At 38.4% G+C, this 120,176-nt stretch overlaps 1 protein-coding gene and 1 long non-coding RNA gene across 5 annotated transcripts; one reads left to right on the top strand and one right to left on the bottom strand.

Moving 5' to 3' along the window:
• Window positions 1-4,833: 4,833 nt before the first annotated feature.
• Window positions 4,834-40,799, bottom strand: LOC122472581. The gene is made up of 3 exons (XR_006294472.1): window positions 40,669-40,799; window positions 31,469-31,573; window positions 4,834-5,098 (listed from the first exon to the last, which is right to left on the bottom strand). It is a non-coding gene; the product is annotated as an uncharacterized LOC122472581 (long non-coding RNA).
• Window positions 38,769-114,712, top strand: NR1H4 (nuclear receptor subfamily 1 group H member 4). Of its 4 annotated transcripts, none has more exons than XM_043562302.1 (10): window positions 38,769-39,143; window positions 56,213-56,344; window positions 72,774-73,139; window positions 87,800-87,952; window positions 90,062-90,195; window positions 92,265-92,363; window positions 92,675-92,774; window positions 96,691-96,837; window positions 111,996-112,109; window positions 113,538-114,712. In XM_043562302.1, the coding sequence occupies exons 2-10, from the start codon at window positions 56,266-56,268 to the stop codon at window positions 113,774-113,776; spliced, it is 1,431 nt and encodes a 476-aa protein (XP_043418237.1). In that variant the 5' UTR covers window positions 38,769-39,143; window positions 56,213-56,265; the 3' UTR covers window positions 113,777-114,712. The 4 variants fall into 4 exon arrangements, with proteins under 4 accessions (XP_043418237.1, XP_043418238.1, XP_043418235.1 ...); XM_043562303.1 differs by having other exon boundaries at window positions 87,800-87,940; XM_043562300.1 differs by lacking the exons at window positions 38,769-39,143; window positions 56,213-56,344 and adding an exon at window positions 65,476-65,589.
• The last annotated feature ends 5,464 nt before the right edge of the window (window positions 114,713-120,176 follow it).

Here is a 120,176-nt window from a genome sequence, read left to right on the forward strand (position 1 = left end):
TTCTAGAGATATTTTGAAGGAAGATGGAACATTTACTGAGAGAGAGAAGACTGAAGAGGATCAGGATTGGTGAGGAAGGGATCAGGAAGCTGGACATGTTTGATTTTGGAATTTTACTTACCTATTGATATGTATGTGGCAATATCAGATGGGCAGTGGAAACACATTCTGAAATTCAGGGCAGAGGTCAGATCTGAGGTTGTATATTTGTGAATCATCATCACATCAAACAGTGGTAGTTTAAGCCACAAGACCAGATAAGATAATCAAGATTTGAACATGACTGAGCCCTGGGGATGCTTCAACACAGACCCATCAGGAAGATGAAAAGGAATCAGCAGGAGAGATGGGTACATGGGGGATAGGAGGGTTTTGGGGGGTGGGCAGAGGAACTTAGTGGCCAAGTGAAGAAAGTATGGCTCAGAGATGGTTTTAGGGTTATGATGTGATCAGTTGTGTCAAAGGAAGATCAAGGAAGATGAGGACTGAAATGGATGATTGAATTTAGCAACATGAAGATCATCGGTGACCTTGACTAGAGCAATTTCAATGTCATGGTAATGACAGAATCTTAGATGTATAGGTTTAATAAAGGGTGGGCTTTTTATTTTCTATGTAGACATTAGAATAAATCAATGTAAAAGGGAAGAAAAAATATTGCACGCATGGCACAAAAATAGAATTCTATTTTTTAAAGAGGAAGAAATATCCAGAGAAGCAGATTGGGCTAGATAGACTCTTGAGTCTGGGACATCAGTTAGGAGTCTGTTATAATAATTTAGAAATGAGGGCAGAGCCAGGATCGGAGCAATGGAAATGGGGAGGAGAGGGTAGTTACAGAATGCTTAGAAAACCTTTTTTTCCCCTAAAATATGTAATATATGCTCCTTGTAGAAACATTTCAAAATATAGAAAAATGTATTGAGGGGAATAAAAATTACCCTAGTATTATAGCAGATTTAATTATTCTCGCCATTTAGCACACATGCCTCCAGTCTTTCCTCTACACATAATGTATTTTTGAATAATTTGGTATCATACTAGAGTAAATGGTTTTATGTCCTGCTCTTTACACTTAACCTGGTATAATAAATTCCCATGTCTTTAAATATTCCTTGAGAACATGATTTAAATATTTTTTAAATTTATTTTTGATAGAAAGAGAGACAGAGCACAAATGGGGGAGGGGCAGAGAGAGAAGGAGACACAGAATCCAAAGCAGGGCCCAGGCTCTGAGCTGTCAGCACAGAGCCCGATGTGGGGCTCGAACTTGTGAACTACGAGATCATGACCTGAGCCAAAGTCGGATGCTCAACCGACTGAGCCACCCAGGCGCCCTGAGAACATGATTTTAAAATGATTTACAGATATAATGTACATAGAGTAAAAAGCACAAATCTCAGGTTTATACATGAACTGATTTTTACTTATGCATACATAACACCTGCATACCACCCCTACTGGTAATCACTATTCTGATTTCTATTATTGTGGACTAAATTTGCCTATTTTTGAGCATCAGATGGAATCAACTCTACCAAATCCTACCATTTTTCTCTTAGTACACTATTTTAAAAATTGATATATGTTACTGTGTTTATCAGCAGTTCCTTTTTTTATAGGTGTATAATACTGTATTGTGTGGATATAACAAGATTTGTTTATTCATTCTCCTATTGAAGACCATTTGGATTGTTTCCAGTTGTGGGGGAGGAGGTGATTGTGAATAAGGCTGCTATAAATATTCTTGTCTTTTTGTGGACATGTTTTTATTTCTCTAGAAGTGGGGCTGCTGGGTCATAGCATAGGTATGTAAGCTTGTAAGAAGCTGCTCAACATTTTGCTACACTGGTTATGTCAGTTTACTTTCCCATTATCTATGAATAGGAGTTCCCATTGCTCCACATCCTTGCAGATGAAACCATGATTTTTAAAGTGGCCAATTGGTATTATTATTTCATCTTATGTGCCTAGGCCAGTTGTTAGATGTTATAGGCAATTTCTAAACTTTCACTATTTAAATAGTTCTTGATTATAAATCCTTGACCTCACCTGTGAGAGATATTTTCAAGGGAAAATTAACCTGACTTTCCATTTCTATATTATTCATCATTCAATAAGTGACCAGATAAACTTATTAGCAGTGACAACAGAACAGACGATGCAAAATGTGGCTGCCTGAAAAACAGTTTCAAGGTGGCTTTGAAATGCATTTATTTATTAGTTACACTTGAAGAGAATAGCTAACTAAAATTCCAGGGCCTGAAAATACTTCAAACAGGAATAGCACAAAGTAATAGCATTTTTCTCTCATCTCTCCCTTCCCTTCCCCTTTTGTCTTTCTATCCTGTCAAATGACAAAATGAAACAATTTACTTTTATTTTTAATTTTTTAAAAATTAAAACAATTTAGTAATGAGTTTCATGTCCTTTATCCCAGGGAAAACAGCCCATGGAGGCAGTACAGTGCCTCACAAGCCATGGAACACTGTTCCCGAAGGATTTGGGGCAAGCGGGAGTTTTATAGAGCATTAGAGGTGGCAATATGGAAACAGGGCATGATTGGCTAGGAGGTCGGGGATTTTCCTAGAAGTTGAGCAGGTTGTACTTTCCAGGGTAAGGTAAGCTAGCTAAAGCTGAGGTGCAGGACTGTGATTAGTGTATTTTAGGTTTCCTTGACAGGTGTTTTTTCTCTATGTGCAGGCTGACTTAGGTTTAGATTTGGGGTGTGGGTTGGGCCACTCTGGCTGCCTTCATTCTGTGGGTCCTGATATATGAATTAACTTTATCACTCCACATACACATCTCCACTCCTAATGTCTGGATTGTGAAATAAAGTTTGAATTAAGTCAGATAATTAAGACATACCACCAACTTAAGAGACTTTCAGCTCTTTCAGCCATATTTGTAGTATTTGCAGATTGGCTTAGCAGTTGTTGCCAGGTGAATCTATTTCCTTTCTTCCTTAAATTTCTCAAACGAGGGTGGATAGCACCACCTTTCAGTCATGGCTTGTGGCAGAGTAGAAGTAGCCTCCTTTACTCCTGGGGGAGGAGACCAAGTTTTTCTAGCAAAGCACTCACCTTGCCACAAATTTCATGTGGAGAGAGTATCACAGGGAAAGAGGAGCAATTATGGTTGGATCCTGAAGCCAGGTAAAACCACTGCGGTTCCAGGTAATGTTGGTGTGGGGGTAGTTACCCAAGTGCCTTGATATGAGACTTGGAAACTTTTCAATTACGGATAGAACACCAAATTTTATAGAACACCCCCCAGAAAATGTGAAGTAAAAGGTAAGTGTATATGTTCACTTCTGCCTGGAGAGAGGATCTATCTACATTTTATAGCTGTCATCATATTCTCAAAGTTGTCCATGATCCAAAAGAGGCTAAGATTTGCCAGAATGAGCTACAGGTGTGAAATTGAAGGAACCCTAATAGTTACACAACAGCTGGGTAGTCACTGCTTGACATGCTGTTTGTGAAAGCCTAATTCTCTTGCTCAAGGATCTGGCCTTCTCATCTCCCCTTTTTTCCTCATCTAATTTCCTTTCTTTATTTTTTATCATATTTCCCCTTACTTCACTTGGATTCTCCTTTCTCCTTTCTTGTCTGTTTCTACCCTTCTTTTCTTTCTCTGCTGTCCTACACTGAGTGGGCAAACTTGGCTTGGAATGGTGGGGCAAGAACTTCTCTAAATTATTTCTCTTCCATGTTTTCCCACCCTTGCTATAAGATATTGAAATATAAGATGATTATAAGACATTGCAATTAAATAAACTCATTTTGAAAGTATTATGCATAGTTTTCTGTCAAGCCATATACCATCTGACCAAAATATGTGATCAAACATGATGATGAACACCCCAGGAAGATAATGTTAACATCCTTGAGAAATTAATGGAAAGTGCTATGAGGTACTATGAATAAATAGCCATAAAGCCTGGTTAAATATTATCACTTAAAGAACCATTTAAAAAATAATGCTATTTATATAACAAAAGTGAATCTCATTTCTCTGCAGATCAAATAATTATGCACAGCAAGAGCAAACATCTTGGCTTTCACTAATTACAGAATTTTTTCACAAAATAGCTTTTTATATTTTAACAGTGCTGGTTGTTTTCAAGTTGTTTCCAAGAGTGTATGTTCAAAGATCATCTTTCAGTCTTTCACATTTTTAAGAATGATGTAATGGTTCCTTGATTATTTCAGCATAACACAGAATCTAAACGCCACAGTTTAGGACTCACAGATACTTCCTTTTTAATCTTCTTTAGAAACACATTTCATAATGAATTCTGGTCTAAAATGCTATCTTGGTTTTCATCAGAATTTTTCTCATACTATTCTTAGCTGAAATAGGGTAAAGAGTCAAATGACTTTTGGCTCTTTTTTTTGTCTAGTGTTTGTGGTTTCACATGGTTTTAATATGCTTGAGGCTAAGATTTCATTTTGAAGAGAAGGGACTAAGACCCCTGTGACCCAGCATAGACTTGTAAGCTGCACTGTCTCTAATGAAGGCTATAATATTTTTATCTTTTTTAGAAAGCTTGAAGACCATGTTTTTTAAAAAATTTTTTATAATTTTGAGAGAGAGAAAGACAGAGTATGAGCTAGGGAGGGGCAGAGAGAGGGAGGGAGACAGAATCTGAAGCAGGCTGCAAGCTTCGAGCTGTCAGCACAGAGCCCAACATGGGGGCTCGAACCCACGAACCATGAGACTATGACCTAAGCCAAAGTCAGACGCTTAACTGACTGAGCCACCCAGGCACCCCTGAAGACCATGGTTTTTATGGATGGATTCATCAGTATATTTGGGATTAAACCAGTCTTTAAACGATAAAAATTTTATTTCACACCTTGTTTGAAACTCCAAAGATTTCTGTAGTACTTATCTATCACTGCAGAGAAAACCATCACTTTTGGTTTTTTATGGTTTTGAAACACAAAACTATGAAATGGCCCACAGTTCTACAGGTCAGCAATTTGGGTTGGGATCAGGCAGGTGGTTCTTCTGCTGGTCGCTCCTGGGGTCTCGCATGTGACTTCAATTCACTGCTTTCACAAAATTGACTTCACTTAGTGCTGCATGTTACCTGAGGGGAGGACAGTGGGGCAGAGAGCAGAGAGAGTCATTTTCTTGGAACTGGTTTCCAAAAAGCGAAATCCTTTGTTTGAAAAGATTGAGATTGATTCACATACCATAAAATTCCCTCCTTTAAAATGTGAAGCTAAAGGAGCTTTTAGCATATTAATAAAGTTGTGCGACCAACGTCCCTATGTAATCCAGAGTGTTTTTATCACCCCCAAGGAACCCAGTGCCCATTAGCAGTTACTCCTCACTCCAGCTTTCCTCATCTCTTGGCAACCACTAATCTACTTTATCTGTCTCTGTGAATTTGCCCATTGTGAACATTTCGTATAGATAGGATCGTATATTAGCCTTAAGTGACTGGCTTCTTTCATTTAGCATAATGCTTTCAAGGTTCATCCGTGTTGTGGCATGTGTTAGCACTTCATTCCTTTTTATGGCCAAATAATATCCCATTATATGAATATACCACATTTTGTTTATCTGTTCATCAATTAATGGACATTTGTGCTGTTACCACTTTTTGGCTATTATTAATGCTTAAGCTCTGCATTTACTACTTTCATGAGCCCTTTTTATTTTTATTAAAATTTTTATTTAATGTTTATTAAACAAGTTTTTTTAATGTTTATTTTTGAGAGAGAGACACAGAGTGTGAGTGGGGGAGGGACAGAGAGAGAGAGAGAGAGGGAGATGTTTATTTATTTTGAGAGACAGAGAGATAGAAATCAAGCAGGGGCAGGGCAGAGAGAGAGGGGGGGACAGAATCCCAAGCAGGTTTTGCACCATCAGTGTGGAGTCTGATGTGGGGCTCGAACCCACGAACCATGAGATCATGAGCCCAAATCAAGAGTCAGGCACTTAACTGACTGAGCCACCTAGGTGCCCTACTTATTTTTTTTAACAAAGCAATTTTGGAATTTTGGAAAAAGATATTGTTTTTAAGTAATCTCTACTCTCAACATGGGGCTCAAACTCACAATCCCAAGATCAAGAGTCACACATTCCACTTACTGAGCCAGTCAGGCGCCCCTTAGGAGCCCTTTTAAATATTTCAAGGGTACTACTGGAAACATCCCATTGCCTCACACAACTGTTAGAATGGTGTCATTAAATAGAAGTCCAAGCCATTGCTTTTCTCAAAACCCTCCAAATGGCTCCCTTCTCACAAATAGTAAAAACTGATCCTGAGCAAAAACTCTGAGTTTCTTTAGATCTATTCTCCTCTGCCTCCTGCTTCTCAGCTGTCCTTTCAGTTACTCCCCAAAGACACTGGGCATGCTTCCTCCTCAGGCCTGTTCCTTTTCTCCCAGATGCCTCAAGGGATCACTCTGTCACATCCTCCAGATCTTTGCTCAAATGTCACCTTCTCACCATTAAAAAGAACAACCTCACCATTAAAGAGAAAAACCCTGTACCCTTATCATGTTTTGAGCATCCCACCTTCCTTCCTGCTTTCCCTTAGAATTTATGCTATCTGTAGATTTTATTTATTTTTCTTCTTATTGTCTATCTTCATTAGAACACAAAATCCATGGGGGTAGGAATTTTTGTGTATTTTGTTCACTGCTATATTTATTGCAGAACCTAGAAGAGTGTCTGGCAGATAACAGGTATTCATTAAATATATGTTGAACAGATGAATAGACTTCAAATTAGGCTGCTCAGGCTGTGTAAAATATCACCATTTCTTTGTGGCTTGAAGGATAACCATGCAGCTTGAAAATATGTCTACCTCATGAACATAAGTCTTTGACCATACTATTAGTTCAACTAATGGAAAAAATACAGGAATTATCACTCAATACATCTACATCAGTTTATTTGGTAGAAAGAACTTTGGAGACCTGGGCTTATATGGGGGAGGTTGTGGGAAAACAGGGGATGTCCAGTGGTGAGAAGTCTGGGAACAACTAGTCTAAACAGCTGTCTAGAAGGGTCTTGGTTAATGCAGTTGGCTAATTCTGAGAAATTTCAGTGGAAAACTGCATTCTAAACAAGTTTATCAGCATGTGCCATTTGACTGGTCTCCTGTTCAAAGGTTCCTGTTGCAATTCCTTTTGGCATCTCACTTGCATAGAACTGAGGCAGCAGTAAGTGACAAAGGTTTTATTTATCTCTTGTTATTATCTGTTGACTTTTAAAGGGCTGGGTAATGAACAGAGGTAGATTAGCTAACTCATTGGAAGAGGTGAAGCAATGTCTTGTGAGGCCCAAGGTTCCCACTGGTCCCCGTGGAAGTCTCCAAGCTGGTAGTGGTCATGGGCTACGAGAACATCTCAACGAACCCTTTCATTATATAGCTGTATGGACTGAAAGGGGAAGGACTGTGTTCAAAGCCATGCTGTTAAGAATCTGGCCAAAGTAAAACAAAATTGCTACTTGAGTAGCAGTGTGGGAGGGCCAATATTAATTGTGTTCTGATTGCACCAAAAACTTTTTCTTTAAGTTTATTTATTCATTTTGAGAGAGAGAAAACATGAGTTGGGGGAGGAGCAGAGAGTGGTAGAAAGGGAGAATCCCAAGCAGACTCCATGTAGATACTTTCTCTATATTACATCATTTCATAATCCTGCAACTTTGTGAGGTAAGTAATAGTTTTCCTATTTTTGCATTCGAGAGACTTGAAAGTCACAGACACTGAGTACCTGGCTCAAGGCTCCAAGTAAATGGCAGAGCTAGGATTCAAATCTAATTATCTTTGACTATGAAAAATTCTCATCTTCTTCCCTGAAGTCTGGTGTCTTAATTCCTGCTACTTGACATTCACAAATAATAGTAATAATAATGATTATGCATGCTTGGTGTTTAAATATGCCAGGCATTAATCTAGTTTCTGGGATTACATAAATAAATAAAAGGAAGAGAGATTCCCAACTTTGTGGAAGCAGAAAGACAATGAACATAATATAGAAACAATCCATATGGTTTTTTGGAAGGTGGTAAATGTGACAAGGGAAATAAATAGAGCAAGATAAGGGAGTTTGGGAGATTTCAGAAGTATCTGAGAGTGTAACAAGTTCGAATAGAGTGCTCAGGGCAGGCTATCCCTAAGAAGATAATACTTGAGCAAAGACTTGAAGATGAAGATATCTGGGGTGAAACTCTGAGGCAGAGAGAAGAGCTAGTGCAAAGGGCCTGAGGTGGAAACAGGCGCTGTGGGTTTGAGAAACAGTGGGAAAGTCAGTGTGACTAGACAGCAAGAGTCAAAGAGGAGAATGAAGGAGATGAGGTCAGGTGAAAATAGGGGCCAGACTGTGTAGGGCCTTGTGGGCCACTGTAAGGATGCTGGCTGACTTGAATTCTCAGTGAAATGGAGGAGTCTTTTTAGGGTTTTGGTCAGAGAAGTGACAAGATCCAACTTCCATGTTAAAAGCATCCTTCTGGCTATTGTGGTGAGGAAAGTAAAGAGGAACAAGGACAGTAGACACCTTGACAAGAGATCAAGATGGCTTAGGCCAGAGTGCAGCAATGGAGGTAAAGGGAAGCGACTGGGTTCTGGATAAGATTGTTTGAGAGATTTGAGAGAAAGAAAGGAATCAAGGATGCCTACAGCTTTCCCACCAAGGATCTCCCCATTGAATCCTCTAAGCAACACTGCCACAAGGGATTAGAGGGTTCTACCTTCACACTATGTGTGTGACACATGGTAAAATATTCCTCAGTCTGAGGAGAAACAAAAATACTGTAAACTATTTTATCTTTATATAAGGAGATATAAGCTCCCATGTTTTAAATTCTAAGTAGCAAGAATTAGAATCTAGCGTCATTATCTCTGATCATAAGCAGAGTCTCTTAAACTCTTTGAGCCATAACTTCTTTTTCTGTGAAGTGGGGATTACTGCTCTGCTGTCTCAGTTGTGAGGTCATGTGAACTCCACGGAGCAGTGACAGAGTTCTCATTACTTCTGTACCCAGGCACTTAGAATGGTGCCTTGTGCAAGGTAGAGGCCCAGTAAATACTTATTGAATGACTAAACGAAAGAGAATTAACTCGAAGACCCTTGGGAAAAATTTACAAATCTGTTAGGTTTGTTATTAGTGAACTAAGACAACTGCCGAGACCAGCAGCTTTTGGGGAGGCCTGAATTAACAGCATAATTACTTTGCTTTGACTTAGCCTGTCAATTCTAGTTGTTCATATAATGGAATAATGAGGACATCCCCTCAGCATTTCTAACCTCTGGTGCTCGTACGCATTTTCATAAGCCAACAGCACCTGGACAACTTATGTAAGAACAGCTCTGATGAGCATCATCTTTTTTAATTAAGGACATCTGCTTTTTAAAATCAGTCTCATTAGAGAGTTTCTTTGCACCATGAATCTGATCATTGGTGACACTAATAATGAAAATATACAAGGTACAGAAAGCCAGGGGGAACTGAATTCTAATTTTTAGTCAATGAGTTAGTACATGAAAGCACTTAGAATAGCACCTGATATAGTAAATTCTCCAGAAGCACTAGTCATTTTTATTGTTATCTGTAAATTCATCCATTCCTTCTTCCTTCCTCCATCTGTCCCTCCCTTCCCTCTTTCTTACCTCCCTTTCTTCCTTCTTCCCTCTCTTGTTTGTTCCTTTCTCCCTTACTTCCTTCCCTCCCTTCCTTCTTCCTTCCTAATTTGCTGATCCACTAATTTTATGACTTTCTGAAACCAGTTTTGTGGCAGGTCTTGTGATAGGTGTCAGGCATATAAAGATTAATGAGGCACTGCCTCTGCTCATGAGATATTCACATAAGCCAATTAGAAAGCAATGCAGAGGGGTGGCTGGGTGGCTCAGTCAGTAAGTGTTTGACTTTGTCTCAGGTCAAGATTTCATGATTTTGGGAGATTGAGCCCTGCATTGGGCTCTGTGCTGACAGTGCTGAGCCTGCCTGGGATTCTCTCCCCCTCTCTGCCTCTCATACACTTGCATGCTCTCTCTCTCTCTCAATAAACAAACAAACTTAAAAAAAAGAAAGCAATGTGGAAATGACATCTGTCCAAACCATTGTTTCCCTGATATTGTGTTAATGTAACATAATTGCCTGAGTGGATGTACTTAAGTTCTCCAGAATTTGAGGTCCCTTTTCTCTTCTTGTGGGAGTTAAATGGCTCAATTCTTCCTCACACCTACTGTGGGAAATTCCATGCTCTACTTCAGTGCTTTTGGAAGATTCCTGTCAGTCACTTCTTTCTCCAGTTCTTTCCTGCTCTTCATTTGTCATCTTTCTTGTTTCCTACTTTCTCAATATGGAGACGAGATTTTCATTGTGTGTTTTCAGTTGATAATGGGAGATGGGTGTGCAATTTAAGAACAGAACAGGAACATAACTTCATAGGCAATGTCAAACTCTAGTATTCCTTGAAATGTATCAGCCTTTCCTGGAATTCCCCCATTAGAAATGCTCCTCTTTAGACTTTGGCTTGTTCAGTAAACGGGACCCTGTTTTACTCCCCATAATTTTCTCTTAAAACCCCTCTTCTAACGCTTCTAAAGATGGAGGATAGGAGTGGAGAGTAAGTGTGGAATCAAAACACCAGAAAGAAGGCTGTGGCAGAAATTCAGGTGCCAGATGAGAGTAATTTGGACCATCAAAAGGGGAGATAAGTGAGTGAACAGATTCAGTACTGCTTTCAAGGTAGAGTTGACAGGTTTGCTGATGGATTCGATATGGGATCTTAGAGAAAAAGGATTGAGATAGCTCCAAGATTATTGGCTTGAGCAATAGGAAAAACGGTTACCAAAATTAACTCATGTTTACTGCAGGATATTTGGAACGCATCTAAAATAGAAGTAAGAAAACAATAGTTACCCAAAGTTCCTATTACTTAAAGATAAACATTGTTAAAATTTTGATGTTTCCATCTAGTCATTTTTTCCCCTTCCTTATTAATTGTTCTAGGCTCTTTTTCTGTGTGTGTGTATGCATAAAATAAAAATATATAAATACATATGTAAAGCAGTATATATACACACACACACATATTTATCCTACTTAAAAAAACTTAACATAATGAAAATACCTCTGAGCTATTGATATCCAGAATTTTTCTGTTTGCAGGCAGCATTATGAAGGCAAGCTTCCCTGTAGCATTGTTTTCTAATATTCTGAGAATTTCCATTTCATTAGATGTTTTTGGAAAACATTTTTTTTATTATTTTTTGGAAAACATTTTAAATAGATGCATAATATAACACAGTATAGCTGTAACATAATGTCCTTAGCTGTTTCTCTGCTGTTGGACATCTAGGTACCATCCATTATTGTGCTATGAAAAATAATGCTGCAGTCTTTGTACATAAACACTTGCATGTGTCTGATGATTTTCTCATGAGAAATTGTTGAGCATGAAATCAGCAGGTCAATATTTTTAAAGGTAAAAAAAATGACTTCTTGATTATTGATTATCTCTCAGTATTATACCTAACACATCTTGATAAGCTGAGAGTTCAGGTCCTCAGCAGTGAATCATTTAAGCACTCACATATTCAATGTCTCACCAGGCTTTTAAAACCTGTGCCTACTTCTCTTCCAATTTTGATTAAACTGAAAAGGCTAACTATAATTAATCTTTGTTAATCAGCATGAAGAACATTCTAAAATCATGTAGAAACTGATGATTATGAAATCTTTTCATCCACCATAGTGCTCTTTATTTCACAAAAGAAGAATTTTCTTTTCCACAAACCCTATGCCAACCAATCTCTTTCTCTACCCCTTATTTGGCAGAGAATGGTCTTGATCCCAATAGCAGATATTTCTAAAACTAAGAGCCAAATCTAGGGTCACCTGGGTGGTTCAGTCAGTTGAGCATCTGACTCTTCATTTCAGCTCAGGTCATGATTTCAGGGTCATGGGATTGAGCCCTGTGTTTGGCTCCACACTGAGTGTGGAGCCTGGTTAAGATTCATTCTCTCTCTTTCTCTCGCTCTCTCTCACTCTCCCGCTCTCCCTCTCTTCCTCCCTTCCCCCTGACATCCTCCTACCCCAAATTTTCTAAAATGGAAAAAAAGAGCCAAATCTAAACATTAATGAACATTTTCCTAAGCCTATGGCTTCCTTCAGATGTTAACTAAGGATGTCACTTAGGGTGATGACAAATAGCTGAACATCAGTAAAACAGTCGGAGGACTCCAGACATACAGGCATTGGAAAAACATAACAAAATTAGGTATGAGTCTACTATGAGGCAGTCTAAGGCTGGTACAGTGCATCCTGGCTGTCTGGTTTGGACTCTGATTTGACTTTGCAGAGATGCAGCAAGTGTGACTCTATTATTCACTTGTATGATGGTTCGGTTCACTTGTTACTGTTTGCATCCCATTTTGGGTCCTCCCCTTCCCTTCCTCTGTGCATACACTCATCTTAGTTGGTGGTGATGGATTGTTTGTCTTTTGGCATATGAAACATACCATGATTCTAAGAGTCAAGTCTACTCAAATTGTATATTCAGAGAAGTGTCATTACCCTTCTCACCCCATCACCCCATTCCTCTTCCCCTATTCTTTCCATCTCTCACCCATGCCTCACAGGTGACAATCGCATTAGTTTCTGGTTAATTCTTCTTATCAAATGAGCAGAAATATATTTTCTTATACACTTTTCTTTCTTACAGGAAGGAGAGCATACTATTTACATTCTTCATACTTTGTTTTTTCATTTGGCAATATCCTGGAAATTACTCTCTATTATCTCATAGTCTTCCTCATTCTTTTCTATAGTGGCATTATATTCTCTTATGTGGATGTATCATAGTTTAACTAACTAGTCCCCTATATATGTGCATTTAGATCATTTAATATTTTTGCAGTTGTAAACAATGATGCGATGAATATATATAATTGAAGGTGTATCTTCAAGGTAGATTTCTAGAAGTGAGATTGCTGGTTCAAAAGGTAAGTACACATGTACTTTTGTAATATATTGCCTGGTATATTTCCTGAAGAGTTTTAACTGGTTTACATTCCCACCAGCATGTATGAGGGCCTCTGTGCCTGTTTTCCCACAGTCTTGCCAACAGAAAGTGAGATCATACTTTTTAATTTTTGGCTATCTGAGAGCTAAGCAATGGTAGTTCCCTGAACTACCCAACTTAACAAGATTGCCAAGTTATTTCTGTTTCACAGCATCCTCCCTGCATTATGGCCTTGAAACTGCCTCCCCAAAGTAAGCTGGGCCAATCATAACAACCACCTAATTTGTTTCACTTTTCTTAGAGATGATAGTCCTAAATTCTATTATCCAATGTCTAACATCCATTGTTTCATATATTTTGTCCAGTTTTCTAATAATTTAAAGCAAGAGCATAAATTCTATCCCTATTACCCTATCATGGGCAGGAATGGAAGCTGGTCCAACATTCATCTGATAAGATTTCCAGAGAAGGCAAATAATAAAAAAAATCAAAACAACAGAAAAAAAATTCTAGAAGTGAATAGACATGTTACATGGAAATAGACACATTTTTACAGAGAATTACAAGCAGAAAATTTTTTGCAACAAAATCAATCTGGTGAAAATTCTTCACTCTGAAAGAATAAAGAAAAAAATTAGGAAACTTTTATAGAGGGAGAAAGAAGGAAAGAAAAAGGGAAGCTTTCTCTACAAAAGGGAGAAGAGCTAAGTGGTAACAGACTTCTCATTGGCAGAATGCTAAAAGACAGTGGACCAAATGTTCAAAAGCCTGAAAGAATTTGATTTTGAATCTAATATTCTATAACCAGGCAAATTAAAATGAGTGGTAACTGAATTTTAAGAAAATACTCTGAATACCTTAATAGGAACACATTTGAAAATTAAGTTGAAATGGATGCTTTTCTTGGAAAATCTAGATTCCCAAAATTGACTCAAGAAGAAATAGAAAAATTGAATAGAATTATATAGAAGAAATTAAAAATTAGTTTCAATATATAGCTCTTAAAAGGCACTAGGCCCAGAAGTATCTATAGGAGAGTTTCATTAAACTTCATGGAACAGATGAAAAAATAAGGAAAGCTTTCCAACTCATTCAAAGAGGCTAGCAGACCCTACCAAAAGCCAGATAGGGTAGCGGATAAGTGACGGTCTAGTCAGGAGACCAAAACCTTGCCAATTATTGAAAAAATGATAAAATAATGGAAAGAATTGATAACTAGATGTAAAATTGTTACCCAGGTAATTGAAAGAATAGAAAGCGAACTCTAAGGTACCAGAATTGTAGCAACTGAAAAAAACAGGTTCCACCCCAGGGCATGAAGAAATAAAGGGAAGAACTTAAATTTATTAAAATATAGGAGTTTGGAAGAGGTCCCCCTGAACTGAAACTCAGATCTCTCAAGAGAGGCTGCTGTCCCACTGGTGCTGGTGTCTAGGATGTGGTGGAGTAGGGGTGTGGAACATGCTGAGGCTGGTTCTGCAAGTATTGAATAAAACTACAGTCTGGATTCAGCTGTTGCCATGGGAAGGCACCGCTGCTGCCTGGGTGAAGAAGTGGTGCGGTTGCCAGGAAACCACACACAGGAAATGGAGCAAACAGGAATATCACAGCAAGCTGTCAGGAAGGAGTAAATCCCCTCTTCCTCTTCTAGCCCTGCAGTCTCCTTTGTTAGTCGGAACCTAATAAAAAGCCAGCTGACAGAGCAGAAATATGGTTTGCAGAGTTCTAGCCTCACAAATCAAAGTATAGAAGGGTGGGCTTGGAGCTGAGAGACAGTAACTCAACAACTATCACAGAGAGCACACACAAAGGAAAATTTATGTTCACCCACTGACACATGAATGGGAAAAAACAAAACATCAGTATAGTAAATCAAGCAATGTAGAAACAAAATTCACAAAAAGGTAGGGTTTATCCCAGGAATACAAGGATGCTTCAACATTCGAAAAGCTATTTGCTAACAGATGCAAGTAGATAGACACTGGTGTTTGATGACCCTCAGTGCCTCTACCTCATCAAATCTCTCAGCAAATGTAGAATCTGAAAAAATTATGCCTGATGGTGAAACATCAGAAAAATTCTTACTGCTGTCAGAAACAAGACAAAGAGGCCAATTATCACCACTATATTCAACATTATACTGGAGAGCTTAAAACATACAATATAATGAGAAAAAGAAGAAAGTATAAATATTTGATTGGAAGAGATAAAATTGTCACACTTTGTAAAAATCTGATGTTCTGTTTTTAAAGATTCAAGAAAACCAGTGGAAGAACTAGTAAGACTAATATAAAGATTCAGAAGAGCACACACCTGATCACACAAGAAGCTAGAAACCATAGCTTTCCCATGTATAGCAGTGATGACCAATTAGAAAGTGTAAAAAAAACCCCTCCTGTTATCTTAGCAACAAAACTATAAAATGGGGATCAAAAACCTAACAAGAATTGTTCTTATAATTTAAAAACTATAAAATATGTCTATGAATACACCTAACAAGAAATGTGCAGGTGTTATGCCCAGAATTCGTGATCCCCAAAGACCACTAGGGAGCCGAGTCCGATGCAAAAGCAAAGAGCCTTTATTCGAGCTAGCTCGAGCTCAATCCCCTACCTGTACCGACCCAGCGGTGAGATACCAGGGAAAGAGATCGAGTTTCAAAAGGACAAAGTTTTTATTGGGGCCTGGGGGCAGTTGGTGAGGTAATGGCTAGGGCCTCAGCCGATTGGCTGGGGAGGGGTCCTGGGGAAGGGTCCGGCAGGTGAGGGAGGGTTTACTCAAGGGGAGGAGGTGTGGTCAAGGTGAAGGACACAGAACAAGATGGAGTCGGCTGGCGTAGGCCCGCCCTTTCACAGGAACCTCTTTTAAAGGCTACAAAAGACATTTTGAATAGATCTGGATGGGAAGACTGAATTTCATAAACATATCAATTCAATCCAATCCCAATAATGTTTACAGCTGGATTTTTTTTTGGGTGGGAAAGAAAACCAATAAATTGATTCTTAAATTCATCTGATTAAAAAAATTGTGCTAGAATAAAAAATATTTTGAGAAAAAAGAATAATGAGGATCTTGCCTTACCAGATACTAGAGCATACTATAAGGCGGTATTAATGGAAACAATGTAGTACTTATGTGGAAATAGATACATTGATGAATGAAACAGATGACAAAGTTTAGAAACGGAGGTATACATTTACAGAATTGAATCTATGGTAAAGTTGTCATTTCAATAGAAGAGAGAGATTACTGGATATTGATTTTGAAAAAAAAATTAGGTCATAATCTAACACAAAATCTCTGATTATTGCAATATGTAACTACTCAAGTATTAGGACAAAATAAGGGGCAACATATTAAAATCTGGAAAATAAGAATGGTTTTCTAAGCAAGACATAAAGACAGAAGCCATAAAGAGAAAAAAGTGGACAGACACAACGACATAAACGTGGAAATTTTTTGCCCAAAGAAAAACACTATATACAAGTTAAGAAATTTAAGGCTGCTTGGGAGAATGTTTTTGCAATGTAGTTAATAGATATTTAACCTCAATAATCTCTTAAAAACAATCTGTAAATGTTTTGATTTAGGAGTTTTAGTTATTCATTAAAATGTACTATAAGCCAGGCACTGTGCTAGCTCTTTTCAGACACGATTTAGTCTTCAGAACAACCCTATGGAGTTGATATTATCTCCATCTGGCAGAGCAAAAACTGAGATTCAGAGAGTCCAAGCAACTTGCTTAATTTCTCACAGTTTCCAAGTGACAGGGCTGAAATTCAACAGCAGCTCTGACTCCAGAGTTCTTTCCCAGGCCCTTTCTTCTTCCTAGTGCTAAATTAGTTTACCTTAAAAATTTCTAAAATTACACTATTATCTCCCACGAAGTATTTCCCAATCTCATCTTTTATGCTTTGGTCTAGCAGAGTATTTATCCTTAAACCACCATTAACACAATGACAGAATAAATGCATTATATGGGCAGGGTAATGTCAGTGAGTCTACAAATATTTATTCTAAGTGAAGGGACAGGGATAACCTTATCACGTCCATTCACAATTAAAAACTTGGCAGAAACAGTAGCTAGTTGAGAAATTTGAAGTTGGCCAGTTCACTAATTTGGTGTGTGATATTGTCAGAATTACTCATCAGCCTGGCTTCATAATGACAGGCAATTATTTCTCCAGGGCTGAGTGAATTTCATGACCCAAACCCATAGGAAACTCTTAAGCAAGGAATTTGAAGATATTCACTTTATCTATCAGTGAATGACTCCATTCTAATTCTTGATGGGGATAATGGGATGGGGAAAAAAAGGATAAAATTACCATAATTAAAACAACACAACAACAACAACAACAACATTTATTTAGATAAAAACCTGTGGTTCCTGTTTTCCACCTTATCTTGGCCAAATATTTAAACAGATTTGCAATTAAAGAGCTAAATTGTGAGTTTTCAGTTACATTTCTTCCCTGTGGTGCTGCTAGATTATGAGTACTCTTGCCTTTGTTATTCGGGATTATTAACATCTGAGCTAGTCCTTCTAACACTCCTTGGTGGATTCTGTTCTCTCTTGTCTGTCCTTTTAACATTGGCATTTTTTGGAGTCCTACCCAAGGCCTTCTCTGCTGGTCTCATCCACTCCTATTGCTCCAATTATTGTGTGCAGATGATATCTGCATTGTTTAGGGAGACTTTGGCTGCAAACATCACAATACCCAATAATGGCTTAAGAGTGATGATATTTATAGAACCATCTTATAGAACAAGAAGTCGGGAGATAGTCTGTTCCAGGGTTAGTTCAGGGATTCAGAGATGTTATCAGGTACCAATACTCTTTCTACCTTTCAGCTCTGCCATTCCCAAGGCTGTCTCACAGTTTCAAGATGGCCGCTAAAGCTCGAAACATCAGGTTTCCACATAACACATTTAAAGTGGGAAGGAAGAGGGTTTTGAAGGCAGATGAGAGCTTTATTCTTATGTGGCTCTCTGTTTTATTGAGGGGAAAAAAATGTCTCCTAGAGGTTCTCCAGTAGACTTCCTGGCCTTAGAAATGGGTCATATATGCAAACCAAAACTGCTTACTAGTTTTAATAAAAATTATAAATTTTAGTTACCGATGGATAATACAGGTTTGCAAATTTTAGGCAAGCTCTCTTAGTGTGGAAAAGAAAGTATGAAGCAAAACTTTCATGCCAGTGCTTATTGGAGAATAGGATGCAATCCTAAGAATGCAAGAGGGAGGGAAAAATGGGAATAAGGCAGAGAACGAGGGAAAGCAATACAAGTTGGTATGTTGCCAAGCTTAGGCACACCTTCTCAAGAAAACATTGCTAGCTAATGTGGGACATCTCCTGAGTGGTCACATGGATTCATTGCTTCTTAGAACAGTCCACTGTGGAAGAAGAATAAGGGCATGACATTTATCTGCAAACCTATTTCCATCTTCTGCTCCTTGGGAAAAGCCTGCCCGACAGGGCACTGAGTTTCTCACTTTGGGCAAACACTTGCTGGGAAAAGCAGGTTGGGGCTGCACCCTGGACCTGCTGCAGTTCCCTTACAGCTGGCGCAGAGGAATCTGTGCTTAAGCCCAGTCTTCATCTCTAGGGAGGATGAGAAAATTGGAGATGTGGGATCATAACCTAATATGAGGTGATGGTGGCAGCAGCTGGGATGTGAGCCATCTCTGGGATTGCTCCAGCCTGGGAAGAAGGGCAAGTGGCCAAGGCTGCAGGATATGTGAGGATGAGCAGATCTGGAGTGGGGCATAAAATGAGCTCGATACATAAGCTGAGGGTTATATGTTGCATGAGAAATGGATGAAAGGATCCAGGGAGTACTTTAAAATTACATAAAAAGAAACAATACATATGACAGAATTCTTTCAGCTACTTCTGATCTTTTTTGTGGATACTTTGGGTGTCATTTCTACTTTTTCACAATTTTTTTCTTTTGCCAATTTTTAAATTGTCAAAAAAGGTATAATTTTGTATTCCCAGTATTAAACATTTTTAATTCAAATTTATATTATTTCTCCATGGATTAAAGACCTGTATTTGAAAAAAATAACTTAAAAATTTTTAGAATAAAATATTGAAGGATATTTGTATGGTTAATCAGGACAAAAGCACAATACACAGCAAAACTGAATCAACATTACAGTGTTCAAATTCTGTGCATCAAAGTTAAAAGACAGCCCATAAGGAGAACATATTTGTAATGCATGTAACCAGAAAAATTGAAGATTCCAAATATGTAAAGTTTTAGCTACAAATCAATGAAAAATCCAAACAACCCAATAATAAAATGGGCAAAGAATATTAAGAGGCAAGTCACAGAATAGCTAAACTGAATGTCAAAGAAGTTTAACTAGTAATCAAAGAAATGAAAATCAAAATGAGATACCATTTGGTACTCATCATATTGGCAGTAAAACAGCTGACAATATCATATGTCAGTGAAGATGTAGAGAAATGAAATTATAATTGGTAGAGCAAGTTTGGAGAGCAATTCAGTAAAGTCTATTAATGTTGAAAGTGTGCATACACTATAGTGCTACCATCTCAGTTCCAGGGACATATCCTAGAAAACATCTGAACCTGTGACCCCGGGATTAAGATGTAAGAATGTAAGAATGTTCATTTTGGCATTGATCAGAATAGTGAAAAATTGAAAGCAACCTTAATGTTCATCAATGGGAGGATGGCTACATTGCAGAATAATTATAAAAGAGAATGTAAATGAATGAAATAGAGCCTGCTGTTGAATGGAAAAGCAAGTCACAGAGTAATATACATAAAGTTTAAATGAAACAAGTACGACAAAGCCTTAAAATTTCTTGAATATGATTGATTAGTGATTTCTTGGAGTTTAAAAAATATTTTCTCTGCATAGCTGAAGATTTCATTCTAAAACATTTATAGAAGGACACAATCTGAAAGAAAAGTTTTAAGCTTATTGAAATTTAAATAGAAAATTTAAATAGAAAATTTAAATTTAAGTTAAATGTAAACTAATGCTAAATTCAGAAGCATGCAGTGTTAATTGGAAATGTTTGAAAAAATTCCATTTCATATAAAATGCTAAGCTTTTTACTTATAACCAAAACAATAGAGATCTGTCAACTTGATAAGAGTTGGCAGAATGAGTCTACATAAAAAGGAAAACAAAAAAAAAAGCAATAGGAAATGAGCAGGGCTTACTCCAATGGATAATCTGATTAGAATGCCTGTCACAGTATTTACTGATGTTGCTTATGTTTGCCAATATCTGTGTAAAGAGGTATATTAGGCGGGATACAGTTTTTTTTTTAAATTTTTTTTTTTTTTTCAACGTTTATTTATTTTTGGGACAGAGAGAGACAGAGCATGAACGGGGGAGGGGCAGAGAGAGAGGGAGACACAGAATCGGAAACAGGCTCCAGGCTCTGAGCCATCAGCCCAGAGCCTGACGCGGGGCTCGAACTCCCGGACCGCGAGATCGTGACCTGGCTGAAGTCGGACGCTTAACCGACTGCGCCACCCAGGCGCCCCAAGGCGGGATACAGTTTTAATGGCTGCCATGAAGAACCAAAATAAAAGTAGCTTAAACAAGGGAAAAATCTATTTGTCCCTCACACAATAGTCTGAGTTTAAGTAGTTCAGGACTAAAATAGCAGCTCTGCATTGGCAGGGACCCAGACTCCTTTGATCTTGTTGCCTTGTCATTCTCAACATACAACCTCCTCATATGGTCCAAGATGAACCTCCTCATATGGTCCAAGATGGCCGCTCCAGCATTCACCATCATGTCCACATTTCATCCAATAGGAAACAGATATAAAGAAAGTGGAGGACACGCTCCTTCCTTGTAAGGAATACTAGTAAGTTTCTCATGTTAGTTCTGCTTATGTTCCATGATTATACCTGGCACATAGGGAGGCTGAGAAAGTCTTTGTTCTGGGTGTCCATGTGCCCAGTTAAAATTCAAGAGTTCTAGTTTTAAGCTTATGAAAGGAGAATGGATATTGGGAAATAATTAGGAATCTCTGCCCAAGTGGTGAAAATCATTCTTTAACAGCTGGTACAAGATTCTTCTTATAATGGGAAGTGTATTGTTTAGGGAAATGTATTTATGAGTTAGTTGGGTATAAAAATAAAAGCATCAGGGCAAAGTCTAGGAAGAGAAGGTAGGATAAAAAGAGTTTGGATATTTCTCTGCATGGGTAAATGAAGGTATCAGGAAGAGGAGAAAGGGAGGGGTACCAAGTTACTTGACAAAGAATCTAGACTCTCCAAATTTTTATCAGGTCTGCCATTTAAAGAAAGCCTCTGTGAGGTTGGGTTTTATGTATGGGTTAGAATCTAGGAAGGGGTTAAGTTTCATGTGCAAGTCAATAATGTGCATGATAAAGAACAGTGAAACAGTTCATGAATGTAGGCACTCAGAATCACCCTCCAGGGGCTTGGTGTCCTTGAACCCAATTTTGGAGAGTAATTTCTCTATAGTTTCCTGGGTGTTCATAGTGACAGTCCTCTTTCACATCTTCTAGATATGAAAAGTAGACCGGAGTTCTAGGAAGAACACAACCCAGGCTCCAGCTGCAGACCTTACTAAACTCAGTCTGATCTTGGGAGAGTCCATTCACCCCTCTCTATCCAAGCATCCCCTATCACTAAGAGAAAAAGTACAACACCAAGACTCCACACCAGAACACTGTGAGAACTTCTTCACAAGGTTTGTTTGAGAATTTTGATGAAAATAGTCACAAAGAAATCCAAACTTAAATGCTGGTCGTGGCTTCGAAAATTCTCCAAAAATTGATTCTGGGATTTTAAAAAGTTATTATTTCGTGGCTTAAGCTAAAAAATATATATTTAAATGATTATTATTTAAAAATTTCTTTGTATCTCAAGTGGGCTCAGCTAAATGATCATTTATTCATTCACAATGATAGGTGCTATGGGAAGATAACACAATGTATTAGATATGGTCCTTGGCTTAACGTAGCTTTTTATTAACTGGTTAAGTCATTCATTGATTCAGAACATATTTACTGAGCACCTACTATATGCCTGCCACTGGGCTGGGAACTGGGGATGAATGGGGAATGGGAAATACTGCCCACCCTCAAGACGTTTCCTATGGGTGAGGCAGACATGGACATAAACAAGAAAGTGTGATTCATGTTATCAAAGAGGAAAGTATAAGGTACTGTGCTTATTGATAGCAAATACACAAAATTTAAAGCCAGACTCATTTGTGGGATCTTTAAGATAAAAAAAACCCAAAAACTTCAGACTGGGAGGGCCCTCCCAGTTTTCAAAGCATCTGTGATTTTTCTGGTATTGTTTATAGAACAGAGCCTGAGAAAATCTTTTCTGCTAACAAGCCAGAATTTGGTTTATAATTAGACAAGAGGGCTCAACAACCAGGGGTGATGGAACATTGCCGAGAATCTTGGAGAGGACCAAAGGGAAGCAGTTTAAAATTAATTTAAATTTTGAGGTTTTAAAAATGTCCACTTATTTTCCATGGAAACCAAGCTCAACCTACCTCAGAGACTGGGTATTTATGGGTAGAATTATTTGTTGTGTATTTATGTGCTTTAATCACAAGTAGTGACTAATAAACACTATGTGCCATGCAGTGCTAGATGCTTTATATACATTATCCTATTTAGTTTTTAGAAACATCTTGTGTGGGAATGCTTAGTCCCATTTTATGAAACAGAGGCTCAGAAAATGTATTTTGTCTCAGTTTACACTGTGAGTGGGGCAGAACTAAGATTTGAACCCGGAGGCTATAAGATCCTAAGCCTTGTGCTCTCAGTCACAGCTACTACAGTGTATCCCAGATTCTATCATTTTTACAGTAAAATCATTTTAGCTGTCAGTCATTTACATTTTATATGCTCTCTCCTACTCCCCAAAACACAAGTAATAAAATACATTATAATAAACATATAATAGAAAAGCAATTACAATAAAGATAAAAAGGAAATCAAAAGCCTTTGAGGCAGGGACAAGATAATCACACTAAAGTAATCATTTTCCATAAATGTTTGTTGAGTGAACAAATGAGTGAATTAAAGTAAAATCAGACATTTTAAGCTTAGAAGTTCCTAGAAGCTAGAGCAAAAAGGGAACCATGATGAGTTATATATCTAATGTAAGAAAGCATGGAAGCTGGGCAAAACAAGTTATTGTGTGGTCTTTAATAATAGAGGTAAGGTAAATGATGGTATCTTCAACTGCAGTATTTTAGAAGAAACAGAAGTGATCTATATATAACAGTTATTTTTCTAATAGATGATCTAATATCATCTCTAAAAGAGATGATAAATCCTTATGAAGCATTTCTATGAAGAGTTAAGCTAATATGCTCTAGGTAGGCCTCTTTCTGTTATTCTAATATGATGAGTCTGGTTTTTCAGTTGCAGGAAAAGCCCTCTGCCCAGAGAAGACATCCCTGTACAGGGAAAGAGTGTGGCACTAGAATGTTGTGGGTCTTGTGGCTACCTTCTAGCCCTTGGCTTTAAGCAAGTCCCTTAGCCCGCTTCAGCATCCTCAGCTGTAAAGAAGGTAACAGGATCTACTTTAAAAAGTTTTTTAAGTACTAGGGTAATTATATGTAAAATGGCAGGTCAGGACATAATGAGTATGATGATGATTGTCTAGTTTTCTTTGATTCCTATTTGCAGCCAGGGAGGTCTAAGTTTGTTTCAGTTGCTTTTGTTTTTACACATTTTTTTCATGGTGTTTGTTTATATAAAGTAGATTTGGAGTTTACTAGATAATATGCTTCATTAAGATAGGAAATGTATTAGTTTTGTGCTCTGTTGTATCCCCAATGACTGGCTCAGACCAAGGGCTCAATAAATATGTATTGAATGAATGATTGAATGAATAAATGAATGAATGAATTAAGGTGAAGTGGGGAGTGCTTGTGCCCATAACTGTACTCATCCTCATTACACCATGCATCAAGTTTTCTGATTTGGAAATATTTCTAATATCACATTGCCCCTGAAGATGAGGGGTCCAGTCTTCCAATACCCTCATTGGTCTGAATGATAATTCACACATTCCCCTTTCTACTATTGCTGAAGATCTGTTTGATTTGATTTTCATAATTACCTTCTCCATCTTATTTCCTTTTACCTTTCGGAGGGAGAAGAGGAACTCCAGCTCTGATTATAACTTTAGATTTCATATGTGATTGTTATAGACACATTCTGCTCATTTTATCTTGTAGATAGTAGCTTTGCTTTTTCAATATAGCACGTTTAGCAATTGAGCCCAGGGAAGCCCACGTTTGTGGATAGATGCTTTAATATTATGCTATAAGAATAACACTTTAATAAACTATCCACTAATGAAAAAGCCCATGATTGGTTGTATTAACCATTGGCTATAGATTCACAGAGAAGATATTACCAAAGTGATTTATAGAGACTTATGCTTAGCACTGAATTTTAAAAATCAATTAAGAAAAAATGTTAATAAACCAAGTATTTAATATTCATAAGATATGGAATCATAAATCAGAAAGGATGGAAGAAACTTCCAAGGAGATCTTTTAGGAGAAAAAAAATGAAAGGAGGTGGCATTGACAAAATGAAACCTAGTAATTAAAATCCAGGGAGTAATGATCTACTTTCTTTATAAAATGATACTGGGCCTCATTCTGATGACAATCTGATTCTCTTTGATAAGTATAGTAGCAGGGAGGGACAATATTTTGAAAATGGGCTTTGTTAAAAGAACAAAGCTTTCACTCTTTTCAGCCTCATCTGTGATATCTGCTCCCCAAATCTGGTACAGACACATTCCCTTCCTCTGCCTACCAATAGGAAAGGGGGGGATGGGCTGAGAGCGTCTTATGTCTGAAACAGTTTTTCATTTTCTAGTGAGATGTGTCTCCCTAAAGTGTCACCTTGCCTTATATCCTTTCGATATAACAGATGATGATGTATTATTGTAGTAGGAGTATGAGTTCGTTTCTGAAATGTAAAACCCAAGAGATAGGTATAGGTATTCAGCTCATCTTTTGCCTATTGCTCAAGTCTTGCTTGTAAGACACCAACCTGACAACTTATGCCCAGGGTATAAAGTCTAATTAGCTGAGCTGGACCAGGGGAGAAAATTGCCTGACATTGGTAGAAGTGTTCTCAAAGGCCATAGGCTCCATGGTCCAGGAAGAAAGATTTCAGCCACATCTGCAGAGGTATCACTAAGATGTCAGGTCCAGCAGTGAGCAAGTTTAAATTGCTGGCGAGAAACTCAAGTGTGTGAAAAATAGTCCTATTTTCCATTCTTCCAAGCTGTCACGATAATCAGTCTTGGTCATTATTGGGATTCTACTCTAGTGTTGTGTCAAGCTCTTACACATAGTACAACTTCATCAATTATGGGACACCATCCACAGTGTTCACCACGGGGCTACCCATTGTCCCAGGCTGCAGGGGCCTTCTCTGCAGCTCACTGGTTTCTGCACCACACGCAGGGTGCCTGAATCTTTGGCAAGGCTTGGAACCCCTGGGCCTCAAGCCCAGACTTTCTAGAAACCCCTTGGAGTCATTTCTTGGAAGTCCCCTCACTACACATGGCAGAGTGAGAGTTCTTACTAATCTTCTGCTTTCCAATCTTGAGAATATCTTTCCTCTAAAGCACTAAGTGTTAAATAAACCCAAGAGTTGAATAGTCAATTAGAGTATTAGCAATGCAGGGGCTTGGGTGCACACACACACATGCACACATACACACACACACACACTTTTAGAAGAATTGATATTACAAAAAATCATTTTATTGATCAAAAGAAATCTAAATGTAATTGGATTTCTTTTTTTTAATGTTTATTTATTTTTGAGAGACAGAGAGAGACAGAGCATGAGCTGGGGAGGGGCAGAGAGAGGGAGACACAGAATCTGAAACGGGCTCCAGGCTCTGAGCTGTCAGCACAGAGCCCCGCACAGGACTCGAACTCCCGAACTGTGAGATCATGATCTGAGCCAAAGTCATATGCTTTACCGACTGAGCCACCCAGGCACCCTTAATTGGATTTCTTTTTATTGATGTTACGGGTTAATATTTTTTCTATTTTGATTTATGTTTGGAGGATGGTAATGTTGGCACCATATTCCTCTCAGTCAGGATCTCTAAAATTCTAAATCTTGCCCACAAGTCACTTCTCTTCTCTCTCTCCTCTCAGGTTACCATTAAAATATTTTTGAAGAGGTCTTTCAGGGGTTTTCTACTTTTTCCCCAGTTGGATATATGGGACCATGGGGGTGGGTAGGCAAAGAAAAGGAAATGCACAAGATCTATCTACTTGCGTAGAGTGGTGGCTTTTCTGGAGGGACTGGAGAATAGAGGGACAACACACATATATCCCATTAATATCCTGCTTCACAGCTCATAATAAGAAGTTATAAACATGATAGAAACAAAATTTGAAAACTGTTTGTATTTAGTTTTTTGGGGTTCAAAGCAAGGAATCATAACTACCGGGTAAAAGGGGACTGTGTTTATGGGTGAAATGCCCATTCTTTCTTTCTGACAATTTATTTCGAATGGCACTGATAGTTCTTGCATTTGTCGTAGTTGAAGGAAGAGCTTTTTCCAGTAATTTTTTCAACACCCAAGATGGATTTTTTTAAAGTTTATTTATTTATTTTGGGGAGGGGGAAGGCAGAGAGAGGGAGAGACAGAATCCCAAGCAGGATCTACTCTGTCAGTGCAGAGCCCGACATGGGGCTTGAACCCACAAACTGGGAGATCATTATCTGAGCTGAGATCAAGAGTCAGACACTTAACTGACCAAGCCACCAGGTGCCCCAGCATGGATTCTTCAAGAAACAAAATATTTAGTTATTTTTTGTATTTTTGCCTCTTGGAACAGATTTTTGCCCTCTAAAATACATTCTGTTCTACCCTGCCTTTTACATGAAAGAAGAGGACACAATTCACCTCTCTCTGCAGCTCCCCAACACTCACTCTCTTCTGGGTTTTCATATTAAACAGAGTCCTCTCATATTTTGGGGAAAACTTTGGTCTCCTGCTTGTGGCCACCTCTCACCTTGTTCTAGATTCTTTTCTCGTTTGCTGATGAGCATTTGTTATCAGAGAGGAAACCAAGCACCTTGACTTGGGAGGATACCTACCAAATAACAGCAAATGGGCTCTGGGCCAGGACCCAAGCCTGGCTTTGATGCAGAGCCTTCGTGGGAGCCATTTTAATGACATTATCAACTTTAATTGAGGAGGGTCTATTAAATAAGAGTGAAGTCCAGTGTATTTGATGTTCTAAATTAAACTTCATAAGACACCAAGATATAGATACTTTAATCTTCTTTTTATAGTTGTTCTAGTAGATCCCAGAACAGTTCAGAAACTTGCCCAATGCTCTTAGACTTGACACAAGTTTTTCAAACTATGGGTCACAATCCATTGGCAGGTCATGAAATCAATCTAGTGGGTCAAGATCAGTGTTTTAAAAATTAGAATAAAATAAAATAGAAAATATCAGAATAGATGACACATAGAAGCCTAAGCATTTTTGTTTATGAACTTTTATTTCAGTCACACATATATGAATGTGTGCATGTGTGTGTGTGTGTGCATTTGTGGTTTGTGTTGTGGTATGAAATTTATTTACTATTTGGGTCCCAATTCAAAATATTTGAACAACTGTGGTCTGCACTTCCCCAGAGAGTGAGGTTGTTTAAATGTGACTTCTGGGAATATGGTTGACATCAGAACTCTTTACAACCAAAGCAGATGAGATGAATGGTCTACTATTTATTCAAGAAAAGTTAGAATTTCCTTATAAAGCTGTGGACATAAAACCATTGAAGCACTGGGATATTTGCTTGAATTCAAAAGACCACCAGGGACCATCCCAAGTGACCATCTAAATCACTGAAGAGTTTCATGGTTAGTAGACACTGAACGATAGCAGGTATTGTCCTTCAGGGTCCTTCAGGGTCACACAGGCTCTCTTTTAACCTTTTTAACAACTTTATGAGGTTGGTGTTGCTGCCCACAGCTTAAGATGAAGACACTGGATACACAAATGATGACTGAGTCAGGTGCAGCTTGGCTTGTACACTATTAGGTCTAATTTAGAGGGAGGGATAGTGATACCATATCTTCTCTTGGAGTCTGTTCCCTCAGTGTTTAACAACTTAATTTTTTCCTGATGAAAGATTTTCTCTGAATCTAATTTAGATTGCTCATGCTACAGTTGAAACCCTTTTCCTCTTTGTCTCCTTTGTGGTGACAGAGAACAGCTGGTCACCCTCCCAATGACAATGATGTGTCGTCAAGAAGGGGACAGTAATTGTCTTCCTTCAGAACCAACAATATCAGCTCCTTGGACCATTTTTCCTCAGCCCTATTTTCCACCAACCCTTCAATTACTTCTTTGTTTCTTGTCCAGTCCTTTGAGAATGGCTCCACAGCTTAACTCCTTACCAGCCCTGGATGTGAGACAAGACAAAGTTTGGGCACTTCTAGTTTATGTTCCCCTGAACTTCCCTAGAATGGGCAACAAAAGGCTGATTTCTAATCTGCATTCAACCTCAGGGGCTCCTCCCAGACCCTTCATACCCAGATCTTGGCTTCCTATGCATGTACTCACATCCAGAGAGGACACACAGTCTTCACTGTGTGCTAAAGTTCATCACAGGCCCCTTACCTGCCCCACAGCAGGCTGCCCTCCCCCACTCCCCGAATATCCTCACAACTTTCCCTTCTTTAAAGGCTCAGCTCTGCCTGATGACCAGAAGGGTGTAATCTCATTCACCTCTGACCACCTGGACACCCTTCCTATTTCTCTCTAAGCCCTTTTGACTTTCTGACTCAGAATCTTTGTGTACATATCATTCATTTAAAACACTAATTTGCAGTTTAATTTTTAAAACAGGCAGTATGTGCATATAGTATACAATCCAAAAGGTATAAAAAGTACACACAGCAAACATTTTTCCTAATACCTTGTCCCCCAGAAGCAGGCAACCAGTGTTACCAGTTTCTTATATATCATTTCAGACACATCCTACGTATCCAATTTGTGATTTTATGTGTGTGCATATATGTGTGTGTGTATATGTGTGTGTGTGTGTGTATGTGTGTGTGTATATACACACATATATGTATACATACATATATATGTCTATGTATCTAAATACATATACACACATGTGTGTATCCACAAATTGGATAAGTACTACACACATTTTTCTGTACTTTCTTTACAATGAGTAGTTTAGCTTGAATGCTATATCAATTATGAGTTCATAAAGCGCTTCCCTGGGGCACCTGGGTGGCTCAGTTGGTTAAGTGACCAACTTTGGCTTGGATCATAAACTCACAGTTTGTGAGTCCAAGCCCTGCATCAGTGTCTCTGCCTTTAGTGCAGAGCCCTTTTGGGAAACTCTGTCCTCCTCTCTCTCTCTGCCCCTCCCCAGCTTACACACTCTCTCTCTCAAAAATAAATACACATTACAAAAAAAAGAGCTTCCCCATCTTCTCTGTGGCTGTATAAGTTTCTATTCCATGGGTATACCCTAATTAATGTCACCAGTCTCTACTGAAACACATTTTGTTTTAAGAACATAGGCCTTGGAATCAGACTACCCTGACAGAGTTCTGGTTCATCACTGATTAGTATATGATGTTGGCTATATGTTAACTTACTTAACTTCTCTGTGCCTCCTTTTCTCATCTATAAAATGGGAATTATAACAGTACCTCCTTCCTAGGCCTGTTGTGAGGACTAAATATGAGAATCAATGTAAAGTGCTTTGAGCAGTGAGTGGCACATAGTAAGCTCTCAATAAATGTTAGCTTTTGATCAGGTTGTTTCCCAAATTTTGCTATTGCATCCTATGCTTCAGGGAACAGCCTTGGACATAGGAGTGCTATCCAAATATGTAACAACCCTTACAGCACAAGCACCAATCAATCAGAATGAGGCTGGCCACAGTGTTGAAGCATGGTCCTGGAGGCCCCTGCAGTATCAGGTGTTACTTCTTTTTTTTTTTTTAATGTAAATTTTAGTTAGCCAACATACTGTGCAATGTTGATTTGAGGAGTGGAATTCAATTCGGTGATTCATCATTTACATACAACAGCCAGGGCTCATCACCAAGTGCCCTCCTTAATAGCCATCACTCATCTAGCCCATCCTGTACCCACCTCCTCCATCCACCCTCAGTTTGTTCTTTTGAAATGCCTGGTTGCAGCAAGGTCTGGGGTTTGGGGAAGGGGCTGGATGGGCAGGGCAGGAGTAGGCAGCTGGGTGGGCTCAGGACAGCTATGTTTCCCAACAAATAAGAATTTTAATATTTTAATCATCAGTACAGTACATCTGGAGCATACTAGGTGAATTTAGCACTGTGTTCAAGTATCACTTCACACATCTGAGTGAGTATCTTTTAGGATAGACTCTGGGAAGGGGAATTACTGGGTAAAAGGTTGTATACACTTGCAATTTGTTCTCCTTGGAGATTGTACCAATATACATCCCCACCAGCAATATGTGAAAGTACTTGTTTCTTCATCCTCACTGGCACGATATGTTAGCAAACTTCTTTTTTATCTTTGCCCATCTGATGGGTGAAAAATGATATCTCAGTATAGCTTGAATTTCTCTTATTATGATTGAATATGAATGTCTTTTATGTGTTATCAGCCATTTATATATCCTTTGTTGTCTTTTATTATGGTTCTTATTATGATTGAGTTTAAATGTCTTTTTTATATGTTGGAAAAAAAGAGAGGGAAGCAAACCATAAGAGACTCTTAACAATAGAGAACAAACTGAGAGTTGCTAGAGGGAGGTGGGGGGGGGGATGAGCTAAATGGGCAATGGGGATTAAGGAGGGACTTGTGATGAGCACTGGATGTTATACGTAAGTGACGAATCATTCAATTCTACTCCTGAAACCAATACTACACTATAGGTTAACTAACTAGAACTTTAAAATTTGAAGAAAAAAAGTCTTTTCATATGTTTAACGGTCATTTGTGCAACCTCTTGTATGTATCATCTTTGCATGCACTTTACCCATTTTTCTTTTGTGTTGTTGATCTTTTTCTTATTGATTTGTAAAAGCTCTTCATATGTAATGTGCCACTCATTCTTTTAGTTAACTGTAGAGATTTTATGAGCACCTGTAATAGGCTTGGTGCTGTGTGAGGACTAGAGATCGAGAAACTAAAAAAACACCACCACAGGACTTGCCTTCAAGAGCTTACAAACTAGTAAAGGAGACAGATGAGGAAATAAACAATTGCAATAATGAATAAAAAGTGCATGGAGGGGGGTGAACATGGAGTGCTTTGAGGGTACAGAAAATAGATAACATTTTCACATGGACCATGCTGATTAGGGAATTCTGCAAAGGTTGAACAAAGTCTTTATTAAACCAGATGTTTAATAAATGATTGTTCTATGTGTAAAGACAGACATTTTAAGTACCTTGTTTGCCTCTTCTGTTTCAGTATCATGATTTTGTAAGGAGACCAGCATTATGATTTTCAACATATCTGATGCTGCTCTATTGTCATGGTCTATATTTGGTCCCTGGAAAAACAAAATGAATAGTGTAAATACAATGTCACCACCATTATAAAAGTCTGAAAAATGCCTTCTTGATGATAAGTAGCTTTCTCCCTATTGAAGAAAGATAGCTTACCACTGAGCTATCAGTTGAATTTTCCAAACAGATGGGGGCCTTTTCAAATATAAAATGGACCATGCCCTCAAATGTTTTCTTTATTCTACCTATTAATCATCTTTTTAGCAGCCTCTGGGTTTAAAATGCAGGTTGGACATAATATAGTACTCAGGCCCAACACTGACCTTCATCTTTCTATTATATCTTTTATTGAGAACCTGCTGTGAATGTTTCACATCCAATTAACCCGTAGAGCGGCACATGGCATTAAATGGGTCATCCTATTTTAAGACTATTTTTTATAAGAGTTGAATGCGGTTTGGACAATCCACTCCAGCTAGGGCTGGAACAATTGAACACAAGCCTTGGGCAGAACAAAAGTTCTAAACAGCATCCCTTATGTGTTGTTTGTAGTGCACCGCAGACTTTTGCAAGTCATAAACCCTCTAAGCAGCTTGTACTTTATCCACTGGGGTTGAGAGCCACTGCGTCAGCTCCCAGCAGTGCCAGAGGAAAGAACTCCATGTTCCTATCAGGAAGACTTCATGTTGTCTGACTTAATAGACTGGACCAGCTATGTAATCTGTGGGGCTCTGTGGGAAATGAAAATATGAGACCCTTTGTCAAAAAATTATTAAGAATTTTCAAAACAATGACAATAAAGCATTCAACTAAGCACAAGGCCTTCTAAGTGAGGGACCCTGTATGACTCCATAGATTGCATGCTCATGAACAACCATGCAATTAACAGCTCCTGTTAATGGGCCACTGAAAGCTGCAATGGATCAGCACAGCACAGATCCCTGGGACTGCAGATGTGGAAGGGCCCTTGGCTGTCATCTGGTTGAATATCCTCATTTTGTAGGTGAGAAAGCTGGGGCTTAGAGAGATAAGGTGAGTTGCCCCCCAAACACTGGTGGGATAAGCAGAGGCAGATCTATAACTATAAATTTTTTTAATGTTTATTTATGTTTGAGAGAGAGAGAGAGAGAAAGAGAGAAATCATGAGCAAGGGAGGGGCAGAGAGAGGTGGAGACACAGAATCTGAATCTGAGCTGTCAGCACAGAGCCTGATGTGGGGCTTCAACTCACGAGCTGTGAGATCGTGACCTGAGCCAAAGTTGGATGCTTAACCAACTGAGCCACCCAGGCGCCCCTGGATCTAAAACTATAGACATAATGTGACAGAAATATGTGGAGAAGAGAGGTACAGATTACTTGTCCCACCCTGAAATTTATAATTTCACCTACTATAAAACCATGACTTATGTTACACTTTTTTAAGTAGCTAATTTTGTGTACCTCTGAGAGTTCTATCACATTTCCATTAATAATGTAGCTTTCTCCCCATTGAAGAAAGATAGCTTTCCTACCAGGGAATATGAATGGAATGTGTGTCCTTTCTCTATTCCCTTTGCTTCCTTCCCCACCAAATTATGCCCTGAATCTATACCCCATCAGCCTGGATTCTATGATCTTTTGACTAACCAGTGCTTAGTTAGATCCACACTGTGATCTTACAACTGTTTTATATTGAAATCTAGGCCTCATCAACATGTACATGTGTAAGTGAAACAAAAGCTCCAGTAATTGGTACATACTTTTTTACTTGCAATGGTGATATTTGCTATATTATTTTAAACAAATGCTCTATTTCATTGAAAACAAATAAATGCTGGTCATGACCCATTAACTTGATTTTATGAACCACTAATGGGTCATGTCACACAGTTCAAAAGACTCTGCTGCAATGTCCATGTTGCTTCTGTACTGGGAGGGGTAAGTGAGGATGGGAGGCATCACATAGGACATTTCTTCTGGAAAAGAGAAGAACCAACAAGGCCCCCATTTACTGGCAAAGGGCAAGAAATAGACACATTTAGACCCTATTGGGAGAATATAAATTGGCCCAATCTTTCTGGAATCAGTTTGCTAAGTTTACTGTAGAATCTCAAGGATTTTAAGGATTTAGAATCTAAGGACTTAAGTACAAAGGGTGATCATTGCAATATTATTTATAATGGAGGAAAATTGGAAACAAGTGAAAGTTTCAACAGTAGGCAATTGGTCAATTGAGGGCTATATATATATATATATATATATAAACTGAATATTATGTTGTCATTAAATTATGTTATATGTAAAAGATTTAGTGATATTAAAATATTTATGATACAGTAAAGAAGGAAAGCAGATTCAGAACAGTATATACCATATATCATTTTTATGAGATGAGAAGTTGTGATATACCTATTTGCATTAAAAGTTAAGAAGGAAATAGATCAGTATGGATAGTATATTCTATGATTCTATAGGTTGTAAGAATATAAGTGAATTTTATTTTCTTCTTTATTATTATATATATTTTCTATTTTTCTACAATTACCATTGCTACTTATGAATTAAAAACAATAACAACAGCAATAAAGGACTCCTCCAAAAAAGGGGGGGGCAAGGAAGATACAAAAAGCAAAGTGCATTTGATCTAGGATGAATGGAGAAACTAACTTGAGACTTCCTAAGTACAATATAGTAATGTTCTATCTCATGGATTACATCTTAAAACAGGTTATGAATATTTTATTTTTAAAAGGTTCTGATTATTAAGATTGGTTGTCTGGGTTCAGATAAATGTTCAGCTATGTTCTTCACCATCTATAGGAGGGCTATCTCCGCAATGTAGACCCCATGACTTTAGGGAGTCACTTAAAAAAGGTGATGGCAGAGAGATGGGTCAGACTCTTGTATGGTTTCCAGTTTCTAGAAGATTTCACATCTGATGGTGCCTGGCAGTTGCTTCCCTTTGCTGTTTTTATACCATGCATTTTCATACGATATTTCATGTTGATTTTCACAATAATCCTATGTTGTGGACATCGTTTTCCATTATTATATTATTTTGGAGGGAGAAAACTAAGATCGAGAGATTGACTTGCACAAGGTCATATGACAAAACCAGAGTCAGGACTCAAACCTACGTCCCTGACTCTTATATTAGCCCATGCTTTTGCCACTGCCCCTAGCATGTTGTCCTAGGTCTTAGAAATTTTCTCGGGTTTGAGAGCATAGCTTCTTGAGGGTTGTGGTGCCTAACCAGAGAAAAGAAGTTATTTAAGGCTGTAGTATAAGGACTGTTGCACACACACTTCTGCTAAGACCAGTTCAGTGTTGGGACAGAGATTCACACTCACATCCAGGAGTGAGCCAGTGGGGAAAGAGGTCAACTCGACTATCCATGCTCTCTTTCCTTCTCTCCTTTTGTGCTTTTCAGTGTCCCCACTGTGGTCACTGCCCTGTGAAGCTAAGTGCCCTGTTTCTGTTCTCTGACTGTGGCGGTCACACACACCTCCTGTCCCTAGGTTAGGTTGCACCCTTGCTACAATATTCACAGTGTACCTGTTCTGCTTCCCATTTGCTTCAGAATCTTTTATCATCCTTGATCTGTGAGAAACTTATTCATTAGGGTAGATGGGGGGGAATTTTCAATTAAAAAAAGGAGGAATCCTCTAGCAGATAAAGAAGCCAAAGCATTAATCAAAAAATATTAATTTCTATGAATAGAGATCTTTTTGTGACAGAATGGTTTTTCTGCTGCACACCTAATACTATACCAGAATTGATCACTAGCAATATGTTAATGACTTCCCTCGTCTGTATTCTATTCAGCAATTAATTAAAATATCCCAGTTCTGATAAGCATTTCATAAATATTTTGATCTCACTTTGCCTGGCTTAGTAGTAGAATACAGTATAGGAGAAACTAGATCAGCTTTGAAGAAAACAAAGCTGTTTAAAGCCCACCTTTGTTGCTTTTGACAAGTCACTGAATCTCTAAGCCTTGGTTTCCTCATTTGTAAAATGGAGGTAATACTTCCTAGCTTCTAACTAATAAGGACTGAATGTAAGAAGCCCTCATGCCCCCAGTGATGTGCTGAGTTGGCTTGTCCCAGCTCATAAGAGACAACTGGTAAATTTTCAGGAGCTTTCTGAGTTGGTTGTTAAATATAGCCATTATTAAAAATTAAATAAACTTACAATCAAATACATTTTAAAAACAGAGGTAATAAATACTCAAAACTCATCACATGCTAGTTATTTTACTATATTTTACAATTATCTCTGCCCTTGTGGTTAATTCCATCTGTTGTATCTGTAATGTGGAAATACTAAATAATGATGTGCCACTGTACATTTCTTTCCAACCTTGGGTTGAGTAACATCTTGTTGATAGTGTGGCTACAATGAGAATATTTATACCACAGAAATGAGCAAAATCTATAAATCAGGACTTGATTTGTTGCTTTGTCGATTGTTTGGCCCACGGATATTTTTGTACAGCTTGCAAACTAAGAAGTTTCATATTTTTAAAAAATCTGACAGAGATCATATGTGGCTGAAAAACCTAAAATATTTACTTTTTGGCCCTTTAGAGAAAAGTTTGCTGGTATAAAATGTTAATAGTAAAGATTAAACTTAAAAGCACCTCATGCTTGTAGCTTTACATTGTGAGGAGCACACACCCAAAAATGAAGAAATGTCTTCCGATGTCTGAAAACTATTATTTGATTCATCAAAGAAGCTGCTTGCATCACTGATTAAGTGATGCAACATATATGTTGGAGCTGAAAGAGGGTGCAGTTTAATGAATATAATTTGTGTGACGGTAACAGTTCAACAGTACATTGCACACGTGATTTCATGACAGCAAATATACTAGGGAAAGCATCAGTGGACTAGAATGCAGTTCCATTTGTTAAATCATGGTTGGAAACCAGTTACCAATACAAGAGAATTCAGCAAGCTAACTAAAAGCATTCTGTGAGTCAATTGGCTACATGGAATTTACAATACACAAAAATTTTATGTTTTATTATTATTTGTGAAACATGTTACACATCTGTTATATCTAAAAAGGCGAAACATGAGGATGTGTCTTTATATGTACTCACCTCCCTGAGAGCTGACTGTTAAACATTCCCGGGCATACTACTGCCCCTACCCCTATCTCTTCATGCGTCCTCCATACTCTTGAAAAACACTGGCCTTCTTTTACTTCATGGGATTCTCCAAGCTACCTCCTGGCTCAGAGCTTTGCTGCTGCCTTACCCTTGCCTGAAATTTTCTTCTCAATACCTTTCACTCTCAAGACACCTGAGCTCCTTCAGTTCTAGTCCAGCTGGGCAGATGTGATAGTATGAAATGCTAGGGAAAACATAATCGCTAATGCTTAGATAGCATTTCTAGGTATCAGATTCTCTATATGTACTAGCATGTAGCACATATGAATTGATTTCATCTTTATAATAACCCCCGTGAAGTGGGTAGTAATTATATGTCCATTTTACAGATGAGGAGATCTAGGGATGTTAAATAAAATCCTAAGGCCTAAGGTCACACAGCTCATACGTGCCAGAGCTGAGATTTGGACACAAGTGATAGGTTCCAGAGTGTGTGTCCTCCACCATCACCTTCCACTGCTACTGGGGAGAATGAAATCATAGCATAGGCTCTTGCCATCCATGAAGAACTGGTCTGGGAGTCATGCAGGAGTCCTTCGGGGTGCCAGAGCTGCAGAGCAGGGTGAGTGTCACCACAGACTCTCCAAATGGGAGGGGGTAATTTACAGGGCTAAGTTTCTCTTCTTCCTTGTGATGAAGGGTGTGTCTGGGGGCATGGTTCAGTATATAGGGAGTCCACAGGCATAAGGAGTGTGAACCTGTAGGACCAACACATGCTATTTATTTAACAAGAGGAGTAAAATCTACCATTCCTAACAGATTTTAATGTAGACCTTCCACTAACTTTACCAGGAACACTGGTGCTTGCACACACACACACACACACACACACACACACACACACCCATGTGTGTGTACAGGTATGCTACTTTGGAAAATTGTTCTTTTCTCAGCTCACTCATTGATTTAGCTAACAAATAGTTATGCAACCGTTTTTCCATGAGAGATACTATGCTAAGACCAGAGATGGATACAAACACAAGTTGGCTACCGTCCTTGTCCTTCAGAAATTTTGTTCTTGTAAAAGAGATAAGTAGGCAACATTAATAGACAAGGTTGGAAGAATTAAGGGACATTGAGGGAACTACAAATAAAGGGTGAGGAGGGTTTGGTGGGCAGCATAGAGACAGATGAAGAATGGGGTTGTCTTCAGGGAGAACACAGCAATTATGGTGGGCCTGGCAGACATGAAGATATGAAAGGAAGGTGATTTAAGCAAAAGGAAGAACTTGTGCAAAGGCATGGAGGTCTGAGAGCTTGGCATATGTAGGCAAGAAGTTAAGGTCTATGGAGAGACAGGATGTGAGAAAATGCTAGAAAGATAGATTAGGGCTAGATTGTCAGAAGGTGGAAGGGGTTCTAAATGTCAAACCATAGCATTTTAAAATTATTCTGTAGTCAATGGAAACCCATTGGGGGTTTTTGATTAGAAGAGCATCTAGCAGGGTGCTTCCTGGGTACAGGGTATGCAGACAACCAATCAATATTAGTTCAATTGATAAAGCAAAGAAATAATAATGGCTAAAATTTATTGTGCACCTGCTGGCACTTTTTTTCAAACATTTTACACATTTTTAACTATGCAAGTAATTCTCACCACAGCTCATGAGATACTCCATTTCCATCTTCCAGATGAGGAAGCTAACACTCAGAGAGGCTATGTGTCTTGCTGAGGGCTGTGACAAACAAGTAGGCATCTGACCAGAGCCCATGCTTTACGCCCCTATGCAACTTGGAAAGCAGAGAAAGAAAAGAGGAAAAGAGATATGAGGCCAGTGCCATTCTTCAAGAAGGAGACTGTGGTAGGCCCAAATTAGCAGAGGCTGGAAATAAGAGACATTCCAAAGATAGAATCCACATGAATCTGTTATTACTTGATATAGGAGGCCCTGGAGAGGGAAGGGTCAAGAAGGCTCAGTTGCTAACTTCAGTCCCTGCGAGGTGGTGGAGCTATTAAAAGAAATTGGGGATGGGGGGAGGGGAGAGGACAGTTCCAGTTTAAGGCCTTGGTGCAGAAACCTGGGTTCTCAGAATCCTGCAGGCAGTCTGAGGAGAAATGTTTTAAAAGGCAAGTTTCAGGGCTCCTTGACTGGGTCCCATTCCCTACTCTGGGGCTCTGGGAGTTTGTCCTGGGAATCTCGAGGCTCTCCCAAGGTTCCTTTCTATGTTTATATCATTTATCAGGGAAAGGATTGTTAATGACTAATCTGTGTTCATGAGGCACAGAGCCAAGGAAGAGATGTTGCTGCTGAGCCGGAAGGCCGCCTGTGATCATCTATAGCTTTTGCTAGAACTCTCCCCTCTTCCTCCTCCTCCTCACCCCACTGTCTCCTGGACTCACCCCAATGCAAACCCAGGTTCTGAACATTTGTAGCAGAATTGCTGCGATTTGGAGGAAGACTGGACTCAGAATCCTCCCAGGGCCTTGAAAGTTCATCTCTGACCTGAGACAATCCAAGTGAGTACCTAATTCCTCTGGGAGGGGGTGTCTATCTCAAGGCAACAGAGGGGAAGTTATCATTTAAAATTTTTCTTTAACGTTAAGAAGTGTGGTCGATGAACGAATTCTAAGTTAGTAGAGTTTGATGTAAAATCCTGAAAACAAGAAGGGAGAGAAACAGAAACTAAAAACAAACAAAAAGCAGCAGGAGTTATTGGGTCTAACAGTTGCTTACCTTATTGACAAATTATTTAGGGATATCTTTTAAACATTGTGGTCACCCAGGAGAATCACCAGAGACCGTGAATTTCAGAAATGTTTTCTGTTTTGATTCCATAGACAATTTGACCTGTATATTATGCTCCATTTTGGTGATATATCAGATCTTGCTGTGAGTCTGGGAATATTGCTAATATCAAATGACTTGGGACCTAGGGACAGGACAATATTTAAGCCATTCTTAATTAAAATAAAAGTTTTTCCTAGGAGAAGAGTAGGTTTAAAAGCTTTCTCTTTTGATTTCGGTTGTAAACCTGCTTTCCATTTATCATACTAATATCAGATGGAAATACTAAAAAAAGATGGAAAATGTTAGGAAGAACTTCGATATTAAAAGTGTCCAAGGTTTCAATCTACAGACAAGGCATCTCCTTGTCTGCTTACTGCCACAGTGAATTAAGCAACTGAAAGGTGAGCCTGGATCATTTCTTTTAACTGAGTTTTTATTTAGAAGGGGGGAGGGGATACACATGACTCACTTTGGATTCTTTCTCTGGGAAACTCACCTGAGTTTTAAAGAAATTTGATGTGTCACTGGCACTGCCTTAGAAGGACTTTGGCAGTATTAACAAGAGAAGTAGAGAAAGATGTTGAGGGAACTATCACTGTGATTTTATGAAATGGTAGACACTTTCATCTTTGAGTCACTGCTCCCCTTACCCCACTCCAAATTATGGACCTATGCCATTTGCACCATGGACTTTTCTGTTTTGCTGAGAATGTTGCAATGTGGCTGATGCAACTTGAAGGTAGCTGATAAGTACCAGCCAGGGACACACTCTTGTCCTGAGACCCTTCCTCACTATTTGCAGCAGTGTTTTTCTCTAGGCTCCTCTGCCCTCTCACCATAGTTGGAGAGGTGAAGTAATGTAATCTGGTCTTCCCACACCTCTACACCTCCCAAATCTGGTCAGATTGTAATGGAACACCCTATAGTTGTGAGGCCCTGAGTACTTTGTAAGGAAAGGAAAAGAAACGTGTGTGTGTGTTCATGAGTTTGTAATGGAACTGGCTTTGAGCGTCTACTAACAGGTCACAGGCTTTACTAAAACTGCCTGTTCCCATCTCACAATAAGCCTACTTGAATTTTGGCTTATATTCATTTTTCAGATGAGCAAACAGAGGCTCAAAGAGGACAACTCATTTTTTTAAAGTAAACTCTACCCCCAGTGTGGGGCTAGAACTCACAACCTTGAGTTCAAGAATCACGTTTCTACCAACTGAAACTAGCCAGGTGCCTCATGAAAGAAGACAAATAACTTACCCACGATGACATGGTTAGGAAGTAGCAGGTCCTGAACATGGAGTCTTTCTGACTCCAAAGTCCTTTCCTTGCCACCCTGACATTGTTGGAGGCTGGGAAAACTTGAAATCTGGAATTATGGGAGAGGAGGAGGATCTGCTTGAAAGCAATTCAGCTGACAGAGGTGATGCGTTAGCCATAGCACAATTGTGAAGATTCCCAAAGCCTCGTAGGGTGTTTTCTAGTGACTACACCATGAGTAGGGGAAGTGGAAAGTTTCAGCACTATTTGCTTTAACCCAGAGGTCAGTCTGGGAATGCTGGTTGGAGATTTCAGTTAAGAGTATCTTAATTAAAGACTCCGTGAACCCACCATGGTGCTGTGATTAGGGATGTCCAAGAGGAGCTCAGCACTGCTATTGGTTCATAGAGTCTGCAGGTTATGAAAGCCTGGAGAATACACATCACCATGTGATAGATTTTAAAAGGCTCACATTGTCCTCAGGCGAATGAATAAAGGAAAACATGAAGGCATGTGTTCTTTTCTTGATAGGAAGAGTTTTCCCTTCATTTCACTAATAGTCTCATTTTCCTCTTACATCCTAGCAACATAGATTATGAAGGGGCCAAAAGAAATAGGACCAATTTTCTTTTTCCCAGTTATTTCCTATTGTGGTGTTATTTCCTGCCAGTGGAGATGTGGCCACATACTATACGAGTGGTTTTTTAGTTACCTAGTTGCATGGGAAGGCAAACGTTGTCTCTACATAAAAATACCAACCCATCTTTGTCTTCTCTCTCCCTACGCTATCATTCTCTAATCCCTGTGCCCTCCACAGGCAGTTAGTTTCTCCCTCACTTTGCCCCTTTCCAATTTTTGTAATAAAGGAGTTTCTTCTATTCTTATCCTCTCTCTTTTTGTAAATTTGTGTCAATATAGTGCTAATAATATAATGCAACTTGATTGCAAAGTGAAATAATGCATAGAAAGAGTAACATATTTTTTCTTTGTTAGGTCCAAGTATTACAACAGGGTTCTGGTGACTAAAAATTAATATGTGTGAATGCAATATAGATTTTGATTAATTTTTATTTTTCAAGATAAAATTCTAATAAACTTTGAGATTTTACTTCCCACTCTAAACAGAATCAATGTTGCAATGAACATCCTTGTGCACGTGTGCAAAGGTTTATCCAGGAGCCATATTTAAGTATTAGAATTGTATTTTATTTTAATATGCAGTGCTCAAGGGCCCTCCAAAAAGACTAAAACCTATGCCTTCACTAGCAGTCTGTGAAAATACATATTATCAAAATATTTTGATAATCTGATAGGTGGAAACACTGTCTAGTTACATTAATTTGCATTTTTCTAATTAATTTCAGATGTTTTGTATGTTTATGGATTTTTGTTTTCCTGTTGGTGAATTTTCCTCTTTATATCCTTTGCCAATTTCTTTCTTGGATTGTTTATCCTTTCTGTTTTTATTTATAAGAGTTATTTATGTATGGTTTGGACTAATTTTTGGCTGCTATTTATGCTGTAAACATTTTCTCCCAGTTTGTTTCCTAAATTTAACTCTGTTTATGGTGTCTTGATTTCTTTCTTTTTTCTTTTAAAATAGTCAAATTTATTCTTTTGCTACTTATTTATTATTTAATAGATTCTCCTTAATCCCTACATTCATAAAGCTCATGAATGTGTTTTCCTATATTTTCTCTCAATAATTTTATAATTTTAAAGTTTTTAATCCACCCGAGACTTATTTGTAAGCATGATACAAAGTACAAAGCTTTAATTTTTTTTCCCTCAAAGGAATTGTCAATTTTCTGGACACTATGTCTTGAAGAGGTAGGTCATTCTTCCCCCACTGATGCCAGCTGAGTCCACTAGCATTGTTGCAATGCTGCACACAGCATGCTATTTCCCTTCCTATAGCCATCCCCACTGCATGCCTTCTTCCTAGTCTAGTGCCCACTCAGGATTAAATTCAAGAGGCAGCCCTCCACCCTCAGAAATATTTCCTAGTCACATGCTTCACACCCACCAGTGATTCCCATTTAGAATGAATCCAAACTGTTCACCACAGTCAACAAGGCCGTATGAAAGCTGTCTTCTCTCAGACCTCACCTCCTGTTCTCTCCCTTTGCTCACTCATTTCATTGGGCTTTTGCTGTCCTCCAGTATCCTGAGCCTGGCTCTCAGAACTTGCTGACCACTCTGCCTTGGAGCTTTGCTGCTTATCCTCCACTTCTCAGCTTAAATTTCCACTCTTCAGAGAGCTCTTCCTGGTTCCCACTGTCCAAAACAGGGTCCGATGGCATCGTGCTATCACTTGTCCCCTTTATTTTCTTATTATCATTAGTAGAAATCTCACTTTTTGTTTATTTTCAAACTATCCATCTCTTGCACTAGAATGTACTGATTTTTTTTTCTTTCTCATCTTTCACTCTAGTTCCAAGATCTAAATCAAAGTCTGATACATAGTGGAGAATTAATGAATGTTGAATAAATGAATGTCCTTGTTTATGTTCCTGAAGGGACTTATGCTTACCTCTGTCATAGCAGCCCCCACACTATTTTAATTGGGTTTCCTTGACTGATGTTTATACTAAGCTTCCTGAAGGATCATGATTTTTCTTTCTTTCTTTCTTTTTTTTTTTTTTTGTCTTTATATCTGATGCTTGACACAGGGTTGATAAATGTATATTGGCTGAATAAATAAGTGAGTAAATGAATTCACTTGGCATTGACATTGGAACTTGACATTGAGATACCATTTTTAAAGAGTAAATATATTACTTTATTTATTTAAAAAAATTTTTTTTAACATTTAGTTTTGAGAGACAGAAAGAGACAGAGCACAAGCAGGGGAGGGGCAGAGAGAGAGGAAGACACAGAATCCGAAACAGGCTCCAGACTCTGAGCTGTCAGCACTGAGTCTGATGTGGGGCTCAAACCCACGAGCTGTGAGATCATGACCTGAGCCAAAATTGGACACTCAGCTGACTGAGCCACCCAGGTGCCCCAAGAGTAAATATATTACTTTAAAGGAAATACTCATTTTCTTTAGATACCAGTGAGACAAAAGCCAGCATGCCATATTGTTCATTTGGGGGATTATAATCAGTTATCTAATACTGTGTAACAAGCTGCCCCAAAACTTAATGGCTGAAAAAGATAATGATTTATTATTTATTATAATTCTATGGGTTGGATAGGTGATTCTTCTGCTGGTTTTTCCTGGGCTCAATCATGCAACTGATTTCAACTGGAAGATAAACTAGGTCTTACTCCCATGACTGAAGTCTCTGATATTGGCTGTTGATTGGGATGCTTAGAATGACCAAGTCACTTTCTCCTGGAACATTTTATTCCTGGCCTCTTTATGGCATGGTGGCCTCAGCCCATCATTCCAAGAGGGTGAAAACAGAAGTCACAGGTCTCTTGAGGCTTAGCCTCAGAAGTCAAACAATTCTATTGGTCAAAGAAATTTGTAATAATAACAGCTCATTAAAGGGGTGATGAAATAGACTTGATGGAATAGACTTCATTCAATAATGGGAAAAAATGCAAAATCAGCTTTTGGTTCAAGATAGCATTGGTCTCACTAGAGCAATTTGCATAACACTTTATGGATTTATTATGAGCCTTTTTAGGACTCACTCTGTGCCTGAAAACCTACATCCATAATTTTTTGAGACAGACTTCTTTCTACTTTGGACATGTCAAGTGATTGTGGAACAATGCTATGAGATAACGGGATTATGCCCGTTTACCTAGAATGCCTTTTTACCTAGATGTGAATATCTATTAGGCACCTCCTTAAATTTTTTGAACTCTTAGCAAGGATCTTACAGCCACACCCATGATTTGATATTTACCCTTTGTCTATTTATTACTTGAGAATCTTCTGCCATATGGAGAGACCAAAAATGCAAAACAGTCTTACTTTTCAACTTAGCATGTCTTGAACGCATCGTTTTACTTTAAATTCTACTTGAAAATGAACAGTGCCTTCATTAATTCATCTCTTTCTTTATGGACCTTATCATGCATAGCTAAAAACACCAACTGACACATTCATCATACTCCTTAGAAATCTCCTCAATCAGGTCCACAAGTTTATTAGAAAACTCTCCATCTCCCAAGTTACCACAGGTGACAGTGTTGCCAATTTTTTCATGACTATAAAAAGTGATCCATCCCCTTTGCAGTTTCTTATAGTAATTTTCTCACTGTTCTTCCAATTTCCAAATCAGTCTCCTTACTGCCCTTCTAGGCTCTGCCCAACCCTTAATCCCAAAGCCAAGGCCACACGTTTTAGCCCTTTTTGTGTTGTTGTTTTTACATCCTCCCTCTTACAGGTACTGCTTCTATATCTGTTATTTTTTTCTTTGTTAACAGCTACCCAAGAGCATACTGACTTAAAAGAATAATGATTCATTAATTCTCATATTTCTATGAGTCAGCTGAGTAGGTTCTCTGCCATTTTTGCAGGGACTTACTCATGTGGCTTATTCAGATACAAGATCAACTGGAAGGGAAGGTCCAAGACGGCCTTGTAAATATGCCTATAGTTTTGATGTGGCTGTCAGCTGGGACAATTAGGATATCTGGACTTCTCTGTCCTAAAGGTTTTGTATCTGAGGGCATCTATACATAGTGTGCCACTCTCAGGGCAACATTCCTAGATGAGGAAAAGAAGCTCAAAGTTCTCTTAAGGTCTCACTCAGATGTCTCATAGCATTGTGTTCACCATTCTACTTGTCAAGAAAGGTACCAGATCAGCTCATGTTCGAGAGCTGGAGAATAGACTTCATCTGTTGAGGGGTAGTGGCAAACTAACATTGCAAAATGGAGTGTAGAATGGAAGAATGTATAGTGTCTACTTTCACAAATAACAAATAATTTACATAAGTAATAATCATAAAATTTTAGGAGATCTAATGAACTATTTGGGAAAAAAGATGATAGGTCAGTAATAGAGAAAGCATAAATAATTTCTTGACCATTCTGACTATAGAAGATTATGGAGGAAAAGAGACAGCTTTCTTGACTATGAAGAGTAAACATTAAGAAGACACAAAACTATTTCTGATAATTCTGAGGGAAGAGAAATTAACAAAAGGAGATTTGGGAGGATTATTAAAACTATTTTATGGGATGGTCAATTCGCATTTAAAATAGTTAAGAGATTTCCAACAAGAATGGATACAGTTCACTAATGAGGGCTTCATTGGGAGAAAGCAGCCTTAGTTGTCAGGTTTTGTATGTGATTAAAAAAAAAATCCTTCTTAAGTTTCTATGTGTGTTGCTGTTGTACATTTCTATTCACTAATGGTCCTGTGGCCCAAACAAGATGGACTCTAAAGGTGGTTATCTACTAAGGTATATTATTCATTTTTTCATATGTGTGTGCAGTTAATTTGTCCACCCTCTAATTCATTCAATCAGTAAGTATTTATTTTGTATCTAATACATACCTGGCAGTCTGCTAGGCACTGGAGATCCAATGTGAGTTCTCCTGGAGCTGATGGTCCAGTGGGGGAGATAGACAACTACTCACCACAAACACAAAGACAGAGTTACAACTGTGACAAGAAGAGGTACTGAGTGCTTTCAAAGACTCCTGAAGGTTAGTGCTAGCGAAGATAGTTGAAGCCAGGCTGGAGCTTGAGCAAGACCAGCAGGGAGCAGGTACAGAACGGAAGGAGTACTCACTGTCAAGTTCCTGGGTCTCAGGGCCTCAACTTTTAATAGTCAGCTGAAAATAAAGCTCAGCCACTTTTTTTTATTTCTTTAAACATTTTTTCATTTTTTGAAAGACAGAGCGCTAGTGGGGGAGGGGCAAAGAGAGAGAGGGAGACAGATTCCTAAGCAGGCTCCAGACTCTGAGCTCTCAGCACAGAACCCAAAGTGGGGATCGAACCCACACACCATGAGATCATGACCTGATCTGAAGTCAGACCCTTAAACCACTGAGCCACCCGGGAGCACCCCAAACTCAGCCACTCTATAGGCACCATTGTGTAACCTCCAGAGCACAGAAACTCAAAGGGCTGTCGAGGTCTGGTTGGCTTAAGTACTTTTGGTTCACAATGCCTCAAGGAAATATACCTTTAAGTGGGTACTTTAGAAATACAAAAGAAGAAACGATATAATGGGCAAGCCATGTATAGGCTTACTTCATTAATATGTGCATATGAACACATTGACTGCCTTAGGCAGAAGTGACCTTGCAGAACTGCCAATTCACCCTTACTAGGGGCTGGTAAGTGGTTAGTGACAGTCTTGGTGGGAGAGTACACGAGAGAGCATGAATTTAGAGTTAGATGTGGGTTTATGTCCCCATTCTGCTTTTTACTAGCAGTGTGAGCTTGAGAAGTTTGCTTAATCTCTTTGAACCTCAGTTTTCTCATCTATAAAATGTGTATGTCAATATTTGTTTGGCTCATTATAGATTAAATGAGATAACATAGCATGGATGATGCTACCACATACTAAGTACTCATAGTATGGTAGATATTATTTTAATCTATATCTCCCCAAATATGTACTAGTTACTCTGATAGTAATAAATGTGGTCTGGTTCCTATAGGGCATCATTCTCAGAATAATGTAGTCACAATGGCTGTACTGACTTGCAGTCATCCTGCCTGACCTGTGGTTGGTACTGGCCACAGATTGTCCTATAAATCTCTGTGGACTTTGAGAAAGATCTATTTACCTTAAATTAAATTTGTATTTTTTGCCCTGAAAAGAATGACTTAAGTTTGAATGCTTCTGGGAAAACTAAGTTCCTGGAAAGATAAATCTCTCTCTTTTTTTTTAAGGAGCCCCGTTAGAGCTCCTTTCTCTTAAGAACATTCTTCCAGACTTTGGGCTAAATCCAGGGCTTCCCCTGGGCATGAAATAATGATAGCTAGAAAAAGTTTACTTTTTCCCTGCTATTTAAGAATGATTTACATTTTTAACAAAAGGTATACTTTGTCATCAACAACTGGGTTCATCTGAGAAAAATGTCACCAAGGACTGTGTCCTTGGGTGTGTAGAATTCATAGGGAACCAACATATATAAATGGTTTTTATCTTCATCTTCTGAAAACTGAGATTCTTCTAAATCACAGTCAAAGCTATTTAATTGGAACAGGGTCTTTCCAAGATCTCTATTTGTACATGGTTTATGCTGCATCAGAAAAGCTCTACATACCATGAACTTCCTGTCACACGCAGTATCTAAACAAGTAAAAATTGATAACTAGAAAGTGGGAGTCCAAGTTACCAGTCACTATGTGTCTTATCACATTAAAAACAAACAGTGCATACCATTTCTGAAACTATTCCTGGGTCCTTAAGTTGAGACTTAGGTTGCAGCACCATACAAATAAACATAAAGTAAAATAAACATTTTATCCCTGCTCCCACAAATACTCAAGGCTTAAACTTTGAATCATTAGGCTTCATTCTGTCCTCGCCCCTCCTTTATATCTGCTCTATTCAAGTCTCTTTCTTTCCATCCATCCAGACACCACTGTGCTAAGCATAAAGTCATCTCACTTCAGCAGCAAAATTTCCTTCTTTTACTGCTTACCCTGCCCATGCCACCTTCTCATTAGAGTACTCTTGAACATAGATCTCATTGTGTTGCTCAGCATTTCCACTAGCTCCACACTGACAGAGTCCCCAAACATTTTACAGAAAGGAATACTTTCTCCTCAGAGCCTTAAGAATGATAGAATCCTGTATGAACTTGTGTAACTTCATAGATGAGGAAGCTTTTCACATACATAGTTTCATTCAGTCTTTTTTCATTATGAAATATTTCCCATATGCAAAAAATTGAGTAATATCATCAGCCTCCTTGTATTTACCCTCCAGCTTAAGGAGAGTATTATAGATGCTGTGGAAATTCCCTTATGTACCCACCCAGTCTTTCTGTGCCACTGTTCTGAATGTGGATTCAACACTTCCATACGTGTCTCTAGAGGTTACAGCAGGGATCACAAGTGTTTTCTATAAAGGCCAGATAGTGAATATTTTAGGCTTTGCAGACCATATGGACTGTGTCAAAACTACTTAACTCTGCTATTGTTGCATGAAGACAGCCACAGACATATGTAAACAAAAGGGCAAATTTGATCTTTGGCAGGCTGCATTTGGCTCATGAATCCTAGTTTACTGACCCCTGCATTAGAGTATCAATGGTAATATAGAGCATTGTTTGCGTATCTTTAAACTTACATGCATTCATCAAACTGTATTTTTCTGTAACCTGATTCTTTTGCTCAAGATGTTTTAAGTTTGATCCATATGAATACATATGGATAGTCCTAGTTCATTTGCTTTAAGTGTTGTATAGCATTTAGGAATATACTTACTGCATTACACATGTACTATTTATTGTCCATTGTCTTGTTGATGGACATATATGCTGTTTCCAGTTTTTTACTATTGGAAACAATGCAGTGAACATTTGTGTACATGTCACCTATACATATATGTAAACACTTATGAAGGGTTACCTTTTAATCTCTACAGCAGCCCTATAATTTAGACTTTTAAGTTTTCATTCACCTGAAGCTCAGAGTGTAGTATGGGGAGGGGAGTGTTAAGTGGATAGTCCCAGGTCATACATGAAGCTAGGGAAGGTCAGCATAGTTCTCCATCCTAATCTCACGTCTCATCTCTATTCTCTGTTAGACCACAGCTGTTGCTTCTGTGTATGTGTAGCACTACCAGGTGTGATAGGAGGACACAAAAGAAATATAAGTTGTGACTCCAGCCTTCTTCGAATTTACAATCCTGTGCTACAAAGGGGAAGATGACAGATGTAGCTAACTCATTAATTACCACATGAGGAGGAGAAAGATAAATGACAGAGGAGTGTCCATGGAGAAATTGGGGCATACATGGAAAAAAATCTACAAAACTGAGAGCTATAAGAGCACATTTGAGTAAATAGAGACATGCTTGCCCATGAAAAGCAAATTGCATATTATAAAGAAGTAAATCCTCCTACCTAAATATATTGGTTTGGTACCATCTCAAACTCCTAAAGAAACTTTTTAGAAAAAGAATGTGACACAAGATATGATTATTTACTACAGAGAATAAAAAGATGAGAGTATCTTAGGAAATACTGAAAAAGAATGAACCTTAATAGGGAAGGATGATATTGGTACAAGATAGAACTGTGAGATCAATGGGAAACTAAATTTAGAGTCAATAAAAGGAGCATAGATCAGTGGGAAAAAGTATTTAAGAAACAATTCTGAGAAAACTCACCTTGTACCATAAACTTAAAAATAAAAAGCAATAAAAATAAGCTTAAAAAATCTGATATATTTAACCACATACAATGGAAAAACTTTTCAGGTGAAGATAATTAAAAGCAAATAAAAATGTTTGTAGTAAATATTCCAGATATTCCAGAATAGGAATACATTCAATATGCAAAGAACTCTTATAAGTCAACAAAAAAGAGGAACACTTCCATAGAAAAATGACAAAGAACATAAACAGAAAATGGAAAGAAACTATCACATATAGACAATAAAGATGTAAAAGGGCGCCTGGGTGGCTCAGTCTGTTAAGCATCCAACTCTTGATTTCATCTCATGTCATGATCTCACAGTTTGTAGGATCAAGTCCTGTGTTGGGTTCTGTACTGAAAGCATGGAGACTCCTTGGGATTCTGTCTCCCTCTCTCTCTGCCTCTCCCAAGCTCATGGGCACATGCCCTCTCTGTCTCTCTGTCTCTCTGTCTCTCTCTCTCTCTCTCAAAACAAAGAAGTAAAAAGAAAAAAAAGATGTAAAGTTTTTTTTTCAACTTTACTAATAATCAAAGAAATGCAATTTAATACAGTGAGATAGGATTTGTCACCTATCAGGTTAGAGAAGATTGTTGAAGGAAGGTGTGCTGAGAAAGGCAGGCACTCTTACTGAATGCTGCTGGGAGTGTAGATTAAAAAAAGATTATAGAATGCAATTTGGCATTTTCAAATGCTTTTTTGTATTGTCTGAATTTTCTGCAATGGCTCTTTTATTTTAAAAATACTTTCATTTAAAAATAAATGTTAACTTTTCAGGAAAACAGAAAGGGAAGCCTGTGTGCAAATTCAGACATCTTTCTTTCTTTGCTCTGATTCTAAATTCAATCCTTTGTGTATTAACACACACATGAATTTATCTGAATAGAAATAATGGCTTTCTGTGATCTGCATTTTTATTACTAACTCCAGAGAATTTTTAGGTTCTCTGTCTATAGTTTCTTAAAGTTCGGTATTTAAACAGAACCTTTAACTGTATTTCTAAGCAGGTGTTCTTTTAATGCATGTGCTTAGTCATTGCTGGCTGTGTGGCTGGTGCCTGACAGTGGTGACTTCTTTTCTCATCTGCATGCTCATTCATCCACAACAGACTTTCTCTACCTGTGCTCTTTGGCTCCAAGGAGAAAGATCCATGCTATTTGTAGAGAAAGCCTAATGGGCAAGGTATAGTTTTGATGAAATGGACACTGATAATAATTAGTAATAAACTCAATCCAGAATATTTATTATTTAAACATTAAAAATCTTAAGATCACTAGACTTTTTAAATTCATATTTATGTGCATGTTTTAGTTACAGAAAAGTATGATATGATAATCAATTATAGACATCCAGTCATTAAAATGTGCTACACTAGAGTAAGATTCTGCAGTCTAGTGGAATGAAATGTGAACTCAGAGAGGAACAGGAATGGTAAAAAAATTTTTTTCCAGATGTTAACACTTTTTAGGATAAGGGAGTGTTTCTTTGAAGGATAAGGGAGGATATTAAGTTGCTGTGGTATTTAAGAGTAGATTTAAGAGTCATTGAATAGGTTGAGAATAATGTAATAACACATAAAATGTCAATTTTTATAATATGTCAGAAGTTAACTTTTTTGCAACTTTTAAGTGAAAAACTATGGATATAAACCAAAAAATGTTGATGGAGTATATTGTTTTTCAACCATTTTATATGGGATAAATGAACAAAAACTATTCCGAGGCCACTAGTGTAAAGAATACTCATTGCTTATTCTCAACCTACAAATATGACTCCTTATATGGAAGGGAGGATTTGAGGGGAAAAAAAGACTGCAGAGCTAAGGTGTGGGGTCTCCTGGGACTTAGGCTTTCCATTGCAATTCTTCCCCTAACAAGAGAGTGGAAAATATTACAGAAAGGAGGACATAGAAGTAACCCTAATGAAAGAAATAATATATGTGGAAACAATTGTCAAATGCTTGGGACATGGTAGATGCTCATTACCTGACAAACCAGGTAAGGCTAAAGTCGCCAATCCCAGTAAGGAGCTGCTAAGAAGACCGTACTATTATGAGATGTATATAAGTGAGTTTATACCCCCAAGGCAATCATTATGTTTATTCATAGTTTGCCTATATTTACTTAATTAAAAAGATTTCTTCTTTTGTTATTTAAGGCAGGGATTAACAAACTTTTGCACAGGGCTAGGTAGTACATGTTTTTAGCTTTGTGGGCCATACAGTATCTGTTGCAACTACGCAACTTCTTTTCTGGGGGAAAGAAGCCATAGATATTCCATAAACAAATGGATGTGACTATGTGCCACTTACAATTTATGAATAGTTATGTTTGAGTTTCATATAAGTTTTTTTTTTAATTAAAAAAAAATTTTTTTTCAACATTTATTTATTTTTGGGACAGAGAGAGACAGAGCATGAACGGGGGAGGGGCAGAGAGAGAGGGAGACACAGAATCGGAAACAGGCTCCAGGCTCTGAGCCATCAGCCCAGAGCCCGACGCGGGGCTCGAACACACAGACCGCGAGATGGTGACCTGGCTGAAGTCGGACGCTTAACCGACTGCGCCACCCAGGCGCCCCTAAGTTTTATGTCTTATGAAATATCCTTCTTTTGATTTTTTTCAACCATCCAAAAGTATAGTACCATTGTTAGCTTGCAGGCTGTATAAAAACAGATGGCAGACCAGTGTTAGCCTGTGAGCAATAGTTTGCCAAACCCTGATTTAAGGCACTGTTTAAGGGCCCTTTATGCTAAGAGTGGGTGTAGTATTGGAAAGATACACAAGAAACTGGCCATTGTAGTTGAATTTTGGTAATGGAAATGGGTAACAGAGCTAGAAGGAAGACTAATTTTTCAGTGTACTGTTTGAATTGCTTACCACATGCTTGCATTACCATTTCAAAAGTTAAAGAGTGTCCTTTTCTTAAGTCTCTTGAGGAATCATAAACCCAACAAATCTGGTTTGAGCAGACTCTGCCAACTGTTTCCAGATTCTAGAGGGCTCTCTTGTTAGCTACTCAGGGGCACCCATATTGTGGATCTCCAGCCAGGGGTAATAACTCAAGTGCTACAGAATTTGGGGAATTGGACTTTCATTTGGGTGAGAGATTGACAAATTATGTCCTTTGTGCTAATAGGAGAACCTCTTCCTTATCTTGTACCATTTCTCCAGGAAGAGCGTGCCAAATGGCAGGGAATTTGGCGGAATGAAGCGGGAGAAGCAATTAATACAGATCATTTAATTGAGCCAACATTTCTTGAGGGCCTATTATGTGCCAGGCACTTGAACTAAAGATACCAAGTTTATATGAACATACAGAGTAAAATATAAGAAGGAAAATACAGGAATCCAAAATAAAGATGAGTATACCTGGAAAATATTACAGAGCTATCATGTGGTATGAGGGAGCTTGATGAACATGACTGAAGGCTAAAAAAGACAAATATGAGAAAAACATAGCACAGAGGGAAATGTAAGGGAAGAGTCAAAGAACTAAAATCTCCCCTCCCTTTTTTTAAAGACCAGAGGAAAAGGGTCTTATGTTATTACAGAGTATACATTTGGATTGGAAATTAGGAGAAATTCCTAACTCTATATTGTGGGTTCCTGAAGACTATTATTATGGGAAGGAAACTGTGGAATTTCCTATTCCAGAGGAGGAACTCTATCTAGAAGAATAGTTGCTTGAATTTTGGGGAGGCTTTTCAATCCATTTATTATACAATATGCAGGCACATATACATAATGATCATACACAATTAATTTATATATTAATATATACACAGTGAATATATACCTAAACAATTCATACACACATATTAAAAGTTGAATTTTCCTGGTCCACAACTGGCTTCTTAGTATGAATGAGGTCTTATAAATAGTGACAACTCATTTTTTACTGGTTTATTACTCAGGACCTTCAGCTTTCTATCAGAGTCCAAGTATTTCAGAAGTGCCTTAGGGTCTCCTCATGTTTGTTCATGATCAGGTTTGTTCTGGCTGTCTCTTCCATTACCTCTTGTGTCCATGAGTAAGAGTAGTGCCCAACCAGCAGTCACAGTTCCTCTCCTTCTCCATGGGTTATGGTGATACCTAGGGTGCTGCTGCTATTTCACAATTGCCCCAGAAAGGCCCTGGTCCTCTTGGGGTCAAAGTTCCACTGTGATATGTGCCAGAGTTGCGTGAGGGTGAGTAGTCTCTCCTACTTGTTGCATTCTGTTGGAAGGATCTACCTCTACTTTATACGTCAATGCTTCTAGATTTCATTTTTAATTATAGCCTTCCCTCTCACCTTAGGGTGGCAGGAAGGCCTTTTGAATCCAGTATGGTTTGGCCAAACCGTGCTACATTGAGAATTACACATTTCTGAAATGATTAAGGTTTGCTTTAGGATGAAGGTTCGTGGCTCCCTCTGACTTTAGAATGGGTTTTGTTCCCCCAACAGGTCCCTTAGTTTCCTGGAGAGTAGATTCTGGTAGGGCCATGCCATTGGTTCCTAGGGAACCAATGCCTGGGTCCCAGATGGACCCAGATTTGTCTGCATTCCCACAATGGGCTTTGTATCCTGTAGCAGAAGGTTCTGTCTCTTTCTTGCCTCTACAGCCACCCCCTCTATAAAAATTGCCCTTGAAACCACTTTTTCATCAGCTACTTCCCTATCTTGGCACCTTTTCATGCTCCAACCTCTCTATTAGAGCATACTGATCTTAGGCTTTATCACCATCTTTCATGACAATCTGTAATTGTCTGTGTATATGTGTGATTTTTTAAAGTTTATTTATTTATCTTGAGAGAGAGAGAGCAAGCGTGTATGAGAGAGTGGAGGAGAGGCAGACAGAGAGAGACAGAAAATACCAAGCAGGCTTTGCATTGTCAGTGCAGAGCCAGATGCAGGGCCCAAACTCAGTAACTGTAAGATCATGACCTGAACCAAAGTTGGATACCTAACCAACTGAGCCACGTAGGTGCCCCGATGTGTGATTATTTTTAATCTCTTTATTAAGCTTGATGTCATAGATCGTGGATACTTTTTTTTCCTTTTACCATTTTAGTGCCAAAGATCCAGCCCAGAGCTTAATGCAGAATAAATCCTCAACAAATGTTTTTTGCAAGCAGGAATAAATAAATGAATGCATCAGCATAGTCTGGTAGACTACCTTAACAGAAGCCTAGTGTATCTGAAACTCACTTCTGCTTGAACTGGAACATTCTGCTGAGTGAAAGAGAAAGAAATAGAGACATAAATAGTAGGGACATTATAATGAAATAAATTTGTCCAACAGAAACTCTATATGTTCTTCCTGAATAGCAAATGTAAATATTTATTTGTAAACAAAATGATTTCTTAGTAGAGACATCATAAAAAGGTCTAAAAAATCATCCTTAGAAAACAGCCTTGGAAAAGAAATTCTGATTGTATAACTTCATTACTTGACCTTTCAAGTTATCTCTTCAGGAAAGTAGGAAACATAGTGGAAGGAAGGAAGGAAGGAAGGAAGGCCTAAGGATATAACTAAAAGTGGACATTGCTTCCCTTGGGTTCTTGGATTCATTCTGGACATTACTCAGTATGAAACTTCAGACACTTTGGTGAGATTTACCATTATTTTTCCTTTTACCATAACTTTTTTTTCTATCCCATGTAAATATAAGACCATGATAGACCCTGAGAGTGAAAATGAAAGCCCCTGAAATTTTCTCTAAAAAGCAAAAATTAAGATCCTGTGAGAACATTTTGTGAATTTTTGATTTGCTGCTATAGTGCCTACTAAAGAAAATTCCAGAAGGAAATGGTCTTAAATCACTTTTGTGTCTGGAAATACCTGTTCAACTTAGGAATAAGGTTTAAGAGATTAAGTCATTAATTTATCCCATTTTTAATCAAAGCCTTTCTATTTGTTTCTGTTTTTTTCTACTTGTAAAAGAAATAAAGACACAACCAAAATGTCATCAAATCTTGTACAAATTTCTCAAGTGCTGAAATTTAAATGAAAACATATGGTGTTTTCCCAGATCCATTACAGAGTGTCTCTTTTGAAAGCACATATCCTGGGCATTTGTAAGTTCAAATGAGGGGTAAAAATGATAAATACTGAGAACAGATATGTACAGAAAGGCTCTGGCAAAATGTCTACAAACAGATCCATTTGCTATTTTGTGTATAAGCTTGCTCCCTTTCTCCCTCTCTCTTTTAACTAAATATCTATGCCCCCACCCTTCCTCAAACTCTACTACTTATTTGTCTTTCAGAGTTTTCTTTTGAAGACTACCGTAACAAAGGGATATTTTAAATAGAACTTTGGATGGGATCAAAAATGAATCTCATCGAACACTCCCACTTACCTGTCACGGATGAATTTTCTCTTTCTGAAAATTTATTTGGTAAGTTGTCAAGTTCATTTGAATATAAGTGAAAATAAAGTGCAACTTGGAAATACATGAGAAAAAAGCCTAGATGATGAATCCAACAGAACCCAGAAAAGTTTTTGTTCCATCTAAGTACTCAATAAACATTAGATACCATGCCAGGTTAGAGGCAGATCACACCTTGGATTTATTGAGCCTGATGGTCTTCTTTTTTATAGTTGAGGGCTGCAAGGCAAGAGAGCTTTGTGACTTGTTCAAGGCCATGAGGCTAGATAATTAACAGAGCTGGGAGTAGAAACAGATTCCTGTTCCGGGCTAATTCTGATATTATTATAGCACGTACTAGAGTATGAAATCATGCCTCTTATGGTTTAATATTATACCTATAAAAGGTTGGGGTTGCTTAGGTTATAGTTCTGTAATAAGTTTCCTTTCTACTCTTCTTCCCATGCTGGGGGATATATGGCACAGTGTCATGATTAGTCATTTAAATTGGATTGAGGACAATCTGTACTAAGTTGCTTTCAGTAGATCTGTAACTAGATGATACCATAAAATGATATATTGCTTCACTTTATGCATTTATGAAAAAACTTCTCATTATAGTTTCAGTTGAGAACATCAGCAAAGACTCAACAGCAGCAATATTTTAGATGGGGCAGGGAAGCTTTCTGCCACTCTTAAAATAATTCCCTTCTGTATAATAGCCCTTCTGGGAGGCTTGGATGCTCCCAGTTTTTTACTCTACATTAAAGTATGGACCATGGACTCTGATAGTGAAAATGCAAACATTTATAATTCCACAAAATGCAATATTTGGAGGCATGACATCCTTGCCTATTTGGTTGCAGACAACCTTGAACAATATTAATTAATAGCTTATGCTATTACCCAGTAGCCATTAGCATCTTAGTGTGTAATGGTTTAGCAGGTCATTTCCAAGGAGAGGTCATTATTTGTATTACCTGTTTACATATCTACCTGTACCATACAGTATAAGAGCAGTTAAGGGCAGTGACCCTATTTTACTAATCCTAGTATGCACTTGATAAATAAGAACCAACTAATAAATAATAAAAGGGAAGGAGAAAAGAGGTTTAGGGAGAAAAAGAGATATTTATCAGTAACTCTCAGAGAGACCAAAAGCAGCAGTAATTATTTATGAAATGCCAGTTCTGGGACATAAGTGCTGTATCTTATTTCTTCCATTTGGCGTTTCTTCATCCTATGGATGCATTCAAAGACAACGGTGCCTACTTCCATGTCCATTTACATGACCATTTACTTCTGTTCTACCCTTTTATGAGTCCTGAAAACAGCCTGCATAGACATCTTTATAATTTTTGTCCTACTAATCAGAACTCACAGGATAGTTAAAACTGTACATGTATATCATAGACTAAAGAAAATTCTACTTAAGATTATTTTTTCACTTCACTGAAATTTTATGACTGCATGGTAGGATCTCTGAGAGAGCACATTATTAGATTGAAGGCTCACCTCATCAACCATGAGGTGAATAAGATGTGAGCAGATAGAGAAAAATTTGTGAAGGTGCTGTCACGTTAATAGCATCTGGAAATGATTGCTTGAGAAAGCACTGTAACTCATGCTTTCAGTGTTGCTTTTCCTCCAGCTCTCCTTTGCTAGACCACATTCTTAATTTGTTTCCTAACACAGTCATTTAAGATTTCTGAGAATACATAGTATAAGACGCATGAGCCACCAGCACAGCTGTTATTCCTGACTGGAGCAGTTTCCTCAAATCTTCATCTGGTCTTCTCTCCTGGTAAATTAATATCCAGTGTGGCCATTGGGACATGCTTTCCTTTTCTCCATTAAGTTCTAGAGTCAGCCCTAAGCATTTTTATCACATCTCTTTCCTCCTGGGGGCTCAGTCTCACTCCACACAACATACCTGAGCTAAAGGTACACCAAAGCGGTGGATGGAGACTTTCATTTTAATTTCCTTATTCCTCCTCCCATCTTCTTTTGTCTCCTGATGAGCCTGATGGATTCTTTGGGCTTCCCATCCTGAGCTTAGGATTCAGAGCACCAGGGAAAAGACTATGGCCCATGGATGAGTAACCCACAGTGCCTAACTCACCACTCCTGGATTTTGAGATATGCTAGAGACTCGGAAGTATTAACCCATGGACTCAACTAGCTGGAGAGTGAAACTCTTTTCCAATGGTATGTGTAATGAAAACCAACTATCATGTTGTTACAACAAAGGAAAGTGAGGCTAATTGTATAGCATATGGATAGCTATCATTTCTTCCACCCAAATATTGAGTACCAACTATATACCAGGCATTGGAATAAAGCAGGGAAAAAGACAGGCAAGATCCTAGTGGAGGGTAGACTCACAATAAGCATGCAAATAAATAAATAAACAAAATAACATGAGGTAGTGGTAAGTGCTATGAAAACAATAAAACAGGGTGATATAGTAACTGGAAGGATGGGACTGCTCTAACTGGTGTGGCCAAGGAAAGCCTCTGAGGAGTTGACAATTGAGCTGAGACTGAAAGACAAGAAGCCAAGGAGAACATTTTAGGCAGAGGAAATAGTAAATGCAAAAGCCCAAAATCTGCAATGGACTTTAAGGCCTTGTCTTTTCATTTTTATTTAGGGTCATTGAAAGAGTCTAGACAACTGGTTTTGGACCCTGCATCCCCATTAACCAACATGAGTAAAAGGAGATGATTAGATGGAGAATTCTAGAACCACTGTCTAGTTTTTTTTTAAATTTTTTTTTAACATTTTTATTTATTTTTGAGACAGAGAGAGACAGAGCATGAATGGGGGAGGGGCAGAGAGAGAAGGAGACACAGAATCGGAAGCAGGCTCCAGGCTCTGAGCCATCAGCCCAGAGCCCGACGTGGGGCTCGAACTCACGGACCGTGAGATCGTGACCTGAGCTGAAGTCGGATGCTCAACCGACTGAGCCACCCAGGCGCCCCAAGCAATGTCTAGTTTTAACATCTGAATCCACAAATTGCTCTAGTTGTGCTAGAAAGCGGTGACCTGGACTCAGTGGTACTTATCTGGCACATGACGTGACTTCTAAGGTGGCCTTGGGCATGGTCCTCCTCCCTGCAGGTTACTATAAAGGCCATAATGAAATCCCAATGTTAAGACAGTGGGAAGGTGCTGGTAAGATTATATAGCAAATACTGATAAGTACTCACTAATGGGCACTGGTGACACTAATTACTTCTGCAGTGAGAACTTTCAGCCTCTTCTAGAGATGGCTATGGACCCCTTACTCTCTGAAGGCTTTGGGTAAGGTGACGGGAGCGCATCTCCTCATGTATAAAAGGTTACCCTGAAGAGAGGAGCCTGAAGCAAGGACTTGCACACAGGCAGTTTATGTGAGTGGTGATCCTGGGTTGTAGAAATCAAAGACTGGAGTCGTGAAACGGGGACAGAGGAAAACCAACATGAGATGAGTTACGAGGGTCCCTGTTGTGGACAAGGGGATCTTGATTCCCCTGAGAGTAGCACAGAGGATTGTCCTCTGAGGAACCAGGGACTGGGGCAGTTACTAACAGGGTCACCCCTGGGGGCATGAACTCCCTGGCACTTGTGGGTTGTGCCTTTATTACACCCAGTGGAATCAGGCCAAGTGGTCTCCCTCCTATGGTGTTGGAGAAGTTCTGAGCAGAAAGCAAAAAGATATGCAGCATGATCCTGAAATGACAGACTAAGTATGAGGTGAGTCTGAGCTCATGTGTGATCACTTGCTGTGGCTACAGCTGAAATGAGGGGTGGGCTTCAGGATGTGACACTGCCACCAGAGGGGTCTGCCACACAGTATTAATGTGATTTTTCCGCTAAATCAGTTTAAATATTCAAAGGAAGGCTAAGATTTGGAGGGGGGATGGGGCAGATTTGCTCTCTAGATTCTGTTTTCTTAAACTGGTTCTTGCAGAAAAGAAGGAAAGAAGCTGGGACAGAATGGAATTGTAGAGATGAGACTGGAATCACTTTCTGAGGTCGTTTAATTTATTCTGCTACCACACATCCCTGACAAATCCAGATGGGAATCTAGCTCACTGGTAACTCAATCCACATATAGGACTCGGAATGGAAGGACATGGTGACCCAAAAGAGATAAGTCTCCTTTCCTTTGGGACATCCTACAAGCCAGGAAACTTGGTCAAAGATTAATTTAGTGGGTTGAGAAAGGCTTCTCTGATGAATGAAGAAGGCAGGATCTTTATGCAATTAGTGCACAATAAAAGGTAATCATGACAAAGTCCACAGCTTCCCACAGTTTGACATGGTGAATAGGTATGTTAAATAAAACCTATGTATTCTTTTACCAAACTGTGCCTTAAGAACTCAAAAAATCACAAAATTTCAGATGAATAAAAAAGCATTGTAACAATAGGATAGCATAAGCAAGAGAAGGTACTGTCTTATACTCCAATATCCAATGTTCTTAGTGCAGTGAATTCTGGTTCTTTTGGCTCAGTGATATTGTGAAAAGTTCACTGATTGTGAGTGGAAATAAGCAATGAAATTTAAAGAAATAAAGTCTAAGAGGCAATTGAGACACTCTGAAGTTTAGTTTTCTCCCTTGTAAATGGGGATAATAATGACACATTACAGCTTGTTGGGAGAATTGAATGGCTGTGTTGAAAGTGTTTTTGTAAACCTGAAGGCATCACACAACATAATTAATCCAGAGTTTTCAAGGTAGTTGTTACTATTTAAATTGTTGAAATGATAAACACCACCCTACTCATTAAGGGAAGGAAGTGCTATTTATCTTAACATTGTTGAATGCAAAGAATCTTCAAGGAGCCAACAAAACCCAACAGCATGGAAATAAATTTCCAGGTGCCCTAAGGAAGGAAACACTTGTTCTGTCTCATCTTGGTATTATGGCTTTGCTAACAATAGCTATGGAATCTGTGTTTTTATATTAATTTTTATATTTGTATCTAATAGTCTTTCCAAAGCCCTATTTTGAATGAGGATCAGCAAGTGGCAGGAGGCATATCCCAAATAATTCCTTTCCTTTAGCTATTTTTCATTACTTTGTGCTTCCCTCAGGTGTTTATGTCCATTTTCTCTGGGTAGTTTTATTTTTTTCTTAAAAAAAATTTTTAAATGATTACTTATTTTTGAGAGAAAGAGAGATACAGAGTGTGTGCAGGGGAGGTACAGAGAGACAGGGAGACACAGAATCCAAAGCAGGCTCCAGGCTCTGAGCTGGCAGCACAGAGCTAGACACAGGGCTTGAACTCATGAACTGAGAGATCATGTCCTGAGCTGGAGTCAGATGCTTAACTGACTGAGCCACCCAGGTGCCCCTGGGTAGTTCTATTTTTATTAAAAGATATTCATTTTAGAATCTTATTCTTGCTTATGTCTTTTGCTTAAATTAAAAGAATCTTTCAGATGTTACAGAGTCAGTCAGATGTTTTAAAATACAATTAAAGGTCTTAAGATGCAGTTTTGTGGAATATTTCTGACATTTCACTTCAGGTTTTTTTTTTTTTAATCTCACTGAGTTCAACTAAAGTGAATGTAGTTCTGATGTGATGGGTAAATTGAAGCTGAAAGTTTCCAGAAGATGAAAAGATACCATTGGCTCAGACAAATCGGGAGCTTTGTTTTAGTGTAATGTAAATATTGTGTCACTACTGTTTCTTACCCATATCTTTTCTGCAGATTTATGCAATATCTAAGTTTTTATTAATTCACTATGGCTTTGGATTTTGCACTCCCAGGAATGTCAGATCTTGTAACCCTTGTTGGTGGAGTTTAGAAATGGAAGATGGTAAAGAAGTATTGACAGGGACTTTCCTTATTACAAAATAGAGTAGACAAAACAGTGCTTCTTCTGATAGGGCTGAATAGTTTGGAGAAGGCATGCAGTGGGATGAAGAATTACAAAGTGGCTAACTGGTGGGTGACTCCATTGCCATCCAGGGCCTGCACTCAACCTTGTAGGCTAAGAAACAAATCTCAAGGGCACTCAGAATAACCAAGCTGAGAAAGGTTGAATATAAAATCAGATTGAAAATGTATACACTTACAGGGATAAAAAGAATTGTGCTAATGGTAACAGCTACTATTTCTTGAGTGCTTTCTATATGTCAGATATCATACTTATTCTATATTAGTTAGCAAGCTTCCTGCATTCAAGTCCATCTCTGTCATTTACTGGTATGTGGTCCTTTAGCTTTATGCAAGTGACTTGCTTTATTTACTCAAGTTCTCAGAAGAATGCCTGGCACATCACAAGTACTCTGTAACTATTTGCCGTTAGTATTAATTCTTTTATTTTTTTATTAAAAATTTTTAAAATGTTTTATTTATTTTTGAGAGAAAGAGAGAGAGACAGCACGAGTATGGCAGAGGCAGAGAGAGAGGGAGACACAGAATCCGAAGCAGGCTCCAGGCTCTGAGCTGTCAGCACAAAGCCCGATGTGGGGCTCCAACCCATGAACCATGAGATCATGAACTGAGCCCAAGTTGGATGTTTATCCGACTGAGCCACCCAGGTGCCCCACCATTAATATTAATTCTTACAACACTCCTATGGGGTGTATACCATTACTATTCCCCTTTTACTGGTGAGAAAATGGAGATTTAAAAAGTTCAATAATCTGCTTAAAGTTCCATAGGTAGTTAAGTGGAAACCAAAATATAATCAAGACAAGGAATTACAATTGGATGGTTAAGGATCCAGGCTAAGAGAACACTCACATTCGCCTTCTCAGGGGAGGTCTTTCCAATGAGATTACATCACCCAGAGTCTATTGGTCAAGTCTCCTCTAAAGGATAGTTCTCAGAAAACCTGGGACTACCTAATTTCAAGGCTTAATAGCTCATTCTCCGACTTACCAGGAAGATATATCATTCACATTGTTCCCAAGTACCTTATGCAATAGGACCAATAGAACTTTCTGTGATGGTGAAATGTTCTAGATCTACGTTGTCCAATGCGGTTGCTACTGTCCACATATTAACACTTAAAATAAGATGAGCGTAACTGAGGAATTGATTGCAATTTAATTTAATTAATTTTAATTTAAGTAGCCATATATGACTAGTGGCTACTATTTCAGTGCACAGAACAGCAGGGGGATAATGTGTTTTTAGAAAAAAATAACATGAGGCAGTTGGTCATCACTGAGAAAGAAGCAAAGGGATCCAACCAGTCTTATTATGAGAATATTGTGTGTGAATGTCACTCAGCAACAGCTGTTTCCCCGATCAGCTAAATTGTCCTACTCATTTCCTTGTTAGTATAGCAGTTTCTGAGGGCAAGAAGCCCATTTGTTTGAGCAGTTAAAAAGTCAGTAGAGAATTATTAAAATTGAAAACTCAGAGATAATTTGTCCTGGTTAAATCCTTTGGGTAGCTCTTCCACCCAGGATCCTCTCAAGGCAAGGATATTTCTGGGGTTGTGAGGAGAGGAGAATGAAATCAGAAGTAGACTGAGGAGTGAGAATAGCTTTGCAAATGGTAAGTGATTTGGCAAGCTGAACTGAAACATACCCATGCACTATCACTCTTTTCCCCTTTCTTGGCAACTAGGGCAAGTGTGCCTCAGTTTTTCAACCACGGGGTTTTGACTCAGAAGACCTGGGGTAAAGTCCTAACTTCATCCCTCACTAACTGCATGACTTTAGATAAATCACTGAATGTCACTGCCTTGTAGAGTCTGTAAAATAGGGTAGAAGATAGTGGGCCTCAGATATAATACCTTCCTCAGAGGATGTGAGAAGGATCAAATGAGGTAATGCATGTGGAACCACTTTGTAAACACGTGAAAGCTGTTGAAATGTCTTGGCAATGATGACTGCATTTGTACAGATCACTATTGCCTTTGAAACAGCTTTCATATTTATTGCGTTTTTATCTTCACAACAAGTCTATGAGGGAAGTAGGGCAGGAATTATTATCTATGTTTTACCATCTGTTGATGTAGACAAATGAGGCCCAGAGAAGCTGAGAGACTGGCCTAAGGTTATACAGGGTGTCTGATTGCATTAAATGTGAGCTTAACCCTAGTCCTACCAATTCGTATTCTAGAGCCCTCTCTTCCAAAAAATAAGCAACAGTCACAAGCTTGATATCCACCAGTTGTGCTGTAGAAACTATTTCTACTCAGTAAGCAAGCCACCCTACAACCTGAGTCCAAAGATGAAGAATCATAACATCAATGTAATGATGGTGGGTATCCACCCACTGTGCTAAGCATTTCATCAATATTATCTTCTTTAATCCTCATACTAACTCTATGAGATTTTATGGTTATAAGTCCCACTTTATAGATGAGGAAGTGGAGGCAGAAAATGGTTCAGGAATTGGTCCATGGTCCACGGAGCTAGTGGTTCCAAGGGAGTCTGGATGTATTAGTTTGCTAAGGATGCTTTAATGAAGTCCCAGAAAGGGTGGATTAAACAACAGGAATGGATTGTTTCACTATTCCTGAGGCTAAAAGTCCAAAATCAAGGTGTTGGCAGGGTTGATTCTTTCTGGAGGCTGTGAGGGAAGGGTGTGTTCCTGGTTTCTCTCCTTGGCTTGTAGATCCCTGTGTCTCTTCATACTGTCTCTGTGTCTAAATTTCCCATTTATATAAGGACACCAGTTATATGGGATAAGGGATCACCTTCATGATTGCATTTTAACTTGATTACCTCTATAAAAACCCTCTCTCCAAATGTCACATGATGAGGTTAGGACTTCAACATACCAATTTGGTGGGGGGGTGGGACACAATTCCACCAATAACACTGGATATAAACCCAGATCAATTGGCCTTATACTGTTAAGCATTATGCTTTATTGTTTCCTGACATCATAAATTAAATTATTCTGTAGTCTTTTGATAGGAACAAATGTCAAGACCTAGAGCATGGCAATTGATCCCAAATCCACTTTTAGGGCCACTGACCAGAAATCTATTCTACATATTAAGTTCTGAAACTGGAAAGTACTCCCCAAAATTAAGCTAAGAGACTGGTTTCCAGTTTACTAGGCAACTTGGCATCGAGGACTTTTCTCATAAACATTTACAAATATTCTGCTCTGTAATGAAGTTAATCAGTAAACCATACAACCTCTGGCCTCTGTCACTCCTTACCTGGTCTCATTTTCAGTTGCTGTGAATAAGCTAAGAATGGTAATGCAGTTTCAGGGGTTAGAATATCCAATTCAAAGTAGTCCTCGCCATAGCCACACATCATCAGGATTTGTCATGGAAATGATGAGCATGAAGCCTGATAAAGGTAGGATACTGTTCACAATTGCTCTTGGTCAAATTTACACAACTGGGCTGAGCAAGTGTGGGGAATTTTGTTTGAGATTTTAGCAACAGATCTATGTCAAAGATGTCTCAGTCAGAGCCAGAAGACTGGGGTGAGAAGTTGGGGTGGGGTGATTTTTTAGGATTCGAGGCAGGTGAATATCTCATTGAGATAAAATCTAAGTATTTTTTCCTAAGATTCTTCATTGAATATTATGTAAAATGAGCAAGATTTTTTCAAGTTAAACACTAGACAGTTCTAACAATAATGCCTGTAGACACTTGAAAAAACACTTTGAAGTGCATTATTTAATGCAGTGTTTTAAAAATGGCATGTCTTAGACCCCAGTGGATCATGAAGTCTATTTGGGGCTTATAACCAGTATTGAAAATTAGACTAGACTAGACTAGACTAGACTAGAATAGGAGTAGAATAGAATAGAAATGTCAGAGTGTACTTTAAGAAGTAGGGGTAAGTGTTATTTCATGGAAATTTTGTTTCAATTAGTTCTACATATGTTTATGTGTATACAAGGGTCATGATATAAGATGTATTTCAAACTATTGTTGTGGTGAGAAAAATAAAAAGAGATTGAGAAACATTGATGTACTGAACTAGTTTCACAGCCGATTTCTCCTAAGTCTGTGGAAAATTAGATGAGTAAAGAGTTCAGCTTTAGGCCTAGGCTGTTTGTTTTCTCTGAAGCAAAACACAGATTATAATTAAAACGTAGACTGTATAATGTAATATTGTCTATTTTAATATTCTTCTCAAAACAGAATCTTACCTTTTAAATTTTCAGTTAAAAGAGAAACTCTAATCATTTTTACAATAATTATAATTTTGAGCCTATTTCTGATTGTAGACATGGCAGCATAACATTTTATTTAAATATGATGTTCAAAAGTGACTGGCATTGTACTTAGGAAGTTAGTTGAAAGGCAGGAGAAGCAAATTTCCCACTATTTCCATTTAAGAGACATTTATTAGGCGTACTGTGTCAGGCTTTGTGTAAGGTGCCAAGAATGAAAAAAAAAAAAGAGGAGAGGAATATAATCTAATATATTCCCCAAAGAGTTCACTGGCTAACCACAATAATAAAAAATGTATTGAGGGGTGCCTGGGTTGCTCAGTCAGTTAAATGTCTGACTATAGCTCAGGTCATGATCTCATGGTTCATGAGTTTGAGCCCCACATCAGGCTCTGGGCCGTGGAGCCTGCTTTGGATTCTGTGTCTCCCGCTGTCTCTCTCTGACCCTTCCCTGCTCTCTCTCTCGCTCTCTCTCTCTCTCCTTCTCAGAAAATGAATAAAACATTAAAAAAATTAAAAAAAATGTATTGAATGTTTATGTTATACCCAGCCCTACGCAGTTTATGTTCTTTGCCTTAGCTTACCTATACTACAACCTCTCACCCAGGTTGTTTATTCCACATTATAAAGGAAGGAAGAGAAGCTTAAAAAAGTTCAATGTCTTTCCCAAGTTCATACATCTAGCAAATTTCAGGTGAATTGAATCCAGATTTGTGCATGCAGAAGGGCCCTGGTAAACCTGTATGTCACTAAACTTCAAGTTTAGCATGGAAGATAAGCCTGTAAACAAGTCAAACAATAGTCCATGCTTCTAAGCGCTGCAATAGAGGTGTGTACAGACAGTAGATGAGATTAATTCTAGGGGAGATTAATCGAGGGGAGCTAGGACAGGCCTCACAGAGGAGGTGATCAGCTGGCAAGCCAGGGAAAGGCACCAACATCACAAAGGCCAGGAATGGCAGACAGCTTACAAATGAAGCCATATCATCTTAGTTAAGAAACAATGGATTAGGAAATAAAGGAAGGCATAGAAGGCAATTTTTCCATGCATGAAACATTTTAACAAGCAGTCATGAAATGTTTACTATGGCCAAGAGTAAAATAGTGCCAGGAGTAAAATAATGGATATAATGTGAATGCTTTCCAGGCTCTTCAGAAACAAACTGAGATCATGGCAAAGTGCCATCATTATTACATGAACCTGATTCTCCCATTTGGGTACCCAAGGATTCAATCACACACTCCTTGGAGAGGTATGGTCTAATATGGTAGGCACTAGGCACATGTGGCCACAAATTTTTAAATTTCAATTATTTAAAATTAAGTACAACTTCAAACTCAGTTTCTCAATATCACTAGCCACATTCTCATATGGTTAGTGGCTACCACATTGGTAGGTATAAAACATTTCCATCATCTCACAAAATTCGGTCAGATTCTACTCTAGAAAAACTATTAAATGCTAAAGACTCTACCCAAAAGAGTTTTGCTTTCCTTTTGCAGGGGATCTCAGACTCCCCTGATGTCTATTCATGTGTTGCCATTTAAAAGCTCTTTCTAAACTCTCAGGGAACATTCCCTGTCATAAAGGAATCCAAATTGTCCCTCTCCTTGTTAGACTGATTCCAGAAAAGCACTGATAAATCCAAATATATGTGTTATATACATACGTATGTACATATATATATACGCATATATATGTACATACAAATACATATATATGTATGTATGTATAATACACACACACATACATATATATATTCCCTTTAAATTGTATTAAAGTAGAAATAAATGCACCTTTTTAGAAAGCATATTTTAAAGTTGACTTACCTCTCTGCCCCTTCCACATCTGATGTGAAAAGTCCTATCACAAAGTTCTGGTATTCATTTACTTGTTTTTGTCCCTTGACATCTCTCCACACACAAACACATGCACAGAGAAGGGATGGGCCTTTTGTGTCTGTATTATCTCTATCTTGTTCACTGCTGTATCCTCAGGGTCTAGCACAGTTCCTGTCAAATAACAAGTGTTCAGTATATATTTATAAATGAAAGAAGTATCCTATAACTTATGTTATTAAAACAGACTAAGTGTTAATAATTACTAATTAGCTATCAGTCAACTATCATTAAAATCAGGATTTTGCTAGGTTCTTTTAGAAGCAAACATGTCTTTTTATGGCATTCAACATATCAAAACATTTTCTCAACTACCTTATTTTATATTCAGGATTACCTATGAGATAGCAAGGTTGGGTGTTAATAGTCCCAGAAAAAAATGAAAAAGAAAAATGTTAGGCAGTTGTTTGAAGCCTGTCAGTGAGTTCATGATGGAAGCTGTTCTAATCTCACCATTTTGGGTTATGTTGACCACGCTGGGTTTTTTATTATAAGTTGCCTGCATACTGATTGTTTCTCCTCTGTCAAGATTTGGTGGGGACACTGAAATACTAGAAGTAGATGTGCTTTGAGAATAGAAACATTATTTAATAATATTATGTGCTGTTCTCATATAATATTCATGTAATATTATCAATGTCTTTGTGAAAACTTTCCATTTTACTTGAAATGATTCCAAAGACATTTGACACTGATTCCATGTTCTGACTTTACTTGGGAGTATATTGTGTCTATTGATTATAAGAATATTAGTTTTATTGAAACAGTGCTCAGAGATCTTGCAATTGTCACTTGAGAAAAAAAACTACACATTTCCTTGGATTTTGTAAAATCCAGATTCTATCATTAATTGGTTGTTTGACCTCAGGCAAATTGCTCAACCTTGCTGGACCTACAGAAAGAGAGGGGCTGGGGCTGGGGACAGGTAATTGACTTGGGGTAAGATCAGTTGGAGGACAAAATCTAGGAATAAGTGTAAGTGAAACTAATGCTTTTAATGCTTCTCAGTTCTTTTCAAACCTATTCATTCTACAAATTTTAGTCACATTTGGTTATGAAATAGATCAGGATTTTGCTTATATTTTATCTTTTCTTTTTGCTGTGATAATATCATATTTTCATATTCTTCCATTTTGTGGTAATAAGACAAAGCACCACTGCCGAAACTTTTTGTCTGTCAGATATACTGATTCAATGCTAGTTTTATATGGAGAAGTCAGGCATAAAAGACAGGAAGTTAATTTTTGTCCAGATAGTGTATACTTTGTGCTTCAGCAATCTTTTTCTGAGTCAATGCAGAAAGCATTCTTTTTAACAAACTTTTGTTATGCATATATTCCCCACTGCCATTGTAGAAGATCCCTGAATTCTTATGCCTATAGGCTATTAGTCATATACTTATGGAGATTTTAGATGTAAAGAACTATAAGGTCATCCAACATGAAGTCTTTTCTTTACAGATGAGCAAAGGGCAGCCCAGAGAGGATAGGTAAGTACCATGTAACTAGATTCAGGATGCCCAGGAGCAGAAAGTCAGGGAAGACTTCCCAAGAGAAGCTTATACTGAGAAAGAAATTAGGAGATAAGCGGAGAATAGTGAGATGAAGCTCTGTGAGCAGATGGCTGTGTTGCAGAAGTTTCCAGGCTCAGGAAAGAGTCGTGTGGGGGTGGGGGGCGGGGGGAAAGGGTAGGGGTGAGGAGAAGGGAGGTCCTGAGTCTGGAAGCAGCAATACATTCAAGGAATAGAGAAGTCAAAACATGAGAAATGGCTGGAAAATAAAAGGTAGGATCATGCAGAGCCTTGCACACCTGGTTGCAGCTTACTTGCAAGCAGAGGCATTGAAGGGACTAACCAAGGGAAGTCCCAAGGGAAGAAAGGAAAACTGTTTACTATCATGCTTTAAAGCATCACACATCTGAAATTATCCGAGACAAGTGATGCTTTGAAGTCAGACTACCAAAGTTCAAATCTTAGCTATTCGGGTAGCTAGGAGTAAAGTTGCCTAACTTCTTTGTGCCCCAGGCTACTCATTTGTAAATAAGGATAATGATGTTACTCACCTCCTAAGATTTTGTGAGAGAGAGATGAAAATATACAAGTGCCTGGCATTAGGAGGGAGGCTCTAAGAGTTTTCTGACAGTAGTGGTTGTAGCAGTAATAACAACACATCTACAACCATTTTTTGAGCACCGCACAAAATATTCCACATGTATAGATACATAGATCCACAGTCCCTAACCGACAATTTTAAATTCCAAATGCTCTAAAAACCAAACGTTTTATCCAAAGTTTGACACAAACTTCTTTGGTGGCAAAACCTGACCTGAACGGATGTGAGGATATTTATGGCATTTTTTTATTCCTTAGTATGAATATGTGTACATTTCACCCTGGAAAGGAGTGTTGTGTTTAATTCTGAGTTCTGTCCCAGACCATGCTGGGAAAAATAGCACTATATTCTGTTCCAAAACACAAACAATTCTGAATTCCAAAACACATATGACAGTAAGAGTTTCAGGTGAAGAACTGTGAATCTGTATTATGTCATTCGTTCCTCAGCAAAACCCTTGAGATAGATATTTTCATCTCAGGCTTGCTGCTATCAAAACTGGAGTTCATCAGTGCCTGAGAGTCCCACTCTTCATAGGAGATGGAGTTGGAATTTCAGTCTAGGATTGCCTGACTATGCTTTGAAGAATCAGACACATTTGTACACTCTCATATCTTATTTATGTTTATTAAATTTTTTAGTGCTTTGCATAGTTTAAATGTTTTTATTTTCTAAAGAGTCATAGTTTATGCTTCTAGGAAATAGAAGCATTTTCACAACTTGATAGTTTTCTAATACCTAGAGGTTTTATAGATAAAAGTCTCATTTTGTAATAATGGTGGTAGGAATAATGATTATTATTAATAATAATTTAATGGCAACTATAACTTATCAGGCACTCCTTGTGTGTCCAACATTTAGCAAAGTGCTTGGCCTGCATTATCTTGTTTAATTCTTACATCAAACTAATGAGATAGGTATTATTCCCTATTTTATGAAGAGAAATTTCATCCTTAAAGACATTAAATAAATTGTCAACATGCACACAGAAAATAAGTAACAGGACTGGTATTTGAACCATACTCAATTCCAGGCACTGCATTGTTTTCTTTTCTTTTTTTTTTAAAGCCCCTCCTTTTTTAAAAAATAATGATTAAAATACAAATATACTTGGCAAAAGTACAAACAGTATAAATACTATGCAACCTCCTATCCCAAAGAACAAATCAACAATCTCACTTTCCAGTCCCCATCATCCAGTTTCTTTTGTATCATACAGAAATCTGCCTTGTACACACACACATATACCACACACATTATTTTTTTCAATACCCACATAAATCTATGCATTATTCTGTAGCTTAATTTTTTCAAATAGTAGCACATCACAGAAACCTTTCTTTATCAATACATATAGATCTAAATCATTGTTTCATATTTACATAGTATTTCAGTGCATCACATCGTGTAATTCATTAAACCAGACTCCTATTGGTGGCTATTTAAATTGTTTCTGATTATAGTTCTTACAGATGTTCCTGCAAATGGACATCTTTACAGAAACATTTCACACAGATGCAAACCTGTCTCTAAAATAAATTTCCTTGGGGTACCTGGGTGGTTCAGTCAGCTGAGCATCTGACTCTTGATTTCAGCTTAGGTCATAATCCCAGGGTTGTGGGATCAAGCCCCGCATCTTAAGCCCCTGCTTAAGATTCTCTCTCTCTCTCTGGTCCTCTCCCCCACTTGCATGCTGTCTCCCTCAATGAAATGAAATGAAATGAAATGAAATAATAAAATAAAAAATTCCTTGCAGTCTAATTGCTGGGTTAAAAGAGTATTAGAGTTTTAGATGCTGAAAGATATTTAAAAAATTACCCTCCAAGAATGTTTGCTTTTCTAAGAGTGTGTTCTGTCGAGCATTTTTAACCTTTACTCATTTGAGGATGAACATGATCATATTTTATATTGCAGTTTATATATTGGACTAACCAAGGGAAGTCCAAAGGGAGGAAGAGAAAAGTATTTACTATCATGCTTTAAAGCATCACACATCTGAAATTATCCGAGAATTATTTAAATTTAAATTTAATTATTGGTAAGGGTGAATGCATTTTTGTATGCTTATAAAAACACTTTGTATTTCTAAAAACAGGCAGTCCATTCATATCCTCTATCCTTTCTTTCCATGAGGCTGTTGAATTTTTCTTATTGGTTTCAAGTGCTCTTTACATATTAATGATATGAGTCTTCTGTCTGTCTTTTATGTTGTGGATATTGTTCTGAGCTTGTAATTTGTCATTAAATCCTTTTTACAGTGTTTTTGGGCTGTAAAAAAAGTTGTTAATATTTATATAGTTAAATTTTTGTCTCTTCTTAATTCCAGTTTTGTTACTCTTGTTCAGGTGTACTAACAGAACAAGCAGCAGGTCCTTTGGGACAGAATCTAGAAGTGGAACCATACTCACAATACAACAATGTTCCATTTCCCCAAGTTCAACCACAGATTTCCTCATCGTCCTATTATTCCAACCTGGGTTTCTACCCCCAGCAGCCTGAAGAGTGGTATTCTCCTGGAATATATGAACTCAGGCGAATGCCAGCTGAGACTCTTTACCAGGGAGAGATTGAGGTAGCAGAGATTCCTGTAACAAAAAAGGCTCGAATGGGTACAACAACGGGGAGAATAAAAGGGGATGAATTATGTGTTGTTTGTGGAGACAGAGCATCTGGATACCATTATAATGCGCTGACCTGTGAGGGGTGCAAAGGTAAGCTTCTTTGGTTGGTCATTTTCTCCTTGTTCAAGTTTTACTGTATTGGTTGTTGAGATATCTCAGACTGGATTCTTCCCTTTTCCCAGATAAGTTCCCATTTTCTCCTCCTCTGCTCCTACCTGTTACAGATTTCTAGGAAAAGCCTTTTTAGAGCATTTAGCTTATATATAAACAAACTATTTCCTATTTATAACCTTACACATGGTTAAAAAGAATTTATGGATTGTGGGTTTTATAGGGGTGGGAGATTGTTATTTTTTATTTTAATTTTTTTAATGTTTATTTTTGAGAGAAAAAGAGAGAGAGACAGAGTGTGAGTGGGGGAGGGGCAGAGAGAGAGGGAGACACAGAATCCAAAGCAGGCTCCAGTCTCTGAGCTGTCAGCACAGAGCCCCATGCGGGGCTCGAACCCACGAATCATGAGATCATGACCTGAGCTGAAGTCGGACACTTAACTGACCGAGCCACCCGGTGCCTTAGATTGTTTTCTTTTCCTTTTCTTAAAATTAAGATCAAGGAGAATAATACTTTATTATATAATGTATTTGTTATACCTCAGTAGTAAACTTATTAGTTCTCATGCTCATTCCCATTTTATAGATGAAGAAAGTGCAGCACAAGAAGTTAATCAACTTACTCAAGGCTTCACAGCTGATTAGAGGTGGAGCTTCAAAAGTATAGCTTATGAATCTAACTCCAGAGCATTTGCTATTAACCACTTGGCTACCATGTCTTTTAATCCTTGCCTACTAAATGATCATTCTACTCTTTGAGCTATTTGGTCAAGGCTAGTATTGACTAATTCAGTGGCCAAAGTATTGGTATTGTCTAGGCCAAGGAAATAGACTCCTGAAGTCAGTAACCTGGGTCGGCTCAACTCCTTACAGATGAGCACTTAGAGAAACCTGGTCCTCCTGAGAAGAATCTGGGGCATCCAGGGTAACTGGAGTGAAACCAGTGTGCCTAGGACAACCCTAAAAAACACCGACTTTAAAAGCAGGCAGGGGAAGAGAATCCCCTAAAGGGTATAGAAGAAAGCCAGAGATGGGGGGTGGGGAGGGCTACCAGGAAAGTGCAGGGTCATAGGACAGAAGGGGACAGAAAAGTGGTCAAAAGAGAACTTGTCCTTGGGCAAGTTCAGGAAGGAAAAGCTGGAGCTGGATGTAGATATAATTTTTAAGAGCAAAAAAAAAGCAGAGCTTTTTCATTGATTTTGACTCGAGACTTTGCCCCAGTGGTACGAGCAAAAGGACCAGAGTGCAAGAGAGGAGATGAGATGGGGCCAGGATGAGCCCGTGTGCTACATTAGGGTACGCGATTTTTTTTTCTGTAAAGAGAGAGTAAATATTTTAGCGGTCTCTCTTGCGATTACTCAACTCTGCAAACACGGCCACATAAAGAAGGGGCATAGCCATGGCTTTATTTAACTTACAAAAATAGGTAAGGAAATTAAAAAAAAAAAACAGGCAGCATGCCGAATTTGGCTCATAGGCCTAGCTGTAGTTTGCTGACCTTGTTCTGGACCAATGACTCTTGAGGGTGAGTATCAGCCTATTAACTAGAAGCTATATAGTGAGAGAGCACAAGAGTCAGGGCACGTATACAGGAAACATAAACTCATTTTGTGTAGCTGGGTTGAATTCAGTTTCAAGCCCTTGTGGAGCCTTTATTTCATTTAATTTAGGATTATTCTGCTCACCCTCACCCCCACCAAAAAAACTCTCACATTTCTCTGGGGTTTTGTCTAAATTCTGTGATTATCCAGGGTCAGGGAGGGATTGGGCACTGCAGGTGGGACTCTGGTCTCCAGTGTTGTTAACACAGTCCAGCATCTGCTGGGTGTTGTTCTAGCTGGTCTGCGGTGACCAGTGGGAAAGGTCTCTGAGGCTCCATCCCGGGGTCTTGAGTACATTCCTCCTTCCTGTCTGGCCTGCCTGCTGTCCTGCAACTCAGGTGGGGTGGGTTCCCGATGCTCCTGCAGTGTCGTGCTGGAAGACCTGGCTGCTCAGAGAAAACATGAAGCCATTTCATCTGCTCCCCTGCCACCCTGCGTGCAGGCAACACCCAGTGCCTCTCCGGGCTGTCTCCTGGGAAGGGTGCAAGAATTTTTCTGTTCTAGAACTCCTGAATGACATGGAGTTTCTATAATCTTTCAATACAAGCATCCCAGGATGCAGTCTGGGCGTGAAGAGGGGAAGGACAGAACTCAGGGCTTTTCACGTATCTAATATATGTCTTGACTCTTTTTTTTTAACTTCCTCTTTCTTTATTTACCCTTCCCAACTTGGGGAAATTTAGTGTCTGGGATCTGAAGGCTCAGATTGTAGTGACTAAAAACCAATAATGAGCTCCTTTGTGCTCTGTATATATTCTCCTGAGGAAACAAATGACAATGATCCTGGCTTAGTGGATAGGTAGGAGGTTCACAGCATAGGGTAGAGTACAAGGGGAAGAAGCAGGAGCCTATGCCAGGAAGGCCTAACAGCTTGGCCAACCCAGTTCCCTCACCTGGCACCCCTTGCATGTCTGTGCTTACAAGATACAAAGTGAATTTTACTCTTTAACTTTCCATCAAAGGGAATGTGTGAACTTTGGGGGTTCACAGGCATGCATTGAATCTAGACTCTGTAATTCTTGGCTGAGTATGCAAGTTACTTAATATATCGGTCAGAGTTCAGTGAAATAAAACAGAAACCAAAACTTCAAGCAGTAAGGAATGAATGCAGAAGTTGGAAGGGCAGAGGAGCAGGTTCTATGCTGAGTCTCCAAGAGGATGCTTCGTGCACACACTGCAGAACTGGCCTGCCCGGGGCCATTGCTATAGTCAACAAGATGGGGAAACAGGAAGCTAACACAGAACTGTTGGTTCCAGAAAGACACCACCTTAGCTGCCATCTTGGGACCAGGAAGTTGCCTCCACCATAATCACTGGCTCTAGAGACATGGTGTGCCAGCTAAATCTGTACATGTGCATGATGAAGGCCCTGTGTCTTGCTTTTCAACATCCTCTAAGCTAGCAGCTGGAACCCAATATTGCTGCACAATTCCACAATCCTACTTGCCAGCAGAGACAACAGTCTTAAAAGGGCATCTGTCTGGAAGAGCTTAAATCATATGCACAATGTTAGCTGCAAGGGAGTCTGGGAAAGATTGTGTCCAATTTCTTGCCTTTATGATAGAGAATGTATGATAGATTAGAAGTAGGTACAGTGGATATCCAGCTAGCCAATCCTTAGTTTATGGACTATTTTGCTTCTCTGAGCCTCCAATCTGCAAAGAATGATAGTATCAATTTAACAGGGTCTTTGTAGAATTCAGTTAAATTTTTATATTTTATAAGATTTTTTAAAGTTTATTTATTTTTGAGAGAGAGAGAGGGAGAGCAGGGGAGGGGCAGAGAGAGAGGGAGACAGAATCCCAAGCAGGCACTGTGCTCGAGTCCCACACAGAGCCTGATGTTGTACTCGAATTCACGGAATTGTGAGATCATGACCTGAGCTGAAATCAAAAGTCAGATATTTAAGCGAGTGAGCTACCCAGACACCCCAGATTTTTATATTTTAAAGATCCTGGGAGCTCTCTTCCTTTAAGACTTCACTGCAGATCTGTCAGACTTGTGATACTCACACACACACACACACACACACAAACACACACGAGAAAATTTTTAAACACTTAAAAACAAAGCAAAGATCATGGTTAACATCCTGATTTCATTGGTCTCTATATCTGTTTCTGTTAGAAATATTTTAATTTTAATGTATGTTTTATTGTAGATATTTATGGCATCAATGAGAGTCATTGCAATACATTTTTAAAAGTATAATTGCAAGAACACAAGTATAACGCATTGACAATGACTGCCATTTGCTCAGCACTAGATTAAATCAAGAGCTTTCTTTTCCCTCAGTTATCAGTGGAAGATACGAAAATGTGCTAATGTCTGGGGATGAATTTTGATTCAAACTTCAAGCCTCAACTAACAAAACTGATCTGCATCTGACTGGAAATTTCAAATGACCGCATTTTTAAATAGGTCACTGTCAGTCACATTCATCTCCAGGCCAGGAGTTTGCACCTATCAATGAGAGATTGAAAGAATTCTTAAAAGGCATTTTATGAGTAAATGGGTAACCTGTTGTCCTTTCGAACACATTCTGACTTAGTTCTGAAGTTGTAGAAAAGACTCGATAGTTACAAAAACTATTCTGGTATGTAGAATAGATGCAGAGTGTTTCCAGTGGGCACTTTGTTTATGGGTCAGGGCTGAGGTGCCCTGATTCACACACAAACCTCCTGAAATCCTATTTGACTTTGGGGTCTGATTTTATGAGATCTGATAATAACCCTAATGAACTCTATAGGTCAAACTAGAATGTGATGCAAGGGGGTGGGGCTTATGCTATTTTACTGCGTTGGAAGCCTTTTGTAATAAGTGTTCTAAAAATCACCTGGGCGGCTCAGTCGGTTGAGCATCTGACTCTTGATTTCGGCTCAGGCCATGATCTCATGGTTCATGAGTTTGAGTCCTGGGTCAGGCTCTGTGCTGACAGCATGGAGCCGGCCTGGGATTCTCTCTCTGCCTCTCCCCCACTCTCGCTCTCTCTCAAAATAAATAAATAAAACTTTTTAAAAAATCACAAGAGTGGGATTCTGACAGCAGATGACCTGGATATCATCCGACCCTTCCCCCATGGCTGATTCTCTTCCCAGCTGTTCCAAGTTACTGAATATGTCTGGGCTTCAGACTTCTCACTTATAAAATGAGGATAATAATAAAGAGGAGGAGGAGGAGGAAGACCTTGAGAGGAGGATGATGGTGATGCTGCTCATAGATAAGATATATTAAATGATTATTATGTGCAGGCTTTATCTGGAGGCTTTGCATGTACTAACTCATGCTGCTCATAGATAAGATATATTAAATGATTATTATGTGCAGGCTTTATCTGGAGGCTTTGCATGTACTAACTCATTTAATCTTTGGGACATCCCTTTGAGGTAGGCACCTAGAGGCTGGTGGGAAGACTGAAGAAGATAATGTGTGTAAAGCAATTAACATAGTACTTGCCTATGGTGAACCCTCTGTAAATGTCCACTCTTATTACTATTATCATTGAGTTGTTGTGAAGAAAAAAAAATGAGACATTGTTTTTGAAATATCTAGCTCAGTACCTGGCATACTTGAGTGCTCAGTAAGCCTTAGTTATTGCTGCTTTATTGGTGAATTCTTACTATTTTATTATTGTTATTCTATTCATCTGGCCTCCCAAATTTTGATCATACACTATCTTCAAAACTATCTCTCCTCCTATTAATTAATTAGTTAAGTCTCCAGCTCCTGAGAGTTTGAATTCATTAATTCAATTCTTTATTCAGCAACCATATGCCAGGCACTATTCTTTTTTAATGTTTATTTATTTTTGGGAGAGAGAGAGAGAGAGAGAGAGAGACAGAGAGTGAGTGGGGGAGGAGCAGAGAGAGGGAGACACAGAACCCAAAGCAGGGTCCAGGCTCTGAGCTGTCAACACAGAGCATGATGTGGGGCTCAAATCCACGAACCGTGAGATCATGACCTGAGCAGAAGTCGGACGCTTAACTGACTGAGCATCCAGGCGCCCCTGCCAGGCACTATTCTAAGCATAGGAGATGCAATGGTGAACAAAACAGACAAAATTCCAGTTCTCTTCATCACCATTTTAAAGCAAAGCAAGGAAACAGTTTATGTAAAATAGACAAAAAGAGAAAACAGTAAGAAAGAAAAAAAATTAAAAAATATAAAAGCAACGAAATAGTATCAAAAAGAACATCCTTAAATAGTAATATGATGATTTCCAGTGGGCAAAAATGGAAATTTCAAATAAATATATAGCAATGACGCAAGACAAACCTAAGACAAAAATTACATTTAAACAAGGAAAAATGTTTAAACTAAATACATAAGAAATATGTAAATATGAAAGTAGGACTAAAAAAACCCTCTAGTTGACATAAGCTTTCAACTCCTGGAGTTTGCCTACCTTGGAGTCTATATGGCTCTTAAAGACGGTAAAAGCAAGCTAACGCAGAGCATTGTTACCCCTCCCTTCATTTTCCCAATAAAAGCACTGACCTCCACCTCTACCATCTTTGAGATGATCAAGTATAACCCTTTCAATGAGGGGTTGAAAAAAACTCTATGTGACAGTTATCTCTTTTTTTAGAGAGGGACTTTACCTTTTGTTTTATTAAGTAAATGTAGAAAGATAGCTACCTATCTTTTCTCCTCCTGGGATGGGAAAGAAAAGCAAAAAGAGAGAGAGAGAGAGAGAGAGAGAGAGAGAGAGACGAATCAAAGCAGCAAAAACAAAACAAAAAACAAACCCAAAAAACAAAAAAACAGACCCCAAAAAACAACAGGAGCAAGAACAAAGCATACTTGGGAATCACTCAATAAATTATCCTTTCATATTAACATTGCTAAAATTATTGAAAAAATATACATTAATGGGCTCAAACAAATTGGGGAACATAATGACTTTGTTTCTGTTATGGCATTCTGTTATAGACTGTTTATTTCATTTATCTTTATAATGGCTCCAGTAGATGGTATTATCATTTCCTTTTTGCGAATAAAGATACCAACACTCAGAGACTTGTCCAGGCCTCACAGCTATAAAAGATTGGGGTAGGATGGGTAGTCAAATCTCTAGGACTCCTGAGCTATACTTTGCCCTCTGTGTTGTCCTTCCTTGTATCCTTTTGTCAGTGACTTTCTGAAGACATTCAACACTAAAGCATATGCAAGGAAAATGAGTGTTTCAAAAGTTGGTTCTGTGTTTAAGGAAAAAACACACCAACAAAGAGAAAACCAAATGAAATCTAGATGATGGTGAATCTAAACCCATTGGTCATTTGACAGAATGGTCTCCTGGTGTTCTCCACCAATATACTTTCCCAAAGCACTCACAACTATGAATCATTGAACAACACTCACTTGTGTACAAAATAGAACATCCTCTTTTTAAAAAATGTTTATTTCTTTTTGAGAGAGAGAGACAGAGAGTGAGTGGGGGAGGAGCAGAATCCTACAGAATCCAAAGTTGGCTCCAGGCTCCGAGCTGTCAGCACAGAGCCCAACGTGGGCTCGAACCCACAAGCTGTGAAATCCATGACCTGAGCCGAAGTCAGATGCCCAACTGACTGAGCCACCCAGGCACCCCAAAATAGACCATCCTCTGAGTAACTGAGTAAGTAAGGTTGTTAGCCCCTTGCACACATAGAAATGACAATCACTAGTCATATCACTTTTAAAAAATAAAGAATGAAGCATCTAAGTGTCTTCATTTCTAATTGTGATATACAAGAGCATTAAAATATATAATTTAAGAAGGGCCTTTGTGGAAGCTTGCCTTGCAGTGTCTTACACTTTGACCCTGTACCTTCTATTAATAGGTTAAGGTGAAAGGAGGAATAGACTCAAGAGTTGCCTCCCAGGCAAACTCCCACAAAGGCACTTCTCAAATGAGTTTAGAAAGGACAGTCATGTCATTAAGGAGTCTCTGAGATTCCCTGTTCACCCCTCTGAGGAAGCTGTTTGTGTTTGTGCAGCCTGCTTTTAGCAATCTGGAGGGAGGATAAGATGTGTGCTGGATAGAATGTTTCAGTCCTTGTCTTCTAGGCCATTCCTCCTGAGCATTGCCCTCCCACTCTGGTTTATATCATTGCTTGAGACTACATGCAAATACTACTACCATCCATGGCTTAGATGGATGGCAAACTTTTTGTAAAGGGCCGGATAGTCAATATTTTAGGCTTCATGGGTACTAAGGTCTATGTCACAATTATTTGACTGTCATTGTAATGTAAAAGCAGACATGCATATAAATAAATGAGCTTGGCTGTGTTCCAATAAAACTTTATTTATGAACACTAAAATTTGTCAAAAATTTTACATACCACAAAATACTTTTCTTTTCTCCAACCACTAATCATGTAAAAACCATTCTTAGGTTGAAGCACATGCAGAAATAAGCAAGGGGTGGAATTTTCCCTTCATGTTGTGGTTAGCTAACTCCTGGCTTAGTACAGGACTCCTTCTGAATGCTTGTAGGCCATGAGCATCTTGTATCTGAACTTGGGGTTTCCTCCCTTACTCCTAATCCTACATTCTTCACCTGTCTTGGGCAATGTTTATTCATAAATTTACTCTGTTTCCTAGCTTTCAGAGATTCATCAACATTTTTGATACACTGAAGGAGTTGTACTCTAACTCTTAGAGACTGCTGTTTCATGAACTTTCTTACTTTGTGGTATTTTTGACTGAAGGGAGTATAGAAGTTTGACGCATGTCCTTTGGCTACTAAGTTGTTTGTAGATTTGACTACTTTGAAAGGATGTTAGGCAACTTCCCCAAGTAATTCAAAGTCAGTCCTTTAAAAAATTTATTTAAGAAAAAAAGTCAGTAGGGATTGTAGTTGGTAAAAGTAAGTGTTGGAAAAGTCAGATGAATTTTTTTTGCCTGTATGTGGCTCCCCAACAGATTAAAGGGGGAAAAACTTAAAATTACTTATTAGCATTAACTAGTCAATAATAATTTTCATCACAAGAAACAACTGGTGTTGGAAAGGATGTGGAAAAAACGGAAACTCTTGGACTGTTGGTGGGAATGCAACTTTGTGAAGCCACTATGGAAAACAGTGTGGAGATTCCTCAAAAAGCTAAAAATAGGGGCACCTGGGTGGCTCAGTCAGTTAAGCATCTGTCTTTGGCTCAGGTCACGATCTCACAGTTTGTGGGTTCAAGCCCTGTGTCAGGCTCTGTGCTGACAGCTCAGAGCCTGGAACCTGCTTCGGATACTGAGTCTCCCTCTCTCTCTGCCCCTCCCCTGCTCACTTTCTGTCTCTCTCTCAAAAATAAGTGAACATTAAAAAAATTTTTTTTAAGTTAGAAATAGAACTACGCTATGATCCAGTAATCACACTACTAGGTATTTACTCAAAAAAATAAAAAAAAAACATTAATTCAAAGGGATACATGCACTCCTGCGTTTATAGTAGCATTATTTACAAAAGCCAAGATAGGGAAGCAGCCCATGTGTCGTCCATCAATAGGTGAATGGATAAAGAAGATGTGGGGTATATATATATATATATATATACACACACACACAATGGAATATTATTTGGCCATAAAAAGAATGAAACCTTGTCATTTACAACAATGTGGATGAAGCTAGAGAGTATAATGCTAAGTGAAATAAGTCAGTCAGAGAAAGATAAATGCCATATGATTTCATTCATATGTGGAATTTAAGAAACAAAAACAAATGATCAAAGGGAAAAAGAGAGAAACCAAGAAACACTCTTAATTATTGAGAACAAACTGAAGGTTATCAGAAGGGAGGGAGTGGGGGATGGGTGAAATAGGTGATGGAGATTAAGGAGTGCACCTGTCCTGCTGAGCACTGGGTGATGTATAGAAGTGTTGACTCATTGTATTCTACACCTGAAACTAATATAACACTGTATGTTAACTAATGAATTAAAAGAAAGCTTAAAAAATAGTAATTTTCATCAATTTCATTTCAGAAGTGTGAGGGTTGCTTTTTCAAAAATAATAGTCTGAAACAGCTCCTACTAGGTGATCAGGAGTCTATTATCAAGTTCTAAAAATTTCAGCAAGCAGCTCAGGGACAAGCACTGAGATCTTTAAGAAATTGTGTGATGGAGACCAAAGCTTACCTTTTTAAATTTTTTTTTTCAACGTTTATTTATTTTTGGGACAGAGAGAGACAGAGCATGAACGGGGGAGGGGCAGAGAGAGAGGGAGACACAGAATCGGAAACAGGCTCTAGGCTCTGAGCCATCAGCCCAGAGCCCGACGCGGGGCTCGAACTCACGGACCGCGAGATCATGACCTGGCTGAAGTCGGAGGCTTAACCGACTGCGCCACCCAGGTGCCCCCAAAGCTTACCTTTTTATATCGGCTCCCTCCTCTCTAGTTTGTGGCCATTGCATAGTTTCCTAATAATGAATCTGTGGTGGAAAAGACACCTGGGTTGGAGGAGGGAGAATAGGGTGTTTTGAACAGTTTTGGATATAGAGAAGAAACCATGGAGCACTTAACACTTGGTGTGGGATTGGGGGAGATTAATGTCTAAAGACCATTTTTAGCAATATGAACTCCTTACTAGAAAGACAGCCTAATGTAGAGGGGTTAAGAACACAGAGTTTGGAACTGAACCTATCAGGTAAGTTCCACCGTTTATTATCTGTAGAACCTTGAGCAAGTGCTTCATCTCTCTGTAACGCAGTCTCCTTAGTTATGAGAGAGAGATAATAATAGAATCTATTTCATAGGATTGTTATGAATAGTAAATGAATCACCATAAGCAAAGTGTTTAGAACAGTGCCTGATACAAAGTAAGTTCTATATAAGAGGGTGGAGGAGGCCTTGTTATTCTACAGTGTGCTGAGATAGACCTAAAGCCTGACTCTATTTAAGCCATATTGGATGTAGAGATCACTAGTTATTCAGCTTTGTGCATTTGTTGCTGTGTAAAAAGTGTGGGAACCCTCAAAGTTTTAAACAGCCAATATTTTATTGATTTCAAAGTAATGGGTAGCTACTGTCAGTCACTAGAGTCTGACGTGTACATGTGCACTGTGTGCATATATGTGTGCACACTTACACATATGTATATAGGAGTTGTGAGTAGGCTATGGTATGTGAGTTATATCTGTATAAAGAAGCAGAGAAGCAGAATGTGCAATATTATGCATATTTGAGGGATCCATTTTACTATCCTATAGACATTCTCCAGGAATCCCCCAGCACTACACATTCCTCAGATGGCAATGCCAGGTCTGTCTACTCATCTTTCATTACCAGGAAGCCTCTGTTCCTCAGTGAATTTCCTTTCCATTCATTTTCAAATGACTTTTCTGGGCATTGTTAAATATGCACAAGATAGAGGCAGAGGTATGTGTATGGATGATTTGCATAAGTATAAATACAGTATATGTACCCATATTTAAGTGATATAATGATAGTATTGTGTTGCCACCTAAGAGTGAAAGCTAATTAATTCAGCTATTGAGATGATAATGATTTCTTTCTCAGTTAATACCAGAGTTAAAAAAAAACCTGCAGAATTGTCCTAGCACTGTTCCTTTGATTCATCTTGGAATAAGGAGGTTTATTTCTGTTAACTATTGAGCTATCAGTATCTATGGTGGTTTTAAATTGAATCATTCCTGGGAAGGGCTGAATATTTGTGGAAGACTGACTCAGGTCGACTAATACAGTCATTGAGCTCAATGATTTGGTACCAGGAAATACATTTTTCCTTCCTTCCTTCCTTCCTTCCTTCCTTCCTTCCCTTGCCTAGAGTCTCTTTTAAAATACATGCTTTGGTATTTGCACTCCCAATATCAATGTTGATCTGAAGCACAAAATCTTTTTTTAGACTTTGTGTGGTTGGATTTGACATTTAGGAAAATGGTAAGATCTTTCCTACTGAAAGTTACACCAGCTGACAATTTCACAAGCAAGTCTATGACTTTTTTTTAACCTTGCTATCTCTAACTTTTCCTTCTGCTTCTGTTTTTATGTTGAGTTAGTTACCAAGTCATGAGTTCCTCCCTTTCCTCTTCTCTTTTCTCACCCTCCAGCCAGTTCAGGCACTAATAACCTCTGGGCTGGTCCACTTTTCTTCACCTTGCACCAAGGATTCTTCCCAACATGGAGGTTAGGTCACACCCTCTTCTTCCAAAATCCTCTAATGGTTTCTCTCTTTCTGCACGGTAAAGACTCAATTGTGGCATTGAAGGGCATTTATATTCTGTCCCACTACATGCCCTCACCCACCTCTCACTAATTCTCCCTTCATTCTACCCTTCCACCAAAATAGACTATCCACTCTTCCCTGGAATTTCCATAACTTGTTGCCTTTTCTCATTTCCCAGACTGTGCTTCCTCCCTCACAGTCCATGTTTCAAAACTCTATTTATTCTTCAACATCCAGCTCAAATTCTACTCCTTCCTGAATTCTCTGATTTCCCCTACCTGGAATTATAGACCCTATAATGCCTTTTCCTCTCAAGACACTTGATTTCTAGGTGTTGAGACATTGTCATTTATTTTACTAGAACAAATTTTTATTGCCTTCTGCAGGAAAAATTGTCATAACAAATATACAAATCTCCATGTCTGTGATGGAATTGCTGCCTCCTCTGAATGTGACAGTATGTTCATAAGCATATAATGTGGCCTTGAAATGATCACTTTTTCATCTACATTCCAATTATTTATTACTTAATTAGCTATCCTATCACTCTATCTTATATTATGCTGTAAATGTACTTCTTCTCTGTCTTCTAAGTTGGAAACTCTGAGGACAAGGGTTGTCTTATTTATCTGGATGTCTCCCAGGTTAGAGAATGTAGCTTTCAGGTGGTAGGTACTTAATATTGCTATTCTATTCTCTTGTAACCTAAGAGAGACAATTATGATATAGTGGTTGGGAGTGTGGCCTTTGGTCCATGACTGCCTGGGTTTGAATCCTCCTAATCCACTTATTAACCATGTGATCATGGCCAAAATGCTTAATTTCTCTGTGCGTTTTCCCCCCATGCTGTAATATGGGGACATATAATATTATCTTCATCATAAAATTGATATGGAGTTTAAATAACTAAATACAGGTGAAATAGAACAAAAGCTAGTGAGTGCTTAATAAATGTTAGCTATTATTCTGACAGGCTGCTAAAATAGGAAAGACTCCTGCTGTCTCAGTTTTGGCACTAGTTGCTACATCCAAAGTGAGCCCATCTTGTAGTCAGTAGTCAAGAAATGGTTAAAACCTCACCTAGTTTGAGGTATGAAGTGTGCAGGAGTTGGAAATTCTATAGTCTTTAAAGATTTTGGAGCATGTGACTAGTGTGCTATAGATCCCATTCCCCACTGCAAAGGAGTGGGCAGATGGGATACAGATGTCTGCCTTGGGGACCACCACTGAAAGTATGGTACTTTTGTGAGAATTAGGAGAACGTGTCCCACCCTTCTCAGGTGTAATCTATACAGTAAGGAGGCCCTCCTGCCCCAGGCGCAATGAAAGGGTCTTCAACAGGATCCCTTGAGGAGATTGATATGTATCCCTTACGGCTGAGGGACACAGGAGACTGGCATCTGACTTTCACCTGAGAAGTTGAAAGGGCAGGAGGTATGGTGGCTGACTGCTTATGGGTAAGTGGGAGAGATTTCTCCTCCCAGCAGTTTGCTGGACCAAAAAAAGCTGGCACGGGGTCATTATCATCAGCTCATGACAAGAAGGCAACATGGAGGGACCCAGAGTACAGAGGATGGTGGTGAATTGCCAAATTCCTACATGCGGAAGAAGGAGATAGAAGCCCCGGGCTAGAATAGAGATGTACTTGTCCTCATTGAGGACTTGCAAAGGAATGGATCCCAGTGGTGGGCATTCTCTAAAGAACCCAACTCCAAGAGAGAAGGAGTCAATTTCAGAAACTTGCGGGGCACAAGCCAGCCAAGTAAGCACTTTCCTGTCACTTCTTCCCATGCCTCCCCAAATCCTCTCCTTATTCACACTCCACCTTGAGTCTGGAAGTGTCAGAAATTATGGTTAGCCAGGTGGAGGATGAAGAGTAAAAGTAGGAAGTGGGAGAAAAAAGAAACTGAAAGAAAGGCGTTTGTGTTCCCTCCCCACCTGCAGCTTAACTGTTGCAGGCTGGCAATGGTGGCTCCACCGTCTCAAAGGAGATGTTTGCTTTTAAATCAAGGTTGGCATTTGTATTACTGCACCAGGCTGGGCATGTTAAGAACTGAACTGAAACTTGGGGCGCCTGGGTGGCGCAGTCGGTTAAGCGTCTGACTTCAGCCAGGTCACGATCTCGCGGTCTGTGAGTTCGAGCCCCGCGTCAGGCTCTGGGCTGATGGCTCAGAGCCTGGAGCCTGTTTCTGATTCTGTGTCTCCCTCTCTCTCTGCCCCTCCCCCGTTCATGCTCTGTCTCTCTCTGTCCCCAAAATAAATAAACGTTGAAAAAAAAAAGTTTTAAAAAATAAAAAAAATAAAAAAAGAACTGAACTGAAACCTTGAATGTGACCTCTCCCAGTCTGCCTGGTAAACAGCAACTTGTTTTGCAAGGATTAGCACAACACTTGCTTCCAAGTCTGATCTCTTCACCCAGAACCGACCATTCTCCCTCCCTCTTCTGTCCCAGCACAGACCAGGAACACCTAATTTCACTTGTTTGATTGCTTGCATGGCTTTGCCCTCCACTAGGCTGTAAACTCAAAGAGGGCAGGGATGACTTACTCACCTTCGGGCCACCAGCATCTAGAGCTCACTGGAACACAATGGTCTTCCAGTAAAGATGTAATGAAAGTAACCATTCTTAAAAAAAAAAGCAAGATTTTCTCTAAGAGAGGCTACAGTTCAAACATGTCTTTATCTTTGAGATAGAGATTGAAAAGAGCAGGCTTCTGGAAGTCACAGTGCAGTTGAAGTTATCTGTCACCAGTCCACCTGAAGATTGCCTGGGTGTTTGCCGGGGGTTCCTGAGAAAATGCTCTGGCATCCCTTAATCCTAATATGTTTTTCTGAGTGGAAGTTGTTAGGATAGTTTTTATTCCTTTCTGTGTTTCTTTCACAGGTTTCTTCAGGAGAAGCATTACCAAAAATGCCGTGTACAAGTGTAAAAATGGGGGCAACTGTGTGATGGACATGTACATGCGAAGAAAGTGCCAAGAGTGTCGCCTAAGGAAATGCAAAGAGATGGGAATGTTGGCTGAATGTATGTATACAGGTATTCACATCAAGCAATTAAATTCCACTAAAAATCTAAGGAGGCAGATGGCAGGTAACTCACATGATTAGAATGGTACTTCACATATTAAAGAAGGGATTTACTAAGCCATCAAAGTTCTTGAAAAGGGTAATGAACCACTGAAATTGTCCAAAGTGTCAGCTAAAGAGCATTTTGTTCACCTGAAACAGTTTTTTGTTATTCATTGTTGCAAGGAATCATATGTGGAGTGAGGTGGCATTAATCTATAGTAGCTTCCAAGAATGATAGCAGTCTAAAAGTTTTCTCCAAATGTGATTTAATATCTTTCTTATTGTTTAATTAGCATAAACATTCACAGTTGTGGGAAAGATTAAGAATGCTTTATAAAGTATAACTGCCTCTGAATTGTCTAAATAGAGTTTTAAACCAAGTCATTTTATTAGTAGTCCTTCTTCTCTTAGTGCAGCTTTGAACCAATTTGTATAGGTTTACACAGGAAATTAACTACTGTGAGTTTTAATATAATTTGGCCCTTTGATCTGATAAAGAGACACTGTATTAACTGCTGGCTTTGTGAGGAACCATAATCTTCATCAATTTGGAATGCATGCTAGTATATAATGTATTAATTTTTCATTCTGCAAATTCTACAGACCACTCAGATTTTGAGATATGGCCCATTCTTCCTCAAAAAACAAATGACAAACAAATGTCACCAAGGGGATGATAACATTCAGGGAGGGAATGCCACATGGAATAAAAAGCCTTTGGAAGGTGACTCCAGTTCTATTGTTCCCAAACTGTACAAGCAACTGGGATGGACCCAGAGAAATAATGTGTGCATGAGGGGGAAAAATAGGTCAGTGTAAATAATCCAGCTCTGGTGGATGAAAGTTTTATAGTAGATGATCACTATCTCCTCTTAGCATATGAAACAAGAGACTGCAAGAGGGATGACTGCTGGAATCCAATCCTGCAATGGAAACGCTTACTTTGATACTGGATGGTTCATGTTGCTCATCACTTAAATATGAACTTGTTCCAACGGAAGCACTGAGGACATTTTTCAACACTCCACTTATAGAAGTCTATCATATTATTTATGAACACAAACTTGTCCAGTAACAGATGCAGAGCTTTCATCTGATCTTGTAAAATAAATGCCCTGGACAAAGAAATTCCTGGAATTTCTCATTAACATTGGAGAATATGTGGGTTAAATGGGACTCTGGAAGATTGTTTTGCATTATTTTTTATAGCTCTGTTAAGTGTAAATTAATGATGATATTGCATAATTATTCAGAAGAAAATTTCAAAGTCCCCTTGACTTATTTTCATCTCTATGTCCTCAATAATTTATACAGTTCTGAAAATTAACAAGATTTAAAAATTTTCTCTGAAGGATGTTGACATTTGTTTTACACAGCACGTGTTTACTTATGTGTGTTTAATGTGAAACTGAATATGCTTTTTATGGTACAGTTATATAAACATGGATGAGAATAGTATCAGTTGTGAAACACTAGCTTTCAGGGTCCACTAGACTAGGAATAGGGAGGGTGTTGTTCCCTTTTTATTTACTGAATATCTTGCCTTTCTACAATGCTTTGGTTATTACAAATTCTTTATATAAAGTACATTTTTTTTAAAATTTTTTTTTCAACGTTTATTTATTTTTGGGACAGAGAGAGACAGAACATGAACGGGAGAGGGGCAGAGAGAGAGGGAGACACAGAATCAGAAACAGGCTCCAGGCTCTGAGCCATCAGCCCAGAGCCCGACGCGGGGCTCGAACTCACGGACCGCGAGATCGTGACCTGGCTGAAGTCGGACGCTTAACCGACTGCGCCACCCAGGCGCCCCTAAAGTACATTTTTTTAAAGAAGACCAAATTATACTTAATCTACACAAAACTCTTAGGTAGATATTACTTCTGTTTTACAAGTGAAGAAAGTGAGACTCACAGAGGGATAAATTTCTTGTTCAAGTCCAAGTCTTAAAAGTCAAAAGGGCTAGAATTAGCTCTGTGCCAAATTGCACAGATGTGAGCAGACTACACATCAGCTGCCTCATGACCACGGACCCACTAGAACTTCATGGTGAAGTCTCTGTTTTTTATTTTCTCAGGCTTGTTAACTGAAATTCAGTGTAAATCTAAACGACTAAGAAAAAATGTGAAGCAGCATGCAGATCAGACCATTAATGAAGACGGTGAAGGTCGAGATTTGCGACAAGTGACCTCGACGACTAAGTCATGCAGGGTAATACCATGCAATGGTGTTGGCTAAAGCCAGAAGGAGCTGAGCTTCTGGCATGTAGTGATTAATGTGAAATGTTGCAGCTTGGGAGTGAACAGTCAAATAACTCTTGAGACGTCTTTTGTGCAAAAAAAGGTGGTTTTATTAAAGCATGGGGACAGGACCTGTGGGCACAAAGAGCAGCACGGGATTATGAGAAATGACTGATTATACACGTTCAAGTTGGGAGAGGGTTAGAGATAAGGTTAGTCTCTGAGGAATTTGTAAGCAAGTGTCCAGGATCTCCAGGGGTCATTTATATTGTCTAGTAAACCCTGAGACCCTTCAGATGTATATCAGTGGGCAAATGCTTGGAGGTTGATTGCTAACATATATCTTTGGGGGTGGGTAGAGATAAAGGAAGTTTCCAAAGGGATTTTTATATGTTAAAGAAGACTTACAGGATCCTGGAGGTCGGGCTAATGTCAAGCAAAGGTTGCCTTTTGCCTCTAGTGAAGTATTAACATTGAGGCAGTTGAGTTCCTGGAGGAAGGTTACCTTGCCTGTCCCAAGTACTTGTCAATGGGCTGCAAAGGAAATTTAATTTTTTCTATATTTCTTTTGCCTTTGTTATCCACATCAGTGATCTGGTTGGGAGGCTTTAAAATTAGAGCCACAGCCACAAGCAGAATTTCATTTCAATTGTGTATTAAATAGTTTTCTTTTTAATCAAGAAAGTAATACCTGCTTTGGTCTAGAAACTCAAATAATAGCAGTAAATCAGGTAAAAAAGTGAAAGCTCTCCATTTCTCTGGCTCCATTCCACTCCTACTACCAAGAGGTTGCCAGTAGAATTAGTTCAGTGTATAGAATGGATTTTTCAGGTTGAGTTTGGATGACCTTTTTCTTTTTCCTGTCATTGAGAAGGGAGGCCTACAGTGGGAAGGAGATGTACTCAGTAGAGGTTTGCTGATTAGTCCCTATCAATGGGTAAAATTGGGTGGATACACATCTGTGGAACAACAGAGAGAAGCCTTTCCCAATGAACTCACAATTTTCTTATGCTCAAATTTCTTATGCAAGAAGTTCTTTGAACAACTTGAGACAAAATAGAGGAACAGCATCTTGGATGATTAACTAAACACATTGTGATAATCCACAGGGTATATGGAGGAACTTTAATTTGCCATTAGTTGAGAAAACAAAAATCCATGATTATTTAAGTCACACTCTTCTTAATATTGATTGTACTACTAGCAAGGAAAACTTCATCCACATTTAGCTTTCCAAGTATAGTATTTTGCATTCATTTGAGAAAAAAAATAATTTTATATCAAAGTGTTATTTTGCCATAGTACTTCATCAATAACACTTTTTGGTATAAGGAAGCAAAGAGCTGACACAATTATCCACACTCTTCAAAATGTGCTAGTAAAGGAGAAAGTGATAGTTGGTGTCTGAATTGTCCAGATTGATGACTTTCTATTTCAGAGCTAGGTAAACATTTTTTTTTTTCTGTAAACGGTCAGATATTTTAGGCTTTGGCTACAAGGTTTCCATGACAACTATTGAACTCTGCTATTTTAGTGTAGAAGTAGCGTATATAACACATAAACAAATGAACGTGGTTGTGTTCCAGTAGAGTCAGGTAGATTTGGTAGATGGGCCATAGTTTGTCAACTCCTGCCCTATATGAATGCCCTTAATTGGATTCTCTATTTTATATGTGGGAACTTTTCCTTAGTGACTAAACCTTGAACTTTCACTGAACTTCTCTATGAATGAGGTTGATAGGGTTCAAATCTAGACTATTATTTATCCCCAAGATATACATGAAATGAATATTTTGTTATCCCTATTTTACAGATAGAAAAATGAACAATTTGGGACCCATTTAGTGAATTGTGATATGCTTGACCAAGGACCCAGAGTAAGCCATTACAGTGCACACTGTATCAGAGTGCATAGTTCCTGCCATATTTAGGGCTTTTATCAATAATTTCTGAGATTAGTTTACTCCAGATGAATGTGCATATAGGAAAAGTACATTACAGCCACCCTCCCTAATACCTTTTATTTTTTTGCCAGTGTAGGAGAAAACTGAACTCACCCCAGATCAACAGAATCTTCTTCATTATATTATGGATTCGTATAGCAAACAGAGGATGCCTCAGGAAATAACAAATAAAATTGTACGTACAAATATATAAAAATGCATAGGTTGAAAGTTAATATTTTCTATATAAATTATATATGAATTTGTTACTTTGAAATAATTAGAGCTGAGAATTTAAGTTATGCATTTAAACTTTTAGCAGCATTAGACAAAGAACAGATGTTTCATATCTATCTTGGTAATAGTAATTGCTCTCCAAGGAACTGAAAAATATAAGCTCGATCTTAAATTTTATTATCCAAATCTTATTCTTTAGTATAATGATTTTGTGTTTGATTTATCCTTTTATCTACTTATTAATCATTTGCTTTTCTTCTTAAAATTTAGTTAAAAGAAGAATTCAGTGCAGAAGAAAATTTTCTCATTTTAACTGAAATGGCTACCAGTCATGTACAGATTCTCGTAGAATTCACAAAAAAACTTCCAGGTATTTTTTACATGTATATGCTATACTGTGCAATATTCTTGTGACACTGAGAAAGTCAGGTCTGTTGGTCGTAAAGTAGAAATTATCTCACATCTGATTTAAATTAATATGTCTAACTACTATAGACATGAATGGTTAGAGCCAGATAGGATATTTCAAATCACTTATAATAATTTTTCCAGATTGATAGACTAAGAAATTGAGACTTTGTGAAGTTGTCATTCATGCATTTATTCATTTAACAAGCACTTGTTGATATGTATTCTATACTAAGTATGTAGCTAGTGCCTTCAAGGGAAGTGATTTAAGGAAGGCTATAATAAAAATATTATATACAAAGTGCTGTTTGAACAGAGAGGAAGTTGTTGCTATTTGTACCTGAGAAAGACAGGGAGACCTCAAAGAAAATCATATTTTAATTGGGTCTGAAAGAAAACGGAGTTGTCCTGGTGGTATGGAATAGAAGGAACCTTCCAAGTCGAGAGATCTACTTGTGAAAATATAATGAGGCATGGACAAAAATAGGATTATTAGAGATGGAAAAATTCAATGTGGCCACAGCATAATGTGGTAGACGCCTTGGTTAGGCATAAGGTTAAGTTGGTGTCAGATTAACAAGGGCTTAAGTAAGGAATTTAATTTTCATCCCCTGAATGGTAAAGAGTTTTTGGTGGTTTTTTGTTGTTGTTTATATTGAGAGGGAAGTGATGGGATTTATGCTAATACAGATATGACTTGTTCCGTTTTGTATAAGATGAATTTGAACGAGGAGGGACCAGAGGCAGGAGGATCATTTAGGATGCTACTGCACCAGTCAAGGCAGAAGGCTTGAAATAAAGCAACAGCACTGGGAGATGGAAGAGGAAACAAAATGAAGAGAGATTCAAAAATCAGTAGAGCTTACTGAACAATATATTGTGGGACAAGGGAGAGGAATTTATCTATAGTCATTTGGATGGGGCCAGTACAGAAACTGGAATTCAAGATTCGTATCTCTCAGCTTCCCAATTCCTTTGGCTACATTATCAATGCTATCTCAGCCAATAGATTTAAGTTGTTTCGGTGTTTTAAAAATATATTAGTACAATAGAATTCTATGATCTGGAAGAGTATAATAAGAGTCTCATGCTCTAGCGACTGAGCTAGCCGGGCACTGGAAGAGTATAATAAATACCTTGTATAACAGCACAGCACTGTAATATTAAATTATAGAAGGTAACTTCTGATGTAAGATTTTAATTAGGTTAATTTGTCTTCTTTGGCCAGCATCATGCTATTATTTTATTAAAGTGTCATGAATAGACATAAGCCTACATAAACTCATAAAATGTGAGGAGGAAGTTCTCATTTTCATTTTAACATTAATATTCTCTCATTTCTTTATTACAATGAAAGAGGAACTTAATTTGTTATATGCTAATTAAGGCGAGGGGAATCTTGATCAAAAACAAGATTATACAAGAGTGAAAGGTGTGGGAGGAAGAATTGGGAAAGGGAGAAATATATTTTTGGTTGTTTGTGAAAAGAGAGGTTTTCAGTTCAAATGGTCTATTGGTCTTGAACCACAAAATAATTGAAGAAAAAAATCTTGTTCATAAAAGGTAGCTTATCTGAAAGCAACAGCAATATCTAACACATCTCTTTATTTCCAGTGCTTAGACTAGTTCCTGAGGGGGAAGAAAGAGTATAATTAATGTGTGTTTAATGAGTCAAGCAGGGGGACCTGGCTGGCTCAGTTGGGAGAACATGTGACTCGATCTTGGGGTTGTGAGTTTCAAGCCCCATGTTGGCTGTAGAGATTACTTAAAAATAAACTTTTAAAAATGAGAAAACAGAAGGAAAAAAAATACAATAGGAAATAAAAGACCAAAACTCCTGAGAAAGAAATTTTAACAGTACTAGTAATATAGTTAAAATTAATATTTTAACAATAATTATGGAAATGACAACATTAATAAAAATAACAGTAATAGTGATATAATACCAATAATGAAATGGTGTGGGTTAAAGAGATGAATCATTTCATTTTGTAGTTCATGGTGCATGACCTGTGCCAGGCACTGTCCAGGGTGCTGGAGACCCTGCAGGAATGGCTTCTGCCTTCAAAGGAGCTCTGAGATAGTGATTCTTTTTTTTTTTTAAGTTGAATTATTTATTTATTTATTTATTTATTTATTTATTTATTTATTTATTTATCTATCTATCTAGTTAGTTAGTTAGTTAGTTAGAGGGAGGGAGGGGGAGAATTTCCCAAGCAGGTTGCATGCTGTCAGTAGGGCCTAACAAATGATGCGGGGCTCAATCTCATGAACCCTGAGATAATGACCTGGACAAAAATCAAGAATGGGATGCCTAAAATTATTGGGCCACCCAAGCACCCCTAAGATAGTGATTCTTAAACCTTTAACATTACTCTCTTCTCTAAACTCCCATTTCTATTTAATACTTTTCTAAGCCATCTGGACCCTGATGGTATTAGTTTATCTTCATAAGTGTGTTATGTGTATGTATACATGTGCATAGGAGCTTATGTTTGTTTCCCATTTATTCAGTTATCCAATTATTCAACAAATAAGTCTTGAATATCAATTATGTGCCAGGTACTGGGGATACAAAAGTGAACAAAACAGGCAAAGTCTCTGCCCTCATGAAGTTTATACTCTATTTGAGGTGGCAAACGATGAACAAATATGCAGATAAATTTATGTCAGGTAGTGGTAAATTCTTTGAGTAAAAATAAAGCAACTAGTGGGGTTAATGGGTGGCTCAGTTGGTTAAGTGTCTGACTTCAGCTTGTGTCCATGAGTTTGAACCTTGCGTCAGGCTCTGTACTAACAGTGTGGACTCTGCTTCAGATTCTCTGTCTCCCTCTCTACCCCTCCCCTGATCACACACTTTCTATCAAAAATAAATAAATGAACATTAAAAAAATAAAGCAGATAGGGGCTAGTGAGTTATGGGGAGTAGTATTATTTTAGTAGGGTCACCTTAAATATAGGGTCTCTGCATATAGTGGGGGGAGTAAAGCATTTGGATAGCTGGGGAAGGGCATTTACTCCTGAGGCAAAGAAAACTTGTATGTTCACAGCAGGGCCATGAGTCAGTGTGGCTGGAACACAGTGAGTAAGAGAAAGGAAGAGGAGGAAATGATGTCAGAGAGGCTGCTGGAGACTGTGGCATACAAGCCTGGATAAGGACTTTGGATTTTCCAAGTAGTGTTATATTCCTTCAGGTTGTCAATTCCTTCCCACGGCTGGATACATGTAAAGATTTTTTTCTGGTCTGTGGATGCTTCCATTCTTCAGAGTTGACCCTGTATCACCAGATGTAACTAATATAATGGCTAAAAGAGAATCTGTTTGCTTCTAACTTCTGAGTTACTTTATCTGAATCAGCCTTTACTGCCATTATATGTATTTTTGGTGTGGATAGGACATTCTTTTTTACCCAACTTGTACAACAAATCCTACTCAATAAGATAAAAGTCAGCTTCGGGGCGCCTGGGTGGCACAGTCGGTTAAGCGTCCGACTTCAGCCAGGTCACGATCTCGCGGTCCGTGAGTTCAAGCCCCGCGTCAGGCTCTGGGCTGATGGCTCAGAGCCTGGAGCCTGTTTCCGATTCTGTGTCTCCCTCTCTCTCTGCCCCTCCCCCGTTCATGCTCTGTCTCTCTCTGTCCCAAAAATAAATAAACGTTGAAAAAAATTAAAAAATAAAAAAATAAAAAAATAAAAGTCAGCTTCTATTTGGGACAGAAAAATCGATTTTTAGTGACTCAACCTGACTACCCAATCTTAAAACAATTACAAAATAACTTTATGGAAATGTTTCATCAATGGGGATGATAATGATGATGAAATATTGTTATATAGCATTCACAGTTCCTTGATACTTGATTTGATTATCATCTTCATCCAGGATTTCAGACTTTGGACCATGAAGATCAAATTGCTTTGCTGAAAGGGTCTGCAGTAGAAGCTATGTTCCTCCGTTCAGCTGAGATTTTCAATAAGAAGCTTCCAGCTGGACATGCTGACCTATTGGAAGAAAGAATTCGGAGGAGTGGTATGTGATTTGGTTAATGGTAAAGAGTTTGCTCCTGCAAGTAAGCATTCCATGAAGGCAGGCTTCTTACCTATCTTATGCAAAGTTACATTCGCATTGTGACTAGTATGGTGAATGACTCTAAAAAGATATGTGTTAAATAGATGAGGCTTTTTGTTTTTAATTTTTTAAATATTTATTTATTAAAAAAATTTTTTTTCAACGTTTATTTATTTTTGGGACAGAGAGAGACAGAGCATGAACGGGAGAGGGGCAGAGAGAGAGGGAGACACAGAATCGGAAACAGGCTCCAGGCTCTGAGCCATCAGCCCAGAGCCTGACGTGGGGCTCGAACTCACGGACCGCGAGATCGTGACCTGGCTGAAGTTGGACGCTCAACCGACTGCGCCACCCAGGCGCCCCAAATATTTATTTATTTTTGAGAGAGAGACAAGATAGAGTGTGAGTGGGGCAAGGGTGGAGAGAGAGGGAGTCACAGAATCTGAAGAAAGCTCCAGGCTCTGGGCTGTCAGCACAGAGCCTGATGTGGGGCTCACACTCATGAACAGTGAGATCATGACCTGAGATGAAGTCTGAGCTCAAGTCTTATGCTTAACCGATTGAGCCACTCAGGTGCCCTTAGATGAGGCTTTTAGAGGGTTGCTTCACATGTCCTTGTAGTAGCAAAATACTAAAAATACTCTTTGCCCTATACTAAGATTAAGGGCCAAAGGAGGAATTTTTAGAAGTTTGGAAAATTAGATAGAAAAACATAGCATAAAGGAGTTGGGATTATTCAGTCGAAAAAAAGATTCACTTGTTCAAAATCTTCATGTATGAAAGACTGTGGCTCAAACTATTATCCATCTCTATTCAAAGCAAAATAAAAAGAATTATTAATAGCAACATTTATATATCATTTAATTTATATATCATTATCACTAGGTTTTAGACACTGTTCTAAATAATTTACATACATGATTTCATCAGAATCTTGCAAAGTCTTATGAAATAAGTACCATTATTATTCAAAATTTATCGATAAGGAAACTGACACAGAGAGTGGTTAATAACTTTCCCAGAGACAGACAGGAAGTCTGACTTCAGAAGCTGTGTGTCTAAGCCACTATGCTACATGTCTCTCAAGAGACAAAATGAAATAATAGTATGAGTTGAACTTATTATGGAGGAATACTGCGACAGAAAGGGTTAAGAGACATTGCAATAAATTTCCTGGAATTCTGTGCAGTTTATCTTAGAAGAGTCTTAAAATAGGATAAGTGCTTGTTTTCCTGAGATACTTTCTATATGGGTTGGGAGGGGAGAGATGAATGAGAAGAAATGATGTCTCAAGATCCTTTCTTCCCAAAGTATCCTTCTATGAAAGACTAGAACAAAGTTTAGGTACTTATAAAATCAGTGTTTTAGAACAGAGGTTAGAAGGAAAGTTTTTAGGAAGTTCTGCATTTGTTATATAAGAAAAATAATTGAAAAATTGGAAATTATTTTTTAAAAGCAGCCATCCCATAGTCATTGTGTTTTTTTAAACACTGAAAGTATAATTATCATTATTGATAGATTTAAAGAATATACATTTAAAATATGCATTATTTGTATATATCATTGATTTACTAGTTTAACATGTACTTAAGGGCAAGCGACTATGGAGGCAGTAAAGAGAGGAATCAGATGTGTTCCTTCTCCTATGAAGCTTATAGTCTAGTAGGAAGACATGAACTTTACATAGGTAGTTATAAAAAAATGTGGAAGAGAACTGAGAGAAAGGTGACTCCTAGTTGGTAGGGCTCTGGAAGATTTCACTGGCAAACTGGGCCTTGAATGATATTAGATGTGGATATTCAGGATAGAGGTACAAGAAAGAAGGACCAACCCAAGCAAAGGATTGAGGCAAGAAAGCCCAGGTTATGCATTCAAAGAAGAATGAATAGTTGAGTTTATTTAGATTAAGGGTTACATTAAAGGGAAATAGAATTCTTAAAAAGAATCAAATGGTTGAGGGCCTTGAATGCTGGGCTAAAGGCTTTATTCTTTATTTTATAAGAAATAGGGGACACTGGGGCACCTGGGTGGCTAAGTTAGTTAAGCATCTGACTTTGGCTCTGGTCATGATCTTATGGTTCATGGGTTCGAGCCCCGCATCAGGCTCTGTGCTGACAGCTCAGAGCCTGGAACCTGCTTCGGATTCTGTGTCTCCCTCTTTCTCTGCCCCTCCTCTGCTCACTTTCTCTCTCTCTCTCTCTCTCTCTCTCTCTCTCTCTCTCTCAAAAATAAAACACTAAAAAAAAAAAGAAAAAGAAACAGGGAGACACTGAAGATTTTTGAGCAGGGGAGGAAAAACATCAACATCATGCTTTACAAATCTTCCAGCGACACCAGTCAGAAGGCAAAGGTTTCACGAATGTGCTGCCAGAAGAAATGGAAAGAAGGGAAAGGATCTGAGAAATAGATTGTTGGAGATTTTCACCTTTTGAAAGACAGTGTATTATAAAGAAATATAGATTCCTGTCCTGGACAGATTTTATTTTACATGTTCTGGAATGTACAGTGTGTGTGTGTGTGTGTGTGTGTGTGTATGTGTGTGTGTATCCATCCCTCCATCCATCTGTCCAGGATGCTGGGAGTAAGGGAGAAGAATTGAATCAGGTAACCTCCAAGGCACCATCTAGTTGTATAAGTCTTACTGGTTGCCTTCTCTTAACTAATCAATATTTCTGATTGCTGGTTTAGCCAGGCAGGCAGGCAGCTCCTTGAGTATCTTGATTTTTTTTTTTTTATTGTGGTAAGAACACTTAGCATGAGATCTATCCTCTTAACAAAATTTTAAGTGTACAACACAGAATTGTTGCCTATAGGTACAATGTTGTATAGTAGATCTCTAGAACTTATTTATCTTAACTGAAACTTTATGGCCATTGATTAGGATAGGAAAATAAGTTACTGATCAATAGGCACATTAAAGGAGATCTTTCCAATCAACAAATATCCATTGAATACTTACTTTGTGCCAAGCACTGTGTGATTATTGAGGGTATGGAGATGAAGAAATGTCTTTGTCCTCAGGGAGCTTACTGACTAGTGGGAAAGAACTATAAGCAAAGGATTCCAAATCAAGGTGCAGTGTAAAAAGGACTACGAGGAATGTATGTTGAAATATGAAATAGAAGCATAAAATTGAAAAATGAAATAGAAGCATAAAGATGTGCTTGCCTTTCTGTGTGAGCTTACTTGGTGAGTCAGAAAAGGCTTGCCAAGTTGACAAGTGAATCATGGTTAGGAACTTGTCAAGCCACAAAAGCCTGAGAATGGCATTCCAAGAGATATATCCATTAAATTATAATAATATAGAAATTGCAAGTGCAAAGATGAGGAGGTATGTGAGAGCATCCATGTAGAGGACTCACAAATACCTTGATATTGCTAAAAATAATATTTGTGAAGGTGAAATGTAGTAACTGCTAGATTTTTAAGGATGTTGAACACCACAAAAGTAGTTTAATGTAGTTCTTATATAGTGGGGAGTCTTCTGTAATGTTCGGAGCCTGTGTGACATGACCATACCAGTACTGTAGAAAGATCTTTCGAGCAGTAATATGAAGGAAAGTTTGGAGGGATTGAGATAAGAAGCAGGTCCCTATAAAGAAATCAGTGCAAAAACTAGGTGAGAAATGGTGAGGGTCTTGCAGGTTAAAAATAGGTAATAAAAAAGAAAAAAACTTGCTTGATTAGCATAGGTTTCAGAACTTGTGATTTTGCAAATTTCAGAAAAGTTCAAGAATGAAGTTTTCCATAAGAAGAACTGTATAAATAAATATGCATGCCTCCAGTTCACAAATAGGTTACTTTATCCAACATCAACCACATATTGTAACAATAAAAACCATTCAAACTTGCATGCTGCTTCATATTTTATTATCTGTAATGATGCTTCCATTTATTAATATTTATGAATTTGTTTCTCCCAGTGGATTTTCAGAACATTGCCTCTTCCACACACCACATAGAACCATGATCTTGCAAGATGACCTTTCAGAATAACTTTTTATTCTTGTGCAAATATAACATATTCTTTTTATTGTACCTTTAATTCTAGAGAAACATAACATCTCAAAGTTGCCCTGTTTATGCCTACAGAAGTCTTTAAAGAATACAATGTGAAATTTCTTTTTTTTATTCATATTCATACTCTTTTGTGCGCTATTATTTTCTCAATTACATACACAAAAATACTGTCTCCTGAGATACATTTAATTAATGAGGGTTACAGTGTTTATATATGTTAATTGAAGCTTCAGAACATTATATCTGACATAACCTGTGGTTGGGTTGTTTCCATATAATTTTAGTGCCTCAATTATATTATTCCTAATGTATTATTATGCAACCTAGGCTTTAAAGCTAAAATATTTATTAAAAATAGGAATAATCGTATGATAAAATATGACAACACTATAATTGCTAACATTGGATGATTTTCTATTTTAACATTAAGGGAATGAGCAATAACTTTTCACAGACCAATGTAACTTGTTCTATTAACCTCAAATATAAATAACCACTGAAATTTATGGTATATTTTGGTCTTTTTTGATCCCCATAACAGACATAAATGAAATATTCAATTTATTTGTATTTATCAGGATGACAATATCTCTTGTGATTTTTTCAATGCTTTCCTTTTATACACATCATCTTATTGTATTCACAGTGGCCCCAGAAGGTGGGTGCTATTGCTTTTATTTTATAGATGAGGAAACAGGCTTAGAGAGGCCGGTTGACCTGCCCAAAGACACACAACTAATCAGCAGATTGCCAAGAGATGAACACAGGTGATTCAACTCAAAGCTCAGTACTCTTTCTATATGTTTCACTCACCATGGCCTAATATTTGCTCTACTATCAGCTAGTAGGGAATACAAAGACCTAGTAAAACACAGATTCCTGCCCTTTGGTTGAGAGAGAAAGTATAAGCAATGAGTAGCAATTTGAAATTGGTTTAAGTAAATGATAAATAGGATCAAGGAGGTTAGAGAAATGAGACATGTTTATTAGCATGGTGGAGTTGTAACTAGTTTACAGTAGCATAGTAAGGTGTGCTCTATGTAGTATACTGTGCTTATGTGTCTGCTCTTTAAATACACATGATTTCGTTGCTTTAGCTTTGGTAATGAATGAAAACAATTGGAAGAACTAAATTTTCTAAAGAAGATGTAAGCTGATTATCAGTTCAGATACTGACTTTGAAAAAAGGGTTGGAAATGTAAAGAACAAATGGCAGAATATTTGTAAAAAAGGTAAATGTGTAAGTCAAAATTTGGAGTTCTCAACACCTCTCATTTTGTTTTTCATAGTGGTCATGTGGTAGTTGTGGCATGGAAAAATTTGGGATTCAAACTGTAGGAAAAATCTTTTTCAAAATAAGAGAAAGTGTTAAATTGATACAAGAGTCAGCCTTTTCAATGGCTCTCAGCTATATTCCCTAAGCCTTTTATACTTGTCCAGTATTGGACATTATGTATTTATTTATGTATCTGCCCCTTCCATTAATCCATTAACTGCTAGAAGATTATTCCCAGTGTTATCATAGTGCATGGCACACATTTGTCATACAAAAATTGGTGAATTTTGTTGAGATGAATCTGGAACTTGACAATCCAGACACTGGCAATTCCTAAGTACCAGTAAGATCTAATTTAGCCAGATAACTTTTAACCACTTGGGCTAATGGAAAGTGTTTATTAAATATTTCAAATTAAATCTTTTATACCGAAAGTAGTTATTTTTTGAATTGCTAATCTGATGGCAGCTTTTTACTTAAGGCCAACAGTATGGCACAAATGACTCACTAGGTAGAATTTAGCAGTTGAAGTAGAGGTTAGGGTCCAATCTCTTAACACCATGAAAATGTTTCCATTGTTTAATGGCCTCCCTTGCCACCATTACATCTCAGAACTATGTGACCTTCATTGCAAAGAACTAGCAAAACATAATATTGCCCAATTTAACAAACGATTGTTATTCTTAACCATGTCTCCAGTAGGATGATAGTTACTGAGAATACAGAGGTGGATAAGAATCATCTATGGAGCACCATTTAGTGGTCAGGTAGTGTGTCAGCACTGGGAATACAGCATTAGTTTCTGTTCGCATAAAAATTTTTTATGGCATTTCACACTCTAATGGGAAAGAGATATGAATTCTGATACATGCAATAGAATTGAACCTACATAAGGGAGAAAATAATTATGCTTCCCGGTGACAGGGAAACCTCCACAGAGGAAGCAAAATTTGAATGTTGCCTTGAAAAATGAATGGTGTGTCCTAGCCTCACAGGGATCCTACCTTATACTTCAGACCCAAAAGCATGAAAACATTAAAAATGTATCTTATGTGTTAGAGGAACTGTTAGGATGCTCTTGGCTGACAATCACAGGAAATCCAATTCCATATGGCCTGAAAGAGTAAGGACATTAACTCAAATGAAAAACCCAGAGGAAGGGTGACAGCAAAATTGGTTAATTAAAGGGATCAACACATTATCAGAAACATAGGTCTTTTTTTCATCTTTCTGCTCTGCTATTCTTGGTGTATTGGCTTTACCCTCAGGCTGATTCTCTTCCTGGCCAGAGCATTTTCAGGCATCATATGTGGTGCAACAATGGCCAAAGGAAAAAGAAACTCAATGTAGAAACTTAATGGTCTCTTCCTGAGTGTAGAAATCTTTCTTGAGAGCTCCTGAGTAGACTCCCCTTTGTCTCATTGGTCAGAATTGTACTGTCGCTGACTAACCAACCTCTGACAAGAGAAATGAGACCAACGGGGGCTGGACCTTGGGCTGGAGTTTCAATCTGTCTTTGCCATAGTACATGGCCATAAGGTTAGGGTCAGGGGGAGGTAGATAAGCTGTGTAGACAATGACCTGAATCAGCTTCAGGAACCAAGAGTGGAAGTCATTAGTTCATAGGGAAACTACTGGACGGAGTAGTTAGATGGAGAGAGCTTAGTTTGGAAGGAAAGCAGAAAGCAAACATTGCTTTGTGTGCCATGTCAGAGACTTAACTTCTATGCTATGGGGCGGCGTCATTTCTAGAAAAATGTCAAATTATATGGTTTTGAGCAAATAGTATCATTTTTAATAAGATTCTTGGTCTATCTTGATCAAACCAATTATATCAGATAGAGGTATTTAAAATACCAGGAATTTTATTTTTTTTAACTTAATAAATATTAAAAAAACAGATTTTAGTTTATGAGTTTTCATTCAAATAGATCTTTGACATGACAAATATAATTTTATTGGTATTTAAAGTTAGGTCCAAACTATCAATCTCAGAAATTGTTTGTCAGCACACACTCTTCTCCTCTTTCCCTCAATGAAGGGGTGGGAATTTTCTTACATAATACGTATTCTTGTATCACACATACACACCCCTCTGCTTTATTTTTTTTCCCAGTCAAAACTTGGAAGATAATTAGGAAGTGAAAGACATTTACATTCAAAATAACTGAAAATAGCAGAGTTAATTCTATCAAATAGTTTTTCTCTCAAGGAATATTTCTGATTTTAAAATAATTTATAAATTACATACCTCTTTTTTTTTTTTTAAGGCAAAACAAGAAACAGGAGTGCAAACAAACTTTTTTTTTACAACTTTGCACTTTTCCACAGTAGTCTTTGTCCTTAAGTTAGAAAATAGCCCCCCCTTGTGACCAAAAATCAGCTAATTGGGCAAAAGAGCAAAAAACGAAACAAACTTTAAGCAAGTCTCCAGAGAGGAGGAGGCAGGAAATCAAGAAAAGACTGCCCCTTCAGAATGATGTTAGTGTTACATTTCTTAGGTTAGAAATTGCTGGTTCGTAAACACTTAAAATACCCCTTTGTTGATGGTGCTGTGGTTAATTCTGATTATTAACTCTAATTCCAAAAGTAGATTTATATTTGATCTATCCTGTAGGAAATTTATTTTTATAAAATTCTATTTCTTACTTTTATAATGTATGTTCACGGTTGGCTTGTAGAACATGTACAAGATGAACAATCATAACCAACATCCTTACTTTTTTTTTCCTGAAAACTATTAACAATAATGAGGTCGCTAATGAAGGTAGCATTTTTGGTAGGTTAATGGGGATTTAGAAAGACAAAATAGATGGGGCGCCTGGGTGGCTCAGTCGGTTAAGCACCCAACTTCAGCTCAGATCATGACCTCACAGTTCGTGGGTTTGAGCCTCGCGTTGAGCTCTGTGCTGACTGCTCAGAGCCTGGAGCCTGCTTCAGATTCTGTGTCTCCCTCTCTCTGCCCCTCCCCTGCTTACTCTCTGTCTTTCAAAAATAAATAAACATTTTAAAAAATTAAAAAAAGAAAGACAAAATAGAAAATTAGGTAGTCAAAGATAATTTCTAAAATTTAAATATTTTCAAATCAGCTGCCTTTAATATTATCCCCATATCCTTGTAAACTATTTTTAAAAATAGCAGAATCATGAATTACTATTTTGGGTAGCCAGATATGATGGGCATAGTCCCTGAATGCTGAAGAAAGCCTAAAGACTGCCATTTTTCTTTTTTAAAGTGAAATAGAACAACCTTGCCAAGAAAATGTAGATGTAGTTAAGCTTTAACACCTAGAAAAATACTGAAGCAAATCTCTGATCGGTCAATTTGGATTCATCTCTAGGAAAGTGCAGAATATAAAAACAAAACAAAAATGTAGCTTTGTAAACACAAAAGTACATGAGCTTAATCTAACTAAAATTAAGATGAACTGAGATTAAAATGAACTACTGAAGTAAAATTAATCCAATTTCCTGAATAACAATAATAGTTATTATTAGTATTTGCTCTAACATTTATTGAGGGTTTATTATTAACCAGGCATTATGCTAAGCACTCCACGCGTATTATCTCATACAATATAACAACTTCCTATTGTTATAATTCACATTTCAAAAATGAAGAAATTGGGATTTATGGAGTTTAAGTTCTGTGACTAAGATCAAATTATAGGTCAAATTTCAAACTCAGAGCTGGCTCTCTAACTCTTAACCTCTATGTTTGTTGGAAACCAGGACTGGTATTCCCAGGATCACATACTTCACCTTCTACATTTTTAAGTTGTATCTAATTCAGTGATGGGTATTTGGATCAATCTGTAAAAGCTGGAATCTTCCACATGATGTAATACCCAAATTGCTTAACAAAGACACTGTTGTTAAGAGAGCCCACTGGGTAGATTAAAGAATCAAAAGTCAAGGAGGGAGAAAAGTGTGGCATTTTGACTAAAGAGAGGAAGACCAGGGATTCAGTTTGGGAAGACTCTTTAGATTATTCTCAAGGTAAGGATTTAGACTTTCTGATTCTATGAAGCAGAATATTAGATGATAATTATGTTCTTTAGCATCTGGAATCCAAATGTATTCTAGTTTGGTTTTACCAAAGCTGTATGTCTCTAGGTCTGCTTCAGGATGGGATACAGCATTCTATTTTAGTGTGGAACAATTCAGGGAATCTCATCCTCATTTTAATTCATCCATAAGTCGTATCAGTCTCCCCCACCCCCTGCCCACCCATGGTCTTTTTTCTTTTTCCTCCTCCTCCTCCTTTTCCTCTTCCTTCTCCTTTTCCTCTTCTTCCTCCTCCTTCTCCTCTTCCCCCAATCCTTCCCTCCTTCTCCTCCTTCCCCTTCTTCCCTTCCCTTTCCCTTCTCCCTCCTTTTCCTCCTCCCACCCTCCTCTTCTTCTTCTCCTTCTTTTTTTCTGTCTCTGTAATTCCCCTGTCAAAACTTTTCTGGAATGGAGCCATGCACAGGAACAGGCACCTAGTTAATACTTGTTGAACGAGTGAAGGAAGTGACACAAAAGAGCCTTCAATTATGAAGAGTTACATCTAGATAAAGGAGACGGAAGATATTCCAGGTAGAATATCTTGAGCAGTGTGGGGGTGCCTAGGGGGCTCAGTCAGTTAAGCAACTGGCTCTCAATCTTGGCTCAGGTCAAGGTCTTACAGTTTGTGGGCCCTGCATTGGACTATCAGTGCAGAATCTGCTTGGGATTCTCTCATTCCCTCTCTCTTTGCCCTTCCCCTTCATGTGTGCTCTCTTTCTTCCTCTCAAAACAGATGAACTAAAAAAATTTAAAAATAAAACTGAGCAGTATGAATTATTTAGGGAGATCCAAGTGGCTAAACATGGCTGGAGTAAAGGCTGTGTGATAGAAAGATTGTACAGCTTAGTGACAGCTAAAAGCCAGGACTCTGGAGCCTGCTAGCTATCCATGGTTTGAATATTGTTTCCACCAATCATGAGCTGTGGTTCTCTGGGCAAATGAGATAACCTCACAGCACCTACCTCATGAGGTATTAGGAAGATTAAATGAATTATAGCATAAGAAGTGCTTGGAACAGTGTATAATACATAATGAGTACTCAATAAATATGGATCCTACTATTACTACTATTATCAGGTAGGTGAGTAGTGGGTGGGTACAGGTCTTGGAGCTTCCTATGTAAAAAAGAAGAACATTTATGCCAAAAGCCACTGTGAGTTTTTGAAGATTTGTAAAAATTGAGGAGACAGGGTGTGATTTGAATTTTGTGATTCTGGGACCAAACTGAAGACTGAGGAGGCAGTCCAGATGAAAAGAAATAAGGACTGAAACTAAGTCAATTCTAGGAGTTGTGGAGAGAAGAAAGAACACCTAGGGAGAGTTATCATGCTGAATCATAGGACTTGGCACCTAACTGGGTTAGAGAGAGGGCCAAATCTCAGTTGTCAGGCAGGGGAAAGTGTATGTGTAAAGATATGTCACTGAGAATGGGAATATCAGGAAAGAGGTGGATTTGGAGGAAGATGAGGAGTTTAGTTCTGTACATGGTATCTTTGGTTTTAGACAGGTAAGTTTGAAGAGAACAGACAAGTACCAATGCCCTAGTAAGCACTGGAACTGAGAAGAATCCTAGCCAATGTATTAAGTCAAGATGTTTATACTTCTGGGCTTAAGAACAATAATTTTTTTTATTGATTATTTAAGATGCTACCTATACCTTAATTACAGATTGTCACAGACTTTGACTCTGGAGTTCTCTCTTGTCCAGCAAGACAGCAGACACAGAATTGAATACAAGAGAGGCTAATGTTCGGGAGGAGACAAGAGCCCCGAGTAAGGGTCCTTGCTCCATATTTATTAGGATCAGAAGGCTTACAAACGTGATGGATGTGCAAAAAGAGATAATAAAACAGTGATCATTAACTCAAGTGTGTGAGAGAAAGGGGTTTTCAAAGATATGTGGTATTAGGGATTTCAGTCAATACAAAACAAAATTGCAGCACCGAGCAGATGGCTGTTTACTGCAGGTGCCAGGTGCCATGTCTGTTTACCTTAACTTGTCTAGGGGATAAGACAGATGGAGGATGCTATCTCAGGGTTAACAAGGCATTTATGTATGTATGTGTGTGTGTGTGTGTGTGTGTGTATGTATGTATGTATATATGTATATATGTATGTATGTATTTATTTTTGTTTTTACTGATTAGCTCCAGGTAATTTTGCCTTGCTGTGAAGGTCTTTTTTTTTTTATTAAATATAATTTATTGTCAAATTGGTTTCCATACAACACCCAGTGCTCATCCCTACAGGTGCCCTCCTAAATGCCCTTAACCCACTTTCCTTTCTCCCCCACCCCCCCATCAACCCTCAGTTTGGTCTCAGTAAGAGTCTCTTATGGTTTGTCTCCCTCCCTCTCTGTAACTTTTTTTTTTCCCCTTCCCCTCCCCCATGGTCTTCTGTTAAGTTTCTCAGGATCCACATAAGAGTGAAAACATATGGTATCTGTCTTTCTCTGTATGACTTATTTCACTTAGCCTAATACCCTCCAGTTCCATCCAGGTTGCTACAAATGCCAGATTTCATTCTTTCTCATTGCCAAATAGTATTCCATTGTATATATAAACCACAACTTCTTTATCCATTCATCAGTTGATGGACATTTAGGCTCCTTCCATAATTTGGCTATTGTTGAAAGTGCTGCTATAAACATTGGGGGTACAAGTGCCCCTATGCATCAGTACTCCTGTATCCTTGGGTAAATTCCTAGCAGTGCTATTGCTGACTCATAGGGTAGATCTATTTTTAATTTTTTGAGGAACCTCCACCCTATTTTCCAGAGTGGCTGCACCAGTTTGCATGCCCACCAACAGTGCAAGAGGGTTCCTGTTTCTCCACATCCTCTCCAGCATCTATAGTCTCCTGATTTGTTCATTTTAGCCACTCTGACTGGCGTGAGGTGGTGTCTCAGTGTGGTTTTGATTTGTATTTCCCTGATGATGAGTGACGTTGAGCATCTTTTCATGTGTCTGTTGGCCATCTGGATGTCTCCTTTAGAAAAGTGTCTATTCATGTCTTCTGCCCATTTCTTCACTGGATTATTTGTTTTTCGGGTGTGGAGTTTGGTGAGTTCTTTATAGATTTTGGATACTAGCCCTTTATCTGATGTGTCATTTGCAAATATCTTTTCCCATTCCGTTGGTTGCCTTTTAGTTTTGTTGATTGTTTCCTTTGCAGTGCAGAGCTTTTTATCTTCATGAGGTCCCAATAGTTCTTTTTTGCTTTTAATTCCCTTGCCTTTGGAGATGTGTCAAGTAAGAAATTGCTGCGACTGAGGTCAAAGAGGTTTTTTCCTGCTTTCTCCTCTAGGGTTTTGATGGTTTCCTGTCCCACACTCAGGTCCTTCATCCATTTTGAGTTTATTTTTGTGAATGGTGTAAGAAAGTGGTCTAGTTTCATTGTTCTGCATGTTGCTGTCCAGTTCTCCCAGCACCATTTGTTAAAGAGACTGTCTTTTTTCCATTGGATATTCTTTCCTGCTTTGTCAAAGATTAGTTGACCATACATTTGTGAGTCCAATTCTGGGGTCTCTATTCTATTCCATTGGTCTATGTGTCTGTTTTTGTGCCAATACCATGCTCTCTTGATGATTACAGCTTTTGTAGTAGAGGCTAAAGTCTGGGATTGTGATGCCTCCCATTCTGGTTTTGTTCTTCAAGATTACTTTGGCTATTTGGGGTCTTTTGTGGTTCCATATAAATTTTAGGATTGCTTGTTCTAGCCTCGAAAGAATGCTAGTGCAATTTTGATTGGGATTGCATTGAATGTGTAGATTGCTTTGGGTAGTATTGACATTTTAACAATATTTATTCTTCCAATCCATGAGCGTGGAATGTTTTTCCATTTCTTTGTATCTTCTTCAATTTCCTTCATAAGCTTTCTATAGTTTTCAGCATACAGATCTTTTACATGTTTGGTTAGGTTTTATTCCTAGGTATTTTATGCTTCTTGGTGCAATTGTGAATGGAATCAGTTTCTTTATTTCTCTTTCTGTTGCTTCATTATTGGTGTATAAAAATGCAACCGATTACTATACATTAATTTTGTACCCTGCCACTTTGCTGAATTCATGTATCAGTTCTAGCAGACTTTTGGTGGAGTCTGTCAGGTTTTCCATGTAGAGTATCACTTTGTCTGTGAAAAGTGAAAGTTTGACTTCATCTTTGCCAATTTTGATGCCTTTGATTTCATTTGTCTGTTTAGACAAACCAATAACCAGGGTAACCAGCCTAGAGGAGGGAAGAGATAAGGAGGAAAAATGGTGGGGAGAATATATCTGTATATCCAGAATTGACCTGGAATTAATCCAGGCAATGCTGCGGCACTGGTCTAGAGGAGCTGTCCATCTGGTTAAACAGGGTCTGTCTTGCTCCAGTAGATACACAGTTACCCAGTGTGGAGGGGCATGGTTTGGTGTAGGCTGGTCCTGCCTCCACTGTGGGACCCTCGGATGATCCCTGAAGCCCTGCCTTGGGGGGGGGGGAGGGGAATGGCAATCCCCCAGTCTCTTCTCCATGGACCTGGTGGACTCCGTTTGAGTCATCCTCATTGTGCCATGGGCCCAGACGGGGCTGTCCTTCTTGCTCCACCAACTCCCCTGACCCTGGACTTGGCTGGGAATCAAAGACCCGCTCCATGCGCTCTGACACTGGGGAAGCGCCTCTCTGTGTGGCACAATATGTGGTCTCAGTTGGCTTTGTCTGTGCCGCAGCACTTCAGGGAGGGTTGCCTTCTGCTACTGCCGACTGCCCCGCCAACCTCGCTGGGCCCTGGGGGTGGTGGGTGCAGGCAGGCTTTGTCTTTTCCCACAGTGCTCCTGAGAGGGTGCCACTTTCTCCTAGTGCAGACTGCTCCCCTGATCTACCCCCAAACCCAGGGCTGGCTCCCCTCTTCCCCAGGTGCACAAACAGGGACCCGGCCGCAGTCTGAAGAAAACCCTGCAGTTAGAGATAGGATCCCTCTCAGTCCCAGTCGGAGGTTTTTCTCTTGTCCACATACAGTCCTACACTTCCCCAGCCGCTCCTTCTCTGCCTTTTGTCTCTCCGCAGAAGGGGATCCCTCCCCTCCATGTCTACGAAGCCTGTTTTATCTTCCCCAATTCACAATCACCCACCTATCGTTTCTCAAGTTGTCCCATTTTCTTCCTGGTAGATTCAGTATCTTTTCCTCCCAGACTGTTGGGGTTCAAAGTCCTTTGGCTTCAGAACTTCTTTGTTTGAGAGATGCGGGAGGTATGGATCCCCCTACTTCTCCGCCATGTTGGGTGGGTGTGGCGGAGGTCTTTTTTGCCCTCTTTACCTGTTTACCTATTCTAGGAAGCTTCAGTCCTGTGGAAGCAGATTTCTGCTCTGCTCTTTGTTCTACACTGGGCCGCTTTTGCCCTGTGGCCACTTTCTGCTCTAAGCCTTGTTAACCCATTGGTGCAAGCTCAGGGAATTCTTAAGCTTATTCCCCACAATAGATATTAATATTAAAAAGATTAACCAAACCCCATCCAGAAAATGGTGAAGTTGGGAGATTCTTTGGGCGATTTAAGAACATTATGATTTATTGTTGGACAGGAGTGACTAAAATAAAGGCATTGCTGATTAAGTTATATATTGAGGATTTTGTTAACTGACCTTCTTTGCAGTGACCTGCCTTTGATTGGACAAATAAAATATAGACATTATTTGTGCATAAATATTAACATGTGCATGTATATATGTTTGTAGTTTCTCACTTTTTAGTCATTCAAAAATTTAACTATGCCTCTGTAATTTTTCATCTTTCCCCCATAGGTATCTCTGATGAGTATATAACACCTATGTTTAGTTTTTATAAAAGTGTTGCAGAATTGAAAATGACTCAAGAAGAGTATGCTCTGCTTACAGCAATTGTTATCCTCTCTCCAGGTAATTTTATTGTTATGTTTTTATCTTTATGCCATTTGTTTATTCTCCTCCCTCTCCAGTATAATAGCAATAAAGTTTCTTAAAGAAAAGTGTAGAAGACACAGAGGCATAAAGAAAAAATAAAATGGCCTGTAATTCCACTACTCAAATGGAATCATTGTTAATATTTCAGTGTAGTTCTTCCCAGCCTTTCCTGTAAACATTAAAGTCTTTCATTGAATAATTGAGTTTGGAACACCTACTATGTACTAAACATGGTTCCAGACAATGGAGGATACAGCAGTAAAGAAACAGGCCAAATATAGCTACATAGAGCTTGCATCCTAGTAGGATGAGAAAGACAATAAATGAAGAAACAAAAATAACTTTCAGGAGGTGGTAATGGTAAAACAACTATAAAGATGAGGCTATAAGGAAGGAAAGTGGCAGCAGAATGTTATAATTGGTGGGCAGGAAAGGCTTTTCTAAGGGATTGAAATTTGAACAGGGAAGTAAAGGAAGTTACATCCTTTTTAAACTTACTTTTTTTTAAGTTTATGTATGTATGTAGGTATGTATGTATGTATTTATTTATTGAGAGAAAGAGAGAGAGAGTACAAGGAGGGGAGCGACGGAGAGAGAAAAATCCCAAGCAGGCTCTGCACTATCAGAGTGGAGATGGAATGACATGGGGCTCAATCTCATGAACTGTGAAATCATGACCTGAGCCAAGATCAAGAGTTGGACGCTTAGCTGACTGAGCCACTCAGGTGCCCCTACATCTTTTTAAACATAATATAGAGCATACTATCTTTTCTTTAAAGTTTTTTTCCCATGTCATTAAAAAATTATATTGGTAAAACTGTTGAAATATATGTATCCATCATATTTATCATATTAATGTACAATTACTTAGTTAATTGTTACCATGTTTGGATATTCAGGATGTTTCCAATATTTCAATATTAGCCTTAAACCATTTTTATATATAATATTGAGGCATAAACTAGTTGTTACTTAATTTTTTTACCATAAAACTTATAATTAAAAAAACTTCTTGACCATATATCCTAAAGCTACACACACACACACACACACACACACACACACATGCACCCTATGACCTAGCAATTCTGCTACTTAGAATACACCCACTAGAAATGATGCTTATGTCTACCATATGGGTTACCTTTGGGGGCATGGATTAAAAGGAGAATTTAGAGAGGCTTCTGTGGTGGGCCAGTAGATGTTCTATATCTTGATCTAGTTGTGATTACATGAATATATATGTGTGTGTGTGAAAATTCATCAAGTTGAACACGTTATTTGTACGTTTAGAAGTGCACATTTGTAAGTTACATTGCAAGAAAGTTACCATTGCTATTATTATGCCAAAAGAATACTTTTCTACTTTTTTATTTTGTCGTCTTATTTTAAACTTCAAAACAGACAGACAATATATAAAGGACAGAGAGGCAGTAGAGAAGCTTCAGGAACCACTGCTTGATGTGCTACAAAAGCTGTGCAAGATTTATCAGCCTGAAAATCCTCAACACTTTGCCTGTCTCCTGGGTCGACTGACTGAGTTGCGGACATTCAATCATCACCATGCCGAGATGCTGATGTCTTGGAGAGTAAATGACCACAAATTTACCCCACTTCTCTGTGAAATCTGGGATGTGCAGTGATGAGCATTGCAGGAGCAACAGCATCTAGTGATTTATTTTCCTTATAATATAAATCTGATGTATAACTTTCTTTTATTTCATTTGTACCTGGTTTCACACAAGAATTTTGATGAATATTTATGCAGTAATTATGTAACTTCTACCATTGTAAATATGAAGCTAGATAGGATTACTTTCTTTACATTGTATTTTACATGGCTTCAGGGATTCTTTCACTAAGTGGCATGCCCTGTTTGCCTAATCAAACTGATCATTCTTCACTTCTATCTTTTGAAATGGGGAAAATTTCATTTTGCTCTTTATCTTACCTTGTTGCATATATTTTATAAAAGAGTTGTGTTCAATTTTGGCAATAAACTCAGCATAATGGCAACAGGCTTTTCTTCCAGAACAAAATTTGAAAAATATACAAACTCATTTCTTTAAATGGTCAATGACATCATATTGGGCCCGGGGGTGGGGTGATGGATAAACTCTCACAGCACAAATGGTGTTCTTCTAATCCCTGAAGAAGCTCTGGTGAATATTCATTTATTTGTAATAGCCCTCAGATTATTTCATTTGAAGTTCAAAGAGATAGCACACAGAAAAGTTAATGATTCTCACGTGAAGTATTCCCTCAAGCAAACCCTTTCCACAATTAGGGTCTTGAAGCAGTATTTACAAATCCAGAGTATGCAGATAACTCCAGTGTTGGAATAGTCCCTTTTCTCTCTTAAAAGTACTCACTATTGGCTTCAGTGCATATAATCAATCTTTTTTTTTTTTTTTTGGTTTGTTTTGTTTTGCTTTTGGAAAACACTCCTACAGCTGGGTGCACAGCTGTTGTATGCTTCCCCCAAAGCAGGAATTCCTTCATTTCCTTCATTCATTGTTATACTGTTGCATTCTTCTCCCCATTATCCTTTGGTGAACACAATAAAACACCTTCTGTAAGTAATGGGTTTATATCTCCCTTTCTCCTGAAGTCAGTCAAAATGAAGCTTTGCTTAGCATGCGAAAGGTTTTTTGTGTTCAAATATTAGAGCAACCCTGAAGTCCTAAGCATAGAGGAAAGAGGAATGAGTTGGGGCTAGTACTAATTGAATTCCACTTGCTGCAAGGAGACTTGAATCCCCATTAAGTAAAGATCCCTATAGGGACAAAGTAACTTCCAGGAGGGATTTATAAAGAAGTGCAGAGGCAAGTTTTATGGGCTCACTGGGCAAGTCTTATGGAGGTGGGATTTCCCTTGGGCTTGGAAAGATAGCCAGGACTTCCATGGATCAGGGTGAGAGGGAGGAGGATTAAAAGTGGAAGGGGTGGCAGGAACAAAAGCAAAGGGTGGGGAGTTGTGCAGATGTTAAAAAGCACAAGTAATCTGGGGAGAGATCTAGAGTGTACAACCCTTCTTGAGCCTCGGTTTCCCCATTGTGAAATGAAGATACCAGCCCCTACCATCTCAAGGGATTTAGTTCCTGAATGAAAAGGAAGTGGGAAGTTGCAGGCTCACCAAGGAAGAGGGCTGGTAAAGAAAGGACACTTAAGATAGAGAAGTAAATTTCTGAATGCGTGAAAGATGAGATCCAGTTTAGGAAAGGAGTGTGGTTTGGTGTTTCTAGATCACAAGGCATCTGTACAGAAGGTGGTGAGAAATGAGCTGGAAGGGAGAGAGCTAGGAGTTTCTCCTGTAAGTGTGGATTTATTCATGTAGTTAAGACCTTGCAATGGCAAATAATAATGCTTGTCATGTAGAAAACTGTGATACAATAAGAAATACATATTGGTGCTTTGTCCCTGGTTCCTGACACAGAGCTTCTAACACCACTGAAATTTCCTAACAGGGTGAAAGGAGCATCTTTTGTTATTCATAACAAGCCCCTTTCAACCACACCTGAGTTTATGCTAATAAGGTGATGGGGGGGCGGAATCTAGATGCTTCAGAATGGGAGATGTTTGCTAGAGGAACCAACCTTGTGATTAGAGAGCTGGATCTTTCAACCCCATCCCCAGACTCTGAAGTGGGGAGAGGTCAATTACCAGTGGCCAGGGATTTAATCAATCATGCCTGTGTAATGGATGTTCCATAAATATCCCTAAATGATGGGTTTGGAGAGTTTTTTGGGTTGGTGCACACATCAAGGTGCTGGGGTACAGGGTGCTGGAGAGAGCATGGAAACACCATGTTCTCTCCCCCACCCCCATACCCAACCCTGTGCCTCTTCCATTTGGCTATTATTGAGTTGTACCCTTTATAAGAAACCAGTAATAGTAAATAAACTGTTTCCAGAGTTCTGTGAGCCATACTAGCAAATTCTCAAAATTGAAGAGGGAGTTCATCAGTAAAGATCTTATTTACAAATAAGTTCACATTCTGAGGTTCCAGATGGACATGAATTTGGGCGTGGGGGCACACTATTCCACCCACTACATAGATAGAACATTTTAGTATTAATCACAACTGTTGTTATTGTAACATTTTATATCATTGAATTACTTATATATATTTATAATAATATACATTTCTTTAAGATAAGCTAAATGTTGTTTTTAATGTAGTTGGTTCTCAATAGACTATCTGCTGGATGAGTAGTTTAATTGATTGTGAATAAATCAAGACTTCCATTGCCCCCAAATTTTATCCAGTACTTCACATGAGACATAATCCATAGATTGACACCCAAAAATATCAAGACATTAAATGCAACAGCAGCTGCCACAAAATGCAGAACAAAACAACTAATCAATCAAAACAAAACAAAACAAAACAAAAAAAGCAACAACTACGGTATTCTTAAAAAATTCCAGGGGCTTCTGGGTGCCTCAGTCAGTTAAGCACCTGACTTTGGCTCAGGTCATGATCTCGCAGTTTGTGAGTTCAAGCCCCACGTCGGGCTCTGTGCTGACAGCTCAAAGTCAGGAGCCTGCTTCAGATTCTGTGTCTCCCTCTCTGCCCCTCCCCTGCTCACACTCGGTCTCTCTCTCTCTCTCTCTTCAAAAATAAATATTAAAAAAATGAAAAATAAATAAAAATTCTAGTATACCTAACATACAGTGTTATATTAGTTTCAGGTATGCAATATAGTAATTCAACAATTCTATATATTACTCAGGGCTCATCAAGATAAGTGAACACTTAATCCCCTTCACCTATTTCACCCATTCCCCTACCAACCTCCCTGTGGTAACTGCCAGTTTGTTCTCCGTAGTTAAGAGTCTGTTTTTTGGTTTGTCTCCATTTTTCTCGGTTCATTTTTTTCTTAAATTCCACAAATGAGTGAAATCATATGGTATTTGTCTCTTCTCTGACTTATTTCACTTAACATTATACTCTCTAGATCCACCCATGTTGTTGCAACTGGCAAGATTTCATTCTTTTTTATGGATAAATAATAGTCCACTGTATATACTTACATATATATGTATATACATACATATATATATATATACATATACATATGTAAGTGTGCATGTGTGTGCTTCTGTGTGTATCACATCTTTATCCATTCGTCTATCGGTGGACACCTGGGCTGCTTCCATAATTTGGCTATTGTAAACAATGTTGCAATAAACATAAGGGTGTGTATATCTTCTCAAATTAGTGTTTTTGTATTCTTTGAGTAAACACCCAGTAGTGGAATTACTGGATCATATGGTAGTTCTATGTTTAATTTTTTGAGGAACCTCCATAATGTTTTCCACAGTGGCTGCACTAGTTTGCATTCCCACTAATGGTGCATGAGTTCCTTTTCTTCCACATCCTTGCCAACACTTCTTGTTTCTTGTATTTCTTGTATTTTCTTGTTGTTCTTTGTATTTTTGACTATAGCCATTCTGACAGGTGTGAGGTGATACCTCATCGTGATTTTGAATTTCTCTGATGATTAGTGATGTTGAGCATCTTTTCATGTGTCTGTGGCTATCTGTATGTCGTCTTTGGAGAAATGTCTGTTCATGTCTTCTATCTTTTAAATTGGATTATTTGAAAAAAATAAATTGGATTATTTGTTTTTGTGGTGTTGAGTTGTATACATTCTTTGAATATATATATTTTATTTCAAAGAGAGAGAGAGAGAGTGAAAGTGGGGGAGAGGGAGAGAGAGAGAGAAAGAGAGAGAGAGAGAGAATCTTAAGCAGGCACCACGCTTAGTGCAGAGTCTAACTCTGGGCTCAATTCCACGACTCTAGGATCATGACCTGAGCTGAAACCGAGAGTAGGACACTTAACTGACTGAGCCACCAGGCGGCGGGAGTTCTTTATATATTTTAGATACTAACCCTTTATCAGATATGTCATTTGCAAATATCTTCTCCCATTTCATAGGTTGCCTTTCAGTTTTATTGTTTCCTTTGCTCTGCTGATGTAGTCCCAATTTATTTTGCGATTTCCCTTGCCTCAGGAGACATATCTAAAAAAGTGTTGCTATAGCTGATGTCAGAAAAATTACTGCCTGTGTTCTCTTCTAGGGCTCTTGTGGTTTCAGGTCTCACACTAAGTTCTTAATCCATTTTAAACTTATTTTTGCAACTATGGTATATTTTAAGCAGTAGAGCATTCTTTCAGGGCTGTGAAAAAGCCAAATCATATCTCAACATCCAAGGTGCATATGATTTTGAAGGTTCTTCTGTATTCTGTAGAGATGTTTGATTAGTCAGATAAATGATTATTCCTAATGTAACAACTTTTTTTAAAACTTAGATTTCCAAGCATGGTACTTTCTTAAAGTAGGTACATCTTCATAATTCTGGCAAAGTCATAACTTATAATAGACTTTGTCATCTGATGGACACAGACTGGTGAGACTTGCTGTACATGTTCTAACCATGGCAATTTCAAGTAAAATAAGGACCTCTAAAATATGGCTATTAACCTAACCACTAATTAGAAAATCTACACATGAAAGTAGATTGTACCTCATTAAGTGGAACCCTCAATTAGTAATTGCAGTGTTAAAATCAAGATAGGTAAGATGGTGAGTGCACTTAGGGTGTGGGTTACTAACTGGGAGTTAATGTAAAAGTGAGGTTTAGAAAGCAACAGGAGAACTTTCTTACTTTTTGTACAGAAAGTAAAAAGCAGGGAAAAGCACAAGAAGGGAAGGGAACAGAAGGGAAAAGCACCAAGAATCAAAGAATTTAGAAGAGAACTCCTCACCCAATCTATACATTTATTCAGCGAAGGATATGGGCTTAAAGTGATTTAATGGACTTTTAAAAAAATGTTTATTTATTTATTTTGAGAGAGAGAGCACATAGGGGAGGGGCAGAAAGACAGGGAGAGAGAAAAATCCCAGGCAGGCTCTGCTCTGTCAGCACAGAGCCCAATCTCACAAACTGTGACATCAAGACCTGAGCTGAAATCAAGAGTTGGACAGTTGGACACTTAACTGACTGAGCCACCCAGGTGCTCAGTCTATGCAGGGGCATAGACTTTTTGATTGCAGAGTCACTTTCTTCCACACTGTCTTATATCTTTATAAGGCACAGAAGTTACCAAGACAAAGATAATGAAAATAAAAAGAAAGCAAGCATGAAATATCCTGCTGCCAGTTTCAGTATGTGCTTCAGAAATATTAAGTGGTGTGTGTGTGTGTGTGTGTGTGTGTATGAGGGAGAGAGAGTACATATAGGAGTACAACATACTTTCAACTTTTATTAAGTGGTATTCAAATGTTTAGGCACATAGTATGCATGTAAGAAAAAAAACCGAACGACTTGTCAACTCTTAAAAGTTCTATAGAGAAGTGGCCAGATTTTTATATTAGGCCCCAACAAATCCAACTTAAAGCTACAACTCCACTTCAAAATTTGGCTAAATGATGTCACGTGACAAACTGTCCTTTAGTTTTAAACAGAAACATTATAAAACATGTGTTTATTTGAACAGCAGGGCCTGTGCAAATTGATCTGCTGCAGTCAGGGGGAGCAAAGGGTTCTGGGATTAACTTTAGTTAAAAAGGAGCAACCACTCCAGGGCATCAAGTTCAATTACCACTTAGACTGTCAAGGTTTGAATGGCCATCTGACCCACCCACGCCAGAACGTAAGCTCTGTGAGAACAGGACCCTTTGTGCTAGGAGAGAGTCTGGTGCAGAGCAAGTAGTTGATAATATTTATCGAATTAACTTCTCAAATCTGTGTCTCCTGCATCAGCCAGTTTAAACCGCTTCAGACCTAACCACCCTGCATGTTCCTCTCACACTTCAAACTGAAACCAAAATGCAGTTTTCTTTCCCCACATTCCTTAGATTGGCACCGCTGTCACATGGTAACCAAGTCCAGATAAGTCAGCCTCTTAGGTATCTCCAGAGACCTCTTCCTCTCCAGCTGTATCACTTTTGAATTAGTTTAGGCGATGGCTAACTTTTTTTTGGGGGGGGGGGAATTGTCGCCAGTCTTATTCTATTCTTCAAAAATCCTT

This window comes from Prionailurus bengalensis, chromosome B4, assembly GCF_016509475.1.
Source record: "Prionailurus bengalensis isolate Pbe53 chromosome B4, Fcat_Pben_1.1_paternal_pri, whole genome shotgun sequence".
NCBI lineage: Eukaryota > Metazoa > Chordata > Mammalia > Carnivora > Felidae > Prionailurus > Prionailurus bengalensis.

What these genes read in the sequence shown, in the direction of transcription:
- NR1H4 (XM_043562300.1), top strand. Translation starts at nt 65,481, where the DNA reads ATGGTAATGCAGTTTCAGGGGTTAGAATATCCAATTCAAAGTAGTCCT. An exon ending in CGACGACTAAGTCATGCAGG is followed by an intron (nt 90,196 to 92,264) that starts GTAATACCATGC and finishes TTGCCAGTGTAG; the next exon opens with GAGAAAACTGAACTCACCCC. An exon ending in ATTCACAAAAAAACTTCCAG is followed by an intron (nt 92,775 to 96,690) that starts GTATTTTTTACA and finishes ATCTTCATCCAG; the next exon opens with GATTTCAGACTTTGGACCAT.